The following is a 109,974-nucleotide window of genomic DNA, read 5'->3' on the forward strand; positions in this document are numbered from 1 at the left end:
CACCGATAAAGGCCCCCAAAGCCCCCCTCCGGGGGGCCGGCCATGGCTGTCACTTACCCCCCCCACCCCCCGCAGCCTCGGAGTCAGTCCAACAAGACAATCACGTCCTCCCCCAGGACCAGGACCACCACCGCCCCGCATCCCTGCAAATCCTGCCTCCCGCGGCCCCTGTGCCTCACTCTGTCCCTGAGTGTGCCCCCTGAGTGGCCCTGCGTGGCCTGTGGTGTCCTGCTCCCCCAGGCTGTGAGCCATCTGATAAACCTCCCGGGGTCACATCTGCTCAGTGTTGTGTGTCACGTGTTGGTTGTCCCCGTAACCTTGAGGTGGGGGTCCCTCACTCACCAATGGGTCAGAGGGAGATGATTAAAACAGATAGTGTCTCGGGGTGTCTAGGTGGCTCAGTCAGTTGAACATCTGACTCTATTTCAACTCAGGTCATGGGCTCAGGGTGTGTGGGATCGAGCCCCAGGTCTGGCCCTGCGCTGACGGGGTGCAGCCTGTTTGGAATTCTCTCTGCCCCTCCCCTCCCCGAAATAAATCAACATTAAAAAAAAGAAAAAAAAAAACAGATGGTGTCTCACATGGCAAGGTATGTGATGTCTGTTTATTCCCTTGGACCAGCTGACTCTGTCCACAAGAATGGATGAGACGATTCTTGGTCACCACTGTGCCCTCGGCACAGAGTGGACTCAATGCACGAGAGGGAGAGAAAGTGGAAAACATTGTGGGGCGCCTGGTGGCTCAGTCAGTTAAGTGTCTGACTCCAGCTCAGGTCATGATCTTGTGGTTTACGGGTTCCAGCCCTGTGTCAGGCTCTGTGCTGACAGCTCGGAGCCTGGAGCCTGCTTCGGATTCTGTGTCTCCCTCTCTCTCTTTGTCCCTCCCCTGCCTGTGCATTCTCTCTCTCAAAAATAAATAAACATTAGGAAAAAAAAAAAAAAAACATGAATCTTGTCTTCCCTGGACTAAGGCCAAATTCTAAGCCATAAAGCATTTCCTAAAGTGACTCAAGATCACCAGAGGTTTGGTGAAGGATTTAACAATCGTTCTTCAAACTTACCAACCTGGTTTCTCAGACTGATATCAACTAGTCCACAAACGTGTTGGTGAGGGCCAGGCTGCACACAGGATGAGGCAGGCCCACCAGACACTCCCCGAAATGGATTTAAATATTTGAACTCCTAAATTGGGCGAACGTTGCTGGAAATCTCCAAGAAATGAAAGTAGCTTCTCCTAAGCCTGCTGATGGGAACAAAGCCCAGGCTTGCCCAGAACCTGCTCAAGATTATTACGAGCAACTCCAAATTGTCATCAAAGGGAATTCTGGCCTTTCCGTACACCGAGGCCAGCCGGGTAGCGTTCAAATCTATGTCTATTAAGGAGCTCAACTGGTATCTTTTTCTTTAGTTAAAAGGACCTCGGTGGGAAACTGTGTCCACTGCAGATTTCGTTAATCTGCAAACCAGCTTGCTTGCGCCATAGATGAGTCATCTAAGAATGCTAATTTCTTAATTCTCAACTCCAAAAGTCTAAACAAAATGAGTTATCTCCTAGTTTCTGCTGTTATCCTAGTATCTCCTATCCTGCTATTGCAAAGAGCCAAAGTCATTAAAGAAAAAAAAAAAAAAAAAGGTCACAAATGTAAGCACTCAGCAAACCTGCGTCCTGCCAGCTGGCCTTTCCAGAGTCCTTCCAATTCCCAAGTCCTCTCTGGTAAGCAGCTCAGAGAAACCACTCTCCACACTGGGAATGAATCTCTCTCTGTCCTTGTGGACCCTGGAACTACACTCATGGTGCCCAGCCCCCTGCTGTAATGCAGCCCCTGCCTGGAAGGACTAAAATAGTTCCAATAGCAGGGGGCCTCTAAAATATCGCAACAGGTTCCTGTCTGTCAGCCTATTCCTTTTGTCTATGTACTTTGAGAGATACTCTCTTCTCTCTCCTTCCTCCTCCTCTAGTCACGTATTAGGCTGAGATTTCTTAGAACAGGGTCATGACAGATTTCTTTCCTCCAAAAGGGGGACATAATTCTAAAATTTGACAGTACTGGGGCGCCTGGGTGGCTCAGTCGGTTGAGCGTCTGACCTCGGCTCAGGACATGATCTCACGGTCCGTGAGTTCGAGCCCCGTGTTGGGCTCTGTGCTGACAGCTCGGAGCCTGGAGCCTGTTTCCGATTCTGTGTCTGCTTGTGTCTCTGACCCTCCCCTGTTCATGCTCTGTCTCTCTCTGTCTCAAAAATAAATAAACATTAAAAAAAAATTAAAATTTGACACTAGTAACCAGATTAACCAGGGGCATGAAATGATCCTTGAACATCTTTTATCTACGTCATCTCTGACACACTAGAGTGGCATCTGGGGACACTGATCATTTGTCTCGACTGGATCACCTGCCATCCTCTTTCTGAGCAAAATCCTCAGTTGATATTGGCAGAAGCCACAGTGTACCTGCCATGAAGATTCATATAAATCCCTCAGAGCGCTGCCAGGAATTAATTCCCTTTAAATAAAGAAGCCCTTAAAGGCATCAAGCCCATAAAAGATTACAAGCCTGAGGCTTATGATCCCATCATACCTGCACCCGTCCGTGTCATACCCCCCTTTTACCTGTGAGAAAACCCAGTGCCCAGACGACGGAGGACTGTCCAGGACACGGTGATCACTGGCACCTGCTGTTCCCAACTCCCACACGCTGACATCCCTTCCCACTGAGAGCAAATTTTCAAGGAAATGAAACTGCACAGTGCATTTTTCGTATTGCAGTTTGTGAGGATGAACGCAGTTAACTCCGCTTTGATTTGAAAGGAATAGAAACACACCAGGGCACTCACGCCCAGGGCGGCACAGGCTTTCTTGCTTTTCTTGAATCTCAAAAGCTGGTCTGGATGATGGAAAACTGCTGCAGGCTCTGCTCTCTGATGATATGTAGATGGTTTCGGTCTCTGCTCCCCTTCTCAGACCGCTTCCCGGGAAGCCCGAATCCACCCGTTACACCTTTTGGCCTTGAAAGGACAAAATGATCGATACGTAGGGCGACTGATCCGGGAATGAGCGTGACACGTGGACCCACGTGAAACCCCTCGTGACTGCTGAGCACGGACACAGCACCTTCCGACTCCCTGAGCGAACGGACAGGAAGTGCCTCTCACTGAGTTTCCGTGGTTTACTTACGGCTCCGATTTACACATTGAAAATGGTAGGGGCACCTGGGTGGCTCAGTTGGTTAAGCATCTGAGTTCAGCTCAGCTCAGGATCTCCCAGTTCATGAGTTTGAGCCCCGCCTTGGGTGAGCTCGAGCCCTGCTTCTCCCTCTCTCCCTCTTTCTCTGCCCCTCACTCACTCACTTGCAAGCAAGCAATAGATAGATAGATTGATAGATAGATGAAATGGCTCCCCTCTCCCAAATTTATTAGATGCCGTACTTGAACTGACTGCTCCGGCATTATGAAGGGTCCTGGTTCCAGATTTGACTCCCCGGAAGCCAACAGAAACCACCTCACTGACATTTCTAAAACACACACACAAAAATGAAACGCAGCTCAAGGAAACCAAGAGGCAAACTTCCGTCATAGTTCAAAGGGATGTTCTCCCAAATAATAACATGCAGAAATTGACCAGCGGTGCCCCCAAAATGGGCCCCAGAAATGCGAAAACATTATTGGAAATCTAATCACTGTGACTTCAATGAAGAGGGAGAACTTGGGGCACCTGGCGGGGGGCAGGGGGCTCAGTTGGTTAAGCGTCTGACTCTTCAGGTCACTGATCTCATGGTTCGTGAGTTCGAGCCCCACGTCGGGCTCTGCACTGACAGTATGGAGTCTGCTTGGGATTCTCTCTCCCCCTCTCTCTGCTCCTCCCCTGCTCATGCTCTGTCTGTCTCTCAAAATAAATAAATAAACTTAAAAAAAAAAAAAAAAAAAAGGTGGGAGAAGAACTCTGGATTGGACCAAAAACCAATCTGGCCCTACCAGACATGCAACAATATCCACTACTCACCATTGAACATGCAATAAACCACTGGCCCAAAACAACGCGATATGTTCAATCACAAACACTAGTGGGGAAATATTAATAAAGCCACAGAAAGTGCCTGCTCCCTGGTCTTCCCCCCCCCCCCCCACCGTCCAGGTCCAACCCAGGGAAGCCTGTTAGCACGAATGGATTTCACACAGCTCCCTCCCTCATGGACACGAATCCTCTCAGAGCCTGCACGCCCCACCGGAAGGCCAGCAACATCCCCATTTTGCAGATTAGAGACCAGCTCAGAGAGATCTGGCTGTTGGCCGGGCCAGGGTGGCAAATGAACTCACGAATGGGGTTCCGGAACCGCCTCCCCAGAAAACTCCCTCCCCATCTCAGACACCAGCCGGCTGGTGCCCGGGGCCTTTGTCCAGTCGGCCTCTGGCTTGACCACGCGGCATCCCCCATCATGTGATGAGATGGTGCCCACCAGCCGGCATCACCGGGACCGGGGGCTCACCAAGGCTCCAATCAGCAGCTGCCACCTGGCGAGGTCACAGCCGGCTCACTGCTGGGCTGATCGGCCCATGGCCCCTCTGGGAAGCGTGGTTTCTGGAGTCCTGTCTGAACCACTAACACCAATCAGCGGCCATCAGCCGGGCACCAGCCTCTGCTCCTTCCCCATCCCAGGGAAGCAGGTTTAATGTGAAAGCCACTCCCCCTTGGAAACAGGGCACAGCCTCGGTAATGATTAGACACCCCGGCGGAGCAGCGGTGACGAGGCCACGGGCGCGGGAGGGCTCAGTACATTTTCCTAATAAGCCGATGCAATTAGTCGGTTTCCACCACCAAAACAAAATACCAGGGGCAGAGCAGCTGAAACAACAGACACGTCCCGTCACGGCTCTGGAGGCCGGGAATCTGAGATCAAGGTGCGGGCAGGCCTGGTTTTCCGGAGGCTTCCCCCGGGGCTTGCAGTCACCCCTCTTGCCGTCTCTTCACGTGGTCCCCGTCTGTGCACGCGTGCCCGAGAGCCACGGCGTACCCTGATCTCTTTTTCTTACGAGGACATTGGCCAGACTGGATTACAGCCCACACCAACAGCCTCGCCTTAACCTTAATCACCTCCTCAAAGACCCTTTCTCCAAATAAGGCCGCTTTCTGAGGTCCCGGGGGTCACAGTTCAGCCAGTAAGTCCTGCAAAGGGGGAAACTGATTTTGACTCAAGATGGGGGCGGGGGGGTGGGTGGTGGTGCTGGTAGGAGTGGCTGGCACAGCCCAGCAGGGAAGTGTGAATCCAGGCTGTGCCTCCCGGGGCCTCAGGTGCTGCTGGGTGGGAAACTGGCAGGTAGATTTTCCCCATCTGAGAAATGGGTACGGTCTCGGTCCTTTCTGGCAGCTGTAAGAGAATAAACAACAGACCCCGGGCTTGTAAACAACAGGCCTATCCCATGGTTCTGGGTGCTGGAAGTCCAAGATCAAGGCCCTGGTGGATTCGGTGTCTGGTGAGGGCCCAGTTCCTCGGTGCCCAGGAGGTGGGAGGGAGCCTTCCGGGGTCTCTCCTCAAGTGGTAATCCCACTCCTGGGGGCACCAGCTCCTGACGCCATCACACGGGGGGTTAAGTTTCAACACAAGGGTGTGGGGAGACACAGACATTCAGACCCCAGCAGATACTAAGCGTGGATGTAAAAGAACCAAAGCGGTGGAGTTCATTTTTTTTTTTTTTTTTTAATTTGAGGAGAAAAGAGAAGGCAATGGGGAAAAGCGATGGAGTTTAAAGTTGTACAAATACTGCACTAAAGGACCAGAGAGTAGAATAAATCTCATCCCAGGGTGCCGGGCGGGGGGCTCAGTCGGTTAAGCGTCCAACTTTGGCTCAGGTCATGATTCCACGGTTCGCGGGTTTGAGTCCTGCATGGGGCTCTGTCCTGACCGCTCAGAGCCTGGAGCCTGCTTCCGATTCTGTGTCTCCCCCTCTCTCTGCCCCTCCCCTGCATGTGTGCTCTCTCTCTCTCTCTCTCTCTCAAAAGTAAATATACATACATACATAAATAGGGAAGTGAGTTTCTCTGAGTTCTGTGTAAATTAACGAACCTAAGGAAGAGGCCATGGCCCCAGCTGGTGTCTGAGGATTGCTTGGGCTTATGGGTGGGGGTCAGTCCCTTGCACACACGTGGGCATTGGGCCCAGGAACCCTCAATGAATGTGGAAATGTGGCCAGACGGGAGAACAAAGGGAAGAAGGGGGAGAACTCCAGCAAAAGCAGGAGGCCCCCCAGCCGCCCTCCCACAGCCGCCCCTGCCCTGCAGCCTCTGTTCCCCGAGACCTTCTCCTATCTCAGCTCTCGGGTCTGTTTGCAGTGAGGACAGTGGCTGCTGCCCAGTCCCTCCACAAGCAGGAGGCTTTGTCCCCCTCCTTCCCCAAAGGCTCACCCTCCCCGTTTGTGCTGCTCTCCTCGGGTGCCCCCCACCCACCCAGCAACCATCACCTACTTCCTCCCTGGTCTTTGTCACATGCCCTCCCCTGCCTTCCCCCGTCCCCCCCACCCGCCCTGACTCCCACCCTCAAACCTGCAACATCCAGGGTCCCAAAGTCCCGGACAGGGAGGACCCAGTGTTCTGTCCTCCAGGCACGTCCTCACTGCCCGACCTTGTCCCCAGCTCCCAGGGGCCCTGCGCCACCCTGGCGTCACCCGCAGGGGTTTCTGCTGCACTGTGTGAAATGTGTCCCCTAAAAAAGATCTGTTTGACTCCTAACCCTCCGGTACCTGAGCCTGTGACCTTACTTGGAAACAGGGTCTCTGCACACTTGACCAGTTAGGATGAGCTCACACTGGAGAGTAAGCGGCTGGGGTCCTCACAGACGGGAAAACTAGAAGGGGACAGACGCACGGAGAGAAAGGCCAAGGCCTGAGGCAGCCGGCAGCAGGGGGGAAGGGGGGAAGGGAGGACCCCTAGAGCCTGCAGAGGGAGCACGGCCCTGCCACACCGTGATCTCAGACCCAGATCCGGGACGGGCTCTGTCCCTCTGGTTTGGCACCGTGCGAGCCGGTGGCCCTTGCCCTCCGCCTTCACCCGTGCTCACCCCAGGTGGGCCTCAAACCCAAACCCTCGGCTGCCTCCGTTTCCCCTCCAGCTGTGCCGACCCCTCCTCCTGGCCCACACAGACCACGAGTGGCCCTGACCACTTCGGAGCGCCCCCTGGTGCGAGCCCACCCACCCAGCGGCTCCCCCGGGGTCCCGCCGCCCCCTCGATCCACGCGAGGGAGCGCTGACCTCGCTCAGGTCAATGAAGCCTTCGGGTCTGGGTGGCCGACACCGCTCGGAGGGGAACCAGGCGGCCCGAAGACTGGAGAACGCGCCTGCGAAACCTGTACGCTCATAAAGAACGTGTCCTGAAAATGCACCAAGAATCTTGAAAGCTCAACAATAAAATAAGAGCCCGATTAAAAATGGGCCACGGATCCGAAGAGACTCCTCGCCTGGCAGACAGATGCCCCATTTCGCGTGCGGTCGGGGGACGCGAGCTAAAGCCGCACACGCCTGTTAGAACGCCCCCACCCCCACCTGGGGACCCAGCAGCAGGTGTCGGGGACCCAGCAGGAGCGCGCACTCACCCCGCTGGCGCCGTCGCAAAACGGGCCACAGCCACACTCGCTCGGGCCCCGGGGCGGCTTCTCACAAAACCGACCACAGACTCAGGGAGCTTCCAGAACACAAGGACCTGCGCGTGGATGCGTGTGGCAGCTTTATTCCTAATTGAGGAAACCAGGAACAATCAAGATGTCTTTCTGGAGGGAAATGGATTCGCGGAGCGTGGGGCAATCGGACAAGGGGACGTTATCCGGCACTAAAGGGCAAGAAACTATCGTGCCGGGAAAGACATGGAGGAATCTTTTTTTTTTTTTTTTTAATTTTTAAAAATGTTTATTTTTGAGAAAGAGACGCAGACAGAGCGTGAGCAGGGGAGGGGCAGAGAGAGAGGGAGACACAGAGTCCCAAGCAGGCCCCCAGGTGCTGAGCTGTCGGCCCAGAGCCAGAGGCAGGGCTCCAACCGGGGAAGGTGAGATCATGACCTGAGCCAAAGTCCAATGCTTGACGGACTGAGCCCCCCAGGCGGCCCTTGTTTTATTTTTTTTCATGTTTATTTATTTTGAGAGACAGAAGCCCAAGCAGGCTGCACGCTACCGGTGCAGAGCCTGATGCAGGGTTCGAGCCCACCATCCTGGGATCGTGACCTGAGCCGCGATCAAGAATCGGATGCTGAACTGCCTGAGCCACCCAGCCCCCACCCCCCACCCCGGGTAGATTTTATTTTTTTAGAAGTGGTTTTAGATTTACAGAAAATTTGAGCAGAAAGCAGTTTTCCCATATGCCCTACCCGGACTTTCTTCTATTTATTAACATCTTGCATTCTTGCAATGTTTGTTATAGGGGATGAGCCAATATTGGTAGATTATTAATCAGAGTCCACAGTTGGCATTGGGGTTGATACTAGTGCTGTATGTACTCCATGGGTCTGGACAGATGTATAATCACATGTATCCGTCCTTGTGTCAGAGTAGCTTCACTGCCCCCCCCCCAAATCCCCGTCTCCCCCTGTTCATGCATCCCCTCCTTCCCACGAACCCCCACAACCACCCATCTGTGTACTTTCCACAGCTTTGCCTTTTCCAGAACGTCGTAGAGTTGCAATTATGTAGGACTTGCCTTTTGGGCTGGCTTCTTTCACTGAGGGAGATGCATTTAAGATCCCTCCATGTCTGGGGGCCCCTGGGTCTTTCTGTCTCTCAAAAACAAATAAACTTTAAAAAAAAAATTTTTTTTTAATCTAAAAAAATACCACGAGATATCACTTCACAGCCACTAGGATGGTTAGAATCAAAAAGACAGGCAGGAACAGTATCGGCAATGATGTGGAAAAATCAGAATCTTCATTCACTGTTCGTGGGAGTGTGAAACAGTATAGCTGCTGTGGAAAAGTCTGGTAGTTACTCAAATGATTAAACAGAGTTTCCGTATGACCCAGCAATTCTACTCCTAGGTATTGTTAACACACACACACACACACACACACACACACACACACACAATTTATCTGAGTAAATTTTTTTAACGTTTACTTTATTTTGAGACAGAGAGTAAGCAGGGGAGGGGCAGAGAGAGGGAGACAGAATCCCAAGCAGACTCCACGCTGTCGGCACAAAGCCCGATGTGGAGCTCAAACTCACGAACCGTAAGATCGTGACCCAAGCCAAAATCAAGAATCGGACAACTAACCGACTGAGCCACCCAGGTGCCCGTCTGAGTACACTTTAAAGATCTCATTGGCTTGGGGTGCCTGGGTGGCTCAGTCGGTTAAGCATCGACTTCGGCTCAGGTCATGATCCCGCGGTCCGTGAGTTCGAGCCCCGCGTCCGGCTCTGTGCTGACAGCTCGGAGCCTGGAGCCTGCTTCAGAGTCTGTGCCTCCCTCTCTCTCTGCCCTTTCCCCCTCTCAAAAATAAACGAACATTAAAAATAAAAAAGGCCACAAATCGTATGATTCTCTTCATACAAAATACCCAAAGAGAGACATGTATAGACAGAAAATACATCAGCGGTTGCTTAGGGCTGGGGTGGGAGATTAGGGAGACAGGGCAGTGGTAAAACGAAGGGTATGGACTTTTATTCCGTTTGGAGGTGATGAAAATATTCTAAAATTGTGGCAACGGTTGTGCAGCTCGGTGGGTACTAAAGGCCATTGCCTTTTACACTTTCTCTTTCAGTAAAGTGATGCCAAAAAAAAAAAAAATGCACACTAAACTCTTTAAATAAAAATACAAGTTTTGGGAACGGCCACATGTAGCTACCACATGGGACAGCACACGCTGAAAGGAAAACCACCACAGAAATCACAGCTCGTAGGGAACATGGAATTTCAAGAATTAATTCTGAGAAGTGACCGGGGCGGGGGGGGGGGGGGGGGGAACCTGCATAAAAGTGACCGAAGAATCAAATCTTCTCGACAAAAGGGAGGTCTGTGAAACCTGGCCGGAGAGTCTTGCCACGGAAGGCAGCTTCTAAAAAGACAGAAGCCGGGGCACCGTGGGGGCTCAGCTGGTTGAGCATCGGACTTCGGCTCAGGTCATCATCTCACAGTTCGTGGGTTCAAGCCCTGCGTCGGGCTCTGTGCTGACAGCCTGGAGCTTGCTGCCGATTCTGTGTCTCCCTGTGTCTCTGCTCCCCTGTTTATGCTCTGTCTCTCTCTCTCTCTCTCTCTCTCAAATAAACATTTAAAAAAAAACTTTTTAAAATAAACATTAAAAAAAAAAAAAGACAGACTAAAACGCCACCAACAAAACGGTTCAGTAAGTCCTGTATACACCAGGCAGGTCTAAGGAACTAATTTCAGCTTCGCATACAGCTGGTGCTCGACCAAGTGCGATTTTTGCCCTCCAGGGCGACACTGGCGATGCCTGGAGGCAATGTGGGTGTCAAAAGTAGGTCTTTTACTGGCATCTGGTGGGTGGGGGCCGGGGAGGTCCCGAGTTTGAGAAACCTTGATGTATAATCCACACTAAATCTGAAAACTCGCGTTGAAGTTCTAGACGCAAGGCTGACCATGAATGTGTGCAGGATTCCATTATGGCAGCTTTTGAAATCACACACAAAATATTACCATGTATTGTCTAAGGGCACAGACACACACGTGAAAAACAAAACAAAACCCCACATAAACATGGACTACAAGGTTACATGTCAACTTAGAAACGGCTCCCTCTGGGGAGAGAGGATACGCTGTACTGTTTTTCTTTTTTGTGTACTGTTTTTCTGTACAAATATTTGCAGCAAATACGGGTGCCTGTTAAAATTGCGTATTACTTTTGTGCTTTTGTTTAAATTATTTCGTGAAAAGGCAAACATACGATGGATAAACCATCTCCCCATGAAAATTCATCAGTCACAAAATAACGTTAACGTTAATAACGATACATGCCTGGTAAATGTCTACTCTATGCCAGGCACTCTTCTCCCATAAGCAGAGCATTTCAAGGCGGCACTATTAAACACGTGGGGCGAGCAGCATCACCGGCCTCCACCCACCCAATGCCAGTAACAACCCCCTGTGACCCAGTTGTGACGACCACAGTCTCTCCCTACATTGTCAAGTGTCTCCTGGGGATAAACTAGTTCTTAAGGGTGGAAATCACTAGTCTCATTTGACCCTTTATTCGATCCTGGAGTGTTTTTGCCAAAGTCCACGGTCATAACCACTTGCCATTCTGCCACCTGCACGTCAGTGGTCTAAGCCTTTAATATTGAGAATGAGGACCAAGACGATGAGCGCACGTTAACAATCCACACTTTACATAGCAGTCATTACTTCCCCAAAATGCAGGTCCGGTCATGCACTCTCATTTTACAGATGTGGAAACTGAGGCTCTGAAAGGCTCCGCAAATTGTGTAATATCCCCAGAGAAGTGATTAAGGCTATGGGGCCAGGATTGCAGCCCAAGGCCGGCGCCCTGCTGGGCAGAAAGTCTCCGTGCACTGGACATGAGAGATACTAAAAAAATTATTTTTTTAGCGTTTTATTTATTTTTGAGACAGAGAGAGACAGAGCATGAACGGGGGAGGGGCAGAGAGAGAGGGAGACACAGAATCGGAAGCAGGCTCCAGGCTCTGAGCCATCAGCCCAGAGCCCGACGCGGGGCTCGAACTCACGGACCGCGAGATCGTGACCTGAGCTGAAGTCGGACGCTTAACCGACTGAGCCACCCAGGAGCCCCATGGATGTGAGAGATACTAAAAATCATCTGAGGAGGTAAGTACTTGCCCTGACATTCATCAGGCCGGGAGGACAGGGGCAGTAAAGCCAGCAGCAAAACTTAACAGGAAGCATTTCCTCCCTGCAGCGTCAAGTGTCAAAACAAACCCCTTTTGAGCCACTCCCATTTTCTAACTCGCTGCAAGCTCTGTCCATTCAGTGAAGAAGAAAACATTCCTGTCTTGCCTGGAACATCTGACACTCGAGAATCAGGCTCCATTTCCAGCACCGGCGCGGAGGCTCGGATAAGGGGCTTCCGGACACAACCACCTCCCGCTTCTCCCATCTTTGCGGTTCCCAAGGAAACAGGACCGGGGTCCACCTCGCGTTCCAGACGCGGCGCTGACCCCTTGCACGCGGCCCTGCTTTGTTCTGACCCCGTGGGAACCAGGCTGCATTTATGCTGCAACCACTCCCACCCACCTTGCGTGGGTTCGGCCCGGACCCCAAGGTCCAAAGGGTCGGAAGACCCCCCAGTCCAGACCTCGGAAGCCCAGCCGCGTCCCCGCGGCCTCCGCCCGTGCTGGGCCCCGCCCCCTGCCCCAGCCCCGGCCCCGCCCCCCGCCTCTGCCCCGGCCGGGAGCACACGCAGTGTCCTGCAGTGGACACACAAACAACCACGCCCAGGAAAGACGAGCATCCCGGGACAGGTACCGTCGCCGCCGCCCACGGCTGAATCATCGCTTCCGCTTCCGGGGCTGCCTGGAGCGGAAAAGGAGGCAAGCCTGGGGCTCGGGATTGGTGGAGTCTCGACGGTGGGAGGGGCTAGCCACGTCCTCCAATCGGCGAGCAGAGAGGCACTGGTCTCCCCGCCCTTTGGAACGCGATTGGGCCCAGTCTCCGGATCCGCCCTGGGGTGGACCTGAAGTCACATGGTAGTGTGGGCGTAGTAGAGACTGGATCCGCCCTGGGGCGTGGCCAGGGGCAGGAAGAGGCCCGGGGTGCGGCTGGGGGCGTGGCTGCCGAGCTCTCTCCGTGCGCCCCGTTACGTTAGTAACAAATGCTTATTTCCACAACACTTTCCACCTGCCAAACACTCCTGTGAAAAGATAGTCCCATATTGGAATGATCCTCCCTGGAATGTCTCTTATTTCTTCCAGAAATGGGGTCCTATTTTGGGCATTTCTCTACATGTGTTTGTTTTTTTTTCCTTCCTGATGGGTGTAGTATCCTGTCTTGGCCACTCGATGGCGACCTAGTTCACATTTTCACGTTTGTGACTCTTCTGTTTGTTGCACTGGGTGGGCTCAGGAAAAGTGCGTGTGGATTCCTTTCGTACATACTCACTGGGCAACTTTTATATCCCAGACTCTGTTCTCTGCACTGGGGTATACGGCAGTAAATGGACACAAAAATTCTTGCCCTCATCCTTCTTAGATTGCAGCTGGGAGGGGCAAAAAAATTAAGCATGTTAATAAATGATATATATATAATAAATATAATATAGCCCAATGTAGATGGGGAGTGATGGCGAGCACCCGTCCTTTCTGCTGGGTCCTCCAGGCCCTGCACAGCTGTTTGAGACCCATCACTCCCAGGGAAGCCCCTACCCTGCCCCCCACGCTCCCCAAATTCCCCACTCCTCCTTCTGGAAACCAGCCCCAGACTTTCCACGTTCTAGGCAGGGCGCTTCTGGGGGGTGGGGAGCTGGCCCAGGGTGCCTGAGAAAGGGCTGGGGCAGGCCTGGGGACTCTGTGAGCAGCTGCTGGCTGTGAGCTGCTATCTCAGGGACCCGGAGAAGCCTAGATGTGCTGGGACAGCTGGCTACAATTTCGTTAAATGAACAGGCTCAATTTAAGGCAAACTGAAAATTCTTACAGGTTTTCCTTTTCTTTTTTAATGTTTTATTTATTTTTGAACGAGCATAAGCGGGGGAGAGGCAGAGAGAGGGGAGACAGGGGATCTAAATTAGGCTCTGTGCTGACAGTAGTGAGCCTGATGTGGAGCTGGAACTCACCGACTGCGAGGTCATGACTTGAGACCAAGTCGGCTGATCAACCGATTGAGCCACCCAGGCGCCCCTGAAAGCCACTTTAAACCAAACTAGGAGGCAAGTGACAAGAGAAAATATTTGCAAAACATACTGACAAAGTGGTTATTTCTAGAAGATATGTGGAATTCTTCCAGTGGAGTGGAGTGTGACCACAAGAGTGCCTCTTACACCCTCAAAACCTCCTCATTCACTGAAGTATTTTGGGAGCAAAGGGGCACAGACCGCAATTGACTCTCAGAGTTAAGAGGAGAAATATACATAATTTGTATATGCGTATACACACACACATACATACATGTACACACACGTACACAATACACACATACATGTGCATACACATGCACACGCGTACACACACATATACACGAAATCTTGGTACTATTCTTGCAACTTTTCCGTAAGTTTGAAATGATATCAAAATGGAAATTTACCCAAAAGTAGTTTCCTATCCTGGACTATCCTGTATATAGAAAGCCGGCTAATGATCAGGGAGTAAAGAGTGAGCGATTTTAATTGTTTGCAACCATTTCCTTTCGTTCTTTTGCCTACAGCTCTGATTTCATTGCTGCATTTGCCGAGAATATAACTGGTCATGTTACTGCTTCCAGAATTGTAGAATGGCTTATGTGCAGTTGAAAACAGTGGGTCCTAAACAAAGCCATTTCCCTGCGTCATCCAGAAGGTGTCCTTTTTGTTTTTCATTCCGAATTTTATCCTCACATCTTTTCCGTAAAACTGATTGGACATTGGACGACAGCACAGGAGTTCCTTCATTGAGCGACACGAGATCCTTCCATTTTCTTTCCATGGCCTCTCATGTTACTGGCATTCCCATTGTGATGCTATTTTCTTATGTTCCTATCAGTAGGTCTCTTTTTTAATAGAAATTTTTATTGAAAGAATGGCGGAGGGGCGCCTGGGTGGCTCAGTCGGTTGAGCGTCCAACTTCAGCTCGGCTCACGATCTCTGAGTTCGAGCCCCGCGTCGGGCTCTGGGCTGATGGCTCAGAGCCTGGAGCCTGCTTCCGATTCTGTGTCTCCCTCTCTCTCTGCCCCTCCCCCATTCATGCTCTGTCTCTCTCTGTCTCAAAAATAAATAAATGTTAAAAAAAATTTTTTTTAAATTAAAAAAAAAAAGAATGGTGGATTCACTGGCAGTTGTCAGAAATAGTACAGAGAGACCCCAGTTTACATTTCCTTTGCCTTTGTCTAGTGGCAACATTTTGCAAAACTGGAGTTCAATGGATATTGACATTGATACAGTCCATTCATCTCAGGCAGACATTCCCTTTCACGTGTGTGTGCGCGCGCGCGTGTGCACGCATGTGTGTATCACGTGGGTAGGTTCATGTAGCCACAGCCAAGATACAGAACATTTGTGACGGCACAAGGATATCCTGTGTCCTTTTTATACTCATACCCACCTCACTCTCAGGCCACCCTATTCCAGCAGGAAGCTTTTTTTGTTTGTTTGTTTATTTATTTTTGAGACAGAGAGAGACAGAGCACGAACGAGGGGTGGGGGTCAGAGAGAGAGGGAGACACAGAATCTGAAGCAGGCTCCAGGCTCTGAGCCGTCAGCACAGAGCCCAAGGCGGGGCTCGAACTCACCGACCGTGAGATCATGACCAGAACCGAAGTCAGACGCTCAACCAACTGAGCCACCCAGGCGCCCCTAGCAGGAAGCTTTTTAAAAAGAGGCCCAGTCTCCTAGGAACCCCTAATTTCCACTCCCTCTCCTACTGTGCTTGGGCTCCGAAATCTGCATGTTTGCAAGGATGATCCCGGTGCTGGGGCAGGAGAGGGGCAGGAGCCTGGGCCATCTAGTTATACCTGAAAGCCAGGAGGCACTCAAAACAAAGATGGGGCATGTCACCAAAGTACGGAAGCCAGCTTGAAGTCTGGCCAAATCTCAGACCATGGGACCATCGAGATAATTACAGAGAATAATGAATAGAGAAGCCATTTTAAAAATGGGGCTCTGAAATAAACAGGTTCACAGGGGAAAAGGAAGGCTCTGGCTTATGGTAGAATACTAAGGGCCCACTGGCAAATGCGGGGAGTGTTCGGGGTACAAGGTGATGGATCCTGGCAGAGCCTGCTCCAGGCAAGAAGCATCCGTCGTAAGAGCTTCTGGAATGGTTTCCAATGAGCCTCGCCTCCTAGTTTCCAAACTAATATACGGCTGTCCGACGGTGAAAAGCGGTGTGAAACAAAAGCAAACAAGGTAAGAGGACTGGGAAGCGCCTTGGGCAGAGGTAGGGTGCGGTTTCATGTAGGTGGGGGTCAGGGAAGGCCTCTCCGAAGAGGTGACCCGGAGCTAAGACCCGGAAGTACTAGAGGGAATGAGTCACAACACAGTCACGGAGAAGACTGTTCCAGGTGGGCAGAGAGCCGGTGCAAAAGTCCTGTGGTCGTCTGTGAGGAATGGCAGGAAGGTCTGTGGGGCTGAGTAAAGGGACTGTGGTCCGGGATTAATCAGAAGAGATTGTAATCCGGTAAAGACCCTGCAGCACTTTCGGAAGCCACCTAAAGACTTTGGCTTTGCATCTGCGGGAGGGCGGGGGGGAAAGAGTTTGAGCAGGGGAGGGACAGGAGTCCACTCAATGTTTGAACCATTTTCCGGCTGCTTGTTAAGAATATATTGTAAGCAAAAAAAAAAAAAAAAAAAGAATATATTGTAAGCAGAGGAAAAACAGGATGAAAAAGGCAACTAAATACTAATGTGAACAACTTCAGTGTACGTGAAACAGCGAACGCGGAAACATAATGCGCACGCGCACACCCACAGACGACCGTGTCCAGCGCGCACGCGCACGCCCCTCGGGTGCATCCACCGCGCATGCGCACGTCCACAGATGACCGTGTCCACCGCGCACGCGCACGTCCACAGATGACCGTGTCCACCGCGCACGCGCACGTCCCTCGGCGGGAGCAGAAGCGAGGCGCCCAAGCTCGCCGCCCCCGCGGACAAACCCCAAACGCACGACGCGCAGGGAGGGAACCAGACGCGAGAGGCCACGCGGGATATGAGGCCACGCGAGTGGAACGTCCACAACAGCCCCACCCACGGACGGGAAGGGGGCTCGTGGGGGCCGGGGGCCGGGGGAGGAGGTGGGGGTGACCGCTGATGGAGACTGGGTTCCTTTTTGGGGGTGACAGAATGTTCTGCAATTAGTTGTGCTAATGATTGCACAACCCTGCGAACGTACTTCAAACAAACACACAAACAAACACGGAATTCTACACTTGAAATAGGTCAGTTGCGTGGCGTGGGCGTTACAGCTCAAAAAAGTCGTTACCAAATAAACGATGAGCCAGAAAACGAAGAAAGAGCAGGCTGATAACAGGGTCATCTGGAGGGCAGTGACGGCCAAGGAAAATAAGGGGTGAGCTGCGTATGCAGTTGAAATTTTTCCAGCCACGTTTTTTTAAAAAGGAAGAAAACAGAAGTAAAATTACCTCTAACAGTATATTTACCCCAATTTGTCTGAAGTCGTAGCCTTTCAAACGTAATCGGTATGGAAAACACTCAAGAGCATCCCACCTTTTTTCGGGTACAAACTCTTCAAATTCCCGAGTGCTTGACACCCTCAGTTCGACCCCGTGGTTGTCACTGCAAATCCTTGACGCCCCCCCCCCCACTGAGATGTCATAAAATTTGCCGTGAGAAAATTAGATTTGCACCCCCAGATCGTCCCCAGTTGTCCCAAACAGAAGCACTTTCTCTTATCGTCCTGGTGGGACCAGCACCGTCCACTTTCGGTCCCTAACATCCTGCCAGACACACCGGGAGGCTTAGTCACCCCTAATCAAGTATCGTTTTTAAAATCTAAACTTTAATTAATTTAATTTAAAGAAAATTAGGCATCCATTTCCTCGGTTCCATGAGTCCATGTTTCCTTCTTCTTTTTTTGTTTTTTTAACGTTTATGTATTTATTTATTTTGAGAGAGAGAGAGAGACAGTGAGCAGGGGAGGGGCAGAGACACAGAAGGGAGAGAATCCCAAGCAGGCTCTGAGCTGTCAGCGCACAGCCCCACGCAGGGCTTGAACTCACGAACCACTGTGAGGTCATGACCTGAACGGAAATCAGTCAGTCGGGTTCCTTCACCGGCTGAACCCCCCAGTTGCCCCCATCCACTAGCCCGTTTCTGTCGCCACGTGTACCAAAGAGGTCAGAAGACAGCAGCACTGACCATCACAGTAACGGCGAGGCCCCTAGTCGACCTAACTGAACTTGACGGTGGGGAATGGAAGCGGATGGGGAGACAGGGCTGGGTGCGACGGGCTAAGCCCTGCGTCGTCACATGAAGCCACCACGTCCAGCACTGCAAAAGCCATGGAGAGTTTCGGTTCCCAGCAGGGCTCCGCGCCAGCTGTAACGAGGTCCCCTGGGAGCTAACTCAAAATATAGACCCTCAGACCCCCACCCACAGATCTCCTGCATCGGAAACTCTGAGGCTGGGGTGCAGTGACCTGTGTTTGCACGACCCCTCCCCCGCGGATGCTGGTGCCCAGCAGCTTGAGAACCGCCCGACTTAAAGATATGTAGGCAAACACCCGAGGAAAAGGGTAAAAGTAACATGTGGCCGATGCCTAGGAATCCCACTGAGGACCCAGCAGGTGATGATAATTCTTCATTTGAAACCTTTGAGGTTTGTTCTGTGTTTAGAAGCAATGCACCAGTGTGGTTCTTTGGGGGGACACTTTTATTTTATTTTATTTTATTTTATTTTATTTTATTTTATTTTATTTTTAGAGGTTATTTTATTTATTTTGAGAGAGAGAGAGAGTGCGCACTCATGGGAGGGGCAGAGAGAGAGGGAGAGAGAAGATCTCAAGCAGGCTCCACGCTGCCAGGACAGAGCTCGAACCCAAGAACCGTGAGATCATGACCTGAGCCAAAACCAAGAGTCAGACGCTTCAACCAAGCGAGCCACTCGGGCGCCCCCAGTGGGACATTTTTTAAAAGCATCCGTAGGCAGTAAATAATAGAAAGATGGATAAACAGAGACAAACTGAAGGCACAGGTCCTCACCCCCAAGGACCCACAGTGCCTGGGCATCCCAGACCAGCCTGACTCTGAGTCTGGCGTCCAATCTCAGAGGATGGGGGCAGAAATGGAGCTCACGATCAGGCCCGCAGCCAGATGAGGGCAAGCTGGGCCTGGCCGCCGGGAGACCCTTCTGAGAAGGAAGAAGTCCCTGGTCCGGGAATCCCCTAATTGAAAAGTTTCCCCACTGTGAGAATGGGGAGCCTCTGGGGCCTCACACACAGCTGGTGGGAATGCAGAATGGTCCAGCCACTTTGGGAAGAAAGCCTCTGGAAGCTTCCAGAAAAGTTAAAGAGACACGTTATCATATACCTACCGATTCAACTCAGAGGATCCACCCGAGAGAGATGAAATCAAATCCCAACACAGACATACACGGATGTTCGTAGTAGCCGGATTCGTGATCACCCAAATTAGAAACCACCATCAAGGGCGCGTGCGTAAACACAATGGGGTCCGTCCACGCAGCGGAACGCTCGTGGGCAACGACAAGGCACACGAAGTGCTGATCCACGCAGAAACGTAGATGAACCTCAAGAACTTACCTCCAGTGAAGGGAGCCAGATACAAAAGACACATTTATAAGCCCATTTATATGACATTTCTAGGAAAGGAAATACCCCCGGAGGACAGAAAGCTAGGGAATGGGGGGGGGGGGGGTCCAAATGGACCAGAGGGACCCTTCTGAGGTGACGGAAATGTGCTAAGGTTCGGTTGTGGTGATGGTTGTGCGCCGGGACAAATTTACTAAATTTACGTGCGCGGCTGCAAGCTGGCGGCCTCACGGTGCAGAAACGCTGCGGCAACAGCGCTGTAATAAAACATCTCGCCAGCAGAGGGAGCCAGAGACCACAAGTTCAACTATGAATGGGCGTCGGGAGAGGGCCTAGTAGGATTCACCTTCCCCTCTTCCCACCTCCTAAAGGCAATGAACTGGCCCCTCCGGAAGGCGAATGCAGCCTCTCCCTGCCTTTGGAGGGGGGGGGGGGGGTCTCTCCGGGACAAGGCTGCTGCCTTCACTGGGAGGACGTCACTGGTATTCACAGCTGGCCACGTGCGGATCTGCTGGGAAGCCCTCAGCAGCCCAGCGCTCAATTAACCAGCCTGGGTTACACTTCGTCTTAAATCTCCCGAGAGCTGGCTGGATGCGCGAGTCTCTGCACTACGTCACAGGAAGCGGTGATATGGGGGCCTCATTCGGGTCACATCTCCTCCCCAAGTCCTCTGACAGCCTTAGCACCAGCCCCAGTGGGGGAGCATGTCCAGGGCGGGGGAGGCGAAGTCACCTTGGACCCCACAACTGAGACACCGACATCCGAGGGAGAAGAACACAAAAAAGGCATGTGGACGGATGCAGGTGTTATCCACTCAGTCACCCTTAGGGCCGCCCATGAACAGGACAAAGAAGAATTAACTTAACAACAAAGCACTGGGTAGGGAGTAGGATTAGGGACGCAGGAAAGTGATGGGGCCTCAGTGAGATTTTTAAAGCGACTTCTGGGTGGCAGACCATGTCCGCTGGGGAGGGGGGCAGGGAAGCTGGAACAGCTATTTTTTTTTTAATGTTTTTATTTATTTTTGAGACAGAGACAGAGCGTGAGCGGGGGAGGGGCAGAGACAGAGGGAGACACAGAATCCAAAGCAGGCTCCAGGCTCCGAGCCGTCAGCACAGAGCCCGACGCGGGGCTCGAATTCACAGACGGCGAGATCGTGACCTGAGCCGAAGTCGGACGCCTAACCGACTGAGCCACCCAGGCGCCCTGGAACAGCTATTTATCAGCCACCCAATGATGACCCAGCAAAGCCACCTCCAGATTCCTGGCTACCGGAGCCTGTGTGAGATGATACGTGTTTATTGTTTAAGCCACTAACTTTGGGGACAGTTTGTTATGCAGCAGTAGCTAATACATCTGGATTTCATTGGAGGCGAGAGCCAGGTCCAGGTGATCCCAAATCCACTCCTAGAATGGACACACCTTCCTGCATGTTCGGGTCCAGTTCAATGACAGGAACCTACTTTAGACCTGAGCATAATGGTGTCAGGGTTACAAGGACACTTCTCACAGCAAGGTGACCCGGGTTCAAATCCTGGATTAGCCATTTAATAACTGTGTCACCCTGGGGAGGTCAGTTAACCTCTCTGGATTCATGGAGGATTGAATGGGTTGATTTATCCACTTAATTTCTCTCTGAGCTCATAGAGAATATAACTGTGCCCTTCAAACAGTTTCTTTCACATCCTCATCTCTCGTCTCTGGGAATGTGACCTTATCTGGAAACAGAATGACTTCAGGTGTAACTATTTAAGACGAGGTCCTACTGGAGTAGAGTGGCCCTAAATCCAATGACCGGTGTCCTTATAAGAGGGGGATTTGGACACAGACACACACGAGGAGAACATGTGGAACGGGAGGCCGGACAAGTGAGGACAGACACAAAGATTGGAGAGATGTGTCTACACGCCAAGGGACACCAAGGCACAGGGGCCACGCTAGAAACAGGAAGGGCAGGAAGCATCCTCCCCGAGAGCCGCTGCAGGGAGCACAGCGCTGCTGACATGTTGATTTTGGACTTCTGGCCTCCAGAACATGATAGAATAGATTTCTGTTGTGTCAGGCCCCTGGGCATGTGGGGCCTGTTAGAGCAGCCCCGGAAATGAATACAAGGCTCTCTCCACCAGATGGCAGGAGGCAAACTTCAATCAATTCTGGGTAATTCAATCAATTCGCTTTTCCTGGGGCCAGGTCTAAGTTCAAGGGTGTTCCTTGTGGCATTGGAGAGGGGCAGCTGAGGGGCCTCCTACCCTCGAGTATCACTGGGCCCCGCCACTGTCTTGGGAGGGTCCCTGTCCTTCTGCCTGTCAGTCATTCATCTGCTGGCTGGACACCGAGGTCCTTCTACCCGCTGGCTTTCTACACCTGCTCCTTCACCTGTGTCACTTGGCTTTTGTCTCTTGCCCACGAAGGCCATTGAGATGTCCTGGGGATAGGGGAGAAAATGGAGGCCCAAGGCTGAAACCTGTCACCACCTCTCTGCTGTCACCTCCCCGTAGTCACTCCACAGCCCCCTCTGCACCCTGGGCTTTCTCTTGAGCCTCCTGCCTGGCCTGTCCCCAACGCAAGTAACCCTGGGCCTCTGGGGGCTTGAGGTCATCTCCAAAGCTTTGGAAATGGAAACCCCTTTTCTGTCAAACTTTCATCTAGACCCTGTTTCATCCAGGCGAACACAACTCAAAAGCCAAGAAGGAAGTCTTTGCTTCCTCCCTGCCCCCGCCTCCTCTGTGCCCTGAGCCCTTCCAAAGGGCTCAAGGAAGCCTGCGTCCCTGCTAGCCAGACCAGGGCAAGCGGGGGACAGCGAAAGGAAGGACAGGGTGAGCACAGGCCAGCCCAAGTCCCAGCTATTAGCCCACCGGCATGCGGGGCGTCCACGGGCGAGAGGAGAATGGATGATGCCGTGGACGGCTCCTGACCTCTGTGTGGACCTAGGCATTTTTCTGCTTTAAGGACCTCAGATCTGCACTGTCCAGTGTGGACGGTCGTCCCCAGCCGCGGGTGACTGTGCAGAAATTGACACGCGGACAGTGAGCCTGAGGAACGGAGTTTTAAATTCTGTTTAATTTTAATTTGTTTGAATTTAAACAGCCACAGGTACCCAGCGGATCCCGTATGAGGCCGACTGCCTTGGATAAACTGGTGTGCCCAGCAACCACGGAGAGGAGAGCCAAGCGCACAGGGGGAGGCAATTAGCAGACTGGCCCATAAATAAAATACGCTTCAATTAAGGGCCAGTTGAGGGATCGTGGGTGAAAACCTTTTCTGCGGCTCCTACGCGGCAGCCCTCGCTTTCTCCTCCACAGACCAGCCACAAAACCCAAGTTGTGTGTTTACATTAGGACCTCTGGGGACGGTGCATCCCAGGATCTGAACTCCCGGGGTGCCCACCTCCCCCAGCCCCAGACAAAGCGCAGATGATGGGCAAGCGGACTGTTCACTCACTCACTCGCTCATTCCTTTGGATCCCAAGCCAGCACACCTACCCAGGTGCCCTGTGGCCTGTGCAAGAATGTCTGAGAATCCTATCAGCGTTGTGTGTTATGTGAATTTTGAACACAGCATGACCTACAGGCACTGAGATTGCAAGATTAGTGCCAATTCAAACCGCATTTGGGGAAAAATTAAATAAGAAAGGGAGAATGGGGGTGGTGGTGGTGGTGTTGGAAGTTCATTTTTTAAAGGGAATGTGAGGGGAGGCCTCCCGGAGGTCTGGTGACCTCTGAGTGGCTGTCAGGGGGAGACTATTCCTGGCAGAGGAGAGAATGGTTAGTGCAAAGGTCCTGGGGTAGGCAAGACCACGGCACACCTCCAGTAGGCATTTGCAAACCAGGCCAAAACAGAAATCTAGAATCCCTGGCCTCCTACAACCCAAACTCCTGAATTTTCCCACCCCCCCACCCCCGCTTATCTTTTTACCATCCCAAGCCTGGAATACCCACGACCCATTCCTACCCTGGCCTTGAAAACTTGTACCAGAGTCAAGGCCTCTGCAGTTCCCGCTTTTGGTGCTCAGACGCCGGACTGGGGGGGGGGGGGGGGGGGCGGGGGGGAGGGCAGTTGGGAAAATTCACTGACAAAAATACAGAGCCCAGGGCTTGGTGCTGGGTGAAAGGGGCCTGTTAGGTTTTCCCCATTAAGGGGGCTTGAAGCGTCCTTCGTCTGCCCTGCACGTTATTAACATTGAGGGGAAAACGTTATCAGCCCCCGTGCGAGGACCGGAATGAGTGCGAAAGATTCGGCCCCCAGCCCCAGCCCCACCCCTAGCCACCAGCCACTCCCGGGCAAGGCTAAACACGGTCCTCTCTAAACAATGCAACTGCACGCCGCCCAGCTCCTTCCCAGGTGGCACCCTCTGACCCCAAGCCCCAGACCCTTCTAAATATCCTCGCCCCTGCCCGGACCCCGAACTGCCCGCGGCTCTGCCCGCTGCCCTCCCCCCCCACAGCGGTACCGCGAGGGTTAAGCGGCGGCGCCGGGCGCGCTGATTGACAGCCCGGCCGGCGGCTGGGGCGAGCCGGCCAATCAGCGATAGCGGCCGTGGGCCACGTGGGCAAGCGGCCTCGCGATTGGCCAGAGCCCGCAGCGGCCGCCCGCGGAGTCCGAGCCCACGTGCAGCTGCTGCCCGTTCATTGATCGTCCTCGTGGTGCAGGTGGCGCCCGGCGGGGCGGGGCCGGGGCGGGCCGGGGCGGGGCCCGAGGGGTCAAAGGGCTCCGGGATGAGGGGGAGAACTGGAGGGGCGCTCATTCTCAGCCTGAACTTGGTCGCCCCCCCCCCCACGTCGCTTCCTTCTTGCTGTTCTGGGCCTCCGTCCTAAGGGAGGTGAGTGGGCAGGCGAGTCTCCTGGAGGACCCCGGAGGCCGCGGGGTTGGGGAGGAGGCTGGAAGGCTGGTGAGGGGCAGAAGCCGAGTAAAAAGGGGGCTTGGTGCCACAGGAGTGACTGGGGTGGAGAGCGGTCCCTTTCCTCGCGTCTGAGACGTCCTAATTCCCCTGGCCAACTCTTACTCATCCTTCAAAACCCCTTCCCAGTGATGTTCACCCGTGCTCAAATTTGTCTCACACTGTCTCAAAACTGAGGTTGAAGTTTAGCGTCGTTCTCGGGGGGTTCCCCCAGCCCTGGCAGCAGCTGGTAGGGGGGGTGTAAGTGTTTGACACCATCTCCCTCCCAGCCCATGGGATGAGGCCCCTGGATGCGGCCCAGCATCCGTGGGGGCAGCTGGAGGCCCCAGCGTTTGATAACCGAACACAGGATATAGGTCATGCAGGGCGCAGGTCAGGGAGGTGATGGGGATCCAGGCCTGGGTCCTCGAGGGGAGACTGGATGGGGGGTGGGTGGGTGCTGGTTCTGTCCCTGGCTGCTTGGCCTTCTGCCCTCAGGACCCGCCATCACTTTGTCGCTTTTAGAGCCTCCTGGCTAACGTCCTTGTGGCTACTGCCTGAAGATGACCTCTTGGGACCATCTCCGCCCCCAGGAGCACCCTCAAGGGCTGAGGCGGCCCCCAGGAACTTTGGTGAGGAGGGCCTGGTGAGGCATTTACCCCTGTGGGTGCTTATTCCTGGAAGCTGGGCTCAAACCTGGCTGTCCTGCTCCTGCTGGAGGGTCACGGGCAAGTGGCCAGGCCTTCAGGCTGGGGGCGCTAACCGGTCACACCTCCCGACAGGTGCCGAGGCCCTTTGTAAATTACACTTGCTTCTTATCCCCCGGGTGACGAACACATGACTGCAGCATCTCTGGTTAATATTTTACAAGTAGAAGCCCCTGGCTCCAGAAACGACCCCTTTCCAACAGTGTGGGCAAACTTTCTCTCCAGGACTTTGCAGAGAGTCCGTGTTTGAGACTTTAGGCCAAGCTGCAGAATGGGAGATACTCCCGGGGTGAGGGGGCTGGGTGGGGACTCAGGTGACCGGAGAAAGCGAGCTCCCCTGGAGGTTTCAGGAGGCCCCAGCCCACCCCCTGGGGGGCGGGGAGGGAGGCGCCGATGGGAGCTGTGGCCTGAGGGCGGCGGAGGCCGCGGTGCATCTACCTCCTCTCCCCTTCCCCAGGCTTCTCCAGAACTGAACTCCCCGGACGTCCTGGATCAGCTCCGGCGGCAGTTTCCCAGGTGACGGGCGCGCTCAGGGGCCGGAGGTCCCGCTGTGGCCCCCCGGAGGGAGAGAGCGTCCTGTCCGCGCTCTCGGTGGCCCCGGAGCCCCTCGCCCCAAAGACAGAACTAGTAATGGCAGGCGGGGAGCCTCCCTGGAGCCCGAAGCAAACGGAAAACCAGCAACAGCAATCCTGGCCCCCGCGTACCTTTTCGAGTTGTGTTGTTTAGCACGAATGTACTTGCCTCGATTGTGTGTTTCAAGACCTATAAGCGCGTGTCCCGACGCTGCCCCCAGGGCCTCCCCGGGCGGGGGCGGGGCTGGTTGGGGGGCGGGGCTTGAAGGCGCTTCTCACCGGAGGTTTTCTTCCGCTCAGGCTCCCCCCTCACCTGACGGCGCAGGTGGAGAGCACGTGCCACGCGGTGAGCCCCACCGGGCGGCCTGGCGAGCCGGGTTTGGGGACCCCCTCTCCTGCGCCTATTCCTGCTTCCTTTGGGCCAGTTTCTTCAAGGGGGTGCTTCGTGAATACTGGCCTCGCTGCAAAAGTTAGAAATTCCGCGCGTTTCTTTGGCTGACGGTTCATCCTTGAAGGATAGGTAACCGGAGCCCCTGCTCCTGGGGAGGGTATGCGCTAAGTATGGTGCCGTCTTCTAGAACTTTCTGCAATGAGAATGTTCTATATCAACGGCGCCCAATATGGCACCCCGCCGGCCACACGCGGCCCATGGAGAACTTGTGAGGAACTGAATCTTCAACTTGACTAAGTGTACACTCTTGACTCGTGGCGAGCTCCTTGGACACAGGGCACCTCTAGGCGGGGGGAGAGAGAGAAGTGAGCGGAGAAACCAGATTCATAAGCCGTAACCACTATAAAGAAGCCGGAAGATGATGGGGGTGGACGGGAGTAAAGATTTTGAGCTGAGATAGTCAGGAAGGGCTTCCTGGAGGAAGTGATGTTCCCTGTGAGGTATGGAGGATAAGGAGCTTTTCAATCCTGAGAGAGCAGGGAAGCCCATTCCAGGCTGAGGGTGTAGCCTGTGCAAAGGCCCTGGGGCCAGGGATGGGCCTGGAGGAGGAAAAGCCAGGAGGCCCCTGTGGCTGGAGCAGGGAGAGTGAGGGAGGAAGGCAGGGAGGGGACAGGGACAGGGGCAGGTGTGTAGGGCCTTGTGGTTCTGGGGAGTCTTTGAACTTCACCATGAGAATGAAATCCAAGGGTGTCCCTAATTAGCTCCCACTCTGTGTGGTGGGTCGTGTCCCACCTGATAGATGTAGTGACCAGAGAGGTAGGGCACCTTATCCAGGATCACATAGTTGGGGAGAAGCACGCACAGCCTTCGATTCCTGCTCTTGTCCGCTTCCATTGGCCACCCCACCCCTCCCCCACCTCGGTGCAATCCCTGCTGTTCCCTTGCAGCTCCAGAAGATCCGGCAGGGTCTCCAGGAACATCACGAGCAGGTGAGTGATTGATGACCAGGAGCTGGGCTGCGGCTGCCCCTCCTTGAAAGACAGGAAAAATGGGGGGAGAGACAGAGGCTATGACAGGGGCAGGTTGTGGGGGCCCTTGTGGGGCCCGTGGGGAGGACGTGGGCTTTCACCCCGAAGGAGGTGGGAGCCCTGGAGTGCTGTGGGCAGAGGAGGGCAGCCTGACCCGGAGCCCCCACGCACCCGCACATCGGAGCCCGTCCCCCCTCCCCGGCCTGCTCCCAGGTCCCTGCGTGGCTCAGAGGAGGCCAGGGTCCTTTTCAGTCAGCACTTTGCAGGTCTGGGTCTGTCACTTCTGCCCCAAAGGGCCTGTCATGTGCCAGGCACACCCGGATTGCGGCCTTCCGTGCGCCTGAGGGTTCTCAGGGCCCGGATCGCACATGAGCTTGGAGGGGGGGGGGGGGGCAGGTCTGCACGGGGGCCCGGGCTCCCAGCACAGGGCTCCGTGCCCGAGCCGAAGCCTGTCTTCCACTCCTGCCTGTCCTTCCGCCACCTGGCCCCTCTCTCCTGGGTGCTGGCAGGACTTTCTGCCTGTGCCAGATGTGACTGGCGGAAGGCCAGGTCCGTGTCTGCAACTTAGCAGGGCCTGGGGTGGGCAGTGCACAGAACAGGGAGAGACTGATGGGGGGGAGGGTGGCGGGGGGGCAGGAAGCAACCAGAACACGGTTATTCATTCAACAGCTCCTTATCCATCACCTTCTTGCCAAGTGTGGTTGCAGGCGCCAGGGAAATAGCAGAGAAGGACACAGACGAACCTGTGCCCTTGGGGTGATGAGAGCTTGGTAAACAAGAGTGTCGGGTGGTGAAAGCCGGGCAAGGCGCGGGGATGGGACTGAGCCGCCCAGGGGGACATGAGGGCAGGGGTGGGAGTGAGAAGGCCTGCTGGGAAGGTGACCAGGGAGGGAGTGCAGATGTCCAGGATGGGAGGAGCAGAATGGGCAGAGGACACAGCCGGTACAAAGGTCCTGGGGCAAGACCATGCCCGGGTAAGTGGCTGGAGCCTAGTGATGAAGGGACGAGAGGAAGGGAGGGGAGGTGGTGCAGGGCTGTGGGGGCCTCGGGGAGGACTTGGCTTTTCCCACAGGGTGGTGCCAGCCTTGGAGGGCTGCAGGCAGGGAAGGGCAGACCTGACTTGGGCGCTCATGGGCGCCCTTTGGAGGATGGACCGTGGGGGGCAGGGCAGGAGAACAGGACCATCGGGGTGGGGTGGTCACTTAATGCTTTGCTGGTGAGAACTAATCAGATTGTGGATTCGGGGGGATCCCCACGGCACTTGCTGAGTATAAGGATGTAGGGGACAAGGCCCCCGAGAGTTGCTGTTCAAGCCAGGAGCCCCCCTCACACCCACTCAGGGGAAGATCCCTAGAACCCTTGCTGGCCGCGAAGTCCCTCAGAAACTCCTCTGTCCTCTCCCCTCGGTCTCCCGCTCCCTGTTTTCCCAGCCTCCTCGCTGCACATTTAAAATCCCGAGGAGCGGCAGGCTGGCCCAGCCAGCTCCTCTCCCCAGGGAGGGCCGGCTAGCAGGCAGGAGGGAGCCGCTCTTTCCATGCTGAGTGCACTCAAGTGCCAGTAAATTGCGGATTAACGAGCCAGGGCGAGTTGGGGAAGGCTCCCCTGGGCCCGTGCTGCTGGGAGGCCCAGCTGGGGAACCCATCACCGGCTGCCCCAGGAGGCAGCCCCAGCCCACGGCCACGGGAGGGGGTCCCGCTGCCCGCCCCCTCCCTCACCATTCTGCCTGCCTGACCAGGCTCCAGATGGAAGCAGGTAAGCCCCGTCCTGACTTCGAGAAGTTGCCTCTGCTTCTCTGGGCCTCTGTTTTCTCATCTGCAAAACGGGAATGCCCGTAGCTCCTGTTAAATAGGACAGACCACGGTTGGCACCCACACCGTATTGCTTTATCGGCTCTCTCTCTCCATGGATCAGAGCGTTTTCCCAGGATTTTGGAGGTTGCCCTGGGCCAGACAACTCTGGGCGGCTTCTCCGTGCCCACCACGGAGGGGTGCGTGTTGTTGACGAGGCAGGGACGCTGCTGGCACAGCCACAGACCCAAGACCAGCTCCACGCCGTCTTCTCCGGGAGACCACGGGAGCTGGGTTGACATTAAACACGTGGCACCAGCCACATTTCAAGTGCCCGGTAGCCACTCAAAGCTAGCAGCCACTGCCTTAGACGGGCAGGTCTAGAATATTCCCGCTGTATTTAGTCTGGCACTGGACTAAATGTGGCTGCACTTTGTTCCCATCGAGGTCCTTATCTCACCACGGGGGGGGGGTGCTCCCCATCACGGATTCTTGGGAATAGTGGCCAAGAGGTTTGGTCTGCCCACAGCCCTGACGCAGGCACGTTCTCGGGACCCCTGCTTCTGGGGTCTGTGCTGTCCTGCTTGGCTGTTGAGACCTGCCTGAGACTGGAGGAATTGCGTTTTTAAGTTTATTTTGAGACAGGGAGAGGGAGGGGCACAGGAAGAGGGAGAGAGTCCCAAGCAGGCTCTTCCCTGTTAGCAGAGCCCTGACGTGGGGCTCAGACCCATGAACCGTGAGATCATGACCTGCCTGGGAATCAAGAGTCGGACGCTCAACTGACTGAGCCACCCAGGCGTCCCCCTCATCGATTTCTTAATACGCTTCCAACACTTAAGCAAACGCACATGTCCCCATGCAGAGGGGCAAATGTCCTGGGGTGAGGACAGATCGGATCCTACCTTCTACCATTTTATGAAAATGACTGTCCTTTAGGGTTAGGCTTTACCACCTGCTGCTGAGTTCTGGGTACAAAGAACTTTCTTCACACTCAGCCCGGTGCCGAGGGCTCTGTGTTACCACCAATCAATCCGCCCAGAACCATTCAAGGCAGGCAGTGTGTCCCCGCCTCGCACACTGAGGGACCCTTGCAGGAGGAGGTCTGCGCCCCGGGGCTGTCCAGCTGCAGAGGCTTAGCTGGGACACGTCTGCCCCTCCAGGCAGAAAACTTCCTGCGGACCATGGAGACCTGGAGTCGACCCCGGGGCTTCCAGCCGGAGGAGGTGGGTGCCTGGCCCTCGAGGTGGGGAAGGGGATGGGCTCGGGGCCAAGGGCGCCCCCTCCCACCCCTCCCAACCGTGTGCTTGCAGGAGCCCTCGAGCCAGGTCTCGGGTGGGCTGGCTGACCGGCACTCCTGGGGGCCCCCCAGCCCCGAGGCTTCCCCGCACCCGGCGCTCCCGACCCCGCCGCGCTCCGGTCTCCGGGGGCCACACTTCGAGGATGTCGTGGCCGCGAGGTCCTCAGACTGGCTCACGCAGCGCTCGGGGGTGGACGACGCCCCAGCCCACCAGCTGGACACGCCGGCATCCTGGGACTCGGAGCCCCAGCTCTGGCAGGACGTCCTGACCGAGCAGCTCTGGCAGATCTTCGCCGGGACCCACCATAAGGGGGAGCGGCTGCAGCACACACGTGAGCCTCCCGCGGGCGAGGGGCTGGGGGCTGGGGTGGGAGGGGGCTGTCCAGGGGCGGCACAGTTGAACCTTGTCCTCCTGTTCACACCCCCCCCCCCCCACCATCGTCCTAGTGACAGAGCAGGCGCCAGGCCTGGTGAGTGACTCTGCTACCTGGAGGGCTGGGCTTTTGGCTGGCGGTGATCTGGACTGGGCCCTCGGGCTGGGTGCTGGGGTCCTGGGATCCGTTGGGTCCTTAGCCGCGCATGCCCTCGGGGGACTCGGGACTTGGGGTTGTTGGCGAGTGCTGTCTATACCGCCTGGGCCTCCCTGAAGTTTCCAGGGTCTAAGACTGACCCTGGGCTGGTCTTTTGGTCTGAACTGATCGCCCCATTCCCACGGGCAGGAGAGTCAGGACCTGGGACCGCGCTACTCAGGACCGGAACCACGTATGGAAGACACTTTGGGTAATCCCAGTGCGGGGAGGGGGGGCAGCCTGCCCCGAGGACCCACACCCGCCACTCATCTGCTCTTGTCTTTGCCCAGTTCTCAGCCCACCTGTGCCCTCCCTCAGCTCCCCTGAGGGCTCCCACGAAGGGAGCACAGAGCCAGGCACCGAGGCGGACGGGATGCTCTCCCGAGTGGCCCAGGTGAGGCCCCAGCCGGCGGTGGCCTCCGTGAAGGCTGGGAGGGCTGGGGCAGAAGGAGCTGAGCGTGACCCTGGTCCCGCCCACAGGAGCCTGCTGGGAGAGCCCGCCCTTTCCTGAAGCCCATGTAAGTATCTGTCACTCTCCTACCTGCACCTCTGTCCCTGGCAGGTAGAGGGGACCAGGGATGTGGGTGTGTCCTCCCCTTCCCCACCACCGTATTACTGTCCTCAGTAACCAGAGCTGAGGGATCTGGGTGGAAAGGGGCAGCTCGGAGACCGTCAGGCCAGCATCACTGTCCCTCCCCACGTGACTAGCTCTGGCTTTGCAGAAAGGACTCCCATGGAAAGAGGGTGTTAGAGCTGGGTGCAGACAGTCCTGACCTTGTGGTCTGAGGCTGGGGGAGCCCAGCTGGGGACGAGAAGGCTACCTGGAGGGAAGGGGCATAACGGTTAGGGTCTTGATGGATGAGTAGGAGTTTGCTAGGATGGGGCAAAGCATTCCAGGTGGAAGGGGGTGATGTTCGGCTCTAGGAGAGGGAGAATACTTGAGGAGGGGACACGGGTAGCGCCGTGGGGGAAGCGAGGCCTGAGAACCCCAATGTCTGCAAAAGGATGAAGCTCCTCGGGTTTGAGGGGTGGTCCCCTCCGGGCGGAGAGGCTCACCAGTAGGCTGGTGCCCCGGGGCTTCCCCTCCCAAGATGCTGGGACCCTGAGGACCTTGACGACACGTGGAAGAGACCGGACGCCTTGCCCTGGCAATCCAAGAAGCGGGCCATCCCACACAGAATGCAGAAGGTGCGCACGCTGGAACACGGGGAGCCCGTGCTGGCCACGGCCGTCAGCAGCTTCGTGCGGCACGCCTTCACCTGTGGCAGGGGTGGCGTCAAAGTGTGGAGCCTGGCCAGCCAGGTGGTAGAGGACAGGTATCCCGAGAGCCACCTGTGCGTACAGGTGAGGTTGGGGCTGGCTCTGGGGGCGGGGCCTGCGGGAGCCAGAAGAGCCCCCGGAAGAGGACGAGGACGGTCCCCTGCGTCTCTGCCCACCACAGACCCGCCGGGCCTACCTGCGCACCTGCCTGCTGTCCTCGGACAGCACGACCCTGCTCGCGGGTGGCCACAACCTGGCCGGCGTGGGCGTGTGGGACCTGACCGCGCCCTCCCTGCACGTGAGCGGTGAGCTGCCCTGCGCGGGCCTCACCTGCCAGGCCCTGGCCTCCAAGCCTGAGGACAGCCTGGCCTTGGCTGGTTTCACGGAGGGCACAGTCAGGATCTGGGACCTACGGGACCAGAGTGTCATCAGGTGAGGCCTGGGCGGGGGAGGGGCGCGGAGTCATCCTGAAAGCCTGAGTAGGGATCCAGCAGCCCCAAAGCAGAGAAACCCCTGGACCACTTACGTTTGCATCCGAGAGCGTCGAAGGCCTGAGTTCAGACCGTGGCTGGGTTTCTTCAAAACCCAGTCCTGGCACTTTTGCCTGCCTCGGTTTCCCCATCTGTCACCAGGGTGTGGTTCGGTGGGGCAGGGGAATTCCTGGGGCTTAAGGCTCAGAGTCTCAGCCCTGACCCTCTCCCAATACCCCTTCTGGCCAGGGACCTGCCGGGCCACCCGAATGGGGCCAAGAGCATTGCTGTCAAAGACCAGAACGTCTGGACAGGGGGTCTGGACACCTGTCTGCGGTGCTGGGACCTGAGGGCTGCCAGAGAGCCTCAGGAGTACCAGTTTGAGTCTCAGGTGTGCAGGCTGGGAAGGGTCTGGTCGGCCAGGTAGTAGTAGCTGGGTCTCAGAACAGAGAAGGAGGTGGATGGGGGCTGGGGAAGGGGGCTGGATGGGACCCCACATCTCAGTGGTGCTGGCGGGAATAGGGTCGTTAGAGATGTTCTTCCCCCTCCAGCCCCAAGAGCATCAGACACTTTCATATTGTTTCAGGTGCTCATAGCCCCCTTTAGTCTCCGCAGTCAGCCCTTAAGGTAGAGGGAACCAACCTGCTTTACAGATGAGCAGACTGAGGCCCACAGTGTGAAGTTGCTCATTAGGCCCTCGAAGCCGGGAGGCTGGCAGGAGGTCAGCCCCCAGGGTGGCTCCCTGTGCCCCTGTCCACGTCTTGGGCCAGGCTGGGACCTGACTAGCTTCTTCCCTGCCGCCTGCCCCCCAGATAATGAGCCTGTCCCCTAGTCCCCAGGAGGACTGGGTGCTGGTGGGCACAGCCAATGGCCAGCAGTGGCTGCAGCCCACCCGAGGGGGCCAGAAGCACATGGTGGGGTGTAAGGACGGCACCATCCTGGGTCTGAAGTTCTCCCCCCTCGGTGAGTGGCCAGGAAGGGGCAGGCAAGTCCCCTGTGGTCCCCAGACTCCCACAGGATCCTAGCCCGCCTTCCTGACCCCTCCTGACCCCCCAACACCCTTCATCAGCAGGAACCACTCAGTGATGCTTTCCACAGAGGCAAGAGGGAGGTCGGGGGCCACCCCTGCGTCCCAGACCCCCAGCGGCCCTGCCCTCAGATGCCGATTTCCCCCCCAAACTGGTCCCTTCCGCCTCCTCCCAGGCCAGTGGTGGGTGAGCGTCGGGACGGACGACCTGGTTGGCGTCTACAGCATGCCAGCGGGGGCCGTGGAGCTCCAGGTACCCCGGGGCGGGGGGGCAGCGTTCAGGTCTGGGAGCTGAACGCAGGGGTCCCGATGCAGAGGCCCCCAGAGGGACCAGGCTTGAACTGCCAGCAGAGGTGAGGGGCGGGGTGGGTGAGCCCCCTCAGCTCATGCTGGCCTTCTGCCTTCCAAGGTACCCGAGACCTCCTCCATCCTGTGCTGTGATGTGTCCCCCAACAACCGCCTGATTGTCACGGGGTCCAGGGACCACGCCTCTGTGTACCAGGTCACCTACTGAGGGGCTTGGTACCAGTTGTCCTGACTTGGGATCCTTTTTTTCTTTTTTTTTTTGTACTTTTCCCCCAGCAAGGTGGAGGCGTAATGGTGGAGGGGTGTGGTGGGCGAGCCGGGTCTCTTCCGCATTGCGCCATGGGGCCGGCGATCTTTGTCACATGTAATAAAGCAACTGGAAATAGCAGAGGGTTCTGTGCGTCCCACCCCCCCCCCCCCGCCCCTGCCCCCGCCCGTCTTGCAGAGGTTTGAAAGGACTCTATCCAGCTGGGTCTCCCAGCCTTAAGTCCACGTTCACTGAGAATCTCCTCAAAGCCACTGACCGCCCTGTTGGGAGTGGGGGTGGTCGTGGACCGCTTCTTCCTGTCCCCTCATCTCCCGGAGACGGGTCTCCCAGCCATTTGTGCCATCGAGGGGTGGGGCTCTCCGCCCTTCCCAAGATGCCCTATGGCTTTAGATGGGTGCATCTCACCTGGGCAAATCTGGACATTTCTGGTCATCGTGACTGGGGGTGGGGGGCTATGCCTGGCACCAAGTGGGTGGGGGCCGGGGATGCTGCTCAGCCCCACGGTGCCCAGGATGCCCTCCCGAGAGTGATCGGGTCCCTCCCCCACCTACCCCCCACCCCCAGAACACAGTAGTTCGCAGCAAAACAGCAATTAGTCTCTGGCAGGCTTGTCCTCCCCCCATGGGGGCTCTGGCCCCACCTGCTCGCCCTGTCCCCTCCGGCATAAGCACCCCCAATCGTGCCAAGAGGTCTGCTTTCCTTAGAGAATTGTCCTCTCCCCCAAAAAGCACCTCCAAAACTCCACCAGGGGGACCCTGCCATCTCCCTCCAGAAGGTTCCCAGGGGCGTCTGGGCCTCCCACCCAGCCACCCACTCACCATTCTCCACAGCAGCCCCTAGGAGCTTCAGGAACACAGACGTGTTATGTCCCCGTCCCCGCTGGCCCACATTTCTAGGGCCTCTCTCTGCTTAAGCCTGGGCTGGAGACCTCGCTCCCCCTGTGGCCGAGGAGGAGCAGATTTCCCTCGATTTCCACCTGGCCGAGCGCCTTACCTCTGAGCCTTTGCACATGCTGTTCCCTGTGTACCCACAGTCTTGCACGACCCTCCCAGCTGGTGGTTTCACCTGTTAGCTCCCGGCTTACCATCACCTCCCCTGGGGTTCTGGTGTTTGCTTGGCAGCTTATGCCAGGCCAGGTGTCCTCGTGCACCAGGCTCTCAGGAATTATCGGTGGGTGGGTCTCAAAGGAAAACTGCACCCCAAAGAACTCCGTTCTCCTCTATACTCCCCACCCTTTGTACATGGGCAGTGGCTTGGGATGATTCCGTCCGAAGGGCTGGCATGAAAGAGATACAGGCAACTTTGGGGCCAGGGCACTGAAAAGCCACGTGTGGGGCACCTGGGCGGCTCAGTCGGTGAAGCGTCTGCTCAGGTCATGATCTCGCGGTTCGGGAGTTGGAGCCCCGCGTCGGGCTCTGTGCCGACAGCTCGGAGCCTGGAGCTGCTTCCGATTCTGTGTGTCCCTCTCTCTGCCCCTCCTTCGCTCACACTCTGTCTCTCAAAAGTGCACGTTAAAACAAAAATGCAAAGGCATAACTAAATAAAAGCCACGTGTGACTTCCTCTCCCCTGCCACGTTGGATCCTGCAGCTACACGTGACGGCAGAAACCAGCCCTGAGTGACTCCTCGCCGTCGAGCCCTGCAAACCACGTGGACACGAGCGGCAGAGAAACGTCCACCGCCTTCAACCACTGAGGTCTGGTGGCTCCTTGCCACCGGGCACCACGTAAGCCCTGCTGCTCGACAGCACTCCGACTCTCCCGGCCGCCCCTGCAGAATGCAGTCCTCCGGGGTCCAGAGGAGGAAAGGGAGGCTGAGGGACGGGATGCCACTCACCCTCGGCCGCACAGCCTTCCGCGGTAACAGCGCCCAAGAAAAGCAACAGCCCTGGTTCCCCAGCCCAGGACAGAAAGGTAGTTGCGATAAGCACATTTATTTCCCCGAAGTCCACCTGCCCGTCCAGCGCCGTGTCCAGCAGGGGAAGATGGCAGGGAGCCAGCCGGAGGGCAGACGAGGCTTGGCGCTCACGGGTATGAACGGAGACAGGGTGCCGGGCTCTCTGTCCTGGATGCCCCTCCCCCAGGAGCCAGGCCAGGGGCGCAGGAAGATGGGGGGGTGCTCAGTAAACCACCTCGTAGACCGTGGCCTTCTTGTCCCCCGAGCCTGTCACAATGTACTTGTTATTTCCGGAGATGTCACAGCTCAGCACGGAGGATGACTCCTTGGACTATGAGCAGGGGTGGGGGAGGGAGAGAAGGGGAGGTGAGGCGTGGCCGATACTAGCACCGTCTGGTGTCCTGTCCGTGCCCCTGACCGCCCTGCACGACGTTCAGAGGGAAGGGGCAGGGCCAGTGGGATTGGGTGGACAGGTGACAGATCCTGGGAAGGGCGGGTCCCCTGTTCTCGTGACACCAAGAGAGCCCCAACCGAAGCCCCGCCCTTTCCTGGGAGGCTCAGAGAGGGTGTGGACCGGGCACGAGGCCACACGGCACAGCAGAGGGCCAGCCGAGGCTTACAGCGCAATGACCCTACACCAGCAAACGTTTCCTGTAAAGGACCCGGCAGTAAGTTTTCAGGCTTTGCCAAAGGTCCAAATGAGTCTCTAGCCAACAAGTCCGGGGGCCAAATAAATCTACGTCACATTATCGTCCTTTCGTTTTACACCCCTTTAACGATGTAAAACTCACTGCACGCCCACTAGAATGGCTGTAACAAAAAAGGACACAATAACAAGTTGTTGAGGACGCGGAGAGTTTTGAACCCGCGTATACTGCGGATGGGATGGAAAAGTTGGAGGACAGTCCAGAGGTTAAACAGCTCCCGGCAATCCCACCCCAAGACCTCTCTGCCCAAGAGCAATGAAATCACGTCCACGGCAGCGCGACTCACAGCGGCCAGAACGCGGAAACAAAGCAGGTGTCCGTCAAGCGGTGGACGGATAAGCAAGACGCAATCCATCCAGACTACAGGCTGTGACCCAACCTCAGGAAGGAAGGGCAGCCTGCCTCCTGCCACCACGTGGGCGGACCCGGAGGACACTGAGCAGTGACAGAAGCCAGACACAGGAGGACACGTCCTGCGTGACCCCATCACAGGGGGTCCCCAGAGGAGTCCCGTCCAGAGAGACAGAGGGTGGACGGTGGGAGCCAGGGGATGGGGCAGGGGGCGGGGAGTCCGTGCTTCATGGGGACAGGGTCTCGGTCTGGGGAGATGGAAAGCTCTGGAGACGGATGGCGGGGGTGGTTACACAACAGTGTGAGTGTGTGTGCGCTTAGAAACGGTCACGATGGCAAGTCTTAATGTATTAAAAAGAGGAAGCACGCACAAAAAGGACCCAGGCTGCACGTGGATGTGGCCCGCAGGCTGCAGTTTGCAGACCCTGCTTTAGTAGCTTGCTGGCTGGTGGGGAAGGGGGGGACCTCGCAGGACCGGGGGGAAGTTCCGCGGCTTAACCACCAGCTCAGCCACCCCGGGGCCCCTGCGTGCAGCACGTCCTGGCCTGCAGGGCGGTGGCTGCACGCGGCTGGGTACCTGGAAAATGCTGGCTCCGTATGGCGTCCTCCAGGCATTCAGTAAGTTGTCTTTCCCGGTGCTCACAAACCAGCGCCCTGGGGGAGGGAGAGCAGGGGGTTCCAGCAGGAGAGACCAGAGAGCCCCCCACCCCCACCCCCCGGCTGTGGGCCGCAGGCAGACAGGGTCCAGCAGGCCTGGTCTCTCCCTTTCTTTCTGGCACCTCCGCTCTCACAAAGGGACCAGTGGGCCCCTCCTTCCCCCCCATTTTCCAGATGGTGAAGTCAAGGCGCCCCTGGGGGCGGGGGCCCATCTGGCCTTCAAGAAGGGGGAGCCCCCAGGAGAGCGTGGCCAGATAAAACATAAGATGCCCAGGTACCTTTGAATCTCAGATAAATCACAAACCATTTTAATACAGATGTGCCCCCAGGATTTCATTATTTATTTTCTTTTAATGCATGTGTGTCCCACGCGGTACTCGGGGCACACTTATGCTGAAAATCATTTGGCTGCTTTTTTTTTTTTTTTTTTTTTTTTTTAGTGTCAGTGTGTCTCAGGCAATATTGGGGATGAATTTGTATCACCAAATCAGTTGCTTTTAAGCGTAAGCATGTCCTGGGTCGCACTTGGGAAAAACTTCCGCTAACCAACGACTCGTTAAGATTCAAAATTCCACCGAGGGGGTGCCTGGGTGGCTCCAGTCGATTAAGCGCCCGACTGGGGCTCAGCTCACAATCTCCAGGCTCGGGGGTTCGAGCCCCGCGTCAGGCTCTGTGCCCACAGCTCGGAGCGTGGAGCCCGCTTCGGGTTCTGTGTCTCCCTCTCCCCCTGCCCCTCCCCTACTTGCGCTCTGTCTCTCGCTCTCAAAAATAAACATTAAACAGAGAGATTCCCATTCCGCTGGGCGTCCTGCGTTTTGTTGTGGGGGCTGTCCGGGGGGTGTGGTGTTCCGGTCGCCCCGCCCCGCGCCCTCCAGGCACACACACCGCAGGAGGCGAACTTGAGGGCCAGCACGCAGCTCTCGTGAAGGTGCAGCTGGTACTTCTCGGGCTTGCGCACGTGCAGGACCTCCACGTTACTGCTCTCCATGCCCACGGCCAGCCAGTCCTGGTTGGGGCAATGGCCCAGGGAGAAGATCTGGGGGTGCAGAGGAAAGAGGGGACATCGGACCCCCCGCTGCAGAGGTTGGAGGCGGCCCAGAGCGGCAGGGGAGGGGCCCACCGCTCTCCCGCGGCAGCCCTGCGTGGAGAGGCAGCTGGCCCAGGGCCTGGAACGCAGCAGGAACTGCATGTCGGATCATTAATATTAATCAGAATTACACGGAACCCTGGGGCCTCACATCCATTATCTGCTCAGAACGCACAACAGCTCTGGGAGGGAGGGGAGGAGGGAGAGGGAGAAGCCGGGAGAGGACAGTCGCCCCCCTTGAGCAGATGGCAGAAGGGAAGCTCGAGGCCAGGGCTCGCTCAAGGCCAGAGATCCGTGAAAGACGAGGCCTTCGGACTCCCAGCTCGGAACTTTTCCCCGCTCGCCAACACCTCCTTTTGCTTGGATGTGAAAGGACTCAGTGGCCTCATCGTTCCGTGTGCCCCACCCCAAGCGAGGCAGAGAGAGGCTTAACGCCTTGTTCTATCCTAACCCTGTCGAAGTCCTACGGACAGGACGCGTGTGGAAAGAACCACAAATGGACAGCGGAGAGAAGACTGGAAGTTTTCACGTGTGCTCTCCTGCCCGTACAGAGTTCCTGCACAAAGACGGGGGCCCAGTGGGATGAGAGATACTCACCATGGGGTCCCCAGAGAACAACCCATCTAAGTCTCAGGGCCAGGGGATGGACAGCCATATCCACCTGCACCCTTGAGTTCCTTATCAAAGAAACTTTTAAGCTAAAGAGAAGAGAAGGTAGAACAGAAAGAGTTTGGGCGTTAGCTACTATCTCCAGGCTTCAAGGGAGGGGGCAAAAATGGAGATGGGTTTTGAAGGATGAGTAGGAGTTCACCAATTGGAGAAAAGGGAAGGAAAAGCATGTCAGCTAGAGGGAAGAGTAAGTGGAGAGGTCTAGATGCATCTGAGGGCATGGTGTGTGTGAGAGAGACTAGAGCACAGAGGCCTTAAATGTCAGGCCAAGAAGCTCCCGTCCTGCCCCCAAGGCAGTGGGAGAGAGGATCTGGGTGACTCTGTTCAGCCGTGAGGAGTCTCCAGATCCTGTCCAGCTTCTTCACTTCATCCTTTAGCCTGGATTCTCACAGAGCCCTCAACGGAGACCTCTCTGCCCAACTCCTATGTCAACCTCTCCCTGTCGACCTAGATCAGTGGCTCCCCAGTGGGTCCTGGGGGGTGGTCAGGAGCTCTCAGTCGGGTCAAGAGATTGAAGGCTGGGAAGAGAATCGGGCTACCGGAGAAGAGGAAGGAATGAATGGGGGCGTGACTTAGCAAAAGCATCTGGGAAAGTGATCCGAGGGTCTTAGTAGACCCACAGCTTACTCTGAATCAGTGCCTTTGTGTTTCCATGGGGTTGGGGCGGGGAGGGGGGGGGTAAGGCCTATGGATTTGTGAGAAGGACAAAAAAGATGGACACGGGTCACAGGTATCTGGTCCCCACTCAGTTTCTGGAAGTGAGTGCCTTGTGGGGAGGGGAGGGGGCTCCGGATTCCTGAAGCTTCTATCGCCCTCCCGGCAGACCCACTGCGGCACCTGAGAGCAGAAATCGTGCTGCTGCAGCTGGCGGCCCTCCCGCAGGTCCCAGCAGCGCACCGTGTTGTCCAGACCCCCGGTCCAGAGCCGAGTGCCGTAGTCGGAGATGTCGATGCAGCTGGCACCATCGGTGTGGCCCTGGAACTGCCTGGAGGGAGAAGGGCCCAGGCGTCAGGCGTCCGTCGTGGGGCTGGTTCTGCTCCAGCGCCGAAGCGAGGGGCGCGGGGGCCACCCACCTGACCATGGTCTGGTTCTGCAGGTCCCAGACCACGATGTTGCCGTCGCTGCAGCAGGAAAAGCAGACCTTGGCGTCGGGGCTGACGGCCAGGGCGTAGCAGGCCGGGGCCGAGGAGGTCAGCTCGGCCTTGATGCGCGGGGTGGGCGCCGCCAGGTCCCAGATGGACAAGGTGCTGGCCTCCCCTCCCACGATCAGACTGCGGCCGTCCGGCAGCAGCTTGCAGGAACGGATGTAGTTGTCCCGGTTCTGGGGCGGGAGAGAAGCGACGGTGTGGGGCTGGCCCTCCCCGACGGGGCCTCCCCACCCCCCGAGAGCGCCCCCAAGCGCGCGGCGCCCCCCAGCCCGCCCCCGCTCTCCCCGAGCCTCGAGCTCCGCCCCCAGCGGCCCGGAAATCCCGCCCCTGCGGACAAGCCCCGCCCCCGCCGGCGGGCCCCGCCCTCACCAGGCAGTCGAGCTGCGCCACCGGCGTCTTCGCGCCCGGCTGCCCCACGTCCCACACTTTGACGCAGCCCTTGCCGCCGGTGTACACGTGCTGCGTGGAGCCGCTGATGGTGACGGCGCAGACCACCTCGCCGTGCGCCAGCGTGTGCAGCTGCCGCGCGTGCCGCGGGATGCCCGCGCCCACCAGCGCGTCCGAGGGGAAGGGCACCGGCTGCATCTGCCCGTCGGCAGACACGTGGAAGGAGTAGGCCCTGCACGGGAGGAGGGCGGTGACGCGCGGGGAGGGGACCGCCCTGGGGGTGGCGGCCCGGCCGGGTGCCCGCCCTGCTCCGGGGGCTCGGGGCCGGGGGCCGGGGGCGGGGGGGGGGGGGGGGAACCCTGGATCCCAGGTGACGGATGGGACAGTCAGCGTGGCCTAGCCCGTGGCCCGCAGCCTGGCAAGCAGGCACTTAGTAAATGCGTGTTGAGTAGCGAGGATCCAGGGAGACGGCTTGAGAGCTCCAGAGACTGGGACCCATTGGGAGCCCCCAGCCCCGGGTGGCCAGTTAGACTGAAATCAATTTACAACTTCAGTGTCTCAGTGGCGAAAGCCACAGGTGGCCAATGGCAGTCAGGTTGGACAGCTGTAGGTATAGAACATTCCCATCATGGCGGAGAGTTCCTGGGTACTTGGGGCTGCACCGCCCTGGGGTTGGCGGGGGGCATTCTGCGCACTGTAGGATGTACAGCTGTATCCCAGGCCCCATAGAGGCCGGATGTGGGCCTGACCACCAAAAATGTCAAAGACATGCCGAATGTCTCCGGGGTGGGGGTGGGGAAGGCAAAAGTACCCCCCACCCCCGTTTCTGCATTTTTCATGTTACATACCTCTCCAGAGAGCTCCTCCAGAGACTTTCTGGAAAGACAGCAGGGAACCCCAGCCCCCACCCTACAATGTAAGCACCGGACAGGAGGCAGGGATCCCTGAGCCAATACTCACGGCTTCCCCCCAGGGATAGTGGGCAGGGAAGAGGAGATAGATGACCCTCGGAGATGTGGATGAGACTCAAATGCCATCTGCCAAAATGCCAAAGAGGAAGGGTCCTAGGGCAGGTGACTCAAACCCACCTCTGCCTTCCCCCATGCTCACCTGCCGTATTTCTCTGTTTATGAGAGGATCCCCAATCTGATCCCCAGTCAGCCCCTCCCTAAGAAGGCAGAGATGCCCTCTCCTCCCGCTGCACTACAGACAGGAGAGCAGAGGCTTGCACTTGAAGGAACCCCAAAGGCTCTGCCCAGGGAATCCTAGAATCCCAGGCTTGGAAGGACCCCGAAGAGTCTGACCGGCTCTAGAGCAAGAGTTGGCAAACTCTGGCCCCCTGTTCGTTTTTGTAAATAAAGTTTTATCGGTACAAAGCCACACCCGTTCATTTCTACGTTGTCTATGGTGGCTCTGAGCTATGAAGGCAGAGGTGAGTAGTTTTGACCCAGACCAACTGGTCGGCAAAGCCAAAACCATTTAATGTCTGGCCTCTTGCAGAAAACACTTGCTGACCTCTTTTGCACAACATCCCTTGGGTCTGGGATGTCCCCCGTGACAGCATTTTCTTCCCTCTGGAGGCACCCTTGTCTACTCCAGGGTGGCTCACTCTGTCAGCCGTCTGTCCTTGTGCTGCCCTCTGGGGCCCACCCAGTCCCTGTCTGCTCCCTCCGCCCCTTAAAAATCAGGGCCAACAACTGTATGCCCTCTGCCGGGAGGTTGAATGGGCCCCTTGTGCCCCGTGGCTGGGGCTCCCTGCTCCTCATAATGCGGCATAAGCACAGCTGCTCATTAAGCTTGTGGAGCTCCTGAGACCTTCAGGTCCTCTCCCCGCATGCGCTTGCCAAGCCAGGGTTCCCGTCCCTTTCCCTATCCCCTTGTCTCCTCTTGTGTAACTGGTTTCTCCTCCCGGCCCCCAGCCCCTGTGCCCTCCGATACCTCCCGGTGCCCCCACACTGAGGACTCACCATGGGGGACCGTCCATACACCACAGAGCCGCTGACCTGGGGGACAGGTGGAGGCTAACGTAGGAGCTGGGCACAGAGAGGTCCCCGTTAAGGGCGCTGTGGGAGCTCAGGCTGAAGGACGTGGTGAAGGGACTGGACAGGGTCAGGGGGCTCCTCAGGGCTGAGTGAGAAGAGACAAAGATAGGTCTTCAGACACCTTGGACCCAGATCCGGCCTTCCACTGCCTTGGCTGGTCTTTCGGGGCTGCTGCGTTCCGGTCCAGCATCCACCACACCCTGTCATATGTCCAGATGTTTGAGGATACCGTTCCCTCTGGCTCATATGCTGTTCCCTTGCCTTCCTCGGTTGCTGAACTCCTACTCACCCTTCGACACCTAGACCCAAAGTCCAGCAACATCTCAGGAACATCACTGAGCCTGCTCGCCCCACCCCTAGCCCGTTCTGGCTCTCTGCCTCTATCCCCGCCACGATCACACGGGGCTGGAAGCTTAGGGGTCTGAGTCTCCGTCCCCACCATCTGGGAACTCCTCAAGGGTGCGTTCCAGGGCTGATTTCTTTCTGGGAACCCAGAACCAGTGCAGGGCCTGGCCATATGACAGCAGAGCCCACGTTAACGAGGGGGGACCTGAGGCTCAGAAAGTTTGAGTCGCTTGCCCAAGGTCATGCGGCTGACGAGTAGTATCCAAGGCCGGCCTCACACCCCAGGCTGTCTGACTCCAAAGCTTGTGTTGTCCGTGCAGAAGGCTAAACCTCTTGAGTAGATCGCTTCCCCTCTGGGCCTCTGTTTCCCCAACCGACAAGCCAAGACAGGAAACCGAGGCCCGGGGTGAGGCGGCATTGGGCTCAGAGTCCTGGAAGGGGTCAAGGCCATCCCAGAGCTGAATCCAACCCCCCAGAAGAGACCTGTTCAGGCCCCAGTGGACACTCACCGACACTGTCCGTGCCAGGGGTTGGCTTGGTAGCAAGCTGGCGGAGGTGACTGGCTGAGCTGGGCCCTGGGGTGGGCGCGTCCTGGGGCGGGGAGGAGTCGCAGGACTTGGGGGCGGGAGTGCTGGCGGGAAGATCATTCTGGGGAGAAAGGTCGGGACTGAACGCCCCACCCCCACCCTGGCACCAGCACCTGGCCCCCTGCTGCCCACGATCTGGTGAGAAATTGGCACCGGAGGAGGGAGCTAGGCGGGGGCTCACAGGAGGTGTCTGCATGCCAAGCACGTGCGGTTCAAGGGCATGGGCCCCACCGCTGATGCCCTGAGCACAGGGACACGCGGGGTCCACAGGCTGGGAGTGCCAGGCGGGCAGCAGAGTGGGAATGGGCACGCAATGCCCGCAGGGCTGCACACGGCGTGGGGTGGGGGGGGGGGACTGGCACCCGCTGCCAGAGCCCAGCGGGCACATGATCAGGTATGAGGAGTGCGGGTGTAGACAGGCCTCAAGCAAGGGCACACGGGGCAGGGAGCGGGCATTGCAGAGGAAGGCGACAGTCAGAGGACTCAGGAGGAGGGGAGCACAGGCCTGCACCCAGGCGAGGGACCGGCAGCCAGCACTGGGGTGCCCCTGGCTGCTCTCAGGGGCGGGGTGCCCCTGCAGCTGTCTCTCCCTGTGGGGACACCTGAGGGGAGGGGGAGGGGATCTCCAAGGAGGAGCACACGGGCTGTCGTCTCTCTGCTGTCACCTCCTTTGCCTTTCAAGAAACTTCACGTCCCCGTCCCGTCTTTCCACTACACAATCACGTGTTTCCTGCCAACCCCACTCCACCAGGGGGAGTGGGTGGGGACACGTGGGACAAGGGAGGCCTTCTGGGGGCTTCTCCCGGAGAGCAGAGCTGCCCCTCCCCCTCTGGCCTCCCGGAGTGGAGGAGGTCACAGGAGATGCAACCGGCAGCCCCAGCCTCGGCGGTTGCCATAGCAACCTGCTGGGAGGGGAGGCCTAGAAACCGACGCACTCTCTGGGTAAGCGCAGGGCAGGGGTCTGGGGAAGATTTGGTGAGGGCAGGGGTGGGACCAAACGGAGCCCGGGTGTGAATGCCTAAGGGGCGTGCTCTGAGGGGTTCCTACACCTGGCACTGGGAAAGTTGTTCCCATAGTAATGCTCTTGCCTTTCGGGAAGTGGGGGGGGGGGGGGGGGACGGGACAACCTCTCAGGTGGGGCTGCTGTATCTCCCGCTTCTCCAAGGCTTTAACACTTGCCAGGCTGGAGTCAGTCCCAGAGCAGCCATTCTGCAGCTGAGTGTTTATTTCCAAGGGATTTCCTATTTGTTGCAAGAGATGCTTCCCTTTCTCCCTAAGAGGGTGAGTGGTCTTTTGATATGTATTTAGGTTCAACAGAGCACGCGGACTTGGGGAAAATACCTGGATAAAGTCGAGGCAGATTTTAGGAAGGTGGCAAATAATCATGAAGGAAATGCTGGACAACCCGCTGGAAAGATCCCAGCAGGGCTGGTTTCTCCTTGCTCGCCATCTAATCTGGTGGCATCTGTTTCCAGGTCCCCAGGGTGCGTAAAGTGAGTTTCAAGGCCTCCCCTACTCCTTACCAGGACAAGCTCCTTGGCTCTGGGGAGCGGGGAGCCGAGGCTGGAGGCCAAAGAGGCCGGACTGTCCACGAGGTCCCGACGGGCGGGGACGCATATGGGCGCCTTTCCACATGGGGTGATAGCTGGGCTGGGGGGCTCCGAGGGTTGGTCCTGGGTTTGAGGAGGTGACATTGAGTGGAGGTGAACTGGGCAAAGAAGGAGAGCCCCTCTCTATATACCCCTCCCCAACCCCACCCCGCACTCTAGTCTGGGTCCCTACGATCCACCTTGGGAGGATTATGAACCCCCCCCCCCGCCCCCGTGCCTTACTTTAGGCATCTGTAAAATGGGATTGATAGTACCTACTCCATAAACCCACATAGAAACGACTGTGTAAGGGCTTGGCTCTGTGGTCCCCCATTAAACAGATGGGGAAAAGTGAGGCCAGGGACGGGGGCGTACTGTCCCAGTCACACAGTGAGCCAGGGCCGGATGCTACTTCTGCTGCCCATTGCCAGGGTTCTCTGGGCCTCAGTTTCCCCACCTGTGCTATGGAGAGGGGGTCAGCCTGGGGTGTCCCTCTATCCCCTACTCCCCCTACCCCCACATCACCCTCAACACAGCCATCCACAGGGGGGGCCAGGACCCCCCCTCTTCCCTCTGGGTCCCCCAACACTCGGGAAAGCCTGCCACCCTCTGGGCCCAGACCCCGACTCACCTCGTCCACCACCAGGTTGTAATCGCTCTTGTCTTCGTCACTCTCCTAGGGGGACACGGGGGAAAGAGCTTGCCCTGGCCATGCCGCTACCTCCGTGTCCCCTTACTGATCCCAGGAGACCGCCAGCCGCGGTCTGACCGGGATTCTGGGGCTTCAGAGGCCCATGTGCTTAGTTCAGAAAGAAGGCTGCCATTTGCTCAGGTGCAAGGGGTTGGGGGCGGGTCTCTCATGGAGAAAAAGGAGGGGATGGAACTTAGGGCCCAAGACTTGCTGTGGGGCCCCGAGCGCCTCCCGGCCCTCCCTGGGTCCCAGTCTCCTCGGTGACGGGATGGGACGGCCGGGGACCAGGACTCATCCATAAACTCCCAACTGGCTCTCTCTCCACGGAGCCAGTCAACCTCCCGGGATCGTCTGCCCACCACCATCCCCATGGCCTAGCACAGACCTCATCCCCTCCTTAGGCTCCTGGCCTTCAGCCTCGCCCCCTCCAGGTAGCCTTCCAAGCTTGCCCCAGAGGACTTTCTTTACACCTGTCCCCACATCTGTATTACGTCCTTCTATGGCTCCCCACTGCCCTTGGGAGAAACCCTGGCGTGTGGGGCTGCCCTCTGGTCTGGCTGGAAAAGCAAGGGAAGACCAAGGCTGCAGCCTGAAGGCCACATCTCCCAGCAGGGGCGGGGGGGCGGGTTGACTGCCCCCTGCCCTCCACCCCCCGCCCCGTCCCCAGTTTTCTTCTTTAAAATACCCGTTGCTGACGGGTATAGAACAAGCTGCTATGTTTTTTAAAGATCAAAGGCATCTCTGAGAAACAGCAGGACTGGCCAACACTGGGCCTGCCAGCAGGCAGCTGGGAGAAGGCTGTCCCTGTAGATGGGACAGGTGCTTTCCAGCCAGCCAGTCCCAGCCCCAGCTTGCAGCCTGGCCCCTGGGGCGCCAGAGTAGGAACTGCAGGTGCAGTGAGGGGCGGGGGTGGTCCTGACCCAGGAGGAGGGCCCCGGAGAGAGTATTCTGCGCCTCGTGGAGGGGCAGAGGGAGGGGAATGCCAGAGCGCTGAAGAGCCGGAGCCAAAGCCAGGAGGTGGGCAAACAGATATGTGCCCCAGAGGCTACGGAGACAGAGCAACTGGAGTTGGGCCTGGCCCCACAGCTCCTCTCATTGTTCAGTGCTCCGTGCCCAGTGGGGAGCTATGGAAGGCCCCAGAGTGAGAGAGTCGCGGCCAGAGCTGGGCTCTGGGAGGCCCTGAGGGGCGGGGCTGGGGGGCCCACCCATCTTCCGCTTGCCCCCCACTTACATAAGGTCCCGACAGATCCTTGTCCTCAGCTCGCGGCTTCCCACTGCCCCCTGGGCCACCGGGTCGCACCTCTTCCTCAGGGGGGGAGGGGGACGCGCTCTGCAGAGACACAAGGGCCGGAGAGAGGGTCAGGGCCCTGGGGCCCCAGACTCCGTCCCGGCCCAGCCCAGACCGAGGGTCCCCAAACACAGTTATTAGGATCTGTGCCTCAAGCTTCCCATCTGGGAAATGGGACCTTCCAAGGGCAGGCTCGATGCTAAGGTCTTGACCCCACAGCAAGTTCTTTGGGGAAGTGACGATTAATCCCATCGCACAGACAGGGAAACTGAGCCTGAGGAAGACAGGGCTGCACAGCGAATTAGGGGCCGAGGCAGGATGCCCAGCCAGCCCACCAGATGTCGACAACCAACCTTCTGAGGTCAAGGGCTGGGTGTGCCAGCACAGAGACACAACATCAACCTGCCTGTGTGCCCTCGGACAGTTTTCTCCTTCCCTGGGACTCAGTCTCCCCAGCTGTACACAGGGGATGCCCCACACAGTGATTTCTCAAGCACTGCAGTTCTGGAACCATTTCTTCAACTGAGATCTTATCTTGAAGCCTGATTTCATGGGCAGATAAGACGTTGGGCCCTGAGAGCTGGGTGGCTCTGTGCAAACCGCACACAGGATTCAAAGCCACGTTCAGCAAGATGGGCCACTAGGAAATAAAGCAGGCCACAGATGCAAAAGCGTGCAGCCGCTTAAAAAAGAAAGCAGAGGGGCGCCTGGGTGGCTCAGTCGGTTGAGCCTCCGACTTCGGCTCAGGTCAGGATCTCACGGCTCGTGGGTTCGAGCCCCGCGTCGGTCTCTGGGCTGATGGCTCAGAGCCTGGAGCCTGCTTCCCATTCTGTGTCTCCCTCTCTCTCTGCCCCTCCCCCACTTGCTTTCTGTCTCTCTCTCAAAAATAAACAAAGATTAAACAAATTTTAATAAAAAAATAGTAAAATAAAATCTCTTGTTAAAGATAGTTTTAAAAAGTGTTTTTATTTTTATTTTTTTGAGAGAGAGAGAGTGAGGGCGAGGGGCAGACAGAGAGGGACACGGCGGATCCCCAGCAGGCTCTGCCCCGACGGCAGAGAGCCCGATGTGGGGCTCGAACACGCGAACCGCGAGATCATGACCTGCGCTGAAGCTGGACGCTTAACCAACTGGGCCACCCAGGCGCCCCAAAAATAACATCTTAAAAAAGAAAAAAACAAGTAGAGACGTTAGAGATGTGACAGCACGGAAAGATGGCCTCAATGTATCACTGAGGCAGAGAGGCGACTGGCTGGGCGCAAATCCCAGCTCGGCTTCTCATTGGCTCTGAGACCTCGGGCAGGGTTACGCAACCTGTCGCACGCTCAACCCGTGTCCCGTGGATGATCCCGGGGATCATCGCAACAGTGCCCGCCTCCTAGGGTTGCGGGGAAGATACAGCGAGCTGCGGACGCTTAGCCGGACGCGGGGCCCGGCGCGCGGTGAGCCCACGTTCGTGCAGGGAAATTCAGAAACGCACAGGATGTCCCCGAGTTTCCCCCCACTCGGCACTGTGGGGGCTGAGCAGCGACCCTGGCCCCGCCCACTCGATGCCAGGCGTACCCCTAGTCGTGAGAGCCACAGAGGTCCCCAGACACGGGCTGGTGTCCCCTGGGGGCGGGATCTCTTGTGCGAAAACTGCTACTCATACCCCTTCCCTCTCTGGCAATTATGTTCCCACCACGGAGCCTCTGCTGCCTCGAACCTGTGTCTCTGTGTGTGTGACACGTGTTACACAGGGGAGAAGTCTGGAAGGAGGCGCTGCAAAACGACTGGGGTCGTTCAGGAGACTTGGATGGGAGGGGGCTCGGGGCAAGGGTCAGGGGGTCCCGGTCCCTTTACGGGGTTGAACAGGGTCCACCAAAGTTACGTGCCCACCCAGAACCTCACTAGGAGACCTTATCCCAAAGTAGGGTTTTCGCAGAAGTGATTAATTGCGATGAGGGCATAGTGGGTCGGGGTAGGCCCTAATGCAACGGGGCTACGGTCCTGTTTTTTCAGGTTTTTAAATGTTTGTTTATTTTTGAGAGAGATAGAGGGCAAGCGGGGGAGGGGCAGAGAGAGAGGGAGACCCAGAATCCGAAGCAGGCTCCAGGCTCCGAGGTGTCAGCACAGAGCCCGACGCGGGGCTCGAACCCACGAACCGTGAGATCGTGACCTGAGCCGAAGTCAGACCCTTAACTGACTGAGCCACCCAGGCGCCCCGGACTGGTGTCCTTAAAGGGCAAGAGACACACAGGGGAGAAGCCACGTTGAGGACAGAAGGAGAGACGGAATGATTCAGCCACAGGCCAAGGAGCCCCAAGCCCAGAGGCCACCAGACGCTAGAAGGGCTCACAGCTCGGTTTCAGATTTGTAGCCTCCAGAACAAGGAAGGGAACAAATCCGTGTTGTTTTAAGCCATGCAGTGTGTGCTAACGTGTTCTAACAACCATGGGAAACAAGTGCAGCCCCCTTTCCACACGGTCCCCTTCTCTGTAGGAATTGTCTTCGAGGCACCTGGGGGCTCAGTCGGTTGAGCTTCCGACTCGTGATTTCGGCTCAGGTCATGATCTCACAGTTGATGGGTTCAAGCCCCGCGTCAGGCTCTGCACTGACAGCTCGGAGCCTGCTTGGGATTCTCTCTCTCTGCCCCTCCCCGGCTTGCGCTCTGTCTCAGGGTCCCCACCGCTGTTCTCAAGATCTGTGCCTCAAGCTTCACATCTGGGAAATGGGACCTTCTAAGGGCAGAAGCCATGTGGTCGTGACAACCACAGATGTCCCCAGACACTGCCCAGTGTCCCCGGCGGCAGGGGGTGGGAGTGGGGGCCCGGTGCAAGCCGAGATGAGCTCTAAGAGCGAAACGCATTTGGATCGTGGAGATTTAGCACAATAAAAAGGACATAAAACATACCATTAGTAGTTTTTATGTCGATTATACGTTGAAATATTCTGCATACATGATGTTAAGTAAAATATACTATCGGAATTCATCTCATCTGTTTAACTTTTTAAACGTGGCTACGAGAGGGGCGCCTGGGTGGCTCAGTCGGTTGGGCATCCGACTTCAGCCTAGGTCATGATCTCGCCATTCCCAAGTTCGAGCCCCACGTCGGGCTCTATGCTGACAGCTCAGAGCCCGGAGCCTGCCTCGGATTCTGTGTCTCCCTCTCTCTCTGCCCCTCCCCTGCTGACGTGCGCGTGTGCTCTCTCTCTCAAAAATAAACGCTAAAAAATTTTTTTTAATTTAAAAATATAAATAAACGTGGCTACTAGAAAATGTGCAGTCACATAGTAGATTGTGATGCTGCGAACAAAGGCAAAAAAAACCACACGGACCCCCCCCCCGCCCCCGCAACACATACACACCAAGCTCACAGCACAATGACGGATGCTGGGGAGACTGTGGGCTGCACCCGTGTGCGGTTTCCTGCATCCTGTACTGTGTTTTATCCCAGACATTACGGTTGGGGGAGGCTGGGTAAAGGGCACACGGGGCTTCCCTGCACTTTTCTTTGCAATGCCCGATGCGTTGGTAACGGTTTCCAAATTAAGCAGTTTTTTAAAAAATTACACACAGGGCTCACCTCTATTTCCACTGGGCACCGCTCTGACAGACGGTGATATCGAGTGGATGATGGACAAGTTCATGAGCGGAAGGTGCCACGTGCGTGCATTTATTCAATTGCAAAAAACAAAACAAACCCCCCAAAACCAGCTCACGATTGAAAACCTTCCATAAAGAAAACTCTAGCGGTAGGGGCACCTCCTATACCAAAACGCTCCAGACGACCCAGCTGGAACACGGGGCGGGCGTCCTGCTGGGAGGACCTTAGCAGCTCAGAGCCACTGGCTTCAGCCACATTCGAATGCAAGGCCAATATCACACAAGTTCCCGGATGCCTCTCGACTTACCCTGCTCTGAGCTCTCTCCGCTGGCAGGTTGGAGGCGAGGCAGAGAGAGAGAGAGAAGGAGAAGAGGTGAGGGTTTCACGGCCCATGGTGCCAGAGGGCACACCCCTCCAGCGCTGACAGAGCCCTCTTCCGGGCTCAGGATCTCCCTTCTCCAACACCCTTGCAAAGGAGTGGATCGTTCCTTTCCTGAACCATTCAGGTAGATGCCCAGAGAGGGCCAGTAACTCGCCCCAGGACACACAGCCAGTGGGGAGTGAAGTTGACCCCGACGGCCCTGCAGGCCCTCTCCTTCACTCCCTCGCACTTAAGTCCCCGTGCCCCCCTCCCCCCTCCCCCCCCTTCCCCCCCCCCCCCCCCCCCCGGCCAGGACCGCCCCCGTGCTGCCCCCGCTCACCCCTGGGTCCCTCGGCCTCCACGCCTGCCCGGTCTTCCTTGGCAACGGCGGCCAGCTGAGCCTGGGCGGCCAGGGCTCCGGACAGGGCCAGCAGCCCCGTGGCACTGCCACCCACCAGGCCAGTGGGGCGAGGGGTGAGGGGCACGGGGGGAGCATGGTGAGACAGTGGCTGGAGTTGCTGCTGCTGGAGAGAGGAGAGGTGGGCCGGGGCCGGGCCACACGGGCGCCCAGCAGGGCCCCTGGGCCGGGGGGACGGGGGGCTGTGGGGGTCCCCCAGAGTCTCCAGGGAGGCCGGAGCCCAGGCCAGCTGCCCACCCGGCACCCTCCAGCTTTAGCACCTCCTGGGTGCCGGGGACGCAGGGGTGGGGTCTCCCCAGGGCAGGGCAGGGGCTGGGCGGACTCACCCCGATGAGGCTGTTCAGCTCCCCCACGGTCACCTGCTTGGCCCGCTCCACGGCTTGAAGCACCTGTTGCTGATGCTGGGAGGCGGGGGGCCGGGAAGGGGGTGCTCAGGCTCCCCGTCTGCTGGGAGCCCCCACCCAGCCAGGCAGGGCCCTCTGAGGCCCCCCGCCTCCCTCCACCCCATCCTTGTTCCCAGAGCTTTGTTATTTCTCTTCTCTCTCCCTTTCCATTTTCTTTTCTTTTAATTTAATGTTTATGTTTATTTTTGAGAGAGAGAGAGAGAGAGAGAGAGAGAGAATGAGCGGGGGAGGGGCAGAGAGAGAGGGAGACACAGAATATTTGAAAAAGACACACACACACACACACACACACACACACACACACAGGGTGCACGACCCGGGGAGGGGCAGAGAGAGAGGGAGACACAGAATCCGAGGCAGGCTCCAGGCTCTGAGCTGTCAGCATAGAGCCTGACAGGGGGCTCGAACCCACCAACCGTGAGATCAGCCTGAGCTGAAGCCGGACGCTTAACCGAGCCACCCAGGCGCCCCTCTCCCTTTCCATTTTAAACCGTGAAACAAACACAAAGCCAAAGAAACAGGCACACAAGCGCAGTGAAAACCAGTAATTATAAATCGGGGTTTCCTGGGGCACCTGGGTAGCTCAGTGGGTTGTGTCCGACTTCAGCTCGGGTCACGATCTCACGATTTGTAGGTTCGAGCCCCGCGTCGGGCTCCGTGCTGACAGCTCGGAGCCTGGAGCCCGCTTCGGATTCTGTGTCTCCCTCTCTCTCTGCCCCTCTCCCACTCACACTCTGTTTCTCTCTCAAAATTAAATAAACACTAAAAAATGTTTTAAAAATAAATAAATAAATAATCGGGGTTTCCAGATCAGCGTCTCCCTCAGCACCATGGACATTGGGGCCAGGTCGTTCTCTGTGGGGGCATCCTGGGTGCTGTAGGGGGAGGCGGGGCTGAGCAGCATCCCCGGGCCCCCCTACCTCCGTGCCAGGAGCACCCCTCCCTCAAGGTGACAACCACAAATGTCCCAGACGGTGCCCAGAATGCCCTGGGGCAACACGGCCCCCAGCAAAGAACCACCATCCAAATCAGCACCCAGGTAAACCACCCAGGTCAAAAAGTAGAAACTGGCAGGGGAACCTGGGGGGCTCAGTCCGCTAAGTGGATTTCAGCTTAGGTCCCGGGTCCATGGGTTCGAGCTCTGCATCAGGCTGCACGTTGCTGGTGTAGAGCCTGCTTGGGATTCTGTCTCTCTCTCTGCCCCTCCCCTGCTCATCCTCTCTCTCTCTCTCAGAAACAAATGGATTTAGAAAAAAAAAAACAAAAACGATTTAATGTGTAAATGGCCACATGTGGCTGGTGGCTCCTGTATAAGGCTGTTTATCCACACTCCTGAGGTCGGGGGTTTGAGCTGCTCCCCCTGAGGACGTGTGTGGCACACCTGTGTGTCAGCGTGTCTAAGCCAAGGGTTGGTAAACTTTTTCGGCAAAGGGCCACAGAGAATATTTTCCGCTTTGCAGGTCAGAAGGTTCTTGTCTTAACTTCTCTGCCATTTTATCAGGAAAGCTGTCACAGAGATCATGCACGTGAGTGGGCATGACCCTGTGCCAATAAAACTTTATTAACGAAACAGGCAGAGGGCGCGCCTGAGCTGAGCATAGGACTTCGGCTCAGGTCAGGATATCGTGGTTCGTGGGTTCGAGCCCCGCATCAGTCCCTGTGCTGACAACTCAGAGCCTGGAACCTGCTTGGGATTCTGTGTCTCCCTCTCTCTCCGCCCCTCCCCTTCTCACCGTCTTGTCTCTCTCTCTCTCTCAAAAATAAACATTAAAAACATTTTTTAAAAAACCAAAACAGGCAGAGGGGGGGATTTGGCCCTTGGACTGCAGTTTGCTGAGTCTCGATCTAGAAGAATGGAGTCGCTGGGGCACATATGTGTGTCTTTACTCACTTCTTAGTTTTTTTTATCTTCATTTCTGCCATTTTCTCCCTACTCACTAAGCCACCTTGTCCCCCACCCCCGGCTTCAGACACTCTCAGTCCAGCCACGATATCCCTCCATCCCAAGCTTCCAGAAAATCTCAGATTCAGTGGGGTCCAAAATTTTTGTTCCCCATCACAGTGAGGGTGCCCTACTTATCCACCCTGCAGTGGAACCTGCCCTCATGTCTCTTGTGGACGGAATGCTCCGGATGGAAGCAGGGGCAGCTGATGCAAAGGTCCTGAGGCTGGCACGCACTCAGAGCATTCTTAGAAAGGCCGATTTTTTTTTTTTTTTTAAGTTTCAGTGAGCTGTTCACACTGCTTATTATTTCACCTGCCCTGATTCCAGCTTTTTAAAATTATTATTGTGGTTACAAATACATAAGCATTATCCTCGTAACCATTTCTAAGTGCACAGCTCAGCAGCAGCAAGCACATGCACGTTGTTGTGCAACCATCCGTCTCCAGAACTTTCCATCTCCCCAAACGGAGACTCTGTCCCCATGAAACACTGGTTCCCCGCCCCCTGCCCCACCCCTGGCTCCCACCATCCACTCTCTGTCTCTGTGGACAGGACGGGACTCCTCTAGGGACCTCCTGTGAGTGGGATTGGACAGCATTTGTCCTTCGGTGACTGGCTTATTCCACTGGACATATGTAAGGGCTGACTTTTATTGGGTGCTTCCTTAGCACCCAGTATCACCCTTGCACGGATCAGCTTGTCTGATCACCACAACCACACAGACAAGGCAAGCCGCCAAGGGCACAAGGCCAGGATTCGGACCCAGGCAGCCTGGCTGCACCCACTCGTCACCGTCAGCGATCACCTCCCTCCGCCCCTGAAGCCCCTGCCCCAGCCCCGTACCCTCCAGGCCACCCAGCAGAACCAGTGCCTGTGGCATCGGCATCGGCATCGAGCCAGCCCCCCGCCCCCCATCTTCCAGCTCCCCTCTGTCCCAGCAGCCCACTCACCTCCTGGGTCAGGAAGGGGATAATCTGAGCACAGATACCACTGAGGCGCTTCACAATCTCGGCCTGGCAGGAAACAATGAGGAGGAAGCTTGGAGGGGGTGGGGGCACTGAAGCCAGAGTGGCACACAGGCTCGGGGGCAGACGGAGGGGCTGCTGAGGAAGTGATCTGCTGAGCTGATGCCCAGGGCGGCCTTGAGCCGGAAGGCAAGGACAGATACACCAGCCGCGAGGCGCCATCGACAGATTCCCAGGAAGCAGCCACGTAGACGCCCAACTCAGATGGGGTACTTAGAAGCCGTGGGGTCCTCATAAACAAAGGAGTGGCCCTCACCGGGCCCGCGTCTCTGGGTCTGGGTCTCGTCTGCAAGCTGAGGCCACTGCCAGGCAGAGACCCCCATGCACCACACTCAGGAGGAGGGCTTTGTAGTGTTGGGATAAAAAATCTGTTTGCTTTGCTTTGTCCCCAGTTCCTGGCACAGAGGCTCTAAGACTCTTGGAATTTCTCAGTGATGGGTAACGGCAAGGGATGGGGGGGGCATTTTTCTGTCCTCAACAAGCCCCTTTCGATCATACCTGAGTTTACTAGAGGGATGAAGGGTGAGCTAATCACCGATGGCCAGTGATTTAATCAGTGAGGCCTGTCCAGTGAAAGAAACCTCCACCAATGTCTGTAACTGGGTTGGTGGAGAGCTTTGGGGGGGTGACCGCATGGAGGTTCTGGGAGTGTGGTGCGCCCCCGCCCCCTGCCTCCCCTGCACCTCTCTTGCCCCTGGCTGTGCCTGAGTTAGATCCTACATAACAAACGGGTGATCCAGGAAAGTGAACCGCTTCCCTGAGTTCTGTGGACTGTTCTGGCAAATTATTGAACCTGAGAAGGGGATTATGGGAACCCTTGACGTGTATATATAGCCGGTTGGTCAGGAGTTTGGGCCAGAGACCCAGACTTTTGATCGGCATGTCCAATGGAGGCAGTCCGGTGGGGCTGGGCCCTGAACTTGGTGGGGGGGGGGGGGGGGGAGGGGGTCCGCACTAACTCCAGGCAGAGAGTGTCAGAACTGAGCCAAATCGTAGGACATCTGCTGGTGCCAGGGTGCGAACTGGTTGGGGTGCAGAAAACCCACATATCTGGTGTCAAAGTATAGGGGGTGCAGTAGAGGGAAATCCAGGGAGTGGAGTAGAGACAGTCTGGTCTTACTTGCAGGTTTCATCGGGGGCAGGGCCTGGGCCAGGGGTGCCCCACGGGGGCTGAGCACAGCGGGGGCTGTGTGGGTGGGGATGGGGGGGGGGCAGCTAGGGCATATCCAGGTGTGTGCCCGGCCAGTCCATGCTTTTCTTTTTGGCTTCTGCCTGGGTTAGAGGGGTGCTGGGTGCTGGGTCTGGGCAGAGTTTGAATTCCCAGCAGGAGGACAGAGACTGGGTCCTAGCACATGCCCCTCACCCTGCAAGAGAGTCTATTTCACGCACCCAAGGGACCACACCATGCTCCGGGCGGACGAGCCCCCTCTGGCGCGCACCAGATCCCGCAGAGCCCGCACATCCCAGAACAGCACACCAGGGCAGGCACCCCCAGGCACCCCACCCTCTCAGCCCACCCCCCTCCTCTTCCCACCCAGTAGGCTCCGCCCACTGCCCTGATAGTGGCAGGGACCAAATCTAAGATTCCATCAACCTCAGAATCTTTCAGGGCCCCTCTTGTCTATCAGAGAGCCTCGAGTTCAGCCTCAGGTTGGAGGGGTCAATCTTGGACAACCGGAGTCAATTGCGGAACCTTTTGGTCTAACTTAGAACCTTGAATCAGACTTAGAAGCTCAGGAGAGTCTCAGAACATCACGGTCAACCTCAGAACCTTCAAAGCAGCAACAGAAGCTTGAGGTCCATCGCAGACCATCAGGTTCCACCTCCAAACCTCAGACCCTGTGGGCTGAAGGGGACCTCCTCCAAGACCGTGTGGCCGGCCCCCACCCTGGGACAGATGTCTCCCCTACCTCCTCCCTGACCTGGCTGCCAGCCTCTGCCATAAGCCCTGCTTGCCCAGGACACCTGGCCCCTGCCGTCCCTGCCCGCTTCTTGCCTCTGCTGAACCATATCTCTAGAAGTTCAGAAGTGTTTTCCTTTCCTTCGTGAGGCTGAAATCGGGCAAGACCCCTGTTCCCTGGGTCTGCTTTGCCCCAGACTGCCAGATCGCTGGGTCTCTCCTCAAGCTCCAGACCCTCACCCTTCCCACTGAGCACCCCCCTCCCCGACCCCCCACCACAGTTACCTGCTTATGCATTTCAAGGTTGAGCCCGTAGGACATCTCATAGTACTAGAAAGGAAAAACTCAGTTGGGATGCACGCCGGGCCAGTGGGTGCCCAGCCCTGCTCAGGGCGATGCTGGGTTTTCCAAGGGCTCCCAGGCTGGGGGATCACAGCGGGGAGCAGAGCCTCCCAGCCCCCTGGGAGCCCAGAGGGCAAGACCAGAGGAAGAAGCAGGGAGGGGGGGCAGGGAGGAAGTGCCCAGAGACCGTGGCCCCTCAGAGATGCCAGTGGGGAGAGGGGACATCCTTGTCCCATTGTTTGTAAGAGTTGGGGGGCTCCCAACTTACAGACAGGGAAAATGAGGCCCAGAGTGGCAGGGTGAGTGGGGATTCACACCCCAGGCGCTTTTACTCACAGGGAGCCCTCCCGCCGCCCCATCCTGGCACGAAAACCCCCTCACCATGACATAATGTCGCTGCATTTCCGTCTTTTCACTGGCCAGCTTCTCACATTCCAGCTTGAGGCTGGAAAGGAGACGGGGCATGGGGGTCCTGCTCCGCCCCGCCTCTACCCCCACCCCGCCCCCACCCCGCGAAAGACCCAGGGACACCCCATCTGGGCCAGTTTCCAAAGCCATGGGTTTGGCTCTTGGCCCCCTCCCCACTTCCTCATTATCGGCCCACCTCCGGGTCCCGGTCCCTTCCCGCCCCTTCTCAGGCTCCAAGTGTCCCAGCACTGACGGTCCCCAGCCACCTCAGCTGCGCTTCCACCTGGAAGCCCTCCCTCGCCCCTGGGGGAGGGGGGTCTCCCTCGGCCCCGCACCCTGGAGGCCCCGCCCCCGCCTGGCTGCGCACCCCCCTCCCCGCCCCCCCCCCCCGGGCCCCCAGCGGCCCGGCCGCTCTCCCCGGGGGCGCCCAGGTGGGCTCCCAGGTGGGCTCCCGGGTGGGCTCCCGGGTCCCCCGGGGCGGGGCGCCCCCGCCCCCCCTCACCTGTGGTACTGAGCCTGAAGGAACTGGAATTCTTCTTTGATGCGGTCGCAGATCTCCAAGATCGAGAACTTGAAGGGCTGGCCGGACTGAAGCGGGGTCTGGGGGGGACGGCGGCGTCTGAGCTCCCGGACGCCCGCGCCCCCCACCCCGCGCAGCCCGGGCCCCCACTCACCGGGTGCCTTCCCTGGGGGTACATCCTGCCGGTCCGCAAGCCCCCCACCCACGCCGCCGCCGGAGCCCGACGATCCGGGGGCGCGAGGCGGCGGCGGGGTGGGGGGGGGGCGAGGCCGGGGGGGGGGGGGCGCTGCCCGAAGAAAGGAGGAGGGGGCGCGGCGGCGCGGGGCAGGCCCCCCCCACCCCGGGCGCGCGCGCGGGGGACGGGGACGCGGAGGGGCGCGGGCCGGGCGGGGGGCGCGCGGGGCGGCGCGGAAGGTCGCGCGAGCCGCGGCCGGTGTCGGCGGAGGCGCGGGCGGCGGGCCCCGCGCGGAGCCGCCTCCCTCCGGCGGGGCTCGGCCGGGAGCCGCGGGCAGAGCCGCCTTAAGGTGGCGCCGCCGCCCCCGGCCCGCCCACCAGGCCCGCCCGCCGCGCCCCTGCCACCTCCGGGCTGCGGGCACCCCCCCTCCCCCGGGAACCCGCCCCTTCCCCCACCCCGGGCCGGCGACCCGTGGGGAAACTGAGGCTCGCGCCCAGTCCCCCTCCCCCTCCCGGAACGTCGTCCCCCCCCCGCCCCCAGGGCCCAAGCGAGAGACACGCAAGGAAACCAAGAAATACCTGGGGGCCCACAGTGGGGAGCACCGTGGCGGGGAGGGGACAGTTGGGGTCAGAAATGGCCTTTCTGAGGGAGTGGGCTAAGACGTAGGACACCTGCGTCTCTCTGGGCCCCTCTCTGGGCCTCAGTATTCCCACCTGTAAAGTGGCAGACACAGGGGCTGCTTTTGCGGAGGCGGTTCATGAACAGCCCTCAGCCTGGCCTGGCACAGAGTAAAAACCCCCACAGCTGGGATTTGGTGTTTCCACTGCTACCTCCAGCAGACTGGGCTGTCTCCTCCCTCAGACTCAGCTCCCAGGAGAAGGGCAGTTGAATCCCTGCCCTCAGACTCAGGGGTCTGAGGGCAGGGGCTGCACCTCCCAGCACAGACCACAGACTCCTGACACTCACCTGGGAGGGGGGACATTCTTATTCCCATCTTGCTTATGGGAAACCTCATGGTCTTTTGTTAAGTCGATCAACAAACGCGTGTCGACCACCTGTTGTGGACGGCACACTGCGCTGGGCACTGGGCACAGCAGAGAGCCAAACAGAGAGAAACCCTTGCTTTGTATCAATCCCTGCATCTGTGTCTGCACGGGAGTGAGCAAATAGTGCCCCAAACCCTGTTAAACTTCAGAGCATTGCCTTCCAGCCAACAGGTGTTTCTGGAACATCTATTAGGTGGCAGGCACCCTTCCAGGTACCGGGAATATAAGGGAGAGCGGAGAATACAGATTCCTGCCTTCTCGGAGCTCCGGGAACAAGACAAGACCACGGCTTGGTAATTATGGAATTATTTGTGTGCACAAAGGAAGAGTTTGGGGAGCAGGTATGGAAAAGAATGAGAGGGAACCTGCTTATCCGGGGTGTCTGGGAGAGGCGTCTTTGAAGAAGTTTACATTGGAGATGAGATCTGGAGGATGCGAGGGTGGGGAGAGGAACAGAGATCCTGAGGATAAGGATTTGAGTGTGTGTGTGTGTTGGAGTATTCAATGGCTCCCTATTGTCCTCACAAGAACACCCAAACTCCTCCCTCTTCCCAGGGACAGAGGGACGTTCAGGCCCTTCACTGTTTTCCCAGCTGACCAGACTGGGGCCCTCTGCCTGGAATGCTTCCCACCATTTAAGTCTCAGCTCGCATGTCACCTCCTAAGAAGACCCCCTTCCGGCTGCCCATTTAAGTGGTGTTCACACATGGCGTTCACGCCTCCCGTCTTGTGATCCTCCAACACTGTGCCCTGTTCTGGATCCTTCTGGGCCCCAGCACGGTGTGTTTTATTGTTTTGACAGGATCACGATGAGGCTGTGTGGGGACAGAGCCTATCCCTTGCAGAGCCAGGCACACAGTAAGTGCTCAATAAATGAATAGGACAGGCGGGGCAGTGCATCCAGAAACAGAAACAGAGCATCCAGCTAAAGCCAGAGATCCGTTGGCCACACTGCTGCTGGGAACTTGTAACAAACAAGAGGTCCGCCATCAAGCAGTGCCAGGAACTCCAGGTTCTGGGGGGTCTGTGAAGCCCTGTGTCCAAAACCTTTCCAGGAAGTGTCGTGCCTCCCCTGGATGTCCCCCGGGGCGCTAGATGTAGCATTCCCCCCCACCCCCCGCCCGCCGTGCCTCACCCTGCCAGGCCCCACAGTCCATCCTGCTCCCCCAACACAGAGCTTCAACCCAGCCCCTTCTCTCCCCTCCGCCTACCACTCAATGCTATTCCCTCTCCCCACGGCACCCCCCTCCGGCCTCCTCACCCCTCCCATCTGAGCTCAAGCCACCTACCTCCCCCATGCGAGTGGATTTCACTCTTGTCACCTTTTGTGAGGCTGGCCCTCCCTCACTTCAGACCTTCTCGTGGCTCCCCATTGCCCTCGGGACAAATCCCCAGGTCCTCGGGCTAGCATCAGATGCCCTGCACACATCCCCCCCCCCCGCCCCCCATGCAGGTTTCACCTCCTGTCCACGGTTCACACACTCTCTCCGCTCCAGCCACACCAGTCCCAGTACCTACTCTGTGTTCTCTCCCACCTCTGGGCTTTTGCGTGTGTTGTTACCTCTTCCTGGAATTCACTCCTGCTCCTTTTCTGCCTGGAGAAAATCCACGTCTCCCCAAAGCATCTCCTGCAGGCAACCCCTCCATTACACACACTGAACTCAGGCTGTTCCGGGAGGGATTTGTCCTAGAACCCATCCTCCTAACGGAAGCCGCTGGGGTCCTAGGGAGGGCCCGGGAGGCAGGGGGTGGGGGGCAGAGTCAAGCACTGGCTCCTGGGCCCACCTAGTTAGTGTCATGACAGAGGGAGCATCTGGAGGGACCAGGGCCTCTGCTTGGTGAGTCCAGAGGAGGCTTCCTGGAGGAGGGGACCTTTACCCACCAGGCTTTAGATGTTTCTACCAGGCACACACCACAAGGGAGGGTAAATACAGATTTGTGGATTGCCTGAGAAGCCACAAGACCACACACACACACACACACACACACACACACACACACACACACTATGGTGTATATGATCTGCCAGGAAGGAAGAGACATTCTGCTCTGAGCAGCAGCTGTGAGAATTTGGGAAAACTTAGCTGAGAGCAACCTGTGAGATGGGAGACCCTCAGGCAGCCCATGACTCCATAACTCGCTGAAATGTCACATCCAGCCAGAGCAGGAGGCAGGGAAAGGACCCGCCAGGGGTGAGTTACAGTCTGGGCAGTCTAGCACAACCTTCCCACTACACCGAGAAGGCAGGCGGCGCCCAGCTAACTCTTGGGCCTTCCGGGGCTCCTCGCCCCACCTCCCGAGGTCTCAGTTTCCCCATCTGCAGAATCCAGGGAGAAGCTGCAAAATGGGGGAAGGGACTTAGCTTCCGATCTCTCTCCTTCCACTTAGGAAAGCTCAGCCCCGGTTCCTGGCTGGGTTTTTATGATGTGGATTTTTTTTTTTTTTTTTTTTTAAAGGAAAAAGCTGAGAAGCAGCGCTGGGACCCGAGATTGCTCAGACCACCTTAAATCAGCCTCGCCGCCTCGGCTACTGTGGAAATTCCTTTCTCCGCGGTGGTTGGCTGGGTGTGCCAGCCAATCCTCCCGCGGCGCTCCCACATGGGTCCATGACATCACAATGGGCACTGGCCAATGGAAATCAAGAAACCCGCGACCAATGGCAGGAGGCTCTAGGATCGGCTGGGCCAATCGGAAGGCTGCCAGCGGGGTATGGAGAGTGCGGTCGCCCCCACCCTTAGAGACGCTGAGCGCCTCGTGGACACCAGAGCTCCCCAGGAGTGGGGGTTGGGGGGGGATCCGGTCCGTTTAGTATCCGAAAATCCGGAGACGCCAGCCACCCCCTGAGCCTGGCGAGTCTCTCCTTAAAAGCAGGAGCCCCTCGTCCAACAAAGTACCTTGGAAAAGCCCGGCCAGCTGGCGGGGCCGACTAGGCGCCTTTCGCCCTATTTCACAGATGGGTAAACCGAGGCAGACTTCAAATCGAGCTGGACACCTCCCACCTCCAATCCCCGGGAAGAGCGGAGACTCTCGGCCGGAACTGGAGGCCCCTAGCACGACTCAGCTTTTGTTTCCAGGCCCCGCGGGGGGAGGAGAAGCCTACGTGTAGGCGGAGGGGAGGGACGTGCGCGTTTCCGTGCCTCAGTTTCCCTGAGCGCAAACGGGAGAGGAGGCGGCAGCGGGGTTCTCGGAAAGACTACGATCCCCAGAAGCTCCCGCGCGGCGCCCGCCCGGGCTGTCAATCAAAGTAACGTGGGTCCCTCTCCCGGCCCGCGCTCCCCCGCCCGCAGCCTCTCTCCTGCCAGCTCCCGCTCCCTCCCCGCCGGCTCCGGGCCCGGCGCGGTATAATTACAGCCCATTGATCCGACCCGGGCCGGGAAAGCGGCTCCCTCGGGGAGGCCAAGCCTTTGGCTTCCGACTTCGCCAACCTCTGCCTACCGCCCCCGCCCCCAGCCGAGCTCCTGGGCCACCGGCCAGGCCTGTCCCCTCCTGAGGGCCAGGGCTCTCAGGTGACCTCGGAGCCTCTGTTCCTGCCAAGGTTGGCGGTGAGCCCCCCCTCAGAAGAATCACACACGTTAACTTGCACCTGGGAACGTGGGGAGGCCTCCCCCTTGTTCTAGCGCCCCCCACCGTGACCTTAAGACTTGCGCGCCTCTCTCTGAGCCTGGGTTTGCTCACCTGTATTGTGAGATAGTTGGGCAAGACTTGTTCGTGAAACCAGTGTGCTGGCTCTCTGCTGTCCCGTGTGTGAGCAGCCAGGCCGGGCCATGATGGGGACTCAAGGAGGGGTTCCCGAGATTGGGAAATGGGGCGTGTGGGAGGCCCACAGAGCAGAGCACTCTCAGCCCCCTGTAGTCAGGGCTGAGATGGAGGTAGAAACGGGACTGTGGGTGGGGGCAGAGCCAGAGCCAGGAGTGAGGTCCCTGCTTGGGAAGTCGGGAAGGCTTCCTGGATGTCAGATGGGGGTGTGTAAGCTGGGGTTCTGCAGAATGCATAGGAGTTGCCTCATTCGAGCAGTGCATTTATGTCACCCTAACCCAAAGTGGACTCGGAGGAAAACTGGGGCAACGAGCAGTCTTCCCCTGGGATTGAGGAGTCACGAGCTCTGACTCCACACCTCCGTGGGTGGACCTCTGACCTTGCCCAGGCTGTGAGGTGGGGGCAGGTGGACACACTCATGGGCTAAAATGGCCCTCTGCCTGCTTTCACCAGGGTCTGAAAAGTCAATAGGTTCTGAGCAATGGGAGTCGGGGACTGGGTGGCCAGTGTCGGGAGGCACTGGGATTGGCTGAAGGCTCCCAACCCCAGCTGCTGCCTCTGAAAGAACTGGGCAGCTCCAGAAAGAAAAAGAAGGGGCCTCAGGGAGTCCAGGATGGCCCCTGCTCCGTGGGTTTCCTCACCTGGAAACCGAGGTGGATGACAATCTTCTAATACACTAACACACACGCTCCCTTCCCCCTACATTTTTGATGATGCATTAAAATGGCTCAGCCGGTAGAGCCTTCAACTCTTGATCCCTGGGTATTGAGTTCGAGCCCCGTCTCGGGCGTAGAGATTTGCTTTTAAAAAGTGTGATCAGATCCCATCCTTCCCTCTGCTTAAAAACCTTCCAGAGCTCCCCATCGCCCTCAGAATAAAATCCAAATTCCCACCTGTGTCTACATGGGCTGACCCCTGTCCTCTCCTGCCCTCACCTCCTCCCTCTCTCCCCATCACTCTCACTTCCCTCCAGCTTCTCAGCCCTCTTGGTTGTTACCTCTAACATACCAGGTAAGGTCCCGCCCCAGGACCTTTGCATGCACTGTTTCCTTTGCCTGGATCACGGCTGACTCTTCTCTCCCTTCCAGTCTTGGATGGAACATCACATCCTAGTGAGGCCTGGTCCGGCCAGCCTGGCTACAACAGCCCTCAACCTCCCTACTTGGTCAGCCCCTCTCATTTTATTTCCTTCGGTAAAGTCTCATCCCTCTCTGGACACTGATTATTTTACGGTCGGCCCAGGCCCAACACAGTGCCTGCCCCTTATATTTGCTGGGAGGATGAAGAGGCAAGCCTAGGGAGGGGCAGAACCCCTTCCAGGTCACCCAGTATTCATATTCGGGGCAGGGATCCAGAGTCCCTGACCTCCTGCCCATTGCTAACCTAGCCTGCAGGGGTCAGTGGCCACCCGAGGTCACGCCTCCCTTGGAGGCCTGGGTTCAAATCTGACTTTGCTGCTGTGCCACCGTGATTCTGTAAACTGAGAGGAACAATAGGACCTTCCTTGTGTTGTCATAGGTTCAAACAGCTGGATGGGGAGGCTGGCTTTGCCTGTCCTGTGAGTGTGTGCAGGGGGGAGGCAGGGCGGGACCTGGCCCAAAAAGGCAACCTCTATTTGGGGCTCTCCTGGTCCCAGACCCCACATCACACGCAGGGGCCCTCCATCCCAAGTCTGGGCCTCACCCTCTACACCCCCCACCCCCGCTCCCGGCATCTCCACGCACCCCGCCTCCATCCCTACTCTTGGGGGGCTCCTGCTGGACCCCAGATTCGCCCAGTCCCCAGCAGGCGTCGCACAGACATGTGTGTGGAACACACTATGTGGCCCAACCGGAAGCTTACTCTCCCAGCTTCAGGTTTGCGGGGAGCCCTTTCTCCCCGGGGCCTCAGTTTGCTCATCTTGAAAAGGGGGTGAGCTAGCCCTTGATAATGGTATCTCCTGCCCTTCTTGCAGGGCCAGCGGGATTATTCCCTTTACTTTGTGCGGGAACCTGCGACACAATAGCAGTCCTCCTGCCTCTGGGCTTTTGCCCTCTTGGTTCCCTAGGCCTGCAGCCCCTCCCCCTCCATCTCCCTCCCCTCCCCCCCCCCACAGGCTCCTGCCATCCAAGTCTCAGCTGAGATGTCACCTCCACAGAGAGAGGCCTCTGTCATTCTCCGTCTCCAGCCCCTGTTGGAGCTTTCTTTGTAGCATTTGGTCTGTGAAATCATCTTATTTTCTTATTTGCTGGCTTATTATCTGTCTTCCTAGACGCTGTGGGCTCCACCACGGTCAAGAGCAGCTCTGTCCTGGGTCCCTGGGCACCCACCCCAGAGTCTACTACACAGCAGGCGTCCAATAAATGCCGGTGACCAGTGGGTCTGGCTGCAGGGCAGGGTGGAGTGGAAGCGGCCAGGCCCAGAGACGCCTAGGGACCTGTGCGTGGTCACACAGCGCCGAGCTCACTCAGGGTGGGCGCTCAGCGGCTGCCGTTCAAGGTCCCGGGGGCCATCTCCGCCCCGCGTCCCAGGTCGGCCAGACCGTGTGCCATGTAGCCCGCCGCCCAGGCCGGGAAACCCACCATTAACCGCGGGCCGGGCCTGCACGTTACCCAACAGGCCCGGTCAGGCCCAGCAGGGCACCGGGAGCGCGGGCCCCGCCCCTCCTCGGGGCCGGGATCGGGAAGCGGGGAGGGGAGGAACAGGGAGGAGGGGAGTGGGGCGCGGGGAGGAGGAAACGCTGGGGACCCGGGGAGGAGGCGGAGGGTGGGCAGGAGGGGAAGGGTGAAGGGGACGGAGGAGGGAGGGGCGGGGGGGGGCGGGGGAGAGGGGGTGGGAGGGGGCGGGAGGGTCAGGGGCGGGGGAGGGGCGGGCTTCCAGGCCTGGCTGGCGCCCAGCGTCCGGGCCCTGGGGCCGGAGTGGGTGGGAGAGGCTTGTGCCGAGAGGCGGTGGGTGGGGGGTGGGCATCGAGGGCGGGTTGGGGGGGGGGGGGAGGGGGCACAGAGCGGGGACACGTGGGGAGAGTAGGAAGGAGAGACAGACAGGGAGGAGAGGGAGAGCTAGAAAGACCTTGAAGGACGGTGGGGGGCGGGGCGGGTGAGGGAGAGAGACCCGGAGAGACCGAGGATCTGGGACACCCAGAGACGAGGGCGGAGACACACGGAAGGGCAAGACTGCGACAGCCCGAGAGACCGTCGGGGGGAGTCCTCGGCGGGCAGGGCCCTATGGTGCCTGGGCTCCCTCCCGCCGCGTCTAAGGTCAGAACGCGTCTAAACGCGACGCGAGCCTCTGTCTCCCCTCCAGCCCGGCCCCTCCTCGGCTCTAACACCTGCCGTGGCTCCCAGGCTGGCAGGCGGGGTCCGGAGGGGCTGGCTCGTGCGCCGCCATCTCGCCCGCTCGCTCGATCTTCCCCGAACACCTACCGCGAGCCAGACACAATGCTAAGCCTGGAGATGCAGTAGTGACCACATCAGACCGAATGCTTTTGTCACAGACTCGGAGTGGGGTTCGGGGGTGGGGGGAGGGAGAACAAGGGAGTATCTGTTGCCTTAAGTTGTGCATTGTGATTGATAAAGCCAGCAAAAGGGGGGGGGGGTGTTGATGGCAGTCCCCGGCTCTGGGGACAGTGTGTTCCAGGCCAGGGAAAGGCCCTCAGGTGATGTGAGAAAGAGGCCAGGGCGAAGGCCTGCACGAAGCAGGGGAGCACTGCCTCCAGGAGCACCCCTCCCTCCCACTCCCTCCTCACCCTTGCCTCCTGCCCTGCCCTGCCCTGCCCGGCACTCCCACCCTTGAAGCCCTGCTCTCCAGCACTGGTTCCAGAAGCTTCCTCTTTCCCTTAAAATGGCTAAGACCCTGGACCCTGTAGCTTGGACCTTCCTGCATCAGAACCCAGGTTCCTGGCTGTGTGCTCTTGGGCAAGTCACTGCCTCCGTTTCTTTACCTGTCTAATGGTCTTTCCTTCACAGGTATTTTCAAGAATTAACTGGGAGACGGGCGCCTGGCTGGCTCTGTGGGAAGAGCATGTGACTCCTGCTGTCTGGGTCGTGGGTTCGAGCCCCACATTAGGCATAGACATTACAAAAATAAATAAATAACTAATAAACTTAAAAAAAAAAAAAAAGAAGGAGGGGCGCCTGGGTGGCTCAGTCGGTTGAGCGTCCGACTTCGGCTCAGGTCATGATCTCGCGGTCCGTGGGTTCGAGCCCCGCGTCGGGCTCTGTGCTGACAGCTCAGAGCCCGGAGCCTGTTTCGGATTCTGTGTCTCCCTCTCTCTCTGACCCTCCCCCGTTCACGCTCTGTCTCTGTCTCAAAAATAAATAAACGTTAAAAAAAAAATTAAAAAAAAAAAAGGAATTAACAGACACGTAGTCAAAACCCTCAGCCAAGGCTGGGGCCTTAATAGATGTTCAAATCATAGCTGTTTATGATTTCTGTTATCCTGATGACTGGTTTTGGCTTCCTGATTATTTCTGGTTGCTCCTAGTGGGGCCAAGAGCTCCTTTACCTGAGGTCGGGTGACCTTCTGAGGCACTGCCTTGTTTTGTGGCCTTGACAATCTGTTGTCCTCTTTGGGCCACAGTTCTGTTGTCTGCGAAATGGGCAGCGTGGCATTTCCGGGTCCCAGACTGCACCAGCACTGTTTCTCCCCCAAGACTGTACCCAAGTCCAAGTTGCTGATGCCCAGGGGACTCAGGAAGGAGGAAGGCTGCAGGTGCGCCTGGCCGGCCGGACTGTGGCCATTTCGTGGATCACGTGGGGAGTTCCGGCTCAAACCAGGAGCCGGAGGAAGAGGGCTGGCTTTCTGAGCCACTGGGGTGCTCTCAGGCCTAGGAGTCGGTGGAGGTACAGAAGGGGTGTGTGGGGACAGGGGCTGGGTTCGTCTCAGGCCACAGGGGCCTGGGGGAATTCTCCAACACTGAGGACATTAGCACATTCGAGGACAGAGTAGGGGGGCGAGGACAGAGTAGGGGGGCGGCTCACACCCCTGATGTCCACATCCCCCTGCTAAAAAGCCCCTTCCAAAGGGGAATGATCATAGAAGGGGAGGGGCTTTTAAGAAGAAGGAACCCCCCCCCCCCACAAGGGATGGGGTCTGAGAGGGGTTGGGTGGTCAGAAATGGCTGGGTTCATCCTGTCTGCACGGCTCCCCTCTCCTCCAGTCCTGTGCCCAAGGGCTGGGGGCATTGCCCCCCCTCCTCCTCTCCCTGGGCCCCTCCCTCTCAGCCTTCCCCCTTCCTGCCGTGTTCCTCCCCATCCTCCTCCAACTCCCCCTCCTCTTTCCCTAACCCCTCCCCTCCCTTCCCTCCATTCGCTCCCCCTCCTCCTGTCCTCCCCTCCCTTCTCCACCCCTCCCTTCTCTCCCCCACCCCCCTCCCTCCACCCCTCCCTTGTCTTCCTTCCCCCTCCCTAGACCCCTCCTCTCCCCCTCCCCTGCACTCTCCCCACCGCCCCCTCCTCCTCGTCTCCTCACTGCTTTCCCTGTCCCCCTCCCCTGCACTCTCCCCACCGCCCCCTCCGCCCCCTCCTCCCGCCTCATTAGGCGCGGCCGCGGCGCGGGGCCCATTAGCGGATCAATTAGCCGAGGTCGCCGGCGGCGCGGTCGTTAAGCGCGGGAGGCCGCGGTGGGGAGGGGGCACCGGAGGCGGCGGCCCCTCCGCCCGTCCGGGCTCCGCGGCCGCGCTCGCGCGCACCCCCCCCCCCCCCCCCCCCCCCCCGGACCTTCTTGTCAGCCTGCTCCACAGGGGGCTCCCAGATCCAAGCCCCGCAGGTGGGATTGGGCGGGGGTGCTCCGAGGCCCAAAGGGAGGCCCCCGAGGTCCCAGATCCTCCGTGGCTGGGCAGGGCGCCCCCTTCTCCGGAGGAGACCCCTGTTTTGGGGGTGTCGGATTTGTGACACCCCCCCCCCCCCACGAAGCCCTTCATCTGCCAGCAACATCAGTAATAATAACACCAGCTGACAGCTTGTGAGCCCTTGCAGGCTTCCTGCTAATTCTCGGGAACAGTTTCCCAGAAACTGAGATCAGACAAGTGACTTCACTTGCCTCAAATCACTAGTTAGGGTCTGAGACGGCTACAAACCCAGGTCTGCCCTCAGCAAACTGCTAACATTTATTGAGCTGCTTCTATGTGCAAATTAGAAAAAAAAAAAATTTGCAGCCAACACTCCCCATCCCTTCTCTGCCTGGCTCTCCGTCAACACACGTGCTGACACATTTTGTGTTTTCCTGGTTATCTGTCTGTTCCAGCCAGAGGACAGGAATTTATGTCTTCTGTGTCCCTGGGGCTCACAGTAGGTCTCAATGAAGGAATGAAGGAACGTGCCAGGCTGTGCTGTAAGCATTTCCACGGATTAAATAGTATGACCTTCGTAACAAGGAGTAGTATTGAGATTATACCCAGTTTACAGACAGGGAAACCAAGGTCCAGAGGGGAGAAGCCACTTGTCTAGATGGCCCAGCTATGAGAGGAAGAGCCAGGATTTATTTATTTTCTTAATGTTTGTTTATTTTTGACAGAGAAGGAGAGAGACAGAGCACGAGTGGGGGAGGAGCAGAGAGAGAGAGAGACACAGAATCCGAAGTGGGCTCCAGGCCCTGAGCCGTCAGCACAGAGCCCGACGCGGGGCTCGAACCCACGGACCTCTAGATCATGATCCGAGCCGAAGTCGGGTGCTCAACCTACTGAGCCACCCAGGCACCCCTGAAGAGCCAGGATTTAAACTGAGGCAAGACACCATGTGCCTGGAACCACTATGTGACATATTTATGGCACCTGTTGTTCCCTGCAGGACCTGGGTGGAGGGGCCTGAGAGGACTTAAGAAACATGTCATCCAGGGACCCGGGGACACCTGGGTGGCTCAGTCGGTTAAGCCTCTGACTTCGGTTCAAGTCATGATCTCACGGTTTGTGGGTTCGAGCCCCACGTCAGGTTCTGTGCTGACAGCTCAGAGCCTGGAACCTGCTTCAGATTCTGTCTCCTCTCTCTCTGCCCCTCCCCCGCTCGACTTACACTTTGTCTCTCTCTCCGTCTCTCAAAAATGAATAAACGTTAAAAAAAAAAAAAAAAAAAAAGAACACTGTTCCAGACAGAGGGAACAACATGTGCAAAGGCCTCTAGGCAAGGAATGGCGAGATGTTTCAAGCTGGGTGCCGCCTGCGGAAGAGGGATGATTGGAGGGGTGGGGAGCAGATCCAGCTGCCACGGAGACCGCAAATCTATTTTTTATGATTTTTTTTAAATTGTGAAATGTAACACACAAAAGGGCGCACAGGTTGTGAAGTGAACAAATCGATGAATTATTACAAAGTGAACACCCTCGTGTAATCAGCAGGCAAGTTGAGAAGTGAAACACGACCGGCCCCATTAGAAGCCCCCTGTGCCCCTCGCCCTCTGCCAAGGGTGACCCCATGACACCTGACAGACTGTACAGGTCACTTGGGCTGGATTTTGTTCTTCATATAAATGGAATCACTCAGTACTCATGCCTTTTTTTTTTTTTTTTAATGCTTATTTATTTATTTTGAGAGAGAGAGAGCGCACGCACAAGGAGGGGAGGGTCAGAGAGAGAGGGAGAGAATTCCAAGCAGGTTCCGCGATGTCACTGTGGAGTCCCAGGCAGGGCTCGATCTTAGGAACGGTGAGATCGTGACGTGAGCTGAACCAGGAGTCAGTGGCTTAACCAACTGAGCCACCCAGGTGCCCGAGTTTGGGTTTTTAACCCGAGGATAAACGTTAGGCGGGGAGTGACCCCAGCACACTGGCGTTTTTAGAGGTGCTCTGGCTGCAGTGGGTGCAGGGGCGCCTGGGTGGCTCGGTCCCTGTCCCCACTCCTCTGTCTCCTCTTTGCTCAGGGACATGAGCCATTTCTTGTGCGGTGAGCAGTCCGCCTTCCCCTCTGCCTTTGGTCCCCCATGGGAACCCACTGGATGGGGGGCAGGTGAGAATTTCTTGGACTTGAAAAGTCCCTGGGTGCCCAGGTCCCTGAGGGTGGGAATTCTACGCCCCAGCCCTCCTTGGCTGCCCCGCCCAGCCCCACCCTTAGCTTCTCCCCACATCCTGGGTGGGCAGCCTGAGGGCCTCTTGGCCCAAGCGCCAGATGCACTCTGGGAACCTCCTTTCCTTCTGGCTCCCCCAGGTGGTCCCGCTCAGGGGGTGGCTCGAGGACCTTCAAGAGGTCCTGGCCCGGTCACGTTCAGCTGGGGGTCTGTGTTCTCAGCTCTGGAAAAAGGGTCTTCGCGTGGGCAGTGGCAATTGATCCCGCCGCCGTCTGGAAATCTGTCTCTAAGGGAAAAGAATGCCACTTGGGAGCCCTGTGGCCTGGTGATCAGAAACCAGCTCCATTAAGCCTCCAGCACCCGGGCGTGGCTGTGTGACTTAGATCTTCCAGCTGACCCTCTCTGGTCTATGCACCAAGTTCCGCAGACAGACTTACACGGACAAGCCGGACTCACCCGGGACTCTCGCTATCCCGTCCCCCATAAGGAGGGAGCTCAGACGTGAGGGAACCCCCTCCTCCCCTGGGAAGGGGGGCACCGCGGCAGCCCGCAACACAGAGGCAGGAACAAGGCGACCAACCTTCTCACATCTTTATTTGAAAGGCACAGCTAAGCCCACCCTCGACACAGCATTGTCACTTCTCCGCAGCGATCAGACGACTGAGCACAACAAAAGCTGACAGTCTAAAAGGCTATATACAGACACAGGTGTGGGTGTTGCTTGTTTTTTTTTTTTTTAAACATTTTTCTGTCTTTTTTTTTTTCCCCCGTAATATCCCTTTTCTTAAAAGACAAGCTAGTATACTGGAAAAAGGAAAAAAATAAAATAAAAACCAAGACAACTTGAGTACCCTCATCTTTATTCGGGAAGGGGAGAAAGGGAATTCTGGGACGCCCGCCCCCCCTCCCCCTGCTCCTGGCTAAGCTCACTCTCCCCGCCCCCTCTCCTGCGGGGCGAGGGGAGAGGACAGGTGGGCGTGGGCTCCGGAACGGGCAGAGGAGGTGAGGGAGGGGGGAGGACGGGAGGGGGGGGGGTGCCCAGGGCAGGAAGGGGCAGCTAGCGTGGTGTCTGCATGCAGTGCCGGGGTGAGAGGCTGGGGGGCGCGCCCTGAGGGGCCCTGCGGGCGGACGTCAGGTGCGCATGTGCGGACGGGGAAGTGCAGGGGTGCGGGGCTTCTGGAGGCTTTGCTCTCCTCTGACCTGGCTTCCCGTTTGTGCCTCCAGGCCTCAGCTTGCCTCCGGTGTGGAATGAGCATGAGCAAGGTATTCACCCACTCAGGCTGCAGGGGTGGGGGGTGGAGGAGGAGGAGGGAGGCCGGGGGTGTGAGCGAAGCTAGGGGCGGCACACAGGCAGGGCTAGGGCCCCAGCAGGCGGCTACCATAAATACTACCGAGTTCAGCCAATCCCGAGCTACACTGTGTCTTGCGCTAAACGTTCCTCTCTCTTCCGTTGTCTGTCTCCCCTCTGTCCCCCCACCCTCCCCATCCCGGCCGCCCACTAATCCGACTTCTCGCCGTCATCCTCCTGGTGGGTGTCCCCGTCGTGCCCGTTCTTGTCTTCCTTGGAGAGGTGGGCCTGGGAGCCCAGCGCGGACAGCGAGAGGAGGCCGGTGCCCGCGCTGACGGCCGGCAGCGACGGCGGCTGCAGCCCCACCGGCAGCGGGGTCAGAGGCAGGGCCAGGGCCTGCAGCTGGGACAGCTGATGGGCTTGGAGCTGCTGCTGCAGGGCAGAAGGAGGGGAGCGTTAGCTGCCGGGCCCACCTGCCCTCCCACCTGCCCGCCCACCCGAGACCCGGACGTACTCGGATGATGGAGTTCAGCTCAGGAGCCGTGACCTGCTTAGCTCTCTCGATGGCTCCCAAGACCTGCTGTTGGTGCTGGAAAGGGGAATGGGGGGCAGAGAGGAGCCAGGTGCTGCACCCTGATCTCAGGTGGGGCTCTGGGGCACAGAGCCCAAGAGAAGCCACTCTCCCATCCAGGCTATCAGCGCCATGCACCGTCCCCCCCAACCCCCATGGCTTTCGACCCCCAGAAAACCCCTCTCCATCCCCTTCTGTTTACCAAGCCTCAGCCAGTGCCAAACATACTTAAGAAAACAACATTGGGTGAGTCTGAGAGACACCCTGCATCTGCCACCTACAAAGAAATAGATGTACAGTGCACAACGTGGCCAACTGTACAGGCAAGTCTCGATCCTAAGGTCTTGCAGATTGCGGTCGAACATCTGCTAATCCAAGCCCCTCTCCTTCCATAGCTGAGGAAGGCCCGGTGGATTCTGGCAGTGCTGGAGTAGGAGTCTAGGTTCAGCGCAATCCCTCCCCAGAGCAATCGGCCCCCTCCACACCCCAGCACTCCCCGAACGTCCGTGTCTTCTGCCATCAGATGCCAGAATCTGCCAACGTCTCTTTCTGCCTTGCCTACCAGGAAGCCCCCGTCATGAGAGGAAAGCACAAGTCTAGGTCTTCAAGGCCCCGAGAACCCCTTTCTCTGGGGTTTTCACAGTGTCCTTCTGGAACTGTCCCTGGGCATGCAGGTTCCCCAAGGGCCCCAAGATCGCCTGGCCTTAAAGAGGAAATGAATTATCGACAGCAAAACCTGGCAGGGCAGGAATGGCAGGGGCGGGGAATGTGGAGCGGGTCTCACACCAAGAGTCTTAAAATCTCAAAAAGCAGAAGTGAGAGCCCGGTGCCTGGTTCCCCGGGGCGCGTGCGTGTGTCCACGCGTCCACCTGTGGGTCTCTGGGTGGCTGCACGTACGTGCATCTGCGTGCACACATGCATGTGTGTGCCTCGTGTATCTGGGCGTCGCGTCTGTGCACGTGTGTGTGCACGTCTGCGGACGTGTGCTGAGTGCCCTCCCCGTACACACACACACACACGCTTCTGGTGTTGTGGCCTGAGGTGGCCCGCGGGGCCTGGCAGACAAACCTCAGGAAGGTCCGAGGCAGAAGCAGGACAGGCAGGAACAACTCTTGGTGCAGTCTTGGGCATATCTGACATTTTCCCCAGTGAAATGACTCACTCCAGCTGGGAATTCTGCAGCAGGGTGAGGCCCCTCCCTCCACTGCCCTGCACCCCCGGGGGTCTCTCCAGCCTGGGGATTCTTCCGCACCGGCCAGGCTGGTGTCTGGGAGGTCCAGAGAGGGGAGGTGTGTGGTCGAGGGCTGCAGCGGGGAGGGCCTGGGGCAAGTCGACGGTCTGTCTACTTCCTCCTCCCAGCAGCCCTTGGGGGGTGGAGGGTCACTCACCTCTTGGGAAAGGTAGGGTAGGACCTGGGCACAAATCCCATTCAGCCTCTTGACGATTTCAGCCTGGAACGCACGGAGGGTTCAGTCCAGGGCGGGCGGCGGGGGCAGGTGCAGACCAGCCCCAGGAGGCCCGCGAGGTTCTAGCTAAGAGGCCAGCTCGGCCCAGGGTCAGATCAACCCCTCAAGCCTATGGGCACCCAACCAGCGGTAGAGGTGGGATCCGAGGCTGGCTCCCGGCCCTGCCGCTGACAGTGAAGACGCAGGACCAGGCTCGGGGGGCCGGGGGGCCCTGAGATGATGGCCGGCGCCTGGTAAGGAGTGGCTGCTTGGAGGGGAGGGGTGGCCAGCATCATTGTTTTTATGACCCCCCCTCAGGGCACGGATGGCCAAAGCAAGGCTGCAGGGTGAGGGGCAATTTGGGGGTCCACGGTGCGCTGGCATGTTACCCTCCCCCACTGTTGTAAAGGGGGGGGTCGACGGGGCAGGGGGGTGGTAGGTTGGGGGAAAGTTTCTGCCCCTCCCCCTCAGGGAGATAAACCTCCCAGGGGGGCCCAGGAAAGAGCAGACAGAGGGCTTGGAAGTAACCGTATGGAGGACAGACTTGGTGTATAGCCAAGGGGCCGGGCCCACCTGCCTGGGGGTGCTCAAGGGGGGTGGGAGGCGTACCTGCTTGTGCATCTCGATGTTCAAGCCGTAGGACATCTCGTAGTACTATTGGGGGGGGGAGAGAGAGAGAGAAATGGGGGGTGGGCAAAGGATGGGGGGCTCCAGAGACCGAGATGGGGGAGTGACAGAGAGGGCAGGAGGCAGCCAGATGAGAGTGTGAAGGCAGGAGAGAGGAGAGGCATGTAGGAGGCACCCTGACCCAGAGCAGGGGCCCAGGCCCCTGGGGGGGGGCACTTGAGGGAGCTGGGAGGGGGCTTCAGGGCCCCAGCCTGGCCTGGCTCCCCTGGGTTCTGGAATAATTTTCCAGCCCCTCTCCGGCACACAAACATTCCAGGGCTCCTAATCTTTTATCTTTATGTGTCTTGTCGGCGGGTGGCCCCAGACTCCGGGAAGTCTGCCTTCCTGGGTATAAATAATCAGGATAAACAAAGCCTGCTGGGTCTGGCTCTGGGGTCAGGAGCCCCCCTCCTCACGTCCCAGATCTGACCCTGCCCCCTCCCCTCCCCTCAAGTCCCTCATGGCTCCCCATCATCCCTGGGGGTGGGGCAGGGGAAGCCAAGTTCATTCCCAGGACATGGACGTTTCTCCTCTGCCCAGAAAGCTCCTACTCATTCTTCAAGACCCGAGCCGCAATGCCCCGTTCTCCGTGCAGCCTTCCTTAGGCAGCGTGCCCCTCTCTGGAACCGTCCCCCGCCCCCCGCCAGTCCTGGGTCCCTCTCTCCGGCCCAGCCCCATCCCTCTGGGGCCAGGAGGGTAAGTATCTGCCTCTGCCTCCCCTGTAGCCTGGGAGAGCCGGGCTCTGGGCTGGACCAACGCAGGGGTTTTTGATGTAGAAATTGCCACCTGGTGGGTGTGGATCCCGGCAAGTGATTCTGGCAGCGTGCACAGGCAGGGTCTCAGATGTCAGGCAAAGAATGCAGTGTCACCCCCTCCCTCCCTGGGATGTCAGCTTCCTGGCCACCCCCCCCCCCCCCCCCCCGCTCCTCCTTCTGAAGCCCGGGCCAGGAGGGGTTAAACGCTGGGATGCCCAAACTGTGGGGGCAGGGAGGGATCCGGCTGCCCCCCCACGTCAGTTCCTGGCTTTGGCTTTCACAGCAGCCGCCTCCTCCGCTGCCAAGGACAGCCGGGGGACCTGGCAGGCCCAGGCTGCAACCCGGTGGTTTGGCACCTCGGCCACCGCCTGGGCCGGCGGCCAGGCCGGCAAGGCGGACTCAGCCAGGCCCCCGGGGGCCGGCTGAATGGAGCGCAGACCCCGAATCCTCCTACGTCCCGCAGGAGGCGGCCAGGGTCAGGCAGCTGCCAGGGGCGGAGGAGGGTCTGGGGTCCCCCCACCAGCCCCCGCCCGCCCACCCGGGGCCAGCTTACCATCACGTAATGACGCTGCATCTCCGATTTTTCACTGGCCAGCTTGTCACATTCGAGCTTCAGGCTGAAACAGAACAAGGAGGGAGGGGCCAGGGGCCGGGCTGAGGTCCCCCCTACCACCGTGCAGGGGAGCCCAGAGCTTTGGTGGGGGCAGGACGACGCGCCCCTCTGTGGAGATGGGGCAGGGGGTTGGTTGCCTCGGGCTCCCGGACTGTAAACCGAGGATCAAGAAATCAGCCTGGGAGATACGGCTGCAGAGAAAGTCCTGGGTAACCACACGGATTACAAACACCCTGACCCCAGGTCCGCCAGGGACTCAGAGAAACTTCTCCCCGTCCAGAAACTCGATGAAGTCCGTGATATTAGCGCCGACCCTTGTGCCACGGATGACGCAGTGGACGCCCAGAGAGGTTGAGTAAGTGGATCAAGGTCACACAGCCAGAAAGCTGGCTACAGAGACCACAGTCCCAACCACTGGGGAAAACGATCCGGCCAGGGAGGAAGGAATAGAAACCACAAAAGGGCAGAGAGGGTGCAGGGCTGGCTGGCTGGCAGGGAGCTGGGTTGGACTCAGCAAGGAATCTCCAAGGGGACCGGCCAGGCCCCTCTCACAAGCCTTGATTTCACTAGGGGATTCAAGTTCCACTTTTGGGTGACAGAGGTGGTGAGCCCCTGGCCTCTTTCAGGCTCTCCCCGCAAGGATGAGCTTAGAGCATTTCTCAAAGCCCACTTGCCGCCAGCCCTAACGAGGAGGGCAGGGAAAGAGGCAGAAGGCAGACGGCCGACTCGAGCCAGGCAGACTGGACTCAAAGTTCGGCCCCGCTGCTTTGACGCTGTGTGACCCTCTACCTCTCTGGGCCTTGGTCTCTGCGTCTATTAAGTGCCAACCTCCCAGGGTGGGGTGGGGAGAATGAAACCGATTAAGACAAGGAAAGCTTCTAGAACAGCCCCTGTTATACAGTAAGCACCCAATAAACGCATGTCGGTCTCATGGGGCCTAGCGTCTCCCTCCACCAAACTGACTGCCTTGTACATCCAGGTTCAGACACAGGCCACAGTCTGTGACGCTAGGGGCCCCGTGAGTTTGTTTTCTCTCATTTTCTTTAAGAAAACTATTTGTTGACGCCATTAAAAAAAAAAAAAAAAAAAAAAATCAGGCACTTCCACTGCAAACTCTGGATTTCTGGCCCTTCTTGGAGATCGGGTAAATCCCGTGTGTACCCCCAACACGGTAGGACCCCTCATTGTATAGAGAGACACCCAGGTCCAGTGGATGGAGATCCCAAAGTTCAGAGAGGGCATCTGGATTACCTGAGGTCACACAGCACTGTGACCGTACTGTGACCTCCAGTCTATGGGACTGGACCAGGCCCAGTACTCCTGGGCTCGGGCCAGGCAGGGAGGGAAGGACCCCCTGGGGGGGGCTCATAAAAGCCAGACCTGCCAAGCCGAGCCCCTAAACTCTCCACATCAGGGGATGGAACAAAGTTCAACTGCCTGTGCCTCAGTTTCCTCATCTGTAAAATGGGCCCAGCGACAGGACACTGGGGGAAGATTAAACAAGAGGATGTAGGTTGAGTATTTACTACACGGGGAGCGTGGAAAGTACCCTCAAAAGGTGAGATTTTGGTAAATATCTCTATCTACTTCCCTTTCTTCTTGAAGAAAACCCAGGAAGCTTCTTAGATCGCTTTTGTGTGGGTAAACGGAGGTCCAGAGAGGGCCCGAGGCCCCGCTGGGATTCGTGACCAAGGACCCCCTTCTGATTCCCAGGCAAAGCCCCACACTCGGTAACACAGCCCTGAGGGCTCGCATTCTTCAGCCCAGGGACTGGGTGCAAGTGTCCGTGTGCCACTTCCTTGCTGGGCATTCCCAGAAAATCTCTTAACTTCTCTGGGCTTAAACCTGTTCAAGTGGAAGGCCATCTCCAACTTCTTGGGAGGTCTTCTACCCAATGGGGGTGGCGGTGGGCGTGGGGAGAGAGGCTCTGAAGCCAGGCAGGTTGCCGCGGCTCTGGGCACATAATTTAACTTTTTGTGCCTCCGTCTACTTACCTGCGAAATGGGCTGTTTTGAAGTCTAGGGGAGTTTAATATTGGAAAAGTGTTCACGACAGCGCCTACCACATGAAAGGACACTCTACCTACATTTTCTCAAGCCTACGTATACAGTAGGGGCCACAACCTCCCCTCTAGGGGTGTCCTTCATCCCCCCCTGCAGGGCCCCTGGCCCCCAGCTCACCTGTGATACTGAGCCTGCAGCAGCTGAAACTCATCCTTGATGCGGTCGCAGGAGTCCGAGGTGGTGAATTTGAGTTGCTGGGGTAGGTGAGAGGAGCCCTGTGGGGAGGGGGAGGCCCGGGTCAGGGCCGGGCGGGGCGGGGCGACCCCCGAGGCGGCGGCCGGCCGGGCGGCGCAGCTGCAGCGCGCCCCCCCCCCCCTCGCCCCACTTCCCGGGCTCGTGTTTACAGCCCCTGGCGCGGCCCCCGCCCTCGCTTCCTGCCCCCGCCTCTCCCGGGGGAAGGCGAGGGGGTGGGTGCGCCCGAGCCGCCTCGTTCCCCGCCACCCCCAGGCTGTGGGGGTGCGTTTTAAGGTCCGCCCTTGGTGGGGGGCAGCGTGCGCCCTCTACCGCCCCTCCACAGCGCCGGAGGGGGGTGCACATCCGAGAGCCCCAACTGCCTCTGCGATGGGGGGAGAGAACGTGTCCTGGAGTGCCCCTCCCCAAGTTGGTGGGGGAGCAAGGCCTCCCCGCAAAGTCCCCTTGGGGAAGGGGCCTCTCCCAGCGCCCGAAATCACCCGGCGGGGGGCCCTCCACCCCAGATTCCCAGCACCCTTCCTCCCGGCTGCGCTCTTCCGGGAGGGGTGCGCCTCGGATCTCCCCCCACTCCTAGGCCCCAAAAGCAGCCCCGGTGTTAGAGGTGCCCGGTGGGGCTCCCGGGGAGCCCCAGGCCCGAGGCCAAGGCCGCCCCAAGGCCCTGCCTGCCTGGCGGGGGGGGGGGGGGGGGGGCGGGAAGCATGCCTCAGGGGCTGGGGGAGGGGGGAATCCGGGCCGCGAGCTGGAGGGGACCGGGCCTGGGAACTGGGGGTGGAGGGGGGGGATCTGGGCTGGGAGCTGGGAGAGGGACCGGGACCTACGGGGGATGGGGGGGAGCCCGGGGGCTGGCGGCGATGGGGGCGGGGGAGTAGCGCTGGGCCGGGAGCTGTAGGGGACCCGGCCCAGGAGTTGGGGTGGGGGGGGAGGCGCCGAGCCGCGAGCCGGAGCGAAGGGTGGGGGGAACGGCCCGGCTGGGAACTGGGGTGCCAGGCGCCGACCTGGGGGAGGTGCGCGCGGCCCGGACCGGAGTGGGTGGGGGGGGGGGGAATGGCCCGGCTGAGAACTGGGGGTTCCAGGCGCGGACCTAGGGGGATGCCGGGCCCGGACCCGGGGGTGGGGGGGCGCCGGGCCGGCGGGCCCCGCTTACCGAATGCCTGCTTTGTGGAAACATCATGTCAGTCGCGGCGGGGGGCGCGGGCTGCGCCCCGGCTGTGCGCCCCGGCTCGGGCGGCTCGGGGCGCCGGGCGGCCGCGCCTTTGTCCCGGCGCCGATCGGCAGCTCCCGGGGCCGCCGCCGCCGCCTCCCGCGCCCGGCCTCGCCCGCTTCCTGCGCCCCCTCCCCGCGCGCCCGGCCCCGGCGCGCCCCGGGCCCCGCTTCCTGCGCGCCCGGCGCCCCTCCCCGCCCCTCCCCGCCGCCCGCCTCCCCGCACGCCCGGCCGCCGCTCCTATTGTCTAATGGCGGCGACGCCGGCAGTGGCCGCGGCCTCGGCTGCGCGGAGGCTCCGGCTCCACCTGCTGCCGCCGCCGCCGCCGCCGCCGCCGCTGCTGCTTCCCGGGCCCCGTGCGCGCCGCCGAGGGGGGCGCGCGCCCGGGGAGGCCTGCGGATCCCCACCCAGCCCGCCTCCCCGGCCGGCCGGCGCGGTGACCTTGGGCCCGGCGCGCCCCGCCCCGGGCCGCGGCCCCTCCCGGCGGGGTGGCCCTGGCCGCCGCCGCCGCCGCCGCCGGGCCTCGGTTTCCCCATCTGGCGGAGAAAGGGCCCGGCCGCCCCCATCTAAACCGCCGGCTCTGTCATGGCGCGACCTGGACGCGTGCCAGGGACGTGCTCTGTAACCTTGGCTCACTGACTGTTTTCTCTCCGAGCCTCGGTTTCCTCTTCTGTAGAAAGGCCGCGGTGATCCCGCCGACCTCATGGGAGCCATTCCTTCGGCGCACGTTTATTGAGCGCCTACTGTGTGCCAGGTCCTGCTCCGAGACCCGGGGGTGGGGGTGGCGGGGCACGAAGTCCCGGCCCTGGTGGCGATGACATGAGACAGACGAGCGCGCGAGCCAGAATCCCTGGCACGTCGGTAGGTGGTAAGGGCTATGGAGCAAATGAAGCGGCAGCGGGGAGGGCCAGGAAGGTGCGATTTTCAAACAGGGGAAGGTCAGAGAGGCCTCCTTAACCACAGAGAGGACCTGAAGGTGAGAGCGGGGGAGCCGGCAGGGATGGAGGCTGGCAGCTTACTCCAGGAGGCAGGAATAACGAGTGCAAAGGCCCTGAGGCAGCGAGCGAGCCTGGTACTGAGAAGCAGGGCAGGGAAGGAGGGCAGGGAGGCAGGGCAGGCGACTTCATGCATTCACACAGGGGCCCTGCACTCAGAAAGGCCTGCGCCTGGGTTGGTGACCTGCTGTTGTGGCCTGGAAACTCCTCATCGTTTTCGAACAAGGGGGTCTCGCGGTGTTGTTCTATAGTTGGGCCATGCAAATTCTGTAGCTGGTGCCAAGGGCATTCCAGATGGTGCAGGGCCTTGGAGGCTGCTGGGAGGAGTTGGGCTTTTACTCCCGGGGAGGCAGGGAGGCTGGAGCCCTGGCCCCATCAGGGCCGGCCTAGCTGGGATTTTGATAGGATCTCACTTGCTGTGGAGAACAGGCCCCAAAGAAGCTAGTGAAATAATGCCCCACTAATCCGGCAAGTGCTAAATACAGGCTCTTAATCACCACCACCACTACCAGAATCAACTCTGCAGCTCGCCTCTGGTTATTTGGTACTTTTTTGGGCCTTGGGTTTTCCCAGTCTGTAAAATGGAGGGTCAGGATCCCAGACACCTTTCCGGGGCAGATGAAAAGGCCAGACCAGTATGAGATGAAAAAGCAAAACGTGAGGCCTCTTCCTGCCCTCCCCCAAAGCCCTTCGAGATAAACAATACTTTAAGACGGTATCTTTTAAAATAAAAATTAATGCCAAAAATATTCACGGTGAGCAGAATGTCAGTGCGTTAAATAAAGACAGCATCTGATGGGGCCAGAGATGAGTTAGGAAGACGTGGGTCCACCTAGTCCCAATCCTGTAGGAAAAAAGGAACAAATGTTTGGAAAGCTTCTTCCACATTCCTATCAGGTTCTGGAATCCGTGGACCCCACAAATGCAATCAGAGTCCCCGATGGAGGCGGCCTATAGAATTTTCAGGCGGAGCATGATGAAAATGCAGGCCTCTTGCTGAAAAATGATTAGGAATGTAGGCATTTCAGGATGTTGACAACAGAGCATTAAGCCGAGGGCCGGGTCCCGTGGGACAGCATGAGCCACACACCAGGCGCCCTCTCCCTTGGGAAGCCCCCTGGGGCTGAGCCTGCCCTGGGTAGGCACATCCCAATACTCGGGCATTTGGGGACCCAACACTCCCATTTTAGCAGACCCCAGATGTGGCTGGCAGGGTCAGAGCTGGATGCAGAGACCCCAGGTCCGGTGGGGTCAGGGCTGGGCCTTCCAGCAGGTGGAGAGGCCCAGAATCGTGTCCGAGACCATGAACAAAAACCAACCAGTCCACCTGTCTATGTTTTTCACTATGTACCAGGCTCTGCTTAAAGCACTTTGACCTTAGGTATTATGACATTGGAAAGATGGGGAAATGAAGGCACCAAGAGGTTGAGGTCACCTGGTCAAAATCACCCAGCGAGACGATGGCAGGGCCAGGATGTGAAGCCAAGTACCCGGGCCTTTAACCACTGTGCAGTCACTGCCTCTCCAGGTGGGACGTGGAGGCGGGGCACGGTGGCATAGGCCGGAGGGGGCCCAGGAGGCTTGAGGAAGCAGAACCCCACATTCTGGACTGAGGGGTAGGCATTTTACCCAGAGGGCACCAGGGAGCCATGGGAAGCTTTACAGCAGGGTTTCTCAGCCAGCCTCTGCACCCTTGCCGTGCCGGCCTGGATCGTTGTCTGTGAGGGCCCCTCCTGGGCGCCCCGCGTGGTGCCAGGAGCACCCCCATCTGCCCAGTGTTGACAAGCAGAAGTGTGGGCAGTCGCTGAGCGTCCCCAGGGGCCAGATCGTCCCCAGCCGAGAAGCCCTGGAAGGCCGTGTGCTGGGTGGCCGAGTGGGGGACAGGGTGGGAGGCCGGGAGACGAGGTGGGGTGCCCATAGTAAGGCTGGAGGCGGGGGAGGCTGGAGGGGGGGAGGGTGGGGTGCCCATAGTAAGGCCGGAGGGGGGGACAGGCCCTGCGCGGAGGAGTAGCAGGTGCGGGAAAGGCAGGGAGAGTGTTCAGGACGGAACAGTCTTGACTGTCTAATTAATCTGGAGGGATTGGGGCTTCCGAGGATCTTACAATGGGGGGCATCCTCCGGTCCCACCCATCCCCGCCTCTGCACCGGCATCCTGGTGTTTCCTCTGTTCCAGGGTGGGGGGGGGGGTATCAGGGCCACATCTGGGGGGGTAGGTCGGAGCAGGGATCTATCTGTGTCATGGATCCAACCGTCTGAGACCAGCCTCTCAGCCTGCTTACAAATGAGCGCTGGGCCCCGCGGCCTCCGGGGCAGAGCCAGGCACTGGCTGGTGCATGATGGATGGGCTGCAGGGCCATTAATCACAGGCGGGGGAGGAAACAGGTGGCCACCGCGGGCTCAGCCCTGGACCTCCCTCCGGTAAGGCTGGTGGAGCCGGGGCCTCCGCTGCCCAGCTCGGGGTTTGAGCCCTTGGCCTGCCCTAACCTGGCTACGTGACTTGGGACAGTGTGACTTGCCTCCTTTGCACCCTCACCCCCCCCCACCCGCCCCTAAATGGAGCTGGTATTCATTCACTCCCTCAGTAAGTCTCTACTGCACCTACTGTGGGCCAAGTGGGATTCTAAGTGGAGGTTTATGGCGCTGATGGGGGGGGAGATGGAAATCCCTCCCCTTGCAGAGCTAATAGGCTTTAAAAACTTGGCTCAAGTCCTGCGTTTCCTCTGCCCAGAGCCCTCCAGAGCTCCCATGTCCCTGGGGTAAAAGCTGAGTCCTCCCCACGGCCCCAAGGCCCTGCTCGAACCGTAGCATCCCCTACCTGCCCTGCCCTCCGCCCTCTCTCCCCCTCACTCCCTCTGCTTCAGCCACACGGGCCCCAACACACCCGGCCCGGTCCTGCCCCCGGACCTTTGCATGGGCAACTTCCTCTGCCTGGGATACTCATCCCCAAATGCCACTTTGGCTAATTCTTTCCTTTCTTTCCAGCCTTGGCTTAAAGGTCACCTTCTCAATGAGGCCTCATTGTGACTTCCCTATTTAATTCTGGCAGGGCTGGGACTAGGACAAGTGCACTTTTGAGTGAGGCACTTTCTTCAGGCATAAAATTTAAGGGGGCACCAAAAATCTCAGTCTACATGCTAAACAGTATTTTCATGCAACCTTTTTTTTTTTTTTTTTTTTTTTGCATTGTGGTAAAAGATACGTAAAATTTACCACGGGAGACATTTAATCCATTCGCCACGTTGTACAATGATCACCTTTAGTTCCGGAACATTCTGTCGCTTCAAAAAAGGAGCCCTGTGCCCATCAGCAGTCACTCCCCATCCCCGTGCCTCAGCCCCCTGTCCCCACGAACCGCCTTCCTGTCCGTGGATGAGACTGTTCGGGACGTTTCACACACGTGGACTCACGCCCCGTGCGGCCTCTCGTGTCTGGTTCCCTCCCTGAGCGTCGTGTGTTCAGGGTCCGTCCTCGGGGTGGCGGGTGCGGGCGCCTCGCTCCTGTTGGTGGCCAAGGGACGTGTGCGTGCCCGGACGGACCACATGCTTGCATCCGTGTGTCCCCTGATGGACGGTCGGGGTGATTCCCCTTTTGGACTCTTGTCAGTCCTGCTGTTGTGCACGCTTGTGCGTGAGTCTTGGATCCCCAGAAGTGGAACTGCTGGGTCACCATGGTAATTCTATGTTTCATTTCTCAGGAGCCGCTCAACTGTTTCCCCGCGGCGCTGCCCCATGTCACGTCCCCCCCACCGCGTCCCTCCCCGCCAGCCGTGCGCGAGGCTGTCGACTTCTCCACGTCTCTGCCAACACTCGCTCTTGTCCCTTTCGGAAAAAAGAACACTCAATAACCATTCTGGTGGGTGAAAAGCGGTGTCTCGTTGCAGTCTTGATTTGCATAAGGCGATATTTGAACAAACCGAAATCAATGAAACAATTTCCGTGACGGGCGACATTTCGAAATTTTCCTAAGAACGGGATCCAGTCCTGCACGCGCTGCCCGCCGCACCTGTTCCCCCCGCCCCTTGCCAGTCCTGTGGCAGCGTGCCCTTGCTCCCGGGCCCCCTTCCCCAAACCGGTAACAGCTCAACGTTTTCTCCCAGCTGGAGGACTCCTCGCTGTTGGACACAGGAAGTGTGCGACGCGTTGCTTTTGTGGACTCTCTAGAATTAACCACCGGAATGTCAGCTCCCGGAGGCAGGGGTTTTCGTCTGCCTCCTTCACTGCTGGATCCCCAGCGCCTAGAACGGTGCCTGCCTCGCCCTAAGTGCTGGACAGATGCTGAATGGATGAATGAACAAAGCAACGAACGGATGGACGGACGGGTTGCAAGGATCCCCCCAAGACAGACCCGGAAAAGCACTTTGTACCCGCTGCTGGCACAGGCCACCTGGATGCAAGGTGCTTGGTCTGCTGGGATCCTCCGATTGGCCGGGCTTGGATCACATGACATGTGCTGGCTGGCAGGCCTTCTCTGGCGTCTTCTTTCCCACCAGGAAAAACCAACCAACGCTGAAATCAGTCTGTATTGTATCACCCTGCTTTATTATTACTTTAAGGGGCACGTATGGTGCCGGAAAGACCACGTTGAGCTATGGCCGTCTGTGTTGTCCTTCAGCCCCGTCCTATCTTATTTGCCGTGCTGTCCCAGCACAGAGCTGGGGCCTGGGGTCCGGCAAAAAGTATTTTAGGTATTTCTGGAATGAACGAATGGCGTGGTAATTATTTCCTCCATGTTGCAGGTGAGGCCCTGGAAGGCGAGGGCAGGTTCTGTTACTTACGTATCTGCCTTCTTCATCCCCAGAGCTCAGCCACTCCACAAGCATTTAGTAGGCGCCCCTGTGTGTCTGACCCCCGTCTACATCCTAGGGATACAGTGACCCACTCAGACCCTGACCTCACACTCCAGCAGGGGAGCGAGACGCGAATTAAGTAACAAACACAGATAGGCTGTTATGATCCACGAGTGACCTCACTGGGCCCAGCTTCACAAATGTACCCAGAATCAAGTGGTCCCCGAATTTGTCCCCCATTCAGGAGCCTCCTGAGGTAGCCCTGTGTCATTTGAAATGGCCGTCCCCCTCTCTGAGCCTTCTGTCTGGCCCCACCAGACCATCCAAGCCCACCTGTCCTCCGGGCCCTGCTCCTGGTCTCAGCTGTCTCTCCGGGGAGCCTGGTTCCTTTGGAACGGGAGTGATATTTGGGATCCAAGAACAGGCTGCCGGATGTGTTCAGACTTCTGGGATTTGCTGTTCCCAGACCCTTCCAGTGAGTGAAACACACACACACACACACACACACACACACACACACACTAATATTCACGTGTGTGCATCTAAATCTATAATCTGTCAATCTACTGATTGACATCCATTGAGCTTATGTATTATCTATCGTGTGTTTCTGCATCATCTATCCAGCTGTCTGTCTATCCTGTTATCTATGATCTATTGGTCGTCTGTCTCTCAGCTGTATATCTGTCTTACCTCTCAGCTGTCTCTCTTGGGCACTGTGAGTCCCCCTGACCCCTCCGATCCCATTCCGGCACCCCAGGATTTATTCCTTCCCTCTTCCCATAGTTTATCTCCTTCTCCAGCAGGGGAACCAGGTTCAGGGGAAGAGTTTTGTTTTGTTTTGTTTTCTTGCCCGGTTCAGGGGGCGAGTTTTCCCCTAGGTTCAGGGGGAGAGTTTTGAAGACAGAGATGAGGTGGTGTCCCTCCCTGGGAAAGAGCCTCCCTGGATTTCCTAACACATTAAATTTTTTTTTTTTAAGTTTACTTAAACTGAAAAAGAGAGAGAGAGAGAGAGAGTGAAAGCATAAGTGGGGAAGGAGCAGAGAAAGGGCAGAGAGACAGAATCTTAAGCAGGCTCATCGTCAGCACAGAGCCCGACGTGGGGCTCGAACCCACAAACCGCGAGATCATGACCCGAGCCCAAGCCCAAGCCCAAGTCCATGACCTGGACCCAGCCCAGTCCAAATGCGCCACCCAGGCGCCCCTCCCTAATACCCTTATTACTTCTTTCTTCTTTGTACAAAATAACTAGGATTTTATTGTGAGATTCCCATAGGTGGAAAACGAAATTGAATATTTATGCCGTCCCTTTCATTGTACTATGTATTTCAATTGCCTGTTTAGTGAAAAATAAAGAAACCTATAACTTTTGGCTTAAATTTGTAAGCATCTGGAACATTGCATGACTGTGTGTTGTCCTTGTACAGGGGCCGAATCTTCTCTGTATCGTCCCAACTTAAGTGTATATGCTGAGGAAGCGAGTGCCCTAATGTAGTGTCCATGAGACCCAAAGTCCTCCCCGTGGCCCCCAAGGCCTAGCATGACCTGCCCCCCTCCCCTCCCTGCCCTCCCCTCCTCCCTCTCTCCCCCTCGTTTGGTTTGGTCTGCTCCAGCTCGGTTCCTCCAACACGCCAGACCCGGTCCTGCCCCAGGGCCTTTGCACAGGCTGTGCCCCCTGCCTGGGAGGCTCTCCCTCTGGAAATCTCCTGGCCCATCCCTTACTTCCTGCAGGTCTCAGCTCAGGAATCACTCCCTCACACAGGCCGCCTTGGGCCCTAAAATAGCCCCACGTCCATTCCCTCACCTTTCCCCGTTTTTCTTTATAGGGACACCTCTGCCTTTATATTTTCCTTTATGTGTTTATTGTCTCTAGGAAGTCGGCTCCACAAGGCCGGGATGTAGGCTCTTACTCCCTGCACAGAGCTTGCCACACAGTAGGTGCTCAGTAAATCCTACTTGCTGTGAAGGTGAGGGTCGTTTTCCTCAGGACTGCGCTGCCCAGGCAAAGCAGGACGCAGCTTGGTCAGCCCGGGGCTGCCGTGACCAGACAGCACACGGTTGGGCCGCTTATGAACCATAACCCCTATTTCTCACAGTTCCGAGGCTGGGAAGTCCAAGATCAAGGTGCTGGCAGATGAGGTCTGGTGGAGAGCTCTCTCCCCGGCTTGCAAACAGCTGCTGGCCGGCTGTGTCCTCCGGGGATGGGGGTGGGGGGCGCTTTCCTCCAGGCCTGCAGCTCCCCTTATCACAAGGCCACCAAGTGCTCTCAGATCGGGCCCTCACTCACCTGATTACCTCCTCCAAGCCCCACCTCCAGATGCAACCACACTGGGGTCAGGGCCGCCCCACGGGAATTGGGGGGACACGACTCGGCCCACGGTACAGTTCTACTGGAACACGTGGCCTGTTCCTTCCTGGAGCACGTGGCCTGTGCGGAGCCCTGGAGCCCCAGGAAGGGCAGGCAGCGGCCTCGAGCAGCTCGGCGCAGGAGGCGGGCATTTATCTGATTACCACTCTAATGAGGCCCTTCCCAGCCAGGGCGATTCTGCCTCCAGGGGACGTTTGGCAACATCAGGGGACATCTGTGGCTGTCACACCGGGACACTGCTCCCCGTCTGGAATGGGTGGGGGCCAGGGATGCCCCACAGACAGTGACCTCCGGATGTCGGCGGCCGTGCTGGGGCGGGAGAGCTTTGCGGTCTCTGATAAGAGCCAAATGGCAAATTGAGAGAAGAGGGGTGGGGGGTTTCTTTCCAGGAGAGCTTTTAACAATGGAACTGACCTTGGCTGGGGGCTGGGAGGTCAGAGGGCTTCCCCCAAAGTGAAGGGGGTGGGGGGTACCTAGGTGACAAGTGCTCAGGTGGAGAAGACAGCTTGTGCCAAGGCCCAGAGGCAGCGGGAGAAGTTGGAGGGGAAGGGACGAGGCAGGGAGAGGGAGGGGACAGACCACCCAGGTGCTTGGACTCCGCCTTCATCTGGGGCTGCTGGGGAGCCACGGAAGGTTTTCAGGTATCACAAGAGGGCAACACGGTCCCATTTGGCTTTGGAGACCTCCCTCTGGCTCCTTCCAGTCAGCAGGATGCAGGGTGGCCTCCTGACTTTTGTGGGTTCCTTCCTCCGCCAACAACATTAAAGGGTATATTTTATGATGGCATTGGTATACACACTGATATAATCCAGGGTGGAAATACGATGATCTGTTCGTGGTTATTGTAGTCACTGTTTTCTTCTGATTCTAGAGGGAATGAAAACATTTTCACAGGCCCCTAAACTGTCGTCAGCCCTGGGCACTGCTTAGTGGACATGCTGGCCAGGCAGGAAAAGCGACCTGGAGAGCTTAGAGGCACTGGACCGGGGTGGGGGCTTGGCGAGGAGGGAAGGGGCTGGGTCTGAAGGAGATTCCGATCACCACCGACCGGGCTACCGGGGTGGGTTGGGGGGGAGGTGGCAGGGACGGAGGGTAGAGCCATCCTGGAAGCCAGCCGGCCTGGCAGACGGTGCCGGGGGCACGGGCAAATCCGGTTTGAGAACTCAGTGAAACGCCCTCAAAAGTTAGCCAAGGAGGGGAAAATCAGACACGCGGGACTTCATGGAAATTAAGCACCATCGAGAGAATAAAAAGACAATTCACAGAATGGGAGAAAACCGCTGCAAATCCTGAGAAGACTCCATTGTCCAGCATATATAAAGAACTCCCACAATTCAACAACACAAAATAAAGCACCCCGTGCAAGAACGGGCAAAGGACTTGAACGGACCCGGCTCCAGAGGTGACCCTCGAACGGCCAAACGGCCGAGAAGCGCATGAAAAGATGCCCCACCCCCTGGCCATCAGGGAAATGCAAATCGAAACCTCAGCCAGACGCCCCTTCACACCCACTGGGACGGTTATCGTGAACGAGTGGAAAACACCAGCGGGGCTGAGGATGTGCAGGAACCGGGGCGGCCACTGGGGACAACACCCCGGCAGTCCTTAAAGACTTACACAGAGGGTCACCGGCTGACCGGGCACATCCACCGCTGGGTACGGACCCGAGAGATTTGAAAGCGGGGACCCCCACAGACCCCAGCGCCCCCACGTTGATAGCAGAAGTCTGTATAATAGCCCAAGTAGAAACAAACGTCTGGGAGCAGACGACGGGATCAACAAAAGTTTACGGTTTCAACCATTTTTTATTAAAAAAAATTTTTTAATGTTTATTTAATAATATTCATTTTATTATAATAATATAATATAATATGTTAATATTAATAATATGCATTAATATTATATATTAATATTATATAATAAAATATAATAAATATAATATATTTAATGTATTATATATTATTAAAATAATTATATAAAAATTATATAAAATTATTATATACTATTAAAATCTAATAAATACAATACAATATAATATAATATAAATATAATAATATTTATTTTATTATAATAATACAATATAATATATTAATATTAATAATATATTAATAATATATTAATATTATATAATAAAATATAATAAATTATAATATAACAATATAATATAAATATAATAATATTTATTTATAATGTTTATTACATAATATTTATTTTTGAAGGAGAGAGAGACAGAGCATGAGCGGGGGAGGGGCACAGAGAGGGAGACACAGACTCCGAAGCAGGCTCAGGCTCTGAGCTGTCAGCACAGAGCCTGACGTGGGGCTCGAACCCACAAACCGTGAGATCATGACCTGAGCCGAGGTCGGTCGCTTAGCCGACTGAGCCACCCAGGCGCCCCTATTTTAGCCATTTAAAAAAAAAATTTTTTTTAATGTTTATTTATTTTTGAGAGAGACAGAGACAGAATGCGAGTGGGTTAGGGGCAGAGAGAGAGGGAGACACAGAATCCGAAGCAGGATCCAGGCTCCGAGCTGTCAGCACAGAGCCCGATGCGGGGCTCGAACATACGAACCGCGAGATCATGACCTGAGCCAAAGTCGGACACTCAACCGACTGAGCCACCCAGTTGCCCCTCGGATATTTTTTAAAAGTAATCTCTGCCCTCAGCGTGGGGCTCAAACTCCCGACCCCGAGATCAGGAGTCGCGGGCCCTCCTGGCTGAGCCAGCCGCGGGCCCCTTAACCGCGTCTAAGCGCCCAGCTCAGCGGCATCAGGCGCACTCACACCGTCGGGCGCCCACCCTCCATCCGTCTCCAGAACTTTCCATCTCCCCAGACTGAGACCCTGTCCCCATGAAGCACGGACTCCCCACCCCTGGCTCCCACCATCCACTCTCTCTGTGGACGGGACTCCTCTGGGGACCCCCTGTGCGTGGGGTCACGCGGGACGTGTCCTTCTGTGCCTGGCTCCTGTCACCGGGCACAGTGGCCTCCAGGTTCATTCACCTTGGTGATTACTACATTCACTGAGTTGTGCAACCATCACTAGTATCTAATTCCAGAACATTCCATCACCCCCAAAGGCATCCCCATTAGTTGGCACCTCACCCCTTCCCCCAGCCCCCACGAGCCCCCCTTCCTGTCCCTGGATGAGCCTGTTCTGGACGTTTCACGCCCCGTGCGGCCTCTCGTGTCTGGTTCCCTCTCTGAGCATCCTGTGTTCGGGGTCCGTCCACGGGGCGGCGGGGGCGGGCGCCTCGCTCCTGCTGGCCGCGGAGGGACGTGCGCGTGCGCGGTGGCCACGGTCATCTGTGGACGTGCGCGTGCGCGGTGGATGCACCTGAGGGGCGTGCGCGTGCGCGGTGGCCACGTCGCGTGTGTCCCTTTGTTGGTGGACGGACCTTGTATTGCACCCGCCGTGGGCTGTTATGAATCCCGCCGCTGTGCACACGCATGTGCAGGTTTTCGTGTGGACACATGTTTTCATTTCTCTTGGGGGAACGTGGAGTGGAATCGCTGGGGCAGATGGAAACTCCGTGTGCCACTTTGTGTTTTAATTTTTAAAAATTATTTTTATGTTTATCTATTTATTTTGAGAGAGAGAGAGAGAGAGAGAGAATGAGTGGGGGAGGGGCAGAAAGAGAGGGAGAGAGAGAATCCCAAGCAGGCTCCTCGCTGTTAGAACAGAGCCTGACATGGGTCTCGAACTCATGGACCCGAGCCAAAACTGAGAGTCAGCCGCTTAAGTGACTGAGCCACCCAGGTGGCCCTTAATTTTTTTTTTTTTTTAATGCTTATTGTTGAGAGAGAGACAGACTGTGAGCGGGGGAGGGGCAGAGAGCGAGGGAGACACGGAATCCGAAGCAGGCTCCAGGCCCCGAGCTGGCAGCGCAGAGCCCCACGCAGGGCTCGAACCCGGGAACTGTGAGCTCATGACCGGAGCGCAAGTCAGCCGCTTAACCAGCTGAGCCACCCAGGGCCCCCCCTCCTCGCGCCACTTTTTGAAGAACCGCCAGACTGTCTCCCACGGCGACTGCCCCTCCCCCAGCCCCACCTCACTCGGGACCGTCAGCCCCTCAATCTTGGAACCCGGGCAGTGCTCCCGTGTCATGTGATCCGGCCTGCTGCAGAGCCGTCCCCTGCGTCGCGGCCCTCGCCAGCTTGGCCTGCAGCGGGGAGGCCTGAGAAGGACAGACAGACAACGCTCTTGACCTCCGGGGGTGGCAGGGGCCTCCTGCGTGCTGCGCGCTCGGTATTCTTCGTGTATTAATTCATTCACTAGGATTCATTCCATTTTGCAAATGCGGGCGATCGAGGCTTAGTTAGGGACAGTGGGGCCGGCCGCTTGCCACCCAGCCCGGTTGGGGGCAGGGAGAGGGGGACCCAGGCCTCCAGGGCTGATGCCACCGGCCCCGAGGCTGTGCTGGACAATGACTGCGTTTGTTTTTGTGCTTTGCCTTCTCCCGGGGCTTCTGGCTGCACCCTCGGGAGCCAGGCGTTGGCAGGGCCGGGAGCTTGTTGGGGTGTTTAAGGCCTTTAAAAGGTGTAGCTGGTATTTCCCTGGGGCCGTGTGGTAATTGGGGACCGGGATTAGGAGGCTGCTGCCAGGGGGCGTGTCTCTGGGGACATCTGGGGACTGTGGGGAGCAGGAGGTATGGCTGCCCACCCACCCTGCCCTCCGGAGGTCCCCAGGGGCCAAGTGCCAGGTGCGGCTTTGTGACCGGTGGGCTGTGTGGCTCTGGATAAGGGTCCGTCCCTCTCTGGGCGTCCTTCTCTCTAGTGGATGAGAAGACTTTGTATTGCCGCAGGACCCGGTTCCCCCCGTCCCGGCTCCTTGGTGCCCAGACGCCCTCAGCCGGCCCCCCTGACAACATAAATCCCCCCCTTCGTCACAAGTGGAAGTGGCCAAGGTCCCCAAATGCACTCATGCCCCCAGTGTTGTTGCAAGTGCTTGAGGTGGGCACTGTTACCTCTCCCATTTTGCGGCGGAGGAAACTGAGACCCAGAGGCCCAGAGAGTTCGAGCCACGGGCCGGGAGCACACAGCCAGTGGCCAGAAGAGGCAGGATTTGAACCTCAACCACCATGCGGACACCCCTAGCCAGTATTTCCAGGTGAATGTGCTTTGAGTGGTTTGCAGTGAACTGTGTCCCCACCACAGGTTTCTGTGGAAGCCCTGACCCCCAGCGGGACGGTGTTTGGAGGTGGGCCTTTGGGGGGGTCAGGGTTACGTGAGGTCAGAGGCTGGGGCCTTGCCAGGAGCGCACAGCCAGAAGGCGGCCACTGCCGCCCCAGGAGAGAGCCCTCACCAAACATTGACCTGCCTGGCACCTTGATCTCCAGGACCACGAGGAAAGAAATGTCAGGTGTTTAAGCCACCCAGCCTGTGGTATTTTGTTACAGCCGCCCAAGCAAACTAAGACAAGCTATATCGTTTAATCTCCAGAGAAGCCCCAGGAAGACGGTTGAGGAGACCCCGAGGCTCAGAGAGGGCAAGACACCTCCGTAAGGTCACACAGCTGGGAATTGACAGAGGCGAGGTTCCAACTTCAGACCAGGGTGACCGGTTCTCAAGCCCATCCGTTTCCCCCAACCTTCTCCATGACCCCGCAGACCACTCTAGGGAGGCAGTTTGGTGTCGTGGTTAAGAGACTTATGTGGGTTGAAATCCTCACTCTGGCATTCTTTTCTCTTTTCCTTTTTTTTTTTTTTTTTAATATTTATTTTTGGGAGAGAGCAAGTCGGGAAGGGGCACAGAGAGGGGGACAGAGGATCCAAACCAGGCTTTGTGCTGGCAGTAGGTGCCCCCCCCTTTTTTTAAAGGAGATTTTTATTTTTATTTTTTTAATGTTTATTTATTTTGAGAAAGAGAGACTGTGCAAGCAAGGGAGGGGCAGAGAGAGAGAGAAAGAGAGAAAGAGAAAGGGAGAGAGAATCCCAAGCAGGTTCTGCTCTGTCAGCACAGAGCCTGACATGGGGGCTCGATCCCACAAACCACGAGATCATGACCTGAGCCAAAACCAAGAGTCGGATGCTTGACTGACTCAACCACCCAGGCTTCCCTCTTTTTTTTTTTTTTTTTCTATTTTATTTTCACGTGATTCCTACACCCGACATGGGGCTTGAACTCACAGCCCCGAGATGAGGAGTCGCACGCTCCACCGACCGAACCAGCCAGGCGTCCCTCACTCTGGCATTCTACTTGTGGGGGTGACTGGGCCTCAGTTTTCTCCTCTGCAAGATGGGAGTCATACAAGTCCCGGAAAATTGTGGGATGGAATGAAATAGGGCACGAGGGCCCCTTAGCTGGGGGTTAGCACAGAGGTATGAGCATTTGGGCAGCTGTCCTCTCTGACCCTCAGTTTCTTCTTCTATAAAGTGGGCGTGTTGTCAGTACTTGTTTGAGTGGAGACTTGGAACGAGGCGGGTGAAGTGCTCAGAACAGGGTCTGGTGCCCGTACGTGCTAAATATGCAAGAATTCAAAAATGTGGTCCTAAATACACACGTCGCCCAACCTGGAGACACAACAGCCACACACACACACACACACACACACACACACACACACACACACCTACTGCCCCAGGAAGAGTGTCTGCTTTCTGTACAAACCAGGCTGTCCACTTGGGTCCCGGCGGGCACATGGGGCTATTTGCATTTAAAGGTAAATGAATTGCAACGACAGGAAATTGAAAACTCACTTCCTCAGTTGCCCCGGCCACATCTCAAGGGCCACACGGCCAGGAGAAGCTAGCCTGTCGGGCAGCCGGGAGCTAGAATAGTGTCACCTTGGAAGAAAGAGACGGTGGGCGGGGCCTGTGGAGACCCTCCCCAAGGTCACGCAGTGCGTGCAGCGTGTTCCACGGGCGTCCACACGGGGGCAGCGCGTCACACGGTCTGGGCCCTGTGCCACCGCGCAGTCTGGTCCAGGGTCCTTCCCTCTGCACTTGGACATCGGGGCCCGGTCATTCTTTGGGGTCGCACTGTGTGGGCTGAGCCTCATCCCCCGCCCCCTCGATGCCAGGAGCACCCCAGTCGGGACAACCGCACATGTCCCCAGACACGGCCCAGTGTCCCCCGCGGGCAGGATCTCCCCGAGTCGTGAGAACCAGAAATGTCACCAACGTTGCTGTCTCTTGGCAAAATCACGCTCCGCTGAGAGTCGCCGTTGCAGTGAATCCACTCATCACACACACAAGGATTAAATTATGGAAGCAGCGGAGAGCCTTCAAGCCTTTTTCGTCCGTGACATCTCCATCCAGTTCAAAGTATGTACACACGCCCATATACAGACACTCGCTCGCTCGGGGCATGCGTTTCAGTGCGAACATGACCCCAGGGAAAGTGATACAAGCTGTCCCTTGCCCTTGCAAAGCATGGTGCACTGTGCTAGTTTCTACATTAAAAACTTTTTCGTTAACGTTGATTTATTTTTGAGAGACAGAGCGTGAGCAGGGGAGGGGCGGAGAGAGAGGGAGACACGGAATCCGAAGCAGGCTCCGGGTTCCGAGCTGTCTGCACAGAGCCCGACGCGGGGCTCGAACTCCGGAGCCATCAGATCATGACCTGAGCCAAAGTCGGACGCTTAACCGACTGAGCCACTCGGGGCCTCTGGGCCATGACTTATTGAATTGATTCCCTTAAAACACGGGCCAACGACTGCTCTCCAGAGAGATCTGCAAAGATCCAAGGAGCACGCGAAAAGATGCTCACCATCATCAGTCGTCAGGGAAATGCAGATCAAAACCACAGTGAGTTTCCACTTCCTACCCGCCGGGACAGCTAGAGTAATAATAATGATAATAATAAATAATGATTAAAAAAACCCCAAAAAAACCCGGAAAGTCAGACGTGTTGGTGAGGATGTAGCAAAAGCGGGGCCCTGGTGCACGGCTGGTGGGGACAGAAAAGCGTGCAACGCTGTGCAAGACGGTCTGGCGGCTCCTCAAAAGATTAAACACAGAGTGACCGTCAGACCCAGTGAGTCACCCCAGGTTTCTGCCCACGAGAACCGGAATCAGGGACTTGAAGACGTACTTGTTCACCCGTGTTCACACCAGCATGACTCACACCAGCCAGGAGATGGGAACAGCCAGCAGGTGAATGGATGGATACACACAACCGGAATATGATCCAGCCTTAAAAACGACGTCCTGCCACCACGTGGACGGACCCGGAGGTCACTGCGCGCGGTGACAGGAGCCGGACACAGAAGGACACGTCCTGCGCGACCCCACTCACAGGGGGTCCCTAGAGGAGTCCCCGTCCGCTCACAGGGACAGAGAGTGGATGGCGGGAGCCAGGGGTGGGGCAGGGGGCGGGGAGTCCGTGCTTCCCGGGGGCAGGGCCTCAGTCTGGGGAGGTGGAAAGTTCTGGAGACGGATGGCGGGGGTGGCACGCGACGTTCACAGCTAGGTGCACGTGCTTGACGCCGCTGAGCTGTGCACTTAGAAAGGGTTAAAGCGGCAAGTTTGATGTCATGTACTTCTGCTATGGCTAAAAAGTATTAAGAAAAAAACCATACAAGCAAAAAACCCACACCTGCTTGGGTAGGGAAAACAGAGCTGCACACGGCTCAGGGAGCTGGGTTGGAGGGAAGGGCCGGGGGCTGGGATCGCAGGACCCCTTCCCCGGGTGGGGTCGGGGGGGGGGGGGGCAGGGGAGTAGCAGGGACTTCGCCTGGGCCAAGGCCTCCAGACGGACTCGGGGACGCCCGGTTAAATGAGCAAGGGACACTCTTACACGGAAACATTACTCGTTGTTTATCTGAAATTGCCACTTAACTGGGCGCCACGTGACTTTATTTGCCAAGCCCAGCTGCGCCCACCCTGCCGGCCCCCCTCCGGGGCCTCGATCCCGGGCAAGAATGGGAGCCTGGCCGCTTCCTGCGGTGGCCAGCAGGAGGCGCTGCGCCCGGCCACGTGGCTGCGGGCACGGAGGCTGGCAGGGAGGGGGGGGCTCCCAAGGATCCCGACTGCGCCTGCGTCCCAGGGCGGGGGAGGGGGGGGGAGGGGCGGTCCCGCTGCTCACGTGTCTGCTCTTATCTGCCCGCCCGCCCCGTGAACTTTGGGGACTTTTATTGCTGGACGCAGATAAGGAGAAGTAAGGGAAGAGTTTTCAGAGAAAGCTCAGAACCGAAAGCTTTTACAGGCACACCCTCAGGAGCCTCCGTGCAGAGGGAGGGGAGTGCTGGGGAAGGATGCTGGGCTAGACCCAGCTCCACCCCTGGGGGGGGCCTCAGTTTCCCTCTCTGAAGTCGGGGGCAGAGGGAGAGGAGCATTTCCTAAAGGCGTGCAACATGGCCTTGCTTGCCCCGTGAGGAGTGATGGTTATTCGCAAAGGGCGGTGTCGATTCTAAGGTGCATGGGGAGGGGGGAGGGGGATTTCTTGACGATCCTTTCGGGGGGTCCTGTCGAGTGAGGCCGGATGTATGCACAGTCCGTTCTTGTGACTCACGACAAAGTCGAGTCGCCGCGGACGCGGAGTGAGTGGGAGCCCAAGAAGGGCTCCGGGAGGGAATCTGGGGTGAGGGTCCTGTGCGTCTCTGTTCACAACGCTTTCGTCAACCCGTCGATAGCTAACCTTGTGTCATGTGTTTCTGTTTAAAATGTTTTTCTTTGAAGTTTTATTCCTTTCTTTTGAGAGAGGCCGAGACAGCGCGCAGCAGGGCGCAGAGAGAGAAAGAGAGAGAGACAATATCCCCAGCTGATTCTGAGCTGCCGGCGCAGAGCCAACCGTGGGGCTCAAATCCACGAACTGTGAGATCGTGACCTGAGCTGAAACCAAGAGTCGGTGCTCAACCCGCTGAGCCACCCCGGGGCGCCCCATGTGTTTCTGTTTAAAGACACCCTCTTTTAAAAAATTGTAAGTTTATTTATTTTAAGAGAGCAAGCGAGCAGGGGAGGGGCAGAGAGAGAGAGAGAGAAAGAGAGACTCCCAAGCAGGCTCCGCACTGTCAGCCCGATTCTGGGCTCAAACTCACGAACTGCGAGATCATGCCCCGAGTGGAAATCGAGAGTCGGATGCTTAACCGACTGCACCCCCCCGGGTGCCCCCCAAAGACACCCTCTATAATGTATGTTGTTGCTTCATAACCCAGCCCACGGCGGCCTCACCGCAGCTCACCACGATGGGAGGAATGGAACTCGACGTGAGTCAGTATTTTCTCCATAAGACAAGTCACAGCCTCTGGAGCTTAGGAACACCAGCCAGCCCAGGAGGCTGGGGGGCGGGGGGGGGGGGCAGCGCAAACAGCAAAATCGCCCACAAGAAGCGCAAAAAAGCAAACGAAATGTGGCACTCGACAGCCCACGGAAGGGATGCTGGTTTACCGTCGGAGCTGGGACAAGAGGGCGGAGTGTCCCTTTCCTCGCCCTCAGCTGGGAATGGGCACGTGGGGCGGCTCCGGCCGTTTGGCCCCCGGGTGCTCATCCGCAAATGACTGAAAAGTGCCTCGAGTAGTGATTTCAGGGGCGCAGATAAACGCGAGTCAGTGAGTTTGCCAGCACGGACTGTGTGAACCCTGAGGATTGGCCGTGTATGCGTTTATTTATTTCCGTTTCTATATTCCCCAGCTCCGTTCGCCAAGGGGGCTTGAGACGGACACCCCGGGGGCGATGAGCACACTCAGGGCCCACATGTTGGCTTCTAAATACCACCCTCCTGGAGAAGGATCCTGTATTAATTGTCTTTTTCTCCCCCCTTTATTTTCTGATGCTCTGATGTCTTGGGGGCTTGCTGACCTTGGAGACACCAAAGCTGGGGAGTCCCAGAGACAGCAAACAAACTGCCCAGAGCGTATCTTTTACCTGCAAGCCAGCCAGTCCAGAGTCCACACCCCAACTCGAGCCTCCTGGGGGGCTCTCACGCTCAGGACCACTGGTCTCCATCCTCATCACCCCAGAGCCTGGTGCCAGGTAGCTGGGGGGGGGGGTCCCTTGTGTCCTAGACTCTTCTGCAATTATACACAGCAGTCAACCCTAAATTTGCCAGCTTGCTTACCCTGCCTCACCCGGCCCTCGCCTGGAGATCATAATAAAGGCTCTTGCCCATGTTTCCTGGCCCCCACCCACCTCCTGACTGACCCTGGTGCTTCCCCGTGTGGCCCCGCCTCCCGTTTTCAGGGATCCCAGAGGACAAGTCTCTTCCTATGTGACAGGCATTCCCGTGTCTGCATGTCTTGCCGTACTGAAGAAAATAAGTCCTGGGTGCATTAAAAAAAATTTTTTTTAACGTTTATTTATTTTTGAGACAGAGAGAGACAGAGCGTGAACAGGGGAGGGGCAGAGACAGAGGGAGACACAGAATCCGCAACAGGCTCCAGGCTCCGAGCTGTCAGCACAGAGTCTGATGTGGGGCTTGAACCCACGAACCGTGAGATCATGACCCAAGCTGAAGTCGGACGCCTAACCGACTGAACCACCCAGGTGCCCCTCTCCTGGGTGCATTTTAAAACGGGCCCAGGAGGGGCGCCTGGGTGGCGCAGTCGGTTAAGCGTCCGACTTCAGCCAGGTCACGATCTCGCGGTCCGTGAGTTCGAGCCCCGCGTCAGGCTCTGGGCTGATGGCTCGGAGCCTGGAGCCTGTTTCCGATTCTGTGTCTCCCTCTCTCTCTCTGCCCCTCCCCCGTTCATGCTCTGTCTCTCTCTGTCCCAAAAATAAATAAAAAACGTTGAAAAAAAAATTAAAAAAAAAAAAAAAACGGGCCCAGGGCTCATGGGAGAAATGGCCAATTCTGGGGCTGGGGGTTGGAAAATAGAGGCTAAGCTCGAAGCATCTTTTTATACCAGAGAGTAGGGAAATATTCACAGAAGAGCCAGGACCTGTCAATAGGACATAGGAACCACCGTGAAGGGACGTCACTGGGCAGGTCTGGGATCATTGGAGCACCAAAACAGATAAAGGCAATAGTGAATCCTAAACACTTTTTTAAAAAGTGAGAATCCATGAGTTTGTGAAAGAAAGAGAGAGGAAGGAAGGAAGGAAGAACAGAGAGATAGGGAAGAGCCAGATTGAGGAAGGAGGGTTCTCACACTGGAGAAACAGCACCCCAGACAGAGGGCACAGCCCATGCAAAGGTCCTGGGGCAGGACCAGGCCTGGTGTGTTGGAGGAACAGACAGGAAGCTCATGTGGCTGGAGTAGAGTGGGAGAGGCAGAGAGAACGAGGAGGGGAGGGCAGGGAGAGGACAGAAGCAGGTTGTGCAGGGCATGTGTCAGGCCCCAGGGAAGATTTGGGCTTTTACCCCAAGGAGATGGGAGCCCTGGAGGACTGTGGACAGAGGAGGGACAGGACCTTGATCAGATTAAAAAATAAAAAAATTTTTTTTTCAATGTCTGTTTATTTTTGAGAGACAGAGACGGAGTGTGAGTGGGGGAGGGTCAGAGAGAGAAGGAAACACACAATCTGAAGCAAGACCCAGGCTCTGAGCTGTCAGCACAGAGCCTGATGTGGGGCTCGAACTCACGAACCATGAGATCATGACCTGAGCCTAAGTCGGACACTTAACCGACTGAGCCACCCAGGCGCCCCTAAATTTTTAATGTTTATTCATTTTTGAGAGAGTGAGAGAGAGAGAGAAAGGGAGAACGTAAGCGGGGGAGGGGTAGAGAGAGAGGAAGGCACAGAATCCGAAGCAGGCTCCAGGCTCTGAGCGCTCAGCACAGAGCCCGATGCGGGGCTCAAACTCACGAACCCGCAAGATCGTGATCCGAGTCAAAGTCTGATTCTTAACTGACTGAGCCCCCCGGGAAGCCCTGATTTAAATTCAATCATAGATTCAGCAGGAAAGAGGCTTCTCCACTTGATCTATATCCCCTGGAAATGGAGCACGGACTGTCCCTGGCCATGCATGGTGGCATCTCAGAAGCCACCTCCTACCCCAGGCTCAGAATGAGCTTGTTTAAACGCGGCTTCCTGGGCCTGGCTTTGTGCAGAAGCTAATCCAGTGGAGTGAGGGCCGTCTCCACCATGAACCACATTCTGGGCGTTTCTGCCCGCCCAGAGAAGCTGCGTAGACCTCTCGTGTTACCAGTGTAGCCGGGGGACTGCGGACCATTTTGCCCTAGTTTGGGAATGAGAAACTCAACCTGCACACGGGAAGAAATGGCTTATAATTTTTTTTTAACCCAAGTTTTTTTTTTTTTTAATGTTTATTGATTTTTGAGAGAGACAGAGTGCGAATGGGAGATGGGCAGAGAGAGCAGAGGGACAGAGGATCTGAAGCAGGCTCTCCGGTGACAGCAGTGAGGCCAGTGCGGGGCTCGAACTCATGAACTGCGAGATCATGACCTGAGCTGAAATCAGGAGCCCGATGCTCAACCGACTGAGCTACCCAGGCGCGCATATAATTTTTTTTTTTTTTTTAAAGAAAATCTTGACTCAGTTATTTGCCTGAGGTCTCGGGACAAGCTGAAATGTGGGGCTTGGGGCTGAGGTCCTCAGGAGGGGGAAATTGGGTTCTGTGTGGAGGGAGTAGGCAGGGAAGGCTGCATGGAGAAGGAGACGTTGGGGTGCAGCTTTGGGAATCGGCAAAGCAGAGAGGGGGAGAAGAATGTTCCAGGCAGATGATACAGCGCAGGCAGAGCTCAAGGCGTGAGCCTGCCTGGAGGGTTTGTAGGACTGTGGCAAGTTCAGCCTAACCGAGAGGACTGAGTCTAGGCGGGGAGTTTCTGAGGGACTCTAGGACGGCAATGTTCTCAGGAGCCTGGTCATGCAGGGCTGAGGTGGAGAGAGGGTGTGAGGCTTAGGGAGTCTGCGGGGAGGAGATGAAATTTCTGCCAAACACTTGAGCTGAGGATTTGAAGGATGAGTAGGAGTTTGCTAGCCCTGACCCTTCCGCAGCCCCTGAACTAGGGAGGAAGTTTGCGCGGAAGGAACCAGGACAGAGAAAGGGACCCAGCTGGGGAGCCAGTAAGGCAGGGGAGGGGGGCAGCGCTCTGCTCAGAAGGGTCAGGAGACTCACTCATTCCTTCAGTGCCTCCTTCCTGACACCTTGGCCTGGAGCTGAAGACTGGGGACCGGAAGGTGACAAAGGTCCAGTCTTTGCCTCCAGGAATCCACTGGGAGCGGGCCTTGAAGGTTCCCCGGGAGGCAAACCGAGGGAGGAGGGGTCAGGATGAAAAGGATCCTGGGTTGACCGTTGTACCCCTGGGACAATGCACAGTAACAATTATTACTATTATTGTTGTCGTTGTGGTTCTATCGTTATTGCGACAGAAAACGACACTCGTGGACCGTTTACTGGGTAGTAGGCCTTGTTTTCAGCATCGTGCGTCCATTCAATCTTCTGAGATACGTGACTTCTATTTGCTTTATATGGAGAGAGATTGAGTCACCGCCTCAAGGTCACGGCTCAAGGTCTCGGAGCTGGGATGTGAACCTAGAAACCGAAGGGGCAGAATCTGGGCCGCTACCGACCAGGCCGCTTCTCGCCATTCCCAAGCCTCCAGCTGGTGCCGCCCCATCATCACCAGCCTGGACCCGCACAGTTCCCCAACCCCCTCCCCCGGCCCCCCTCCCCCACGGTGTCTGTCCTCCCCAGAGAAGCCACCAGAGGGCGCCCGTGAGCACCTGAGTCCGTTCCTTCTCCGCCTGGGCTCACAGCCCTCCAGGGCTCCCACCTCCCTGGGGTAAAAGCCCAAGTCCTCTCTGAGGCCCCCAAGGCCCTGTAGGACCTACTCCTGTCCCCTCCCTGCCTTCCCCTCCTCCCTCTCTCCCTCGTTCACTCTGCTCCAGCCACACGGGTTCCCTGGCTGTTCTTCCAACTTTGCGGGCCCTGTCCTGCCCCAGGACCTTTGCACTGGCTCTCTCTGCTACCTGGAATGCTCTTCTTGTAGATAGACTTGTGCCTTGCTCACTTCCTCAGAGAATGCTGCCCTAATCCTTGCATCCATGTATCCACTCCCTTCCTAAGCCCCGTACTCTGCTTATGTTTTTCTCTTTAGCGTGTACTACTAATGTCAATATACAGTTGCCTCTTGAACGACTGGGGGGTTAAGGGTGGCGACACCCCGCACGGTCAAAAACGTATGCATAACTTCTGCCTCCCCCAAGACTTAACTATCAATAGCCTACCGTTGATCCAAAGCCTTACCGATAACATAAACCGACCGACACATATTTTGTATGTTACCTGTAATATTTACTGTTTTCTTACAAACAAGTGAGCTAAAGACAATGTTATTAGGAAAATCATAAGGAGGATAGAAAATGCATTTATAGCGCTGTATTTATCAAACAAAGTCGGGTGAAAGTGGACCCGTGCAGTTCAGAGGGGTGTTGTTCAAGGGTCTGCTGTATTTTATTTTATTGTTATTTTTTTTAAGTTTATTTCTTCTTGAAAGAGAGGGAGGGAGCGCGAGCGAGGGGAGAGAGAATCCCAAGTAGCGCCGGGCTCCATCCGACAAAGCAGCGAGAGACCATTGACCTGCGTGGAAATCAAGAGCCGGATGCCTAATCGACTGAGTCCCCCAGGCGCCCAGGGCCAGTTTATTTTAATTACTTATATCTGTTTATTGTCTGTGTGCCTCCACTTACAATGTGAGCTCCCTGACGGCAGGGACTTTTATCTGTTTTTCTTCATTGCTGCGTCCCCAGCACCCAGAACTGTGCCTAGATCACAGTAGGTGCTCAATAAATGTTTGTGGGATAAGAAACTGGCTCTATTATGTTCATTCAGCCCATTGTAATGATGATCCTGACTATTTATTGAGTGCTTTCTGCGTTCAAGCCTATGTAGGAGGCTTTTAATCATTGATCTATCTATCTATCTAAAGCTGCGGTTTACATACCCGAAAATTCACCATTTTAAATAGTATGATTCCGTGGGTTTTGGTATGTTTACTATGGTGTGCAACCTACACACCCATCCTTTGACGGACGTCTGGGCTGCTCCCACTTTTTGGCTGTTGTGAATCACGGTGCCGTGGACGTTCACGGGCACATTTTTGTTGGACGGCTGTTTTCAGTGCTGGCGGGTAGGTACCTAGGAGCGGAGCTGCTGGTGGAACCGTATGGGGTACCTCTGTGAAGAGCCACCGAATCGTTTTCCACGTCCCATCCCCGCCAGCAGGTGGTCGAGGCTCGCGGTTCCTCCACACCCTGGCCAGCTTGTCCTACTGTCTGTCCTATTGTCTGTCCTTTCTCCTCGTGGCGTGGCATCTCTCCGTAGCTGAGCTTTGCATTTCCCTGGTAACTAATGATGTTGGGGATCTTTTTTTTTTTCTTTTCAATCACACAAACCAGACTTTTTCGGAGCCTCTTTTCATGTGCTTATTGGTAGGTGATCCCGTGGTAGGTAAAGGTTTAAACTTTTTCTTTTATTATTATTATTGTTCTTTTTAATTTTTTTTTTTAGCATTTATTCATTTTTGAGAGACAGAGAGACAGAGCACAAGCTGGGGAGGGGCAGAGAGAGAGGGAGACACAGAATCCGAAGCAGGCTCCAGGCTCCGAGCTGTCAGCACAGAGCCCAACGCGGGGCTCGAACTCACGAACTGTGAGATCATGACCTGAGCCGAAGCCAGATGCTCAACCGACTGAGCCACTCAGGCGCCCCAGGTTTAAACTTTTTAGACCCCAGCGCACTGTTTTCCCCCAGGGGCGCCCCCACTTTGTGTTCCCGCCCGCTGTGGACGAGAGCTCCCGTTGCCCCTGTTCTTGTCAGCACTTAGTATGGTCAGACTTTTTCGTCTTAGCCATTCTGGCTAATTTGCTTTTTCCTAAGTGCTCGTGGGCCCTCCGTATGTGTTTTTGGGTAGAGAGCAAAAGCTCATACGTACGGAGGCGTGCAAAAGGCATATGCCTGAGTGCCCGGTACCCACCAGGCCGGGTGTCAGGCGCTGGGAACAAAACCGTAACCCTCACGGACCCAGAGCCCCTCGGTCGCCTTGGATTGCGCCGACTTTCAGAAAGCGAAAAAATGCGCACGCCAAGAGCCTCTGCGATTGTGGGTTGGGGACAGCGCTGGGGACACACGGCAGGACAAAGACTCAAGCCTCCCTCAGCCTCCTGGGGCGCTAAGTGTCCACGTGATGCTGGTGATTTCCTTCTTTCTTTCTTGTTTTTCTTTTAAAGTGCAAGCGGGGGAGGGGCAGAGAGAGAGAGCGAGGGAGAGAATCCCAAGCAGGCTCCGTGCTGTTCAACGTGGAGCCCGATGGGGGGCTCGAACTCATGAGCTGTGAGATCACGACCTGAGCTAACATCAAGAGTGGGACGCTCAACTGACTGCGCCACCCAGGCACCCCTAGTGATCTCTTTTCTAGAAAATCAGCACCGAGGTCTGGAGAAGGTCAGGGACTTGAATGCCGAGACATCTGTCACCCAATTTCAGGGCTGGCGCTCTGACCCTGGGTGCCCCTCCGACCTGCCTGCCCCAGCCTGGGCCCCCTCACCTTTGCTCTGTGCCAGGAAACGGCCTCTCCCCCAGCCTCCGGACCCCTCATAAAATTGAACTCCTCAAGGCACGGGAGGCCAACTTCCAAGGACAGCGGAGGCCAGGAGGCCACCAGGAGCCAGGAAGGCAGGGCCTCCCAGCCATCAAGGTGTGGCAGCCGCGGACTTTGTCTCTCTGGGTGGGGAAACCCAAGTCAGCGTTTAGCAACTGCCTGGGCCTTGGGGCCGGTTCACGGTCTCTCTGTGGACCTCAGTTTCCCTATTTACCCACCGGGGCCCTTCCTGGTATACGCCCAGCTCCCTGCCCGTAGCAGGCACTGGGAGAATGGATGAGAAGGAGGAGACGCCCCCTGTGGATCTGCTCCCCGCACCTCCCCCTACTTCCTCCTCCCAGGCCCCCCTCCCCCACCCCCAGCAGAGCTGTGGTAGGAGGGGCGGCACCCGGGAACAAGGGCACAGGGACTCCTCTCCCCCAGAGTGGGCCTCTCCCTGCCCTCAGCTGCAGTCCCAACCCCGCCTGTCCCTGCCTCAGTGCCCCTTTAAACATTTTATGCATTTATTAAGCACCTAAGTAAGGTTTACCTGACATGTGATGAATCTCACGCTTATTTTATTTTAATTTTTTTTAATGTGTATTATTTGAGAGGAGAGAGACGGAGAGAGAGAGAGAGAGACAGAGAATGGGCAGGGGAGGGGCAAAGAGAGAGGAAGACACAGAATCTGAAGCAGGCTCCTGGCTCTAAGCTGTCAGCACAGAGCCCAACTCGGGGCCGGAACCCGTGAACTGTGAGATCATGATCTGAGCCAAAGTCCAACGCTTAACTGGCTGAGCCACCCAGGTGCCCCCTGAGGGGGTCTGTCTTATTGCATCACAGGAATTCTTTTTTTTTTTTTTTAAGTAACTTGTTTTTTAAAGTTTATATAGAGAGTGGGAGGAGGGGAAGAGAAAGAGAGAGAGAGCGAATCTGAAGCAGGCTCTGTGCTCAGCGTGGACCCTGCCTGACCTGGGGCTTGAGCCCACAGCCCTGAGAACATGACCTGAGCCAAAACCAAGAGTCGGACGCTCACCCGACTCAGCCACCCGGGAGCCCCGAATGTCAGGTTTAAAGTAGACAATTAGAGGACTTTTGTCACGTGTCTACCTCCGTGAAACCACCAGCATAATCAAAATGGTGAAAAACCACGCCCATCACCCCAGAAAGTCCCCCCGTGCCCCGGCCTGACCCCACCCCCACCCCCCCAGACAACCAGAAACCTCCTTGTAGTCACTCCAGATCTCTGAACTGGGCATTTCCCAGAATTATACATAAGTGGAACCGAACAACACATCCTCTTTTGTGTCTGGCTTCTTGCGTGCAGCAGAAGGCAGCGAAGGTTCACTCAGGCTGTTGTGTGTTTTTCCCCTTTTTATGGCCGAGTAATATTTCAATGTATGGGTGGACCACACTTTGTCCACTCACCTGCCGGTGGACCTTTGGGTCACCCCCACTTTAGGGATGCTATGAGCAAAGCCGCTCTGAAATTATTTTATTTTATTTTTCATTTTTGAGAGAGCGAGCACGAGCGGGGGAGGGGCAGAGAAAGAGGGGGGACAGAGGATCCGAAGGGGACTGTGTGTGAGAGCAGACAGCCCGATGGGGGGCTCGAACTCACGAGCCACGTGGCCATGACCTGAGCCAAAGCTGAATGCTCAAGGGACTGAGCCGCCCAGGCGCCCCGAGGGCAGGTCTTGGCCAGCGAGGTTTTCTGTTTTCATTTCTCTCGGGTGCGCGCGCGTTAGTTACCGACTTCTGTGTAACAAATCAGCCCGAAGCCTGATGCTTGAGAACAAGAAACATTCATCGCCTCACACAGAGGCTGAGGGTCAGAGAGTACCTAGATGGATGGCTGTGGCTCGGATCTGTCATGAAATGGCAGTCACACTGTCAGCCAGGGTGGCTTCATCTGAGGGTCCCCCCCCCGCCCCCTGCAACTGGGGCCTCACTGGGCGCTGGCGGGAGCCTCCACCCCACCCCACCCAGCTTCCCCAGCTCAAGAGGGAGCCCAAGATGGAAGCCAGAAACACCGTGTCACCAAATCCTGGAACCCGCATCTTCCGTAGTCTGTGTATCAGAAGTAAATCACGATCGCTAAATTCGAGCCACATCCTAGCTGGCGGGCGAATTACATAAGGCCGTGAATACCAGGAAGCAGGGCTCTCCGGGGGCCATTGTAGGGGTAACCTGCCACCGTCCGTGAGTATTTAAACATTTAAGCAAACGTTAAGCTTCTACTGTGTGCTTCTCGAGAATCATCTCCCTGGCTATTTACAACAGCTCTCCGAAAAAGAACGAGTATTATGCCCACTTGACGGATGGGGAAACATGCCCAGAGAAGTTAAGTCGCCCACCTACAGTCCACCCAAGAGTGAGCCGCCAAAGGAAGATTCCATCCTGAGGCTTAAGCCCTGCATACGGAGGAGGCCGACAGCAGCGAGAAACAGGAACACAGGAGGGAAGAGATTTTAGCGACTGCTTTTTTCTCCAGAGACAGAGAAGGAGCAGGCAAGGGAGCTGGGCTCCTTTGCTGTTTTCATAAACATTTATCGAGCACCCACTGTATGCCGGCGCTGTTTTCGTGCTGGGGGCACCACAGGGAACGAGATGGACAAAGTTCCCTGCACACGTGGAGCTCACACCATGAGTAAGTGATTTCACTCGTCACCGTCCGGCCAGCACCTGGCGCACAGGAGTGTCGCTGGCGCAGGAAGGAAGCCCAAGACGCGACCCCACGGGGACCAAGACACATGCGGTCATTGCCTTCCTGGAGCTCACGGTCTGGTGGTCACTGTGGATGGCAAACAACACCCGCAACTTTTGTCTATTCGTGGGGGGAGCCCCAGGCCCCTTGCCCTGGCTGTGTGTCCCACTCAGGTGTGGATGGAAGTCCCAGAGAGGAGAGTTTCAAGGAGCCAATCTTCCCACACACCCAGTCAACTAATAAATGGAGCCTTTGACCCTCCCCTCACCTCATATCTCAAGATAGGCTAGAACAGCAAGTCAAGGTGCGGCTTGCTGTGGATCTGGGCATGGCCGGGTGGGGAGAGGAGGTGGGCGTCCTGCTGGGTCAGGGCTGGGAGAGATGCCATTGCAGGGAACCGTGCCTCGTGGAGCCTCCGTTTCCTTGTCTGCCTGCACTAGGAACACTCCAGGCCCTTTTATTCTCTTTCTGTCACTCAAAGCACGTTGATGGAGCACCCTCTCTGTGTTTGAACCTTGTTCTAGGTCTCTTTTGGTGAGAGGCCAGACGGTAAGCATTTTAGGGCTGTCAGAACGATACAACTCCATGGGTTCAGGGTGAAAGTGGCCCAGGTCCATACTTACGTGAAAGGGCCTGGCTACGTTCCAATAAAATCAACGGGGCAGCAGGGCTGGTTCAAAGGGCTTAAAGCGTGCTGGGTATACGACAGGCATCTCATTAATGCTTGTCTCCTGCCTGAACACTGCAGGCGCTGCACTGGTCCGTGCCTGGTTTACAGTAGGCACTCCGGAACGCTTTTGCCCTTCTGGTACATAGCAGGTATTATATTAGTGCTCGGCCCATGCCTAATTGGAAAGCAGATGCTGCTCCAATGCATAGGCCACATCGGGTATATAGCAGGTGCTACGTGAATGCCTGGTCCCTGCCTGGTTTACAGCAGGCTCTCCATTAACGCTTGCTTCATATGCATATGGAACATAATACCCCGCAAATAGCAGGCACTGCGTTAATGCTTTGTAAGTGACTGGTATACAGTAGGCGCTGGAGTAATGCCTGGTTCGTGCCTGGTTTATAGTCAGCGTTCCATCAATGCTTGTTTCCTGCTGGGCATATAGCAGGCGCTGCTTTAGTGCTGGGCTCGGGCCCCATATACAGGAGGCGTTCCTTTAAAGCTTAGCGGATGAGAGGAAGGTTCGTTTCCGGCCAGGCAATGCCAAGGCGCCTCCCGGGAGACCGTGAGCGCTGGGACCCCAGCGTCTCGCGGCGGGCCGAGGTCCCCGGGTGCCGCGACGGCAGCTACGGGGTCCACGCCGCTCGCTCCGGGGCCCAGCAGACCGCCCGAGCGGGGCCGCGCGGAGCCGAGCACAGACGAGCCGGCCGGCCGAGTCCGCCACATTCCCACAATCCCGGGCGGCCCCGCCCGGCTCCCGGCTGCGCGTCCCCCTTCCCACGTCGGCGCAACCTAACCCGCGGGCGCGCCCGCCGCGCCGCGCCCCGCCCCGCCCGCGCGTCGCCCCGCCCAGCGCAGCCGCTAGTCCCGCCCCCGCGGCGGGCGCGCGGGCCACCGCCCCCTCCCATTGGCCGCACTGCCCGCCCGTCGGCGTTGTCCAGGCGCGGGTTAGGTTGTGCACCGCTTGTCGCTCGGTCGCGGCGGCTGCGGTTGGCGGCG

The 109,974-nt window shown here is 57.5% G+C and overlaps 3 protein-coding genes, 1 long non-coding RNA gene and 1 pseudogene across 7 annotated transcripts; 2 read left to right on the forward strand and 3 right to left on the reverse strand.

The window, feature by feature from the left end:
• Positions 1 to 24,141: 24,141 nt before the first annotated feature.
• Positions 24,142 to 34,045, forward strand: TLE6 (TLE family member 6, subcortical maternal complex member). 4 transcript variants are annotated; one of them, XM_042977254.1, is made up of 17 exons: positions 24,142 to 24,189; positions 24,772 to 24,878; positions 25,411 to 25,469; positions 25,826 to 25,871; positions 26,864 to 26,905; positions 29,892 to 29,954; positions 30,042 to 30,360; positions 30,476 to 30,498; positions 30,748 to 30,808; positions 30,888 to 30,991; positions 31,078 to 31,115; positions 31,689 to 31,941; positions 32,039 to 32,289; positions 32,577 to 32,718; positions 33,140 to 33,290; positions 33,531 to 33,607; positions 33,764 to 34,045. In XM_042977254.1, the coding sequence occupies exons 2-17, from the start codon at positions 24,810 to 24,812 to the stop codon at positions 33,866 to 33,868; spliced, it is 1,803 nt and encodes a 600-aa protein (XP_042833188.1). In that variant the 5' UTR covers positions 24,142 to 24,189; positions 24,772 to 24,809; the 3' UTR covers positions 33,869 to 34,045. The 4 variants fall into 4 exon arrangements, 3 of the variants coding, with proteins under 3 accessions (XP_042833188.1, XP_042833189.1, XP_042833187.1); XR_006214421.1 differs by lacking the exon at positions 33,140 to 33,290 and having other exon boundaries at positions 33,764 to 33,852; XM_042977255.1 differs by lacking the exon at positions 33,764 to 34,045 and having other exon boundaries at positions 33,160 to 33,290; positions 33,531 to 33,606.
• Positions 34,046 to 35,842: 1,797 nt separating this feature from the next.
• TLE2 (TLE family member 2, transcriptional corepressor) lies at positions 35,843 to 58,528 on the reverse strand. Its single transcript, XM_042977716.1, is given in 21 exon segments — positions 35,843 to 36,155; positions 37,460 to 37,536; positions 38,425 to 38,575; positions 40,133 to 40,280; positions 40,369 to 40,616; positions 40,813 to 41,062; positions 41,791 to 41,867; positions 42,798 to 42,841; positions 42,844 to 42,957; positions 43,727 to 43,865; positions 45,328 to 45,477; positions 46,025 to 46,069; positions 47,316 to 47,414; positions 51,267 to 51,286; positions 51,661 to 51,844; positions 52,065 to 52,139; positions 55,038 to 55,100; positions 57,298 to 57,342; positions 57,736 to 57,799; positions 58,265 to 58,362; positions 58,437 to 58,528. Coding segments are annotated over 21 exon segments (2,223 nt in total). The 5' UTR covers positions 58,461 to 58,528; the 3' UTR covers positions 35,843 to 36,047.
• Positions 58,529 to 59,573: 1,045 nt separating this feature from the next.
• Positions 59,574 to 63,198, forward strand: LOC122236529. The gene is made up of 4 exons (XR_006214570.1): positions 59,574 to 59,796; positions 60,306 to 60,361; positions 61,960 to 62,209; positions 62,456 to 63,198. It is a non-coding gene; the product is annotated as an uncharacterized LOC122236529 (long non-coding RNA).
• An 8,609-nt stretch (positions 63,199 to 71,807) lies between these two features.
• On the reverse strand, positions 71,808 to 80,107 carry TLE5 (TLE family member 5, transcriptional modulator). Its single transcript, XM_042977717.1, has 7 exons — positions 79,969 to 80,107; positions 78,750 to 78,847; positions 76,510 to 76,573; positions 75,145 to 75,189; positions 74,479 to 74,541; positions 73,034 to 73,108; positions 71,808 to 72,951 (listed from the first exon to the last, which is right to left on the reverse strand). Exons 1-7 carry the CDS (start codon positions 79,993 to 79,995, stop codon positions 72,730 to 72,732), a joined length of 594 nt encoding a protein of 197 aa, XP_042833651.1. The 5' UTR covers positions 79,996 to 80,107; the 3' UTR covers positions 71,808 to 72,729.
• Positions 80,108 to 87,190: 7,083 nt separating this feature from the next.
• LOC122236801 lies at positions 87,191 to 87,287 on the reverse strand (annotated as a pseudogene).
• Between the last annotated feature and the right edge of the window lie 22,687 nt (positions 87,288 to 109,974).

The sequence above is a fragment of the Panthera tigris genome, chromosome A2, assembly GCF_018350195.1.
Source record: "Panthera tigris isolate Pti1 chromosome A2, P.tigris_Pti1_mat1.1, whole genome shotgun sequence".
Lineage (NCBI taxonomy): Eukaryota > Metazoa > Chordata > Mammalia > Carnivora > Felidae > Panthera > Panthera tigris.

Coding starts and splice junctions, on each gene's coding strand:
- TLE6 (XM_042977253.1), top strand. CDS start 27,784: ATGAGGGCAGGGGTGGGAGTGAGAAGGCCTGCTGGGAAGGTGACCAGG. Junction 29,955..30,041: donor GGGGCTTCCAGCCGGAGGAG/GTGGGTGCCTGG, acceptor GTGTGCTTGCAG/GAGCCCTCGAGCCAGGTCTC. Junction 31,942..32,038: donor AGAGCCACCTGTGCGTACAG/GTGAGGTTGGGG, acceptor TGCCCACCACAG/ACCCGCCGGGCCTACCTGCG.
- TLE5 (XM_042977717.1), bottom strand. CDS start 79,995: ATGATGTTTCCACAAAGCAGGCATTCG. Junction 75,190..76,509: donor TGCAGCGTCATTACGTGATG/GTAAGCTGGCCC, acceptor CCCCCCCAATAG/TACTACGAGATGTCCTACGG. Junction 73,109..74,478: donor TACCCTACCTTTCCCAAGAG/GTGAGTGACCCT, acceptor TCCCCTTTCCAG/CACCAACAGCAGGTCTTGGG.